A 138,819-nucleotide genomic window follows, 5' to 3' on the forward strand; every position below is an offset into this window, starting at 1 on the left:
TTTTTGGGCCATTTCCCTTCCTCACAGCACACGAGAAGGGCCATTGCCCGAAACGTCACCTGCAGGGGAGCGACACTCAGAGGTCTGCACAGATAGATTCAACAATCCTTTTCTGAGACTGCCATCTTCTGCAATCCTCGCAGCTGAAGCCTACATCACGTGGTATTCCCATCCAGCCTCCCATGCGACGACTCATCACCGTCACCATCGTTATCATCGTTATCATCCCTGCTTCGCTTCCTCACTCTCGTAACATCAAAGACTGTAGGGGCAAGTGCTGTTAGCGAGCACCTATGAAAGCTGGCACGGCACACGAGAGGGGGTGGGTGGCCAGCACTACGCCTGGTCGCCTTTGTCTCCCAAGTGGCGATGTTTGCACATCGCACCGGGTACTCATTTGAGGCTGAGTCGACCTAGGGGAGGCCCGGGACTGGTTCAGATAATCGTCACTGGTGTTGGCCGTGAGCGGGAATCGAACCCGGGTCTCCAGGTTCGTCGCGCAGTGCGCTAACCGCTACACCACCGCTCCCCACGGGCACATTCACACAGACAATTGATGCATAAGTTGCATATATATGTGTAGCTTTCCCGTAGAGTACATATACTGCATATATATACTGTATCATATACACGTAGACTGCCAGGAACTCTTGCATGTCCATGACTCGTGTGCCCGGTAGGAGTTGTGCGCTAGCTGGCAGCGCGCCAGTGGAGAGTTCACGTTCTACTCACCGCGGCTGAGTGCATGCGAGGCCACAGAGGGCCAGCGATGGGGGAGGGGGTGGGGGTGCGGGGAGTGGAGGAAGCCGCGGGGGGTAGGGGCGAGCTGGAGGGTGCTTCATGGTAATGCGCTGGGAGGTTTTTTTTATTCAAATTCGGACACACGATGTAAAATATTCCTTTTCAAAACGTCACCTCCCGCTAACAGCCCTGGGTCAGTGGTGGAAATTCCACATTATTACGGCGGGGGTGAGTCTCACCATATGCCAAGCACTTTTGCTGCCTTTCCCCGCAAAGTGGTACTCGTTTTATCGACCCCGGCGGAATGATGATAGGCTGAGCCAACCCGTGCCAACCGGGATTGACTAAGCTTGATAATGATCATTTAAAATGAATCATAACTGAACTACAACTGAAGTATGTATGAGGACGACGATTCAAGCAATGCCCCTTTTTCAGATTACGGTTCATTGTCGGCAGTGGACTTTCAAATTCCAACCCCAAACCCTGAACATCCCATAACATTTTCTGTGATCTCCTACCGCTGCCAACGCAGCGTCACCAAATCATCGGTTCAATAAGGGGGAATGCGTGTACACTTGTTGCTATTGATACGCATCATCTACATTTTGTAAAGTGGTTGCATTTCATCCGCAGATCCCAATGCGCTGTCACCGTGTATGGAAAGCAGAAAATAAAGAAAATCTGCAGGGAACACGGCCAGGACTAGCCTGGGGGTACAGGCGACTTCACAGAGGAGAGTTTTCAAGACAGACTTAATTATAGCCAACGACTCTGATTGCCTTATGAGCAAAGGCAAAGCGTTACAAAGTTTGGGAGCTGCACTCGCAAAATCCCGATCAGCCCAGGCACAGAGCCTTGACCTCGGAGTGCTGAGATCCGAAGATGTCAGTGACCTCGTTGGTGTATGAAGATGGATCGGTTCCTGTTAACGCTGCGGGGCTGACCCACTGAAAGTCGATCATCTGTACGGAGCCCGTGGGGTTTCTTCCGCTGCTGGCGCGATGCTCAGCTCGCGATGGGGCCGCGGCTTCGCTGGAAGCGCAGCTGGAAAGGGCGCAGAGAGAGAGAGAGAGGAACGTGCAGGGACGCACGCTCGGAGCCGCATCGCGAGCCAGACGGAGAGAGGCAGACGGAGAGAGGCAGGGACAACACGTGGATAAGAGACGCGCCCGCATGTCGACACGGATTCATGTTTGCTGTTTAGAAAAGTTCGTGCTATTGAAAAGTACCATTGGCCGAAACGTCGTTTATTGTATATAGATTTTCTTTTAAGGCCACACACACGCGCACACAAACACACACACGGACACTGTTGTTATTGACGAATGTGTTTCGTGTTTCGTGTTGGTGTTTGTAGGCTGGGCGAGTCCACCGCCGTCAAAGCCGCCGCAGCAGCAGCAGCAGTCGCCAAAGGCGCGCGGTTTGTGAAGAGCCGAGTTGGCGGTCGAGGCTCGCAGCGGAGTGGAAGTCGAAGGAGGGAACGCGCCAGAGGGCAGCGACCACCGTCCTGCAGTAGATTGACGAAGGCTGACGACGACGCGACATTCATGTTTGTGTGTGGCCGCTGTTTGTGTTTGCGCACGTGACCACGGCGGCGTGGCGTATCCATAATCGCACTCCGACATGCGCCGTCCCCGCGCGACTCCAAACTCACGTGAGATCAACAAAGCAAGTCGGTTCTGCCATCATCATCATCATTACCACCACCACCATCATCATCATTACCACCACCATCATCATCATTACCACCACCACCATCATCATCATTGCCACCACCATCATCATCATCATTGCTACCACCATCATCAGCATTGCCAGAAACACAATTCCATCATCATCATCATTATCATCATGGTGTTTTATGTGCAGGATCCAAAACCCAGCGCTTCGCGCGCGTTATATCTGACTATTAAATAGCGAGCTATTATTTAATAGTGCTGTTTGTTCCTGGCCACTTGGCGTTTTGGACCAGAGCTCAGAAAGGCCGCAATGATGTCCAGCATCGCGTCTTGAGATGGCGTCACTCGCATACGCCAAGTACTGCACCACGGGCAGCTGTTTTGTTCATCCACAGTTGGATGGGGATGGTTGACCATACTTCACCACGCAGTCAGTCACTCACTGATGTTGGCCGTGAATCTAACTCGGGCCTGGAAGGTGTTTCATAGCGCAGTGCGCTAACCACAGCGCCACCGCTCCATGTAATTATATTATTATTATTGTTGTTATAGTCGTGGTAATTAGGATGTCAATTGTCACCAGCCGACCCTGCCCGTGAGTGCTGTAACAACAACATCGACCGGGACGCGCACACCCACACTTTCCCAGCCATGCGCATGCATCAGCAGCAACACCATCAGCAGCAGCAGCAGTTGCAGCCTTTAGCAATTCACGTGACACACACGAGATGCTGTGAATATTCACGAGTCGAGGTAACAATGTGAATGAAGGATTGAGGCTTTATTCTGGAGCGTGTCACTGTATTGGTAATTGCTTGTTGCACGTGTGTGAGTCGGTGAGCGCGTGTGTGTGCACGTGTGGGTGTGTATGTGTCCACGTGTGTGTGTGTGTCAACGTGTGGGTGTGTGTGTGTCCACGTGTGTTTGCGTGAGTGCTGTGCGCCTCCCAGACACGTCTTCGTCTTGTACCGCGTGTCGTGCCACATGACGTGTCGCTCCATGTGCTAGGCGCTTCCATTCAGTTCCAGAGAGAGAGCGTGTGTGTGAGAGTGAATCAGTGTGTGTGTGTGCGTTGGCGTACACAAATGTCCATGAGTGTGTATCTGAGTGTTTACGTGTGTGTATGTGTGCGTGTGCGTGTATGTGTGCGTGTGTGTATGTGTGCGTGCGTGTGTGTATGCGTGTGTGTGTGTGTGTATGTGTGCGTGTGTGTGCGTGTGTGTGTGTGCGTGTGTGTGTGCGTGTGTGTGTGCGTGTGTGTGTGTGTGCGTGTGTGTGTGCGTGTGTGTGTGCGTGTGTGGGCGGGCCGATGACACAGTGGTTAGCGCGCTGCGCTACGAACCCGGCTACCCGAGTTCGATTCCCGCTCACAGCCAACACCGGTGACGAATATCTGAACCGGTCCTGGTATTCCCCTAGGTGAACTCAGCCTCTAATGAGTAGCTGGTGCATTCTGCAAACATCGCCACTAGGGCGCAGGCAAAGGCGGCCGGGCCTGGTCCTGGCGACCCACTCCCTCGTGTGCCAGGCCGGCCTTCCTAGGTGGTCACCTGCAGTCTGGCAAGGCTATATATAGGGGGGGGGGGGATCTTCATCAATTGTGCTTAATAAAATTGCTTTCGGCAGTGATGTGTGAATCATGTTTTGAGTGTTGCGCCGTTATGATGTGAGTGTTGCGTTGTTATGTCGTGATGTGGCTGAATGAACACCGCTATGATGTGAGTGTTGCGCTGCTATGTCGTGATGTGGCTGAATGAACACCGCTATGATGTGAGTGTTGCGCCGTTATGTCGTGATGTGGCTGAATGAACACCGCTATGATGTGAGTGTTGCGCTGCTATGTCGTGATGTGGCTGAATGAACACCGCTATGATGTGAGTGTTGCGCTGTTATGTCGTGATGTGGCTGAATGAACACCGCTATAGTGTGAGTGTTGCGCTGTTATGTCGTGATGTGGCTGAATGAACACCGCTATGGTGTGAGTGTTGCGCTGCTATGTCGTGATGTGGCTGAATGAACACCGCTATGGTGTGAGTGTTGCGCTGCTATGTCGTGATGTGGCTGAATGAACACCGCTATGGTGTGAGTGTTGCGCTGTTATGTCGTGATGTGGCTGAATGAACACCGCTATGATGTGAGTGTTGCGCTGCTATGTCGTGATGTGGCTGAATGAACACCGCTATGATGTGAGTGTTGCGCTGTTATGTCGTGATGTGGCTGAATGAACACCGCTATGGTGTGAGTGTTGCGCTGTTATGTCGTGATGTGGCTGAATGAACACCGCTATGATGTGAGTGTTGCGCTGCTATGTCGTGATGTGGCTGAATGAACACCGCTATGATGTGAGTGTTGCGCTGTTATGTCGTGATGTGGCTGAATGAACACCGCTATGATGTGAGTGTTGCGCTGCTATGTCGTGATGTGGCTGAATGAACACCGCTATGATGTGAGTGTTGCGCTGTTATGTCGTGATGTGGCTGAATGAACACCGCTATGATGTGAGTGTTGCGCTGTTATGTCGTGATGTGGCTGAATGAACACCGCTATGATGTGAGTGTTGCGCCGTTATGTCGTGATGTGGCTGAATGAACACCGCTGCTCCCGTTGGGCGCGCACAACGTGCAAAGCAAGCGGCGTGTTGGTCGGGGCAAGGGTGTTGTGTGTAGGGGTAGTCGCAGCAGCGATGGGATGATGGGGTGGGATGATGGGTGGGAAGGCGATTGCATTTATTGCAGAGTAATTCCTCGTGCGAGAGGCTGTCAAGATATCGCAATCAACTCGCGCCTCGCCACAAGACACGCGGCACGACACCCGTGCAATTACCGCGCACTCGGCTCGCTCAGCGCGTGTCCCCCTCGACTCTTCTTCCTCCTCCTCCTCCGCTCCTCCTCCTCCTGCTGCTGGGAGGCTCTCACACCTTGTGCACGTGTGTGTGTGTGTGTGTTACTGTCTGTGTGTGTTACTGTATGTGTGTGTCACTGTGTGTGTTACTGTGTCTGTGTGTCTGTGTGTTACTGTATGTGTGTTACTGTCTGTGTGTGTGTTACTGTGTGTGTGTGTTACTGTCTGTGTGTGTTACTGTCTGTGTGTGTGTGTTACTGTATGTGTGTTTGTGTTACCGTCTGTGTGTGTCTGTGTGTGTCTGTGTGTGTGTGCTACTGTGTGTGTTAATATGTGTCTGTGTGTTACTGTGTGTCTTTGTTTGTTACTGTGTGTGTCTGTGTGTTACTGAGTGTGTTACTGTGTGTTACTGTGTGTGTTAATGTGTCTGTGTGTTACTGTGTGTCTTTGTTTGTTACTGTGTGTGTCTGTGTGTTACTGTGTGTGTCTGTGTGTTACTGGGTGTATTACTGTGTGTGTTACTGTGTGTATCTTTGTTTGTTACTGTGTGTGTCTGTGTGTTACTGTGTGTTACTGTGTGTGGGTCTCTGTGTGTGTTACTGTGTGTGTTACTGTGTGTGTTACTCTGTGTGTTACTGTGTCTGTGTGTAGGGAGCGGTACTGCAACGTTGAGTGAGCTGCGCTACGAACCCGGCAACCCGAAGTCGATTCCCGCTCACGGCCAACAGTGATGCTTATACGAACCGGTCCGAAGCCTCCCCTAGGTCAACTCAGCCCCGAATGGGTGCCGAGTGCGGTGCGTGAACACCAACACTGGCCACTCACCCCTCTTCGTAGGTAGGTATCTCGCTCACAGCACTTGCCACAACAATCTGTTGGGGCTAGCCGGGAGATTTATATATATATTATTCCTCGTGTACAATTGTATATGTGTAAATGTACATTTGAACGCTCGTGTATGTGTCTAAATACTGCATCCGTGTGCACGCGTGTATACGCGTGTGTGTGTGTACATTGTGTACGTGTGTAAGTATGTGTAGGTGTACGTGGAGAGTGTTTGCGCAGTGGTTAGAGCAAAGCACACAGCGCCATGAAGCCGGCGACCCGAGTTCGATTCCCGCTCACGGCAAAGTGGTGACTACCTGAACCGACTCCTATGCGCATATGCGCACGTGCGTATGTATGAGGCGCTCGCTCCCAGCTCTTGGCCCGAGGCAGCAGGCGTCTCTCCGTGTGCATGACTAAGGCGGCACACGGTCGGTTCCCGCACGCCCTCGGGCGTGGCTGCTGTATGGAGATCTTCGTCTTATCTTTGCATGCGCGTGTGTATGCGCGTGTGTGTATGCGCGTGTGTGTATGCGCGTGTGTGTGTATGCGCGTGTGTGTATGCGCGTGTGTGTGTATGTGCGTGTGTGTGCATGCGCGTGTGTGTATGCGCGTGTGTGTATGTGCGTGTGTACGTACGCGCGTGCGTGTATGTGTGTGTATGTGACCTCAGCGTGGGAGTCGTCGTGCAGTGGTTGTGTATATGCACGTTGAACTTCTTTCGCACCGTACCTCGCCACCGGTGTGCGCAGCGCTACGAAACCCGGCAAGCCGCCCACGGCCAACGACTGTCTAAACCGGTTCTGGGCCTCCCCTAGGTCGACTCAGCCTCACATGAGTACTTGCCGTGGTGTGTCAACGTTGCCACTGGGGAGACAAAGGCGGCCGGGCGTGTGGCTGGCCACCCACCCTCTCGTGTGCCGTGCCGGCTTTCACAAGTGCTACTCGCTAACAGCACTTGCCCCAACAGTCTGTTAAGGATAGACGGGAAATCGGCACCTCCGGTTATTGCGGTTGGCTTCGTACGCTGCGAAATAAGTTCAACACGCATCATCGTCAATTCTAGATTTGAAGCTTTCGTGACTGCAAGGATTCATATTCTTAGGTTTTTTTTCTCCCAATGATCCGATCGAAATCCCTAATTTCGATCGGATCATTTGGGTTTATTAGTAATAAATCGGCATTTTGCGACCCCCACTGCCACTGTGTAGCAGATTATTACGTGCCAGGGACTCTATGGGATGATAGGGCAACAGTCTGAGTTCATAATTGGCAATAGGTAACGGCAAAGCGGTTATAAGTGACTCAGAATTGTGCGCAGTTGCGTGTATACAGCACACGACTTCCCTGAAGGCATCAACACCTTCAGCGAGCGCGATGCCAATCACACGACGCGGTTCGAATTCGACCCTCGATCGGTGGCTGCGCCATCGCCACACACGCGTCGAATAAAAAGCAATGGACAAGTCCTTACTTACTAACAACTCCTCTATTAGTTTTCATTGTTGGAGGGGTTGCCCCCCCCCCCCCCCCTCTACGAGAAGTTATCCGGCGTCCCTGGATTCCCCTGCCACACGCGGCATTTTCATGGGGGGCCTCGAGAAACGGATTCGTAGTCTTGGCCAAACAACTCAAAGTAGCAGAACTCTCCTGAAAAAAACACAGTGAAGCTTAGATAAATGAAAAAACATCGTCATTATTAGAAATTAATTTATACTGCATCATTCAATAGTGCTGCGTGTTACTGGCCGCTTAGCATTAGATTGGTTGTAAAGCAACTGTGATTTTTAGATATCAAACTTTGAGAATTTGATTTGTAACCAACATCTGAAACACAACTTAATAAAAACCACGTTCTATTCCATCGGGACCAAGTGTTTACTATTCGCATTGTGTGTTGTACTCCAGTAATTCTCAGTCCACTGCTGGATGAAGGCCTTTGCCGGCTCCGTGTCGATGGTGGCGATGCCATACTTCACCACGCTGGACAGAGCAGGTTAGTGAAGGAGAGGGCCGAACCGGTAAAATATTGCTCGCTGATGATGTCAGCTGTGGTCGGGAACCAAACTCAGGGGGGGCGATAGTTGGGTTCATTGTGCATCGCGCTAACCGCTGCGCCACCGCTCCCTCTGCCCTGACAAAACATTCCTCTGCGCCACCTCCGCTCGCGAGCTTCGCCACACAGAACCACGTCGACTTCCTGGGTCCCATCGAACCACACCAGACTTGCTTAACAAGTGCGGCTCGTATAACACAACGCACCTAGGTAATTAATTGGGTCGTTGCCCGAAACGTCACCTGGTCCATGTGTTGTTGCTCTACGCACCGCTGCCAACGCAGCAGCAGAAGCAGCGGCTGTGGTTCACGCACACACACACACACGCACGCGTGTGTGTGTGTGTGAACTACACCATGATGCACGTCCACACGTGTGTGTGAACTACCCCATGATGCACGTGCACATGTTCACGCACGTGTACGCCTGTACACGCTAAATGGCGCGTGGCTGATGTCAATTCTAGCGATGTTCTAGATGGGCTAGACAACTCAAATTTGGTAAAAACAAATATAGCCGAGTCTGTGCCTGTGACGAGGGAAAACCCGCAACGTACAGCATTTCAATACGGGTCGATAAATTTGAACGCGCGGATGATGATTGGTTTCACGCACGGGGCGGCTCTATGTCTGGCGTCAAACACTCACAACATCGCCACCACCACCACCATCATCAGTGAAGCAAGGCGATTCGCCTCCCGCGGAGTGTGACGCTAAAGCCGATAGGAAGAAAAGCAAGCGAAGTGGGCTCCGTGCCACAGTCCATAGGCGAGATAGACTGTCCTAGAGGCAGCCGATTCAAACCACAGTCCACACAAGAGACAGTCCACACAAGAGACAGTCCACACAAGAGACAGTCCACACAAGAGACAGTCCATGCGAGCGACAGTCTATAATGCAACACAAGCACGCAAGCGATCAGTCAGGTGTGCGGTGTGCGTGATAAGCCAGCAGTTGATACACAAATACAAAGGCGCCTCGTATAGCCTTCAACAGACTGTTGGGGCAAGTGCTCTCAGCTAGATGGAGCGCGCACGCGGCTCGGTGTATTTGTTGCATCGCAAGATCGTGAGAGGTGGCGGTGACTTGGGGAGGCGTTCATCATCCAGCAGTGGATCGATCGCCGTGGTTTATGATCGCCATCATCCAACGGGCGTCGCTTAGTCGCGCGAGCGAGATGAGAGCGAAGCGTGAAGTGAGAGATGGAGGGAGGGAGGGAGAGAGCGAGCCATCTCGCGTTATTCCCCAGAGCCAATCTTATCCCTGGCCGTTTAGCAGCCTCATTGGGAGGCTAATTGGCGCGAGCTTAACGATTCCCCCCGCGAGACGTCTGCGCCGCCGCTGCTGCTGCTGCTGCTGCTCAGCGGCCACGCGAACGCGGCGCCGGATTCTATTAGCGACGATGAATGTTTAGCCGTACGCGACAGCCGCTCTGTGTGTGTGCGCGCGCTCGCCACGCGCGTTCGTTAAATCATTCGCCCCCGGCGGACTTGAGGCGATATCCGTGCTGTGCTCCTCGGTTCTGTTCGCGCGGGTGTGAGTCGTGTGGTGTGTATTGTGTGGTGTGTGTCGTGTGGTGTGTGTCGTGTGGTGTGTGTCGTGTGTAATGGGGAGCGGTGGCGCAGTGGTTAGCGAACGGAGCTACCAACTCGGCGACCCCGACCGAGATCGATTCCCGCTCAAGAGCAATAATACTTGTTCAGTAGTTGAACCATGTCATGGGAATCCCCTAGGTTGACTCAGCCTTAAACGAGTACCCGGTGCGATGTGTAAAACATCAGCACTGGGGGAGACAAAGGCGACCTGGCGTGGTTCTGGCCACACTCGTGTCCCGCTCCGATCTTCATATCGGTGCGTGCTACAACAGTGGCCCCAGCAGTCTGTTCAGGCGATCCGGGGGATATTTGTATTTGTTTGTTGCATTTAAAACATTATTGATCACGCACGCATCCGGGTAGCGCTATCCACACAACGGGAGAAGCTCTATTAGCGCAGTTTTTTTGTGTTCCGATACCGATTTTTTCTTTTAGGAAATCGTTTGATTTGATCAACTGGGCTCGAGTTTGTCTCGAACGACTCCTCTAACAGCAACGCAGCTTCACAGTGAAGTTGCGTTCGTATCGGGCCAACTTCACGCGCGCTGTCGCGAGCCTCCGCGCCCGTTCCAGACGGACAGCGCCATCACGCTGCGCTCCCCTCGAGCGCCAGGACACGATTTGTACCAATTCGCGTCGTTGCCTCCGGCTGCAAAAACCCTCGCGGTGCCATCGCCGACGCGCACAGAACGACGCCAAAGGCGTCGCCCCGTCATCGTGCGCTCCCGTGACCGCTCGCGGACGAAGGAGCCGCTCCACTCGACCGGGCGATCTCTCGTGATCATCTTTGGTCGACTCTTCCAACGTGGAAGAGGTGGGGGTCACCCACACTTCACCAGCCTGCACTGTATTTCATTTGAAGAAGTGTTGACCTCTCTCTCTGGGGTTATAATTTCGTTCTCAAACACCGGTTCGTACCGCCTATTCGTAAGCATCATTTTGTTAGCCGTATAATCAAATACTTTACAAGTCAGCGAATTAAATGAAGAGTTGCGGATTTAAACCGGCCGCACGCCAGCGGTGCACAACGACGGTCAACAGAAACAACTCAAAACGTTCCTCAGTAACACTGCCCCACTCTAGAGGAAAGCAACACACAAGAGGCGACGTTTCGGGCAATAACCCTTTTATCACATCGCAGGAATATTAGTACGAGTGTAGAAGATCGCTCTGTGTTGTTGAAGGTTGCGATGCAAGCGAATGACATAGCGGCCTGGCCCACATCTACGCAAACAGGTGTGCAACTCGGTTGTAAGCAGTTGAATCGATCGTCCGTCTCTGCTCACGCTGGGAGTAGAGACTCAACCCTCAAGCATCGAGCAGCTCGGCGACCCGTGGCGACTTGCCGCAACACGCGCTGTGGCCAACGTTGAATTCGCGTTTTCATTTAACTTGTGCGCAACTAGTGGCTCAGATTGTGGGACAAAGCAGTCGCGGGCGATGATAATTAATTATTATTGATCGCTCAGGTGATGGGACTCGATTCGAGGCCGTGTCTACTCAACAAAGCGACCCAACAATCGTTTGCCAATATTATCTAAATTCTGATGGATTAATCCTGGCCATGAGATATCTCCACGCTCTCCAGAAGTGCGTCTCAAGAAGTGCGTCTCAAGCCGCATCGCCACGAGGAGGCCAACCGCAGAGCCTCTCGGGTAATCTGAGATCGAACGCGAGACATTCCGCCTGCTTGACGTCGCAATTTTCCCTGTGTCGCGTAATCATCCAATTTGAATTAAAGCAATAATCACTACACTGTCTAATCTTGATTTGAAGCGTTCGTGACTGCAGGAATCCATACTCTTTGGTTCTTTCGGTAAAGTATTATGCCAAGTAATGGTCTCGCTGCAATTTTTGTCACAAGATCCCTCCACCACCCGACTTGGCCGAACAAATGACATTGTCACGCGCTGATCGTTCACGAGTGGCATGTTTGCTCTTCCCACGCCGACACCGCAAGGCGCGCGCGGGTGTGCACTACACGGGGGTGCGTAGGGATACAGCGATCGTCAGCGGTGAGACGCCCTCGCGTAATTACTGGACATGTGTGAAAAATATCTCCATAGCTCATCGGATGTGTCCAGGATAAATAAAGATTCTGAGTTTGAATTCGTGAACCGCGAGTCACTCGGTTTGCCGAGTCGCCTTCAACGTGACCGCGCTTGCAAATCGCGCAGCACCATCATCATCGTCGCCTCTCACCGCTTTGTCCACATCGGAGCGAGCAGTTGCGCAAACGAGGAAATCAGGCGGCGGATTGAGGTCGTAACGACCAAACTAAATCGCCCGCGGCGCGCGATGCGACCCGCCGCTTCAACTCGCCGAGCGGATCGCGTGAGAGAGTGGAGTCTGCGCCGCCTCCACTGCGCGCGACGCGTCGTGTTCAGTGACGCCTCAAACATAAGCGACTGATCGTTCCGATGTACACCGCGCTAAACGCGACAGCGGACACTTGTTGCGACGCGATTCGGCGCGACAGCGCACGACCGTCGCTGCAAGACGAAACCACGCGTTACACACAGGGTCCATAGCCCCCCACCCACACATAGCCCCCTACACAGGGTCCATAGCCCCCCACCCACACATAGCCCCCCGTACAAGGCCCGTGGCCCCCCACCCACACATAGCCCCCCACACAGGGCCCGTGGCCCCCCACCACAGGACAGGGCTTCCGAGTCGATCCATGTCAGCGACAGCAGAAGCCGAGCTGGGGAGCGGGGTCGGGTTTCGAGTCGTCTGGGTGTCACCAGCGAGGCGTGGTCCGTTAAACAAATGCCGCTGGGTTTTGCTGATGTCGTGTACAGTGCACATCTCACACAGAGACGCACGGTTTTACAACACCCCAGGGTAGGAGGATCATTATTTCGATTAACTCTTAAAATCTATTTCCAATTTTGTATAAACTCGCCTAGGCATATATATAAAGACAAAGACCCCCTCCCCCCGTATTGCGTTTAAGAGACTGTTGGGGCAAGAGCGGTGTGGGAGTAGCCCCTACGAAGGCCGGCAGGGCACACAAGGGGTGGGTAGCCATCGTTACGCAGGGCCGCCTTTGTCTCCCCGCTCCCAGGACCGTTTCAGATATTTGATCACTGATATTGGTCGTGAGCACGAATCGAACTCGGTTTTGCCGGGTTCGATTCGTACTCACGACCAATATCAGTGATAAAATATCTGAAACGCAGCGTGCAAACCACGACACAACCACGCCCGACAAACACACGCGCACACACACGCGCACACACACACATGCGCACACACGCGTACACACACGCGCGCACACACACGCGCACACACACGCACACACACGCGCACACACACGCACACACATACACGTGCACACACACGTACACACACACACGCACACACACGCGCACACATACACGTGCACACACACGCGCGCACACACACACGCGTACACACACACGCGCACACACACACGCGTACACACACACGCGCACACACACACGCGCACACACACACGCGCGCGAGTGTCTCACCTCGTTACTTTCATCGCTGAGTCCATTCCCCTCTCCTGCTCCTCCTCCTCTTCCCCGTGGCGCCGTGGGCCCGTGGCCACGCGAACTCAGCTGCGGTTCGCGCGACACAAACTCGGAGAGGAAGTTACTCAGCAAGGACGCATTCACACGGAAGAAGGCCCCTCGACCGAAACGTCGACATGGTTTTCCCTCTCCTCGCGGTGATAGTCAACCAAATGCGCGCGCGACACGTCTCACGTGATGGAGATGACGCCTCGCTCGACGTACGTTGAACTTCTTCTGCACCGTACAGAGCCGACCGTGATGATCGCAGGCGTGGGGAAGGACTTCGAAGTCGGCACGCCAAGACGTCCTTGGCACAGCCACAAAAATGGCTCTGCCAGGCACTACGTCACGTGTCGGCACTTCGCGAGCTGCTCATTTGTTTCTACATATCGCGTTATTTTAAGACGCGCGTGTGTGCATGTGTGTGTATATCCATATACACACACATGCACACATTGAGTACCTGGTGCGGTGTGTAAACATTGCCACTAGAGAGACAAAGGCGGTCGGGCGTGGTGCTGGATACCCACCCCCTCCTGTACCGTTCCGGCCTTCATAGGTGCTCGCTAACAGCACTTGCCCCTACAGTCTGTTAAGGCTATACGGGGGATCTTTGTCTTTCCATATATATATGACAATTTCATCGTGTAGTGTGGTGAGAATTTCGTGTATCGAGTCGCCAGTAGATATCGACACAGCACGTATCTTACGGTTAGTATGTATCTACACAGCACGTATCGTGTAGTCAGTAGGTATCTACACAACACGTGTTGAGTAGTCAGTATGTATCTACACAGCACGTATCGTGCAGTTAGTATGTATCTACACAGCACGTATCGTGTAGTCAGTATGTATCTACACAGCACGTATCTTACGGTCAGTATGTATCTACACAGCACGTATCGTGTAGTCAGTAGGTATCTACACAACACGTGTTGAGTAGTCAGTATGTATCTACACAGCACGTATCGTGCAGTTAGTATGTATCTACACAGCACGTATCGTGTAGTCAGTATGTATCTACACAGCACGTATCGTGTAGTTAGTATGTATCTACACAGCACGTATCGTGCAGTTAGTATGTATCTACACAGCACGTATCGTGCAGTTAGTATGTATCTACACAGCACGTATCGTGTAGTCAGTATGTATCTACACAGCACGTATCGTGTAGTCAGTATGTATCTACACAGCACGTATCGTGTAGTCAGTATGTATCTACACAGCACGTATCGTGTGGTCAGTATGTATCTACACAGCACGTGTGGTCAGTATGTATCTACACAACACGTGTTGAGTAGTCAGTATGTATCTACACAGCACGTATCGTGCAGTTAGTAGGTATCTACACAGCACGTATCGTGTAGTTAGTATGTATCTACACAGCACGTGTGGTCAGTATGTATCTACACAGCACGTATCGTGTAGGAATATCTACACAGCGCGTGTCGTGTAGCCAGTATATAACGTGTAGTCAGTATGTATCTACACAGCACGTGTAGTCAGTATGTATCTACACAGCACGTGTAGTCAGTATGTATCATGTGGTCAGTATGTATCTACACAGCACGTGTAGTCAGTATGTATCGTGTAGTCAGTATGTATCTACACAGCACGTGTGGTCAGTATGTATCTACACAGCGCCAATGAGAATGTGAATTCGTTTCTCGCCGTTTCCCATTTCTGGGGAATTCGAGGCGAGAGCACAAGCCGAGTCCGCGTCCCTCGGGCGACGGCGCCGGCCGCGATGCCCACGGGAGGACTCATCCCGCCCGAGGGAAGGCGACCCGCGCATGGCACGTGCCGTGAAACGTCGCCCGTGATATGGGTGTGCGTGTGATGTTGGGGGGAAGTTTCTACAAAAACGTGTTCAATCGCAAAACACTCTAAAGCAATGTAATTTCTATCGGGTCCCCGTGGGGTAAAACAAGATCCCAGTCTCCCACTCTCAGTATCCACGCTCTCTCTCTCCTGAACCTCATATAAATGTATTCAAGTGCTATGAAGAATTAGGGCTATTGCCCGAAACGTCGCCTATTTATACGTGTGGCGATCTCCGTGCCGCACACGCGCGCGTGAGACTAGGGGCGCGTTGGCGCGCTTCGATACCCGCGCGCTGCCGATGTAGCGCGCGGCCTCCACGGCAGCGGCACACGCAGACAAACCCCACGTGGGCAGGGGAATCGTGGAGACAAAACTCAAAGCAAACGCGGTGAATTACAAACTTTTACAAACGGTTTTATTTCTAGATCTCTTCTCTCTCTCTAAAGCGGTGTATATATAACAACGATGCAAAGAGGTCAGTGTGATGTGGTCATTAGTTACAGCAGAAATAGACGATGTTATGTACAAAATTGAGACAGCTTCCAAAAAAATACTACACAAACGAATGTGTATAAGAACACTATTATGAACACTGTAAACCATCTCTCGTGTCCGTTTTTAATCCGTTTTCCACACAAAACAGCCTTTACAAAATATTACACAGCAAAAAAACACACACACGAAATAAAGATCATACAAAATAATAATAAGAATGGTAATAGTAATAATAATATGTCACCAAGATGTCTGGAGCGTCTCGAATCGGAGACATCTGGTCGTCTATTTAAATCGCGTGGCTGGACTAAAACTTCCACGGCCGGCCACTGCCTTCAAAATGATAACAACAAGGATAATAATTATAATAATAATAATTAGAAATTGTGATTCATGGTAAGAATTATCCACGCATCGTGTCGAACGTGTGACGCGAACCAAAGTCGAGCGACCAATATCATCACCGCCATCACCACCTCCATCATCATCATCATCACAGCTTTTTCATCTCAGTAGAAGTCGCAATTAGGGTTCTCAAAAGAGGAAATATAATAATATTATATAGAATCACTGTTAAACCAAACATTTGTAACCGTAATAATTAAGCGTAACTAGCGGATGTCTGAGCTACCCACGGAGCCGACACGGGATGATGCGGCATTAATTAGGATATATATCTGCGATGTAAACTTTGAACGAAAACGCCACCTTGCGTGTTTTATTTTCAACCCGCGGCCGCCGCCACCTCGCACAGAGCGAGCGGTTGCGAGTTGCTGCCGCGACTGCTGTTGTTGGTTGCTCCAAGCCGCGCATCCACGGACAACACGGGGCGACAAGGCGACCGCGTTGATTACAGAGCCTTCTGTGTGCGAGTGGATCTGTGCGTGCGGATCTGTCCGTGCGTAGTATCTGTACGTACCCTCTGTCTACACACGTCTGTCCGTTTGCCCCTGTGTGTGCGCGCGCGTGTCGCTCGGGGTGCGAGTTTGTCTGTGGCAATTCCATCACTGGATCCGTCCATCTGCGTGTGCCGTGATTACAAGTCTATTTGTGTGTGTGTCTGTCTGTATCCGCATGTCTGTGTGTTAGTAACCGTGTCCAGCTCGCTGCGCATGTCTCTGTGTGTCCGTCTATCAGTGTTAGTCTGATGGGGAGCGGTGGCGAATATTTCGGTCAATGACCTCCCCCCCCCTTGGTCAACTCAGCCTTCAAATGAGGTGCGATGTGTAAACATCGCTATCGTCGAGATGAATGCGGCCGTGGGTGGAGTGAGCCATCCACTCGCCTCGTGTGCCGTTCTGCCTTCACTCGCCCCAACAGTCTACTCAAGGCCATACGGGCTGATGTGTGTGTGTGCGTGTGTGTGCGCGCACGCGTGTGTGTGCGTGTGTGTGTGCGCGCGTGCATGTGTGTGGACGTGTGCGCGTGCGTGTGTGCGCGTGTGTATGCGCGCGTGCATGTGTGTGCACGTGTGCGCGTGCGTGCGCGTGTGTGCGCGTGTGTCTGCGTATCCATCCGTCTGTCCGTCCGTCCATAAGTCCGTCTCGTTGTCGACGCGTCCAGTGTTCCGTTACACACCGGTGCGACGCGCTACACAGGCCGGATGATGCGTGTTGTGGAGTCGTCCCGAGTTCTGCGGCGACCCCCGACGTGCCCGGAGAGACCCCGGGCTCGAGCCGTCGCGTTCTGCAGAAGCCCTCTTCTCATATCGGCGGCTCAAATGTAATCCTCCTCCTCCTCCCTCCCTCGCGCTCCGCCGCGTGATCGCGAGCCAAGGCCACGGTGAAAGAGAGTAGTGTCTCTAGAGATTCATCAAGGCATTCGAGTGGGGGTCCGATACGCGTGAGGCGGCTCCCATCAGCACCACGGTCTACAAACACCATCATCACCATCACCGTTATTATCATCATCATCAGTCATCATTTGCAGTCTAACACGAGTTTGTCGTAATTGAACTGTTTTGTTTAAACAAGCCGATGTGCGCTGCATTTGCCCGATGCTTGTTAAATATCCAACGTTAAGTAAATAAAAAATACATTTAGATGTTCAAAGCCGCAAAAAGTATGATTTTGGACTGTGGATTTCACATAATATAGCAAACTCGTCCGATTAGACAGCTGCAATGTTTCCAGCGCACATCCTGAAAGCATGATTAGACAGATTTCTAGCGATGAGTACTCGACTGGGAACTCACGCCACATGCACACAACATCGCCAGAGGAATTATCAGTGGCCCCTCCTGCGCCACTCGAGGCACGCAATAAACACAATCAGCAATTACAATCGTCGCTCGATATACGAAAGGTACGATTTAAGTTGTACTTATCAGGCGCGTGCAGCGCGCTAACGAGTTTAATTCGTAATTTAAAAAACAACTAACTTTAAATTAGTTTAAACTTCGAAAAAAGTGTGGGGTGGAGGCTGCCGCTGGTTGGGCTCGTGAGAAACGGGGATTTGGAACTAGAACGAACCCCAACTAAAAAAACAAACACACAAACTACACGGCAAGTTCATTGGCGAATGCCCACGCTACGAATGAACAATTTAAACAAATTAATCTGTTTGCCCCACTCTGATCGGTAGCGAGTGGCTGCAGGCCGTGGGCGACTTATCGTGCCTCGGGCCATCACAACATAAAACACCGCAATGCGTGAGCGACTCGTTCGTGCGCGGGTGAGCGGGCTGGGTAGGGACTCACATGTGCGTGAGGGGTATGGTTCCGTTGGGGCCGGCGTTCTGGTAGTGCTGACTCAGGTGGTGGTGCAGCCTGCTCTGGGCCACCTCGGACACGCCAGCCTCGCTGCTGCCCATGGGCAGGTACATACTGATCATCTCGCGCAGGTCGCCAGGGCACGCCGCGCGTCCACTCCCGCCTCCTCCTCCACCGCCTCCTCCTCCACCGCCGCCTCCGCCGGGCGCGGATACGGCCGGCGGGGACGGCGTGGCCGCCTCGCTCTTCCCGACGCTCGTGAGCGAAGAGAGTGGAGGTAGCGCCTGGGGCTGGTGCGAGTGCTGCTGCTGCTGCTGCGCTTGATATCCGATCCCAGGAGACGACATCTCCCGCACCTGTTGCGCGTAGCCGGAGCCCGGAGACAGCGTGCGCCCGGGCTGCTGCACGTAAATTCCGCCGACGGGAGACAAAGTGCGCTGCTGCTGCTGCTGTTGCTGCTGCTGTTGCTGCTGGTGCTGCTGCTGATGATGGTGACCGAAGCTCGAAGCGGCGTGAGAAGGAGGCGGGGAGAGCGCTCTGCTGGGCTGCGGCGCGTACGAGACGCTGTAGCCGGCCGCCGCGGCCCCGTTGAGGTAGCCCTGTCCGCCGGGCAGGTACTGCAGGCCGCTCATGTCGTAGCGGTGCAGGCCCTGCAGCTGCGCGGCTCCGTGCGCGGCGCTCAGCGCGGCGTGCTGCGAGTAAGCGTGGGCCAGCGGCTCCTGCTGGAGGCCCGCGGCCGCGGCCGCGTAGGCGCTGCCGTTGGCCCAGCAGCCGTTGAGCTGCGGGTAGGGGTCCAGCCGCTGGCCGAGGCCGGCGGCCGCGGCCGCAGCGGCCGCGCTGCCCGGGGGCCCCCCGGAGGCCAGGAGGCCGCCCTGCAGAGAGAACTTATCCTTCTTGAGCAGCGTCTTGGTCTTGCGGCGCGGCCGGTACTTGTAGTCCGGGTGCTCCTTCATGTGCAGCGCGCGCAGCCGCTTGGCCTCGTCGATGAAGGGCCTCTTCTCGGCCTCGGTGAGGAGCTTCCACTCGGCGCCGAGGCGCTTGGAGATCTCCGAGTTGTGCATCTTGGGGTTCTCCTGGGCCATCTTCCTCCGCTGCCCGCGCGACCACACCATGAAGGCGTTCATGGGCCTCTTGACGCGGTCGTCGGGAACCTTCCCGTCGCCGCCCGCGCCGAGGACCCCGCCGGCGCCGCCAGGACCCCCCGACAGCGCCTTGGGCTGTGGCCCCCCCCCCGACGGGCTTGAGCTCGGCCTCCAGCATGCTGTACATCTCGGCGCGCTGCTCCCCCCTCTCCTCGCCCTCACCGGCGGTAGCAACAGCTGATGATGATGGTGTTGGAGATGGTGGTTGCTGCTGCTCACGATGGATGTGATGGAATTGCTGTTGGTCGAGATATCTCACAACAGCAACTGGGGTGGACAATGCAGTCTCGCGTCCGGGGACCGCGAGTTGTTTGTGCAGTTCGTTCAACTCGCAGCGCACCAACTGGGCAGGTAGCGTGCGTGGTGTGGGTCGCGTGGAGGGTGCAACACGAGGAGCTCTCGTCACGTCCACCACCCACCCGTGCCTCCCTTTCTCTACTCGGGCCCTGCGCTCCCCCCGCTGGGTTTTATAGTCCACCACACCGCGCCGCCCGCCAATCAGCGCGCGCGCCCCCCTAAGAACACGCCCCCCTCGCCCTGCCGGCCACGCCCACAGTGGCGGGAGAGGCGCGCGGGGCGGGGGGGAAAGGTTGCGGGGGGCGGGGCGGGCAGGTGCGCGCTCCTCCGCGGGGGGGGGGGGGTGTTGGCAAGTGTGGAGGGGCGTTACCTGCCCGCGTGTATGTCGAGGTGTGTGTGTAGGTGTGTGTAGGTGTGTGTGTAGGTGTGTGCGTAGGTGTGTGTGTAGGTGCGTGTGTAGGTGTGTGTGTGCAGGAGTGTGTGGGGAGCGGTATTGTAGCGGTTAGCGCGCTGCGCTAGGGCCAACACCAGTGACGATTACCTGAACCGGTCGTGGGCCTCCCCTAGGTCGACTCAGCCTCAAATGAGTACCTGGTGCGGTGTGTAGGAAACATCGCCACTGGAGAGACAAAGGCGGCCGGGCGTGGTGCTGGCCACCCACCCCCTCGTGTGTTATCTCGGCCGTCATAGGTGCTCGCTAATAGCACTTGCCCCAACAGTTTGTTAAGGCTATACGGAGGATCTTTGTCTTTGTGTATGTGTTTGTGTGTAGGTGTTTGTTTGTAGGTGTGTGTGCAAGTGTCGGGAGGGGTGGTATAGCGGTTAGCGCGCTGCGCTTCGATTTCTGTTCACAACGACCAACATCGGTAACCATTATCTAACCCGAAACCCAGGCGTCCCCTAGGTCGACTCAGCCTCAAATGAGTACCTGCTGCGCTGCGCAAACATCAGCAGCGGATAGCCAAAGGTGACCAGGCATGCTGCTGCCCTTCATAGGTGCTGCCCTTCATAGGTGCTGCCCTTCATAGGTGCTGCCCGCTCACAGGACTTGCCCCCAACAGTCTCGTTCAGGCTCCACGGAGTGTCTCTACTTTGTGTATATATATAGACATATATATACACTATATACACACACGCCGTGTATATATCTACTGGCTAGTCGATACTTGCAGCGTGTATACCTACTGGCGACTCGGACACACACACACAGAGAGAACTGCTGCTTGTGTTGAGCGTTTCCTTCCAGCGCACCTTCGACGAGCGCGGTTGGCGCCGCACAGGTTCACATACATATATGTAAATATGCGCATGCATATGTGCGCATTATGTATGCGTGCGTGTGCGCCTTCGCACGACGTCAACGCGTTCGATACCGCGTGGTGATGGCTGAGTCGACGATGTCGGGGAGGCTCAGGACCGCTTTGGATTTTTGTTTTGTTCACCACGGCGACCATCAGTGGCGAGTGATACCAAAACTGGTGCAGTGTGTAAAAGTGGTGGCGCCCAGCACGTTCACACCTGGACAGGTGATGTCGTGTGTGCAGAGGCAGTGGGCTACATGACCGATCCACTGCTGGATGAAGGCCTTCTCCACGCGGCGATGGTCAGTGGGGTTTTATTAACCATACTTCACCACATGCTGAAAGACCCTAAACAAATATCCTCCGTGTCGCCTACGCAGGTTTTTGGGGGCAAGTGCTGTTAGCGAGCATCTTCGTTTCTTCAATGCGGATGCTGACACACGTTTACACGCCGCGTGGCGATGGCTGAGTCGACCTAGGGGAGGCTCAGGACTGGTTCGGATTTTTTTTCACTGATATTAGTCATGAGCGGGAATCGAACTTGGAGTTACAGGTTCGTAGTGCAGCGCGTTGGCCGCTACACGACAGCTCTCTCACACCAACAAACGACGAAGAACCCCGTGTCGCCTTTCCAGACTGTTGGGGCGAGCACCTTTGAAGGCCAACACGGCGGCACACGAGGGGGTGGGGTGGCCAGCACCACGCCCGGCGGCCTTTTGTCTCCCGAGTGGCGATGTTTACACACCGCACCGGGTACTCATTTGAGGCTGAGTCGACCTAGGGGAGGCACAGGACCGGTTCAAATAATCGTCACTGGTTTTGGCCGTGAGCGGGAATCGAACTCGAGTCGCCGGGTTCGTAGCGCAGCGCGCTAACCGCTACACTACCGCTCCCCACCACTCTCTCTCACAAAGATAAAGATCCCCCGTATAGCCTTAACAGACTGTAGGGGCAAGTGCTGTTAGCGAGCATCAATAAAGGCCGGAACGGTATACGAGGGGGTGGATGGCCACAGCACCACTCCCGACCGCCTTTGTCTCCCCAGTGGCGATGTTTACACACCGCACCAGGTACTCATTTCAGGCTGAGTCGACCTAGGGGAGGCCTAGGACCGGTTCAGATAATGGTGTTGGCCGTGAGCGGGAATCGAACCGGGGTCGCCAGGTTCATAGCGCAGCGCGCTAACCGCTACACTACCGCTCCTCACACACACAAAGCCACACGCACACACAGCCACACACACACAGAGCCACACACACACAGAGCCACACACACACAGAGCCACACACACACAGAGCCACACACACACAGAGCCACACACACGGTGCACGTGGTGATGAGCGAGTCGGTTGTTCAGTCGCCACGACCACCTCCCAAGTCCACCGAGGCAGACACGTGGCGAGAAGCAGAGACGCTAAACTCCACGGGGCACAAGGGCCGGGTCGCAGCATCCAGTCGTCGTTCGCTGTCATGCAGTGGAGGCCCCTTCCACCAGCGGTGGTGAAAGCAATACACTTGCAGGGCTGTACCTCTACCTATTAGTAAAGTAGCAGCGGCAGGCCCAGCTACCACCACCACGCGTCTCCAAACTCCAACAACCACTCAGCTGGCAGAACTCGATATGTTGTGTGTGGTGGAGCGGTGGCGCAGTTGTTGGGTCTATGGGAAGCAGCCAGCCCTGTAATTAGAGGCTACTTTGACCCACACCTCCACTCTGACCAGTCGTCTTGGAACAAGGGGTGGGAGAGACTCCACTTCATCCCACCGCACGCGACTAACCTGCCCGTGGACTAACTTGAGGTGTATCCTTGCTGCTTGTTCCACACTGCTTGGTGAACAGAAAACTGCTCAAACTATTTTATTTTAAATTTTCCCAGGTAAACCCCACTGAGCTATATTGCTGTTTTTTAGAAGCGACCTGGTCATAAATTGTGGCTCGACGAAGTGGCTTGAAATGTATAACAGCCAAACACTCGAAACGCGTCTTTCTATAAATGTGGAAGGGAAACACCGGAGGACCCGGAGAAAAATCCACGCTACCACAGGGACAAAGAGAGACACGCAAACTCCAAATATACAGCAAGCGTCAGGCTCGGGATTGAACTCACGACATTTTGTATAGTTAATATCTCCTAGCCACCGTGGCCCACGTCCCTTGGGTGGTGGTGGTGATTGGGTGGTGGTGAAGAAGGGTGGATTTAAGAAACGTACACGATTGTTTCAGCTGCCGCACCGGGAGATGGGATGGCCTTGGCGGCCTCTGGCGCTCGCCGTCGGCGCTGTTGTGCGGAGTCGCGGGTGTTCAGTCGCGTCCCGTCGTCGCCACGAGGCCACATCTGCATATTTACGGTGCCTCTGCCGAGGGGGGGGGGGGGCGCGCCAATTGATGCGAGAAAACGGTCGTCTCTCTCTCTCGGCGTGGCCGTATCGTTTAAGTTTCGCGTGTAGATTGTTATCAGTGTTTAATTCTATCCGGAACAGTCCGGCTGAAGGCAATTACTTTGACGTCCAGCCACATGCCTCTCGCCCTATTTTGCTGTAAACATCTTCGTGAGATTTATTGGAATAGAGGGAAAGTAAAACGAATAAAAGATTATTATGGATATGCCTAACTTGTACTCCAAGTGGTAGTGCCGATCATCCATACTCCGAGCCAGCCTAGCAGCGTTGCTGGAAATACCGAGTGAGCCATGAAGCCCTAATAATGATGATGATGATTGTTGTTGTGATGTTGTTTCTGTGCGTGTGTGTCAGTCGCAACTGCGGTGATGTTGAGAGCCATGCTGCCGCACAGATTCCGCGCCGTGTTTTTTTGCAATTGCACCACGTCTTCTTTCCGACGTTTCGCTCCACGTGCGAAGGAGCTTGTTCAGGAACTCGATTGGTGGAGCTTCTTGAGAGCTCGCGGTTGTACAGCCGACCGACCGTGGTTAAATCAAGTCCGAGACATCGCGTGGACCGGTCACCGCGGTGAGCGAGGCTTTGGCGGGACCCGCCCTGCCTGCCAAGGGACGATCGCCGCGTCTTCGAGACTGGCGGCAGAGTGGCAGCCAAACACCGCAGAGTGCACCCACTGATTCATCTGCGTCGCAGGCCGGGCTCTGTCCATCCCGTAGCCATCTCTCGTCGTCTCGCGCTGGAGCACGATCCATCTCGCTCCTGCACGCGAGCCGATTTCGCTGCTCCATCTCCGTGCTCTGGCGCGTTCACTCGCTTTGGCGAGCCTCGGCCGTGCGTGTCGGACGTTCACAGCACATCGCACAATCACCTCGGGCATACACACACACCAACACTCAACAACACTCAACATTCCCGAGCATGTGTTTGTTTGTTTGCTTGCATGTTCACCGCAAGTGCGTGCGGTTAATGCAGAACGATGCCTTGCAAAGGGGTTCTGTTTGTTGCTTTAACATCCCAACACCTGTTGTATTGCCAGAAAGGGTAAAACATATTCTTATAAAAACACTCAAACTTATTGTGCTATGAGCAAGGATCATTGCCCGTAACGTCGCCGATGACTGTATATATATATTCCCTTCCAAGGCATTGTCACTGTGATTACCCAGGGTTCTCAAGCGCAGTGAGTTGATGACCTTAGCTCGGTCGCCAATGACTTCTAACAAGAAAAAATCTATCCCCATCGCGTTAGGTTTGGGTTTGTCCGCGATTTGGCTAAATTCCAGCTCTGAGATGTAAATTATGTATCGCGTTATCATGCGACGAGCACTCGCCCCTGTGGCAGGGCGGGACAGTGCCGTCGCAGTGCGGGGGTGTGCTGCCCTCTCGTGTAGACAAGACGTAACTCGCATTCACTTCAGCAGTAGTTGTGTAAGATCCACTTCCGCGGACCGTTCTGTGCCACGCGGGAGCGGAGCGGGTGGGGAGCGAACGGTGACGATAACACGATGGGGGTTGGGGAGAGCAAGCAAATAATACAATATATTTTTATTGTTACGTAATATATTATAGTTGTTGTGTGTTAACGTCTGGCAAGTGTCGCACCAGGAACTGATTTGAGACTAAGGGCCGGGTCAGGCAATCGTCAGTGGTGTTGGCCGTGAGCGGGCTTCAAACTCGGGTCTGCGAGTTGGAAGGGCATGGCGCTGGCCGGCAAGGCGGTGTTCGTTGCGGGCACGTGTTCTCATCTCGGCGGCAGCACGCGGGTGTCGATAGTAAACAGGCCGGGTGTGCTTTGGTGACGATTAAAATGTTCGACCCATTGTTACAATAACAACAAGAAGCAGAAAATAAACACCCTCCTTTAACGCCACAACCATCCACATCACCCGAACATCCCAAATCACGTAAAAAAATAAAATCAACCAAAAATGTACCACAAATCACGTTAAAAGACGAAAAATAACACCGCAAAACCCCCAAAACAACCAAAACAGCCAAAACAGCCCACATAATCCCAAAACTCCAAAAAACTCACCCAAAACCACACAAAATTACGGGAAAAAAATCACACCCCACATCACCCCAAAAAACACCGCACAACACCCCCTCAAAAACATGCAAATCAGAGGAGGCTTCCTCGGCTGGGCAAGCCTCCCTGTAGCGAGCAGGTGTCGGGGGGTGGGGGCGATGTCCCCCCCCTCCCGACCCCCACCCCATCCTCCCAAATCACTCCAACTCTTATCCTCCATCTACCACCACCCCCCATGCCCCCCTTCTTCCCCCCAAGCTCCTTCTCGGGCCCCGCACAGAGCGCCCCCCCCTCCCCCAGCCCCTTGATTGACAGCCAGACCACGTGCGTGTCCGAGCCGCCCCTATTGAGCCGCTCCCGTTGCCCACGGATACGCGAACCGCCCAGAACTCAATCGAGTGAAAGCTACGAGCCAAGGGGGTTTCTCTCTCTCTCGCCCTTTCTTTTCAGCTCCTTTTCTTTTTCAGTTTCTTCCCACCCTTGCTTCGGACTCTCCCTACCCCCCTTACCCCCCGCTTTCCCCTCTCTCCCCTTCCTCCCACCCCCTCTCTCGCTCCCGTAATGATTTCTCCGCCGCCGCAAATCTTGATGTGCAAAGCGTGGAGGAGGAGAGGAGAGAGGAGCGAGCTGACGGGGCAATGCAAGGGTTAATGATGGGGTGTGCATGGGGGGGGGGGGGTGCTGGATGTGGGGGTGTGGGTGGTAGATGTTAGTGGGGTGTGGGTGGGAGGACATATACATACGTGTGTGTGTGTGTGTATGTACGTGTGTGTGTGCACACGGACGTATACATGCAAATAAACATTAGGCACAGACAAGTGCGCAAAGCAGCGTGGAGATATGGTCGCATGAATCGGGATGAATATTGCGCTCAGGTCGCGGAACGCGCGGAGTGAAGGGGACATTCGTGCGCACGTGGGCAGCAGCAGCAGCGGCGGCAGCGGCGGCAGCAGCAGCAGGGACGTGACTCTCGAAGGGATGAGGGCGCGATGGGCCATGCTGGGTAACGGAATGGCAGCCAAAGGATGGAGGACGACCACTGCGGAGATGGAGCGATGAGAGACAGGCCACGAGTCCTGAGCGAGGGTGGACGGTGGCGCCCGGGACCGTGAGAGATGACACACAAACACAGACACACACACACATACACACACACAGACACACAGACACACACACACAGACACGCACACACAGACACGCACACACACACACAGACACACACACACAGACACGTACACACACACACACACAGACACACACACACAGACACGCACACACACATACACACACACAGACACACAGACACACACACACACACAGACACACACACACAGACACGCACACACACACAGACACACACACACACACAGACATGCACACACACACACACAGACACGCACACACACACACACAGACACACACACACACACAGACACGCACACACACACAGACACGCACACAGACACACACGCACACACACAGACACGCACACACACACACAGACACACACACACACAGACACACACACATACACACACACACTGACACACACACAAAGATCAAAGACAAAGATCCCCCGTATAGCCTTAACAGACTGTAGGGGCAAGTGCTGTTAGCGAGCACCTATGAAGGCCGGAACGGTACACGAGGGGGTGGGTGGCCAGCACCACGCCCGACCGCCTTTGTCTCCCCAGTGGCGATGTTTACACACCGCACCAGGTACTCATTTAAGGCTGAGTGACACACACACAGACACACACACACAGACGCGCATTCACACGCAATATAGTGAGAGACGACACGCACATACAAAAGCAAGATCCCCCTATAGCCTTAACAGATTGTTGGGGCAAGTGCTTGTAGCACTTGGGAGGTCGGTGGCCAGAACCACGCCGGCCGCCTTTGTCTCCCTAGTGGCGATGTTCATACACCACAACAGCGACTCGTTTGAGGCTGAGTCAACCTAGGGGAAGCCCAGAACCGGTTAAGATAATCGTTATTGGTGTTGGTCGTCAGTGGTTAGCGCATGACAACCAAAATAAGTGACGAATATCAGTGACGCAGCGGCGCTAATCCACTGCGTCACCGTTCCCCACTCTCGCACACACACGTGGACATACACACACACATACTCTGGAGCACACACACACACACACACTCTGGAGCACACACACACTCTGGAGCACACACACACACACTCTGGAGCACACACACACACACACACTCTGGAGCACACACACACTTGCACACACACACACTAGCACACACACACGCGCACACACACTCGCACACACACACACACGCGCTCAGTCACTTCTCGCTCCGCTCAGCACCGCGTTCAGCATGAGAACAGCGCAGCAGGGAGCGAGCGGTGGGGGAGAGGCGGGGAGAGAGGGGCAGGGGGAGAAGGGCAGGGGGAGAGGGGCAGGGGGAGAGGGGCAGGGGGAGAGGGGCAGGGGGAGAGTGGCAGGGGGAGAGGGGCAGGGGGAGAGGGGCAGGGGGAGAGGGGCAGGGGGAGAGGGGCAGGGGGAGAGGGGCAGGGGGAGAGGGGCAGGGGGAGAGGGGCAGGGGGAGAGGGGCAGGGGGAGAGGGGCAGGGGGAGAGGGGCAGGGGGAGAGCGGTGAGGAGCGCTAATGGGAGAGCAAAACTCGAGAGGGAGACGCGGTTTCCACACGGGCGCAGCCTCTCCAGGTATCCGTGTGTCTATGAACGCGCACGCACACACAGATGTAGGTACTAACACGTACAAGTTAGTACACGCAGCTACTGCACATCGTGTGTACATAGACACACATCTACATATGCCGGTATGTATATATTAAACATGACCAGTGTACGTACATACGCCATTTAATGAGAACGTTGAACTTCTTGCGCACCGTACGTAGCCAACCGTGACCATCGGAGGTGCACGTGACGTGGTGTGTACACCACCCCGCTGGGGAGACAAAGGCGGCCGCGCGCGGTGCCAGCAACACGACCCTCGCGGGTCTCCACGAGGGCACTTGGCTCACAGCAGGAGTCAAACAAACGACAACAACGATAATAATAAAAGTAGCAGCAGCAGCAGTCGGTTTGGCGTTACCGGTAGTGGAATTACAAAACCGGTTACCGATTTGTGCGTACAACCACGAGCGGAGCGCGTTTCACGTTGCTGGCCGCTGTTCACCCAGCAGCAGTATAAATAATGGGTTCATCCCCAGTTAGCGTGGAGTAGTAGGCCAAATACCATCCACTCGAGCACCCTCGAGTGAGGTCCCACTCCATCAGCGGTGCCGTGAGCGGGCACTTGCAGGGCTCCGCCTTTCGCCTCTGAACTGAGAAACTCGCGCAGATTTACCACGCGGTGCCTTAGGCCGCCGTGCGGTTTGTGCGCTCGCGCGCGCAAAGCCATCAGTGCGTCCATCGCCAACACTCCACTGACGATTGACGGTAACCGGTTCATACCGTTCGTCGTTTCACTCACCGAGTGCGAAGTGACGCGGTCCGACACGCACAGCCCACACGCACCACCACGCGCAGCGCGTCACGGTGATTAGCAGGGTTGTCGTTCTCACGATCGGTTAACCGGTTTGGAACGTCGTGAACCGGTAACCGTTTCAGTAACCAATATTTATATGAACACGACTGCGTTCAATGAGAGTGAACCACGGGCGAATCATCCTCGAGCCGTGGTTGATCCACTGCTGGAGGAATCGCTTCTAAAGCCGTGTTGCGAGATGTAACAATCCACCGCAGGCTGATTCCATCGCTCCATCTCCGCCGGTGGACGCCCTCTCGAGCGTGGCTTTGCTTGCTCCCTCCTTCCGCTGCCACTCCGTCATTAGTCTCGACCACGGGGCCGTCGTCGTCATCACTCATCGCCGTGACCACCAAGCACGCTCACTCTCCTGCGCGGCCAACACAGAGCGCGACAACAACGACTACAACAACACCGCTAGCCAGAAGTCTCAGCAACAGGCGTTGCGCGCGTTACTCAGCACACGCGTTACTCAGCACACGCGTTACTCAACACACGCGTTACTCAACACACGCGTTACTCAGCACATGCATTACTCAGCACACGCGTTACTCAACACACGCGTTACTCAACACACGCGTTACTCAGCACACGCGTTACTCAGCACACGCGTTACTCAACACACGCGTTACTCAACACACGCGTTACTCAACACACGCGTTACTCAGCACACGCGTTACTCAACACACGCGTTACTCAACACACGCGTTACTCAACACACGCGTTACTCAACACACGCGTTACTCAGCACACGCGTTACTCAACACACGCGTTACTCAACACACGCGTTACTCAACACACGCGTTACTCAGCACACGCGTTACTCAACACACGCGTTACTCAACACACGCGTTACTCAACACACGCGTTACTCAACACACGCGTTACTCAACACACGCGTTACTCAGTACACGCGTTACTCAACACACGCGTTACTCAACACACGCGTTACTCAACACACGCGTTACTCAGCACACGCGTTACTCAACACACGCGTTACTCAACACACGCGTTACTCAACACACGCGTTACTCAACACACGCGTTACTCAACACACGCGTTACTCAGCACACGCGTTACTCAACACACGCGTTACTCAACACACGCGTTACTCAACACACGCGTTACTCAGCACACGCGTTACTCAACACACGCGTTACTCAACACACGCGTTACTCAGCACACGCGTTACTCAACACACGCGTTACTCAACACACGCGTTACTCAACACACGCGTTACTCAACACACGCGTTACTCAACACACGCGTTACTCAACACACGCGTTACTCAACACACGCGTTACTCAGCACACGCGTTACTCAACACACGCGTTACTCAACACACGCGTTACTCAACACACGCGTTACTCAGCACACGCGTTACTCAACACACGCGTTACTCAACACACGCGTTACTCAACACACGCGTTACTCAACACACGCGTTACTCAGCACACGCGTTACTCAACACACGCGTTACTCAACACACGCGTTACTCAACACACGCGTTACTCAACACACGCGTTACTCAGCATACGCGTTACTCAAGCGACTCAATTTTGATCACAGGCAGCAGCGACACCGCCGCACTCCCCCGAGTTGCGGCAACACGGCAGCATTCTCCTGGAAAGGAGTCGTGAGACTCGGCGAGGCTTTCCTCTGGGTACACAAGCGGAGCTCTAATACTTAAAATAACAACAATAACAACAACAAAGCAGACCATCAGCGGACTTTTGTCGAGAGTGATTGAGCTGCACGGCCGCTAAATGTGTTCCAGACATGCGCCCACGTGGTCACTCACCATCATCATCGTCGTCGTCGTGTGGCACCGAGATGAGACGGAGCGCGTGTGGGAGCGTCGCTGCGCTGGGTCAGGGCACCCATCACACGAGGGTGGCATATGCTCTCTATGCTCTCTATGCTCTCTATGCTCCCTTTACAATCAACGCGCCTCCTAATTATAGGGCCGCGCGGCTGTCATTAGCGAGGTGCCTGCAGGGACTTGTGAGTGACGGGAGCCAGTGACTCACAACACACGCGCCGACACATCACATACACACACACACACACGCGTGCTTACACATTACACACATACACGTGCTTACACATCACATACACACACGTACTTACACATTTCTCAGTTTCAGTTTTTATTTATTTGGTATAGCCCTGTGAGCCATTCGGCTCTTGAATCGGGTGCAACCGCTACAAACAAAAAACAAAAACATGAACAAGAAAACATCTTAAAGTGACTATGCACAAACAGAAAAATCCAGAAAAACAGCAAAAACTTCCAGAAAAAGCACCGTACACTAACGCTGTGCAAAAATCCCAGTGGGATGCAAGTCAAACAACAAACAACCACAAGACAGCTTAGATTAAAGCCATCAGTCTAACTCCGTACTACAACAAACAAGCATGGGCAAATACATTTTTTTAATCACCAAAATAAAGCCATAAAAGCAATGTAACAGCGATCATAGGAACTGTGACCTAAATTTCACAATAAACGACATAAACAACATGTACCACCAAACCCTGCAGCCATAGCTGGCTGCATGAGTCACTCTCCACAACAGCTGGAGCATCGGTAGGAGTATCACACATTTGCAATGTACCTTTAAAGATCAGCGCACTAAATCAAAACACAGATCATACTTTGCAGCGATCATCCGGAGCGAAACATTTGATTTTAGGCCACTGAATAGCAGTGGCAGCTAGGGGTTGACAACTCCTCTAGAGAATTTATGAGTGAAGATCTCACAGGTAGTTATTCAAGTTGCAGTTTATTGGCAATAGCATTCCAGACCCTGGGGGCATCAATAGCAAAGGCCCTTCCTCCAGTATATGCACGGCAATAGGGAAGGTCAAGCTGGTAAATGAGAGAAGACCTTAGGTCAAATTTGTTCTTCGAAACAGAGAGGAGATCCAGCAGGTAGTCTGCGGATTTTTTGTAAGTACTTCGTGAATAAATAAGATCTGGTGCACAAGCCGTCGAACATTAAGAGATGTTAAGTTTGACCCAATGTAGAGATCACAGTGGTGAGTCCTATATGGGCAGTTCAATGCAAATCTTAAGGCCGAGTGATACATTGAGTCAAGCTTCTTCAGTACAGTACTTGGGGCTGATTTATAAACAATGTCACAGTAATCAAGTAGAGGCAGTATGGTAGCTTTAATCAATTCCAAACGGAAAATAGGGGGGAAGCAGTGCTTGTGTCGATATAGAAAACCAATTTTTATCTTTGTCTTTTTACCAATATAATCAATGTGATCTTCAAAATTTAGTTTTGAATCCATGATGACCCCAAGATACTTATAGATCTTGACTTGCTTAATTTGATAATTGTTTAAGGAAAGTAATTGGGGAAAAATAACTTCCTGCTTTAGTCCTGGCGAGAAGCATAGCACCTTGGTTTTGGAGGTATTCAGGACAAGTTGAAGAGCAACTGGCTGATGTTGTAGTTTGTTGAAATCACCCTGGAGCGTAGCAATCACGTCATCCAGAGAACGGCCAGCAGTAATCAGTATCGTGTCATTTGCAAAAAGATATACCCTGGAATGATCCAGGTCAGTGCTCAAGTCATTGACATGAAAAGAGAACAAGAGGGGGCCGAGGATGGAACCCTGTGGAACCCTGTGGAACATTACACACACACACGTGCTTACACATTACACACACACACGACTTCTCTCTCTCGCTCACATACATCATGTACTGCACAGACGGCGAACTCGTCCAGAATGAATTCCTCCTCCTCTGTCTGTCCTGAGCTGTGGCTCGTGCAGCTAAGTCGCCGGGGTAAACTTTCCGTGAATTGTCGATGGTATAGATATGCTGTACACAGGACGTGTGTTCAGTATCATCATCATCAATCAGCCACGACCAATCCACTGCTGGATGAAGGCCTCAAGCTGCCGCCACTGAGATCTTCCATCCCTCGGGATGAGCGTGGAGGTGCAGAGTGTCCTCATCATTCGAGAGCCAAGCCAGGCACCACCTCCTGGCTCGGACATTCCTCCTCCCCGAAGACGCTGCTGGCGGAACCATGAACCGCATCACAACATCAACAGGAAGCCGATGCGCGCACCTCCTTCATGAATGGAAAATGAAACAAACGAGCCACAGTGGCGCGACTTTGGCCATGCAACGCACACTATGGACCATGTTAGTAAATCCATAGAGAGACACACGCAGATACATAGAGACCCTTATGGATACAGAGACCCGTAGATACACATAGAGACACGTAGAGATACATAGAGACCCATATATACACATAGAGATACATCAAAGACAAGCGACAGGAGTGCGATTGTGGTCTTGTAACCAAAATTACGGACCTACAGTAAACCAACTGTGGTCTGTGCTCCTTGAACGATGGTGGAGGAACAGCGACACGACACGAACTCTCTCCTGATTTGAAGCTTTCGTGACTGCAGGAATCCATACTCTTTGGTTCTTTCGGTAAAGTCACGTGGGTAGAAAATAAATTTAATCACGACGCTTCGGGCGCAACAGAAGCGTCCGTCATCAGGTGGGAAAGCACGGTCTGCTGCTGAGGCAGACTGTTGTAAAAGGTTTGAAATGGGAGTATCCCAAGGGTCATAAAGAAGTGGCCGGGGCAAGTGATGTTGGATTGCACCCGTTGGGTTGCACTCCCTCGTCCAGGAGGCCGCTTCTCTCCTATCTTACAGTTACATGCTCATTTCTCACATAATCATTATGCTAATATCTCACATTAGCATAATGCTAATCTCTCACATTAACATAGCCACTTCAGTGCCCTCGTCCAGGAGGCCGCTCTCCTCCTATCTTACAGTTACACGCTCATTTATCACGTTAACCACACCAGCCCCGGCCACTTCTTTATGACCCTTGGGCTCCACCCATTTCAAACATTTTAAAACAGTCTGCCTCAGCAGCAGGCCATGCTTTCCCACCTGATGACGGACGCTTGTGTTGCGCCCGAAACGTCGAGATTTATTTTATACCTACGTGACTTTACCGAAAGAACCAAAGAGTACGAACTCTCTCTGCTGACACCCTCTCGTCGTGGCAGCAGCAGCAGCTACAGCAGCAGCAGCTACAGCAGCAGCAGCTACAGCAGTAGCAGTTACAGCAGCAGCAGCTACAGCTACAGCAGCAGCTGCAGCAGGAGCAGCTACAGCAGCAGCAGCAGCTACAGCAGCAGCAGCAGCAGCAGCAGCAGCAGCAGCAGCAGCGGGGAATCGACACCGCGAGGGGATGAAGCCCTCGTCGTGTGACCGGGTAAGGAGGAGGAGGACCCCGAGGCGGGATGTAGGGCACGGCAAGTGAAGGGACTTGTGGGCCACGGCCGCGTGTAAATTATGCACGGGGACCGTGGCATTGTGGTGGCTTTTCTGAGCCGCTCACAAAGCGCCAATAGCCGGAACAATGGCGAGGCGAGTTCACTACATCGACAGTTTTGTCCGTCGCTTGTTGAGACACGAGAGCGCGGTGACACTGCGCGCTCCCAGAGCGGGGGGGGGGGCACGCACGGCGCGACGTCGCATATCTGACCAACGCCAAGTGAACCGTGGCGATAGGCGGATATGCGAACGCCGTGCGGAAAATCGGTTGATCGATTCGACGTCAATGTCGTCATCATCACCAGACATGATCGATCCACTGCTAGACGGATGAGGGCCTCGCCCCACGCCTGCCCGTTGAGTTGCGCGTCGTGCGGGGAGCGGTGGCGCAGTGGTTAGCGCGCCGCGGTGCGAAACCCGGCTCCCTGAGTTCGATTCCCACTTACGGCCAACATCGACGATGAATATCTGAACCAGTCCCGGACTCAGCCTTAGGTAAACTCAGCCTTAAACGAGTAGCTGGTGTGATGTGTTAACACCAGCAATGGGGCCGGCCTTCACCAAGTGTGGCTACCAAAGCGTCTGGTCGATGTCGAAGAGTAGAACAAATACCACTCAAGAGTTCGTTCTAGAGGAGCCCCCTTCCGTCAGCAGTGGCGTGAGCGAGTAATTGCAGGGCCGCGCCTTCATAAATCTACTTAATAAGCTAGGAAACGAGTTACACCATAAAACGATACTGCATTGGATGTACAGGGACTTCCATCCAGCGGTGGATGGACCATAGCTGGCTGGTGATGAGCATGATGACGTCTTCCACCAGTCTCAACACACTCACTCATCTTCAGCCCTCTGTGCGACGTGGAGCCCTCGCTGTGTTCACGATATTCAAGCAGCTGTTGAGTTGAAAGCGGGACATTAAGACGAAATGAGTGGGGCGTCTATACATGGATCACCTTGCACTCCAAAAGACAAAGGTCCCCCGTTTAGCCTTAACGGGCTGACGGGGCAAGTGCTGTGAGCGAGTAGCAGCATCTGCGAAGGTCGGCACGGCACACGTGGGAGTGGGGTGCTCAGAGCCACCGCGCCCTGCCCGATTTGACTCCCCGATGTCGGTGGCCACGCACCGTCACCAGCTACGGGACTCATTTGAGGCTGAGTCTACCTAGGGGAGGAGGCCCAGGACCGGTTCAGATATTCGTCACTGATGTTGGCCGCGATCAGCACGTATCGTACACAATACCCGAGTGACATTGCTCAAACCGGTTTTTTTACATGAGCGGTTTATCAGTTAAAAGTTTAAAATGTTACGGTTATTGCTGTAAAGAGTGTCTCCATGTGTGCAGCAAACCGGTTACCGTTTTACCGGGGTTCTTTACCCATTTGGTTTGCCGGTTATGGGGGGAATCCTATATTTTAACAATCTTATTATAAACAAACTAAGATTCCATTGAAAACGGCTAGAGAGTTCTGAATTTCGTAAAACGGCAACCGATTTAAAACAAACCTGAATACACACGCACACCACAAAGACAAAGCTCCCCCGTATAGACGCAACACACTTCTGAGGCAAGTGCTGTTAGCGAGCACCTATAAAGGCCGGAATGCGTCCCGAGGGGGTGGGTGGCCAGCACCACCTTTGTCTCCCCAGTGGCGATGTTTACACACTGCACCAAGTAATCATTTGAGGCTGAGTCGACCTTGGGAAGGCCCAGGACCGGTTCAGATAATCGTCACAGGTGTTGGCCGTGAGCGGGAATCGAACTCGGGTGTCCGAATTTGGGCTAAGTGCTACACTCGCGCTCCCCACGCTTAGAATTACACATACACACACATATACACACACGCATATGCACATATATACACACACACAACAACAACCGCCATTCGCCACTACGTGGCGGTGACGTCACCACGACGCTTGTGCCAGGCCATGTGCACCTTGAGGCCACGTGAAGTGTCGAACGCCCGCTGGCAGGTCACGGGGCAGACCCAGATGCCACGGGTCGACTGACTAAGATGACCGAGATGACTGGCTGATGCACCACCTGTGCCCCCTACTGTGCCAACGTGTTGTGCTTTAGCCACCCGGCGCTCCGCTTGTTGTTGTGAGCGTCGCTCCTCCGCCCTCCGTTGTTGTTGGAGGGCGACTGCCTCCAACTGCCCAGTAGCGTCCTTCACGAGCCTCCTCCACAGAGGCCGATCTTGACACCGCTGGTACCAGTCATCGGCAAGTCCACTCAGCTCCACGTCCTCCTGTACCACATCACTCCATCTCTTCTCTAGCCCGTGCCGCGCCCGTTTAGCCCCCTCGATCCGGCCGAACAAAAGCTGCTTAGGCAGGCGGTGACTGGGCATGCGGGCTACATGACCCAGCCAACGCAGCTTTGCCTGCCGGAGGAGCTCGCCGATGGGACTTTGCCCAGATCTTTCAAGGATTTGTGAGCTCCTCACACAATCCAGCCTGGTTAAACCCAGGATGGATCGTAGGCAGGCCAGCCTAAATGTTTCTAACCGGCGAAGATGCTCCATATATATACACATATAAACACACACATATATACACACACATACACATATATACACACACATATATACACACGTATTAAACACATAGGTACATTCAGACTACACACACAAACAAGTTGATACAGCACACGCAGATAAGTACTTAATATATAAGTACACATATCTAAATATTTATACGTACAATGCACACATCGATACGGAAATGTAAACACATATCTATGTATGTTTGTTGAACTTCTTTCGCACCGTACGTAGCCAGAGAAACAAACATAAACACACACAAAGCCAAGACCCCCGTCGAGGCTTTAGAGGCTGTTGGGGCAAGGGCTATTAGCGAGCACCTATTAAGGAAGTGGTGCGGCCAGAACCATGCCCGGCCACCTTTGTCTCCCCAGTGCTGATATTCACCAGATACTCGTTTTAAGGTTGAGTCGACCTCGGAGAGAGCCAGGACAGTAGCGGATAATCGTCACTGGCGTCAAGGAAGTCAGGTAACAGTGTTGAACCATGAGCGGGGATCGAACTCGGGTGGCCTGGGGCTCGGAGATCACTTCGCTAACCACTGCGCTATCTTCTTGGTTCTTTCCGTAAAGTCACGTAGAATGGAAATAATAAAATAATAATAATAAAACATAATAAAATAATTCTCACGACGTTTCGGCCACAACGCAAGCAGCCGTCCTCAGGTGAAGAACAGGTCTGTCTTCCTAGCGGCACCAGGTACTCATTTGAGGCTGAGTCGACCTAGGGGAGGCCCAGGACCGGTTCAGATAATCGTCACTGGTGTTGGCCGTGAGCGGGAATCGAACCCGGGTCGCCAGGTTCGTAGCGCAGCGCGCTAACCGCGACACTACCGCTACACAAAGATAAAGACCCCCCGTATAGCCTTAACAGACTGTAGGGGCAAGTGCTGTTAGCGAGCACCTATGAAGGCCTACCGCTGCACACACACGTGTACACACACACACACAGGTGTATATACACGTGTACACACACGTCTACACACATACACGTGTACACACACACACATGTACACACACACGTGTACACACACTCACACGTGTACACACACTCACACATGTACACACACACACGTGTACACACACACACGTGTACACACACTCACACGTGTACACACACACACGTGCACACACACACGTGTATACACACACGCGTACACGTGTACACACACTCTAGTACCGACACAACGGCCTGAAGGTGTGCGGAGAGTTAGCGTGGCGACACCTGCAGTACAGCCGTGCTGGGTCACATCCGTGTTTGCGTTGATTTAAACAAAACGGTTAATAACGGTTTGCTGCACACGCGGCAAAGTCTATAGCAACAATAAAGACGACGCGGTCACGTTGTTCACCGAGGGAGCTGCCGCCGTTGTGAGCTCACGTCGCGCCGCGGACTTGCGACACGGAGCGCTCCGGTTCGATCCCATCGCCCGGCGCGGGAGTCGAAGCGCGTTCACATCGTTAACGGAGAGAAAGCGAGAGGGCGAATGTGCCACGCGGTGCGTGCCCATCCGTGGGTTCTTTAGTAAAATTATATTGGAATCGGTTACCGGTTTTTCACTTTCGAAACTGGTACAAACGGTTACCGGTTTATCAGGCATCGTTTAACAACCCTAGCGTGTATCTATGTGTCTGTGTTTTATAAGTGTGTACGTTTATATATGTGTCTGTGTGTGTCCATGTTTTCTGTCAAAAAGCCTGACAATTTGTTGTTGTTGTTATTGTTGTTTATGTACACACACACACACGCGCGCGCGTGCACCCACATATTGCCTGAACAGACTGTTGGGGCAAGTGCTGCTAGCGAGTAGCGGCACCTTTGAAGGCTGACGCGGCACGCGAGGGGGTGGGTGGTCAGCACCACGCCCAGCCGCCTTTGTCTCCCCAGTGCTAGCGATGTTTACACACCGCACTAGGTACTCATTTGAGACTGAGTCGACCTAGGGGAGGCTCAGGACCGGTTTAGATAATGGCCGTAGCGCAGCGCGCGCACCGCTACACTACCGTACACACACACACCTACACACACACCTACACAGACACACACTCCTACACACACACACACACACTCCTACACACACACACACCTACACACACACACCTACACAGACACACACTCCTACACACACACACACACCTACACACACCTACACAGACACACACCTACACACACACCTACACAGACACCCACTCACGCACACACACACACTCACTCACGCACACACATGCACACACACAATCACTCACGCACACACCCACGCACATACTCACGCACACACACTCACGCACACACCCACGCACATACTCACGAACACACACTCACGCACACACCCACGCACTGAAATATTTAGCTCGGAGAGAGGGTGGTCGCTTCCACAAAGCCTCCTCCCCACCACCACCACCATCATCATTGGCGAGAGCGGCACTACCGGCCTCAATTATTCACGCGAAACGCGATGCCAGCCTGCGACCAGCCGTGCGTGCGTCTGTGCGCACACACCTGTGTGCATATGTGTCAATGTGCGTGTCTGTGTGTGCGTGTGTGTGCCTGTGTGCATGTGTGTGCGTGTGTGTGCATGTGTGTGCCTGTGTGTTCGTGTGTGCCTGTGTGCATGTGTGCCTGTGTGCATGTGTGTGCGTGTGTGGACGTGTGTGCATGTGTGTGCATGTGTGTCTGTGTGCATGTTATGTGCGTGTGTGTGCATGTGTGTGCATGTGTGTGTGTGTGCACGTGTCGATTAAACAGCCTCAAACGGGTGCATCGTGCTTCAAATGAGACGAGGGCGGACGGGCGTGGTGCTGGCCACCCACCTCCTCGTGTGCCCGGTCGGACCTTCATAGGTGCTCGCGAACAGCACTTGCCCCTACAATGTGTTCAGACTATCTGGAGGATCTTTGCCTTTATATCTATGTATCCCTGTGGTGCCTCGATGTGTGTCTGTATCTCTGTGTGTGAATGCATCTGTGGGCACACCTGTGCGCGTGTATGTGTCAGTGGATGAACAACAACATCACCACCAACCACAGCGCCACCAACATCAACAACAGCGCCACCAACATCAACAACAACAGAAGCAACATCAACAACAACAGAAGCAACAACAGCAGCAACAACAACAGCAGCAGCAGCAGGACCTCGCGCGCTGACTCTCACGCAGCGAGAGCGACGTGTTGAATGTGAGTGGCCCACCTGTGGATGGACCGCCCTCGCCCCGATAATGTGGAATTTACCCATGCTGGTTGCTGAGTTCGATTCTCGCTCTCGACCCGAGTTGAATTTCCCTGCCACGGCTAACATCAGTGGCGAGAGGTTTGTTACTCATTGAAGGGTGAGTGCGATATGTAAAGCATCAGCATCAGCACCGGGGATACAAAGGCGGTCGCGCGGGGTGCCGGTGGCCACATCACCCTCTCACGCGCCGTGCCGGCCTTCATAGGTGCAGCACTTGACCCAATAGCCCTGCGTAGGCTATACGGGGGACCTTTGTCTTTGCTGACCTGAAGCAACACGATCTGTTATGGCGCGTGCTATGCTGACACCACGTGGTCGAGGTGCGCTATTGCAAGCGTCCCGCTCAGCCTGCTGTCAGCGAGCACCTATTAAGGACAGCATGGCGAGGTGGTGATGTGGTCACGAGCACCACTCCAAGGCCGCCTGATGAAGCTCGCTATGACGTGGAGCGAAACGTCGGGGATTGTATCGGCAAAAAAACAACGGCACGGCCAGAAAGCGCGCCCCCACACACGCACGCACACAGAGACAAAGATCGCCCGAATAGTCTTAACATACTGCTGGGGCAAGTGCTGTTAGCGAGCACCTATGAAGACCAGCACGGCACACGAGAGAGTGAGTAGCCAGCACCACGCCTGGCCTCCTTTGTCTCCCTGTGGCGATGTTTACACACCGCACCAGGTACTCATTTTGAGGCTGAGTAGACCTAGGGGATGCACAGGACCGGTGTTGGCCGTGAACAGGAATCGAACTCCGGGTTCGTATCATTGCGCCACTGTTCCAATTTCATGATTCTAATTTAGAGTCACGATCATCAGCAGCAGTGGACATGATTATTTCAGCGCTGGATGGAGGCACCCCTCAGGCAACACCGCCTCCCATGGTCCCACACACACACCTCGCAAGATCCTCGTGGCAAGCCTCATCTCACGGGACCTATGATTACCTCCAATTAGGGATAATGACTCGGCCGCTCCACGGCGCGTGGTAAAATAATCGCCGCGCGCTCCGCACTCGCAGGGCGACCACGCGCGGCCGGCGGCGGTCACATCAGATCAGGCGCGTGAATATTCAGGGATGCCTTTGTTGGAGGCGCCTTTCAAATTCATTTACTCCCAAAATTCTCATGCTAATCCCCTCCTACCGCCCGCCGCTTGAGCGTGTTCCATATTAGCATGCTGCGATTCTGTTCACATGTTAAAAAAAGATAATTATATCGTTTTAATTAATCTCTTTGAGCTAATAATGTGATTTAATAGTTAGGAGGTTTTTTTTTGGTTTTGAAGGGCGGTGAAGATGTTGGTTTGAGTGGGTTGGGAAAGATGACGTCAAGTAATGCAGCACGCACGCGTGGCTGAGAGAAGAGGAGAGAGAAGAGGAGAGAGAAGAGATTTCAATCAGTGCGACACCGCGACCCGATGTGTGCCACGTGGTTGAGAAGCACGGTGGTGGATGACAAAGACACAAACGTGGAACAAAAATGGACAAAGATGTCACGAACCTACTCCGCGTGTCCCTCTTTGTCTCCCCACGCTTCTTTCGCGCACTTTTCAGTTTCTTTTATTCGGAGACCGTTCGAGCGGCCAACACCGACGTCCCAAACCCCGCGATGGCCCTCGACTCCGCGTGTGGACATGGAACGGGAGATCTGTGCGCGCGAGCATCGCTCGCTCCACCCGCTGTATCTGCCCACGAGTGGCTCCCTCGGCACGGCACTCACTCGTAGCTGATGGGTATCATCTCTAAGCCGGGAATCAGCCGCGACTTGAGCTGTAATGCGCATCCTCTATCATCCCATTTGCCATTCGACATTGCGCTTTATTTCACCGCAATGATGATAACAGCAGCAGCAGCCTTGTTTACGACCCTCGATGGAGGAGGCTTCGCACTGAGAGAACGGGCGAGATCCGTCTCCACAGACCAGTACTGTCGACATCCGTCCACAATCCACCGGTGGATGTTAGTCGCACGGCGATGTTAGTCTGTGGCAGGGTTCGGCAACCCAAATAACAAGAAGAATGTTTTTAATTCGGTAAAAAAGCCCCTCAACGTTTGAAGAGCCGCAATGCGCGGTGAAGACGAGGCGGGGCGACGTCTCACGTTAACGACGTCTCACGAAGCAGCAGCAGCTCCTTAAAGAGACGCACGTGGCAATGTTAGTGTATGGGCAATGTTAGTGTGTGGGCAATGTTGGTGTATGGGCAATGTTAGTGTATGGGCAGTGTTAGTGTATGGGCAATGTTAGTGTATGGGCAATGTTAGTGCATGGGCAGTGTTGGTGTGTGGGCAATGTTAGTGTGTGGGCAGTGTTAGTGTGTGGGCAATGTTAGTGTATGGGCAATGTTAGTGTATGGGCAATGTTAGTGTATGGGCAGTGTTAGTGTATGGGCAGTGTTGGTGTGTGGGCAATGCTAGTGTGTGGGCAGTGTTAGTGTATGGGCAATGTTAGTGTATGGGCAGTGTTAGTGTATGGGCAGTGTTGGTGTGTGGGCAATGTTAGTGTGTGGGCAGTGTTGGTGTGTGGGCAATGTTAGTGTGTGGGCAGTGTTAGTGTATGGGCAATGTGAGTGTATGGGCAATGTGAGTGTATGGGCAATGTTAGTATATGGGCAATATCAGTCTATTTGCCGATCGAGCTATATAGAGACACGGAGACCGTGGCCGTGAATCACAAACTGTGCACGGCAGCAGAGTGAACGCACTGTGGACTGCGCTCCTTCTGCGGAGGAGGAGGTGGAGGAACAGCGACACGACACGAACTCTGTCTGCGGAAGTCTTCTCGTCGTGGCAGCAGTAGCAGCAGCAGACCTCCACATTGCATCGAGCTCCGGCACTTATTGCCATCATGCACAGTAATATAATTAAGTGTCCAAGCGGTTACATTTTCACTTTCTCTAATTATTATTAGTGTTATAATTCGTGTTGTGTACACTGCTGTGATCCACAAAAGAGTACATCTATCGGAACAAGTAAATAAATATATATTTTTTAATAAACTAATACACCCCGTAATTTTAAATAGGCCCGTCTGAGGATGTGGAATACACAGTTCCCGCCCGGAGAGTCCGCAACAAACGAAGTTGGGGAGGTCCGTGCGCGGGCCGCGTGTGTGATCGCAGATGTAATTGCGCGCGCGCACGCGACCTATGAGCGGCGCATTGGGCCGCTCGCTATGAAACTCGTCCAGCGCGCTGCGTCTGGCGCCATGGATGGGTAATCACGAGCGCACCCCTTCAACACCACACAAAGACAAAGAGCCCCCGTATAGCCTTTAACTGGCCGTTTGGGGCAAGCGCTGTGGTAGTGAGTTGCACCTATCAAGGTTTGGGCGGCACGGCGCAGGAGGGGGCTGTGGGTGGCCAGCACCACGCCCGGCCGCCTTCGTCTCCCCGGTGCTGATGTTTGCTACGCACCGCCCCACCAGGTACTCATTTGAGGCTGAGTCGACCTAGGGGAGGAGGCCCAGGACGGGTTCGAGATAATCGTCACCAATGTGTTGGTGTCCATGAGCAGGAGTCGAACTGGGGTCGATGGATCGCAGCGCAGCACTCCTCTAAACGCTACACCACCGCTCACCACCGCTCACCAAACAGAGATATACAGACAAAGATCCCCCCTATAGCCTTAACAGACTGTTGGGGCAAGTGCTGTGAGCGAGAACCTATGAAGGCCGGTACGGCACACGAGGGGGTGGGTGGCCAGCACCACGTCCGACCGCCTTTGTCTCCCTCGTGGCGCATTCACATACGTGCATAACACACGAGCGCGCGCGCGCGCGCATGATTCCTCGCGACGCGGATTCGAATGTAAATGGAAGAGAAATTGCCGGCGGTGGGACTCTCTCTCTCTCTCCCGCGAGGAGCGAGGGCTGAGCGGGCGTGGGGTTTTTTCCTCCCCCTGCCCGTAATTTAATTACAGGGCTGCGAGAGAACGGCAGAAGTGCGGACGCCTCGACAACGCAAGATGATGTCGTCAGCCGAAATCGCGCTGTCAATCAAGCACTCACACACAGACAAAGACCCCCAGGTAGCCTTCAACAGGACCGTTGCTGTTTGCGAGCAGCAACATACGAAGGCTGGGCACCGAGGGGGGGGGGGGGGTTGGTATGGCCAACGCAACGCCCCCAAGCCCGGCCGCCTTTGTCTACCCAGTTCTGGTGTATGCACACACCACCACATCATGTATTCACATTTTTAAGGCTGAGTCGATCTGGGGGAGGCCCAGGACCCGTTTAGATATTCGCCGCCACTGTTGTTGTTGTTATAATTATTGTAATTAACGGTGAGCGGCAATCGAATTCGGCTCACCGGGTTTGATGCATAGCACGCTAACCGCTGCGCCACCGCTCCCCCCACACACACACGCACACACACACGCACACACGCACAGACGTGTGCGTGTGTGCGGCTGCGGTCGACGGGGTTTGTGTGTAGGGGGGGGGGGGTATGAGCGGTGGGATTCGAGTCGCCGAGCGGGCGAAATTAACAGATACACCGTATTTATTGTCCCTTCCCCACGCCTGCCCGGCACACATCTCGAATCTCTCTCTCTAAATTAGCTTCTTCCCAAACAAAAGCGACGCTACGGGGAGAGAGAGAGAGCGAGAGAGGAAAAAAACCCACGGAGATGGTTTGACCCTGGAAAATGAGACGAAGTCGGGCCCTCTGCACCTCTCCACGGAGATGCTTGCTTTCAATTAAGCGAACCAATTTCGCGTCGACACAATGGCCAGCCCTGGCTTCAAGCAGATGGGGGAGGGGGGGGGGAGAAGCGGGGACCGAGGAGGAGGCGAGAGGTTACACTATATCCCTCTGCCCTTGGTAATTAGAAAAGCATTCCATACTTTTCACGCAATTAGCCCAACAGTTTGCAATTTCGCAGATATGTTTGGGTGGTCTGCCGAGTGTTATGTTGAGTACGATTTTTACAAGCGAAGAAGCAGACAAGCAGATACGCAGAGAGAGACAGGATACTTTTTGACGCCGACAGAAATGCGAGTTCTGAATTTGGCCGCGTTATTCAAGTCCACCCTGCGGGCTCCGTTATCAGCGCGCTGCGAGATGAAGTCTCCCCAACGCCACCCGCCTTCCCCTCCACGCATGGGGGGGGGGGGGGGCTTGTCCATACTTTACCACGCTGGTCAATGCGGGTTTGAGGAAGGCAGTCGCGGCTCAGGTGACACCGGCCACGAATGGAACTCAGGGTCCATATCGCTCTGGCAGGCGGCGTGTCGCTACTGAGACGGCGAGTGTCTGAGCGGGGTGACGGTGGACTCGAATCGCGTGTGGGAGAGGAGTGGAGCGGAGGGTGGCGCTGAGGTTCGCGCTACGCTGCGCTACGCTGCGCTACGAACTCGGCGACGCAAGTTCGATTCCCGCTCACGGCCAGCATCAGTCCAGTAACAATAATCTGAACCGGGTCTGGGCCTCCCCTAGTGGCAGCCAAGGAACGGAACGCGTCTGAGAGGACGCGTACCGAGGAGGAGATGGAGCGATGTAATCACGCGCTATATGGATTGTTCGTGCTGGAGGGACTGAGAGGTTACAATATGGGACGTATTTGTGGTGAACATGCAAACAAAAAACATGCTCTGATAATATTTGATGCATTGTCTTTGAAACTGATTGGTCCCCACCAGAGACAGCTTTCTTTAGAGCTTCGTCTCACTAACAGCGTTAGACCAGAGGACGCCACAAGGCGAACAGCATCAAGACAAAGCCACGATCAGAACATTGAGAGCTCGGGGTGAGCAGCTACGATATGGGACATTTCCCATATTGAAAAATAAACAGAAAAATAAACATTATTCTGTTTTAACATCTTAACACCTGTTTTATTGCCAGAAAGTGTAACACCTATTGTTACGGATTGAGAGGTGTTGTTTGGCTCGGAGAGACAAATAAAATAACATTTTAAAGTTGTTCATGGAAACAAAGCTCACGAGTGCGCAGAGCAGTGTGGGGACACGAGAGACGCGCTGGCTGCAGGCTCGGCTCGGTCAGCCGCGGTGATGGAGCCGTGGCCGAGGGTGGGCGACACGTGGCGGCCATGGGACGCCTTCGTCTCGCAGTCGATTGACCATCGCTGCTGCTGCTGTTGATGCCGGTGATGGTGATCGTCAGCAGTACCGTGCACGCTAACGCGAGATGGCTACGTGCGGTGCGAAAGAAGTTCAAAGTGCGTGAATTGCTCATCGGTGGAGGCGCGCGCGTGCTCGCACAGCCAGTAAACGCTCACAGCCCGTTCGGAAAAATTACTCGGCGCGATTCCATCGCCACACTGAGTTAAAACGTCCCGCGGCCGCCGTTTGAAGGCGTGGGTTGTAAACAGAATTTTGAGAGTAAAATTCCACGGGGCGAACGATGGGGGGCTGGAGGGGACAAGGGGGGGGGGGGGGCGCGGGAGATTGGGACTGTGATGTGGTCTCAAGGCTGCAGCTGATGGAACCACTCCGCCGCTATTCCGCTGTGCGCTCTGCAAGGAGCGAGGAGGAGGAGTGTTGAGTCGGAGAACCTTCATTTAGCACAACGCGCACGGATCGCGCAAAGAACGGGTCGAGGTTAGGGGGTGGAAGGTCGCGAGAGAGAACGGGAATTGATTTGGTGCCGCGGTAGCAACCGACTCCCGGTTCGCGTCTTGCCGCATGATGTTCTCTCTGCACCACTCCCACGACCTCCATCATCTCCCACCTCTCACTCTCTGTAGTGAATGCATCTCCCACCTCTCACTCTCTGTAGTGAATGCATCTCCCACCTCTCACTCTCTGTAGTGAATGCATCTCCCACCTCTCACTCTCTGTAGTGAATGCATCTCCCACCTCTCACTCTGTAGTGAATGCATCTCCCACCTCTCACTCTCTGTAGTGAATGCATCTCCCACCTCTCACTCTGTAGTGAATGCATCTCCCACCTCTCACTCTCTGTAGTGAATGCATCTCCCACCTCTCACTCTGTAGTGAATGCATCTCCCTCCTCTCACTCTCTGTAGTGAATGCATCTCCCACCTCTCATTGTGTAGTGAATGCATCTCCCACTTCTCACTCTAATTCTAGATTTGAAGCTTTCGTGACTGCAAGGAATCATATTCTTAGGTTTTTTCGGTAAAGTCACGTAGGTAAAACATCAGAATTAATGAAAAAAAAATAAAAAATAAATCACGACGTTTCGGAGGCAACACAAGTCTCCGTCATCAGGTGAGACCGTCACAGCCGAATTAGCTGCATCAAGTGAGGCAATGATTCAAGATGTAATCCCTTATAAGCAAGTTGAAGGGGGGAGGAGAGGGGGGGGGGGAACTCATCAGAATGTTAGTACAACTCATCGGGAGGGGGAGGGGGGGGGCCAAAAAAAATGAACGACGGCTTGGACGCGGTTGCTGCTGCACACGCCAACACAATGGACAGAGAGGGGGAGGGGAGGTCTGATACACATGATAGACAAAAGAACGAAAATGCCCATGTTTATACCAATGCTGGCTGAACAATGAAGAGGGTACTGTTAAAAAACAACTGGGGATGTTAACACTCGGTAAAGTAAAGTAAAATAGTGCCTGTCAGATAAGATGGTCCAAAAAAGACTGTCCATTGTGTTGGCGTGTGCAGCAGCAACCGCGTCCAAGCCGTCGTTCAATTTTTTTGGCCCCGCCCCCCCCTCCCCCTCCCGATGAGTTGTACTAACATTCTGATGAGCCCCCCCCCCCTCTCCTCCCCCTTTCAACTTGCTTATAAGGGATTACATCTTGAATCATTGCCTCACTTGATGCAGCTAATTCGGCTGTGACGGTCCCACCTGATGACGGAGACTTGTGTTGCCTCCGAAACGTCGTGATTTTTTGTTTTATTTTATTTTATTTTCATTAATTCTGATGTTTTACCTACGTGACTTTACCGAAAAAACCTAAGAATACCTCTCACTCTGTAGTGAATGCATCTCCCACCTCTCACTCTGTAGTGAATGCATATCCCACCTCTCACTGTGTAGTGAATGCATCTCCCACCTCTCAATCTGTGTAGTGAATGCATCTTCCATCTCTGTCTGTAATGATTGATTGAATAAAAAACAAATATCTTGACCAATGTCTCTCCCACAATCAACTCCCTCCATTCTTTTTTAACATTCCGAAACATTCAAACACCTCAACGCCTGCCGTGCGATTCGACGCGTGGGTGGCTCGGGACGGATCCCATTCACTGCGTTCATTACTGAAAACCACGTGCAGGTTTTTACCGCACGGAGCCGCGTGTAAAGATGCGGATAACAGGGTTCACACGTCGATGGTTTTGTTTTGTGTGAGCCGAGGCTGCGTCGTGAGCCTGGGTTGGGTCGCGCCAGAATCACGCCGACGCAGCCTAACCCAGGGGTCAAATTACGAATCGTGATGTCGGCTGCGAAAACGAAGATGTTACGGAGAGAAGGGATAGAGCCACTGCAACAGCGCTCCATCGTTCTTCGTTTCCGTGTCGAGGTGCCGATCGGAGGACGACCGCTTTCTGGATGTCAATCGCTGTGAGACTCATCCACGCAAACACCGGACAACAACGACATTAACAACAACAACAACAACAACAACAATAATTCACTGGTCAACAAAATAAAAAAACATTTTTTTCTGGCCTGGTCTTTTGCAGCTGTTTTAGACTAATTTCAGGGTGCTGATTACAAATCTGATCTCAGATTTGCTCTATCACATCTCATTTTATGCTATCGGCATACCCCATTTTAATTGATTTAACCCGAAATTAACTCTGTCACTTATGATTGCAAGTTGTTGCGAGTCAGTGACTGCTTTAGTGTTAAAATATGGTGCTGTATTTTTAGGACAGTGTGTTTATAATATCATTTTATGTACATATCCACATTTATTTAATATTTTTCTTCTGCAGTTTTTATTGAAAATGTAATATTTGATATCTCAAAAACCTGATGTGATAGACAAAAACTGATGCCAGATTTGGAATCAGCACCCCAAAATTACATTAAAATCGATGGACTACCTTATGCCAGAAAAAGTGTGTTGACCAGTGTAATAGTCAAATATGGATCTGAGCACTGACCGAGAACATACAACGTCAACAATTACAAATGGAACAAAAGCTCGTTCCACCGCGGAGATGGAGCGATGGGGTCGACCTCGTGTGTAGGGGCGTGCTGGGTGGATCGCTGCATTGTATGGCTGATGGGTAGGGCACGGGAGGCCTTCATCTAGCAGTGGATTTACCGTGACTGCTGGCGATGATCATGAGATCACAACTTACAGTGGCGACGGTCAGGTCGGCGGAGGTGGCCAGCTACCGCCCCTCGTCTGCGGGGATTCTGCGGACGCATTCTTAGTGAGCCGCCCGTTGTCGTTCCACTGCTGACTGCGCCAGATGATGATGATGATGATTTTTATTTGTTTCTTCAGGCAATTGGAGCGAAGCCCGTCGACTGCTAAATCATGCACCAAGTCACCCAGCGTGTGTCCACACGCACTCACGCACGAATGTCTTCCCCCAAAATCATTTCCACCCAAAACAAGCCACGCACATTGCCCCACCACCGCACAGCCACACTGCTGAGGATTTGTTTAAAATCCAATTCTGTCTCATCAGGATATATTTATTTATTTATTTTCTGGGAAAAAGTCGAATGAGATTTAAGCTGCTGAGCGATGGCTAGAGGTATGTGAACACCGTGACGAGAAACTGCCTTATAAAGCAGCAACCCTTGGTTTAGATGAGCCTGACTCTGCTAATGACACCCAGAAAGGTGGAAATTACGGTTCCTAATCACGGGCCCAGACACCTAAAAACGCAAAGCGGCCAGCAACACACAGCAGACTAATGAAGTTGTAATAGATCAGAGTTGCTTCTTGACTTGAGCGAGGATTTATCATTGATGTAAGAACTTGGGTAGAGAGATGCAACGATGGTGATTGTGGTGATCATGGCAGGAAGCAATTCCAGAGAGAAGTTAGGTGACCTGGAGTGTGGTGAGTGAATAGGTGAGTGAGTGAATGGTTGAGTGGGCAAATTATTTGGTGAGTGAGCAAGTAACTGAGTGGGTGGGTGAGCGAGAAAGTGGGTGAGTGCGAAAGTGAAGTGAGCGAGTCTGAGTTGGTGAGTGAGTGAGCGAGTGCGTGAGTGGGTGAGTGAGTGTTTGAGTGAGCGAGTGTTTGAGTGAGCGAGTGTGCGAGTGAATGGGTGAGTTGATTGAGTGGGTGCGTGAGTGAGTGAGTGGCTGGGTGAGTGGGTGAGTGAGTTCGTGAGCGAGTGTGTGAGTGGGTGAGTTAAGTGAGTGGGTGAGTTAAGTGAGTGGGTGAGTGTGTGAGTGGGTGAATGAGTTAGTGAGCGAGTGTGTGAGTGAGTGGGTGAGTGTGTGAGTGAGTTAGTGAGCGAGTGTGTGAGTGTGTGGGTGTGTGAGTGAGTGTGTGAGCGAGTGGATGAGTGGGTGGGTGAGCGGGTGAGTCAGTGGGTGAGGGGGTCAGTCAGTGGGTGAGTGGGTGAGTCAGTTGGTGAGTGGGTGAGTCAGTGGGTGAGTGTGCTATTTTGACCTCTTGTGATGAGTGGGCAACTGAAATCTGGATCCGAACCGCGGCTCTCAGCTGTGCCGGTTCATCATCTCTGCCCACTACGCCACTGGACAACCTCCAATAAAGCACGTTTCAAAGCAAGTAATATATATACATATATACAATATTAGCGCGTGTTGTTGCTATTTGCGGAAACACATCTCGACTCGATGGGCCACCTCCGTCGTGCGCGCGAGGCAGACGTCGCGAGAAGCCGCGGCAGCTGTGCCGCTCACTGCCGCTGGGGTGCAACAGGACACCACCGTCGTCATCTCGATCCCCTCTGCCCCACACACTGGAGTTGAAATGAACCGTGTTGACATCTCCTGTTGAAGTCGATAAAATACACTCTTCATAACGCGTCGTAGTTCCCGCCACCAAAAAACAGGCCAGTGACTAAGGCTGAAAGACTGCGCCTGTCTGTTGTTTGGGACGTTCTTCCATGTAAGTTCTTAATAGGCGCGCGTACCAAAATGTAATTACATGACATGTAGGCTGTGTGTGGCGGGATATATAAACTTTTAGGTTGAGGTGTAGATGTGTGCAGTAGTTTCAGGCTGCCGCGCCCGCCGCAATAAGTTATAATGTGACGTTGTAAGCCTCATTTTGGCGCCCCTTTACCTTGGCGCCCGGGGACACATGTACCCCCTGCCCCCCCCCGCTAGCTACGCCTCTGCCCACACAAACCCATTTAGCGACGTACAGACGCGAGTGTGGAGGTGGAGGGGGGGGGCGCAGTGGTTGGCGTGCTACGAACACGGCGAGCCGAGTTCGATGCCCGCTATAACAGTGGCGAATATTTGAACCGGTCGTGGGCCTCCCCTAGATCGACTCAGCCTCAAATGAGTACCTGGTGCGGTGTAAAAATATCGCTCCTGGGGAGACAAAATCGGTCGGTCGTGGGTGCTGGCCACCCACCCCTCGTGTGCCGCGTCAGCCTTAAACGGTGCCCGCCAGGGGCACTCACCCCAGCAGCGTGTCCAGACTACACGGGGAGGCAGGCGCCTTGCGCCGAACACGTGGGCGAGGTGGGCGAGGGGCGCGAGAGGCGGCAGCGCGCGGGGTGGAAGCATTGGCCGGTCGAGCCGCGTGCGTCGTGGGCTCCGAGTGATTGGGGCACGGTGGAGGGGAGGGGAGGGAGCGCAGCCGGGAGCCGAGAGGCGAGGGCATTGCCGCGGCAGCAGCGTGAGAGTGGCCACGCGTCGCGGTTGACAGCTGCAGCTGCTGCTGCGTATTTTGAGTAAGAAGAGGGAGGAGGGGGAGGCGGCGCTTGCGTGGTTGCGGCTGGGAGTTTGCCGGGTTCGGAGGCCGTTTAGATATTTGACAGCTTTGTTTAAATTGACTTTTAGGATGAAGAGAGCGCAGTGGTGGCCTCTTTCAGATGTCCAGGGGAGACAAATTGGAGATAACAGAGAGAGAAGTTGCAATGATGCGTTCTGTGGGGGGCGTCCAGGGGCAAAGTGATGGGGCGAGTGATGGGGCAAGTGGTGTGATGGGGCGAGTGGATTGATGGGACGAGTGATGGGGCGAGTGGAGTGATGGGGCGAGTGATGGGCGAGTGATGGGGCGAGTGATGGGACGAGTGATGGGCGAGTGGAGTGATGGGGCGAGTGATGGGGCGAGTGGAGTGATGGGCGAGTGATGGGGCGAGTGATGGGGCGAGTGATTTGTGAGTGGAGTGATGGGGCGAGTGATGGGACGAGTGATGGGGCGAGTGATGGGACGAGTGATGGGGCGAGTGATGGGATGAGTGATGGGGCGAGTGATGGGGCGAGTGGAGTGATGGGACGAGTGATGGGACGAGTGATGGGGCGAGTGGAGTGACGGGACGAGGCGTCGTCGAGTGGTGTCGGAGGCGGGGTGGTGGACGATGTCGCAATAGTCAAAGATTCTTGGTGGCTGTGACGATATCGAGACGGAGCCAAGGTGGGAAACTGTGTCTACTTCTGTAGAGGAATCCAATTTAAAAAAAATAGTATTGGTCATACGATCGATGTGGGCCCTTGAAGGACAGTTTTGAGTTCAAGATGAACAGAACACTTTTGGTTGTGACGAGTGCGATGTGAGTCCAGAGACTCGCCACTTGTGGAAGAAGAGGCCTCTGCACTCGAGGGTTGTGTGATAGGCACTCCGCAGGGGCCATTTGGCCACACGGACCACACGTATTGGAAGAGGTTCGACTACCCACACTTTACCCCACCACAAAGTTTGAATGGAACAAATAATCAACGCGTCTCATGGAGACACCGTTCGTCTGCATTTGTGGCTCTGAGACGCAGTTGGAAATTCCACATTCCCATCGCAGGAAACAGCAAGGCAGAGAGTTGAACTCGCGACCTCGTTCTTTTGAATCCAGAACCTGTAGAAGATCCACAGCGACACCGGCCGCGTCTCTTGGTGTCACCTTCAGCGTGTAGTATGCCGAGTAGGTGGGTGAGTAGGTGGGTGAGTAGGTGGGTGAGTAGGTGGGCGAGTAGGTGGGTGAGTAGGTGGGTGAGTAGGTGAGTGTGTAGGTGAGTAGGTGGGTGAGTAGGTGGGTGAGTAGGTGGGCGAGTAGGTGGGTGGGCAGGTGGGTGAGTAGGAGAGTAGGTGGGTGAGTAGGTGGGTGAGTAGTCTGGGGAGTAGGTGGGTGAGTAGGTGGGTGAGTAGTCTGGGGAGTAGGTGGGTGAGTAGGTGGGTGAGTAGGAGAGTAGGTGGGTGAGTAGGTGGGTGAGTAGGAGGGCGAGTAGGTGGGCGAGTAGGTGGGCGAGTAGGAGAGCAGGTGAATGAGTGGAGAGGAGAGTAGGTGAGTTGTTAGGTGAGTAGGTGAGTGTGTAGGTGAGTGTGTATGTGAGTAGGTGAGTGGGTAGGTGGGTGAGTAGGTGGGCGAGTAGGTGGGTGAGTAGGTGGGTGAGTAGGTGAGTGTGTAGGTGAGTAGGTGGGCGAGTAGGTGGGTGAGTAGGTGGGTGAGTAGGTGGGTGAGTAGGTGAGTGTGTAGGTGAGTAGGTGAGTGGGTAGGTGGGTGAGTAGGTGGGCGAGTAGGTGGGTGAGTAGGAGAGCAGGTGAATGAGTGGAGAGGAGAATAGGTGAGTTGTTAGGTGAGTAGGTGAGTGTGTAGGTGAGTGTGTATGTGAGTAGGTGAGTGGGTAGGTGGGTGAGTAGGTGGGCGAGTAGGTGGGTGAGTAGGTGGGTGAGTAGGTGAGTGTGTAGGTGAGTAGGTGGGCGAGTAGGTAGGTGAGTAGGTGGGCGAGTAGGTGGGTGAGTAGGTGGGTGAGTAGGTGAGTGTGTAGGTGAGTGTGTAGGTGAGTAGGTGGGCGAGTAGGTAGGTGAGTAGGTGGGCGAGTAGGTGGGCGAGTAGGTGGGTGAGTAGGTGGGTGAGTAGGTGAGTGTGTAGGTGAGTAGGTGGGCGAGTAGGTAGGTGAGTAGGTGGGTGAGTAGGTGGGTGAGTAGGTGGGTGAGTAGGAGAGCAGGTGAATGAGTGGAAAGGAGAGTAGGTGAGTTGTTAGGTGAGTAGGTGAGTGAGTAGGTGAGTGTGTAGGTGAGTAGGTGGGTGAGTAGGTGGGCGAGTAGGTGGGCGAGTAGGTGGGTGAGTAGGTGGGTGAGTAGGTGAGTGTGTAGGTGAGTAGGTGGGCGAGTAGGTGGGTGAGTAGGTGGGTGAGTAGGTGAGTGTGTAGGTGAGTAGGTGAGTGGGTAGGTGGGTGAGTAGGTGGGTGAGTAGGTGGGTGAGTAGGAGAGCAGGTTAATGAGTGGAGAGGAGAGTAGGTGAGTTGTTAGGTGAGTAGGTGAGTGAGTAGGTGAGTGTGTAGGTGAGTAGGTGAGTGGGTAGGTGGGTGAGTAGGTGGGCGAGTAGGTGGGTGAGTAGGTGGGTGAGTAGGTGAGTGTGTAGGTGAGTAGGTGGGCGAGTAGGTGGGTGAGTAGGAGAGCAGGTAAATGAGTGGAGAGGAGAGTAGGTGGGTTGTTAGGTGAGTAGGGGAGTGAGTGGGTAGGTGAGTGACTTTGCGCAAGTGGCTGGGTGAATGCGTGGGTGAGTTTTGTTGAGAGGGTGAGTGAGGGGGGGGGGGGGTGAGTCCAGGAACCCCCCACGGCTCGCGCGGTGTTGGGATGCCTTCATTCCGCAGTGGACCGACAAAGAGGCAGCGAGTTTTATTTATTTATAATTCACACTCCCTCTTGCTGCTGCTGCTGCTGCACTTGCGTCACCCACGTGTGTGGAATTCACGGAGTTGAAATGAACGATAAAGTTGCACACTCGATATATATAAAAAGATATATACAGTTTGTATTCACAATTATGTTTTCGTTACAAAATCATTTTGTCAAGGATGTTGGGAATTCAGAGACACAAATCCGCGCTTTCATTACTCGGGATAGGAAAAACAAGTGCATAGTTCGCTGCTGCATTGACTGCGAAATTCGGCGTGCGTGAGTGAAAGTTATTCTTTTTCTTTCCCGATGAAGGTCGCACAGAGGGAGGGGGGGGGGCAGTGGGGCTATACTTCACCACTGGGGGCTGCCCCACGCCGACTCGCAGCAAAAGCCCGCGAGCGCCTCCGCGCATTTGCAAACAAAGGCGCCGAGGAGGCAGGAGGAGCAGCAGCCTTGGGCAGAGCGAGGTTGAGAAATCGCTCGCGACGCTGCGAGGCGGAATTCCGAGCAGCAGCAGCGGCAGCAGCAGCAGCGTGCTCGTGGCCCCCACAAAGGCAGCGCCACTTCAACATCGAGAGTTCCTTTTGTCCGTGGCCCAATATTCTTCTCGTGTTGTGTTATTCTGGGTGGGGGGTGGTGGTGGTGGGGGGGGGGGGGCGAAGAAAGCTTGGGGGGCTGCAGAGTGGTGGGTGTGGGCGTGTGGGGGGGGGGGGCTCGTCCCTAGCGGCCCACCGAGCCCCCCCCCCGCCCCCACGGGAGCGCGTATTGACGCCCGTGCCGAGGCCGTCGGCAAACAGAAATTGCCGAACAATACCGCGAGGGCCGCCTTGAAGTGCCGCCCTCGCTCCCTTAAATAATAGCCGAGTCCATTAAGGAGTGAGTTAGACAAAAATAAGCTGCCTGTCAATACTTTACACCCCTCCCCGTGACCCGTGGCACATCATACAATTACAGCGCGGGCTGGGCGGCGATATTGGGGGGGGGGGGGGGCAGGAGAATTGCAGGGTAGAAAATCAATGTAATGCGGGCGAAGTTTGAAAAGCTTCTCGTCAAAGCAATGCACGCCTCGGTCCATTCGGCGGGATAATGGCCGTAATAGCGGTTGACAGGGGCAAGCGAGCGAGAGCGGAGCGCACTGCCGCCTTACGGCCTCGGCTCAGCCTGCGCAGACGCGGGTTGCACTGCGGCTGCTGTCGAAAGAGGAGAGCCCCAGAGAGAGAGAGAGAGACGGGGGGTGAGTGGTGGTGGGGGGGAGACGCTGCTCCACGCTGCTGCTCCACGCTGCTGCTGCTGCTGAGGTCCCCACGTGACGCGGGGTGGAACCGTCGTCGCTCCGTCACTCCGCGAGGCGCTCTTCTGCGGTGCCACCGATGGCTGAGGAAGAGCGGGCGTCGTGAGGGGTCCGTGAGGCTGCTGCTGCCGCTGCTGCTACTGCCGCTGCTGCTGCTGCCGCTGCTGCTGCCGCCGCTGCTGCAGCTGCCGCTGCTGCTGCCGCTGCTGCTGCTGCCGTGTGGGAGGAGACGCGTCTGGGTGTTCGTGGAGGGGCCGCTCCGAGTCGCGAGGGCCGTGGGGTTCCAGCCGTGGTCAGGGAGCGCACTGAGCCGAGGTCGATTTGTCTTGGCGGGGTGGGAGGGGGGAAAGTGATGCACGACATTTTATTTGTTGTTGTTATCGATCTCCAAATGTTGCTAACGGCGATATCCCTCAAAGGAACGCAACGCGTCCAAGGAGCCGCTCCCCAAGGAGACGGAGCGACGGAATCATCTCGCGTGTGTCGGGTGGATTGTTACGTCGCTTCATGGTGAGAGGTGGCGGCCGCTTGGGGACGACTTCATCCAGCAGTGGGTTCATCGTGATTGATGATATTTGCGAGTGAAGACTCCGTCAATTTTTACGCCATCTAACCCCAAAAAAACCTCTATTATGGATGCTATTGGTCGCGAAAGCCTACGTGTTAAACAATCCGTCAATTTTGTTTCACGAATTCGTATTTTTTCCTATTCCCCAAATTAGATGCAGGTATATTCATGATATTTGTTTTTTTCAGTCCAGGTTACAAGCAGCCGTGTTGAACCCGGGTTGTTCTCCACGCCAATGCAGGGAGTTAAAGGTCTCAGCCCTGCCACACATGACTGCATCCCCTTCCACCATCACACGGAATTTGGTTCTTCTCTGAATGTGCCTTTAGTCACAGCTCTAATAATTAAACACAAATAATCAATCGGTTTGATGATCGCGCGAGTGAACACTGCCGCCTGCCGCGTGGAGGAGAGGCCCCTTCAAGGGATGTCAGATGTACTTCTGAGATATCCGTGTCCGCGAGCCGTTCTGCGGCTCTGCCAAAGTTCCGAACGGACATTTCGTCATGGAATGACACGAACCCAATAATAGCATAAGTGTCGAAAAAAATGGAGGGGGGGGGGCTAAGACAAAAAAACATATATAATGATTAAAACAACAATAATGGACACGGTAATTGTATTCGCATTACGGTTGCAGCTCAATTTGCACCGCGGCTGTGGATCGATGTCCATTCAGCGGCGCATCCTGCGGCCTCCAGCGCGGGTCACGTGCCCCCCCCCCACTTGCCTCTTTGCTCAGGCGGACGAGCGAGCGAGCAGCCGTTCCCTCTTCACTTCGTCTCCGGCGCTCGCCCGAATCGGCCCAGTCGTGAACATTCCACATTCCCACGGCAGGGGGAGAATTTCTGCTGGGGACAGCCAACCAGTGCCGGATTTCGATTTAAAGCTTTCGTGACTGCAGGAATTCATCTTCTTGGTTCTTTCGGTAAAGTCACGTAGAACTCACGTAGAAGGGAGATAATAAAATTCAGATGCTGTCTTTCCGACAGACCTGTTCTTCACCTGAGGACGGCTGCTTGCGTTGTGGCCGAAACGTCGTGAGAATTGTATTATTTTATTATGTTTTATTTTTATTATTTTATTATCTCCCTTCTACGTGACTTTACCGAAAGAACCAAGAAGACAGTGCCGGATTATTCGAGTAGCAAAAGTAGCTGCATATGCTACGGGCCCCGCACTTTCAAAGGCCCTGATGCTTTTAAGCTATCAATTCCGGTTCGGTGATTCTGCACTTGCTCTATTACTATAGTACTATACTGCCTTCAACTTAAATGGACGACTGGGTGTTTAAGGTTCGTGATTTGTCGTATTATCTGGCTGTATAGCAAATGCAAAAATACAATTACTTTACTAGGCAAGTAAAACATTTGTGTTTTAATATTTACGTGTTTTTAAATGTATGGCCCCTCACATGCAGCAGGTCCAGCACGAGTTTAATCCGGCACTGCACAAAAGTCGTCGTCACTTGATTTGCGTGTAAGGCCACACCGTCCTCGCCCACCCCACTCCCAGTCATCCGTTCCCTTCACTGATTCCCAATTAAATCCCAAAAGAACTTGAAGCTCACACTCAGCATCTTCATGATCTTACATGGACTTACCCCTGCCTCCCTCTACCATCTCACCTCACTCTCCTGCCCTCCACGCACTCTCCTACCACTCACCTCTCACCTCACTCTACTTCCATCCACGCACTCTCCTGCCTCTCCCAACAGGGAGGAAGGAGCCATCTGAGGATCCAATCTAAACCACCATCATCTTGCCATACATAGCAGGGGTAACCAAAACTATTTCCAAAATCATGAACAAACACAAGATCCAGGTCCGATTTAACACAGCACATAAAATTCGTGATCTGATCTCATCTGTGAAGGACAAGATTCCTGACATGCAATACCCCGGCGTCTACAAACCAAGCTGTATCTGCGGCAGCAGTTACATTGGGGAAACTAAGCGACATGTCTCGGACCGTGTTCGTAAACACCAGACAGATCTGAAACACGGTAGGACCAATACTTCTGCCGTGGCTGATCATTGCTTTAATGCGGCTGGCTCACACGAAATAGATTTCTCTAAGACGAAGGTACTTTGCAAACCCACTGGCTATCAACGAAGATTCGTGCATGAAGCAATCCATATATACAGATCAGTGGCGTGCGGTGAGGTCAATGGCTGTGGAGGCATTGGCTCGTGTCAGAGACACTAGAGGGGGGCGTGTCCTCACTGAGGGGGGCGTGTTAGACACGCCCCCCTCAGTGAGGCAGATGTGATAGCTGCCTCCCCTGGTGCTTTTTCATTGCAGTTTCATGACGAGACCAGCGAGCCTAAATATCTTTATACACGTACGTGAAATAAGTTACCTGGAGTATGGAAGGCGAGGACATGAAATGAAGGGGTCTACAAACATTACATTGGTGACATACTGAGATAGTAGCAGGCACGCGCTTATTGCCCGCGCTCCATACGGTTACTGAGGGGTTGTGCAATCAGCGGGGAGGCTGAGCTCGTCGCTGCCTCACCTCTCGTCTCTTCCTGTATTTGCAGCGGAGCTCCGCAAATTTGGAGATTTTGACTATAAAAATGATTGGAATCGTACAGAAATTACATTTATAACACAGATCACTGGAACAATCATAATATTTCTTTTATTTGATTATTCTTTTTTTTTACTTTTCGTAACAGCTATTTTCATTGGAATATAACAGGTGAGGCTCTGCCTCCCCTGCCTCCCCTGACCGCACATCCCTGATACAGACAGAGACGCCATTTCAACCGAGAAGATGGGCACAAACTCAGCAATCACTAGAAGGACGTGATCAACCATTTCAAGTCATAACTGGCTGTAATGCTTCCCTTTTAGACCTGGCAGCCCTTTAATTGGTGGTGGAAGACCACCACCAGTACAATCATTACCCACTACTACCATCACCACTGGCAGTAGCCCTTTAATTGGTGGAAACCCACCAGCAGCGCCGTGGTTGCCCGCGACTACCATCACTGACATTAACATTCGCTGCCCCGCCCATGCTGCTGACACTTGGGCTATGCCCATTTTAAACCTTTATCAACAGTTTGCCTTTAGAGGCTGACCCCCTTTTCCTGATGACGACCGCTTGTGTTGCGATCGAAACGTCGTGGAATTTTTATTTTTTTATTTTTTATTCACTTTATTTTTATTATTATTTCTCTATCTACGTGACTTTACCAAAAGAACCAAAGAAGAAAAGCTTTGGCCTCTCTCATGCACGAAGCTCAGCAGACCTGGGCTCATGAAATAATTCGGGGTGCAGCGAATGGAACATAGATTCTCATAAATAATAATACAGTTCGTCATTCTCCTGACACAGAAAATAACCGCAATTAGTCTAATTACGGTATTCCTTCGCACAGATACGTGACAATTACCGTATTATCCGGATTATAAGTCGTACCCCAAGTATGTCTGGTGTCAGTAACGTTATACACATCTGGTCATTCACAAAAACAACTATCCCCCGTATAACCTCCAACAGACTGTCCAGGCAAGTGGTGTTTGCGAGCACCTATAAAGGCCGGCAAGGCACACGATGGGGTGGTGTGGCCAACATCCATATTTGGCCGCCTTTGTCTCCCCAGTGCTGATCCTTACACCTCGCATCAGGTACTGTACTCATTTATTAAGGTTGAGTTGAACTTAGGGGAGGCCCAAGACAGGTTAAAATATTCACCACTGTAATTACTGATCGTGAGCTGGAATGGAACTCGGTTGGGCAGGTTCGAAGCACAGTGCGCTGACCGCTGTACCACCGCTCCTCAGACATACAGACACACACGCGCACGCTCAACGCTCCCGGATTACAAGTCGCACCTCTAACTTTACTTCAAAGTTAAAATTAAGTCAACGTGGGTTCCTGCTCAAATGAGCAGATGCGGTGCCGTTTACAGCCCTGCAGAGCAAGTGGTGGAAATTCCACGTTCCTATGGCGGCGGCGCACCGCGTAGAACAACCACCCACTCTCGACTCCCCCCAGGTGAAGGTGGGTGCCAGGGAGCGGCAGGGCGCGGGGAGTCGCGCGCGCTTTGTCCGCGAGCGCTGCACGACGCACGGAGTCACGCGACCCCCACGACGTGACGACGGCCGCTTCGGGCCTCAATGAGCTGGCATTGCCGCTAAAAGCTTCATCAGTGGCGCGTCGCGGAACGATTAAAAGGGACCCTAAATTGATTACATTGTTTGGGAGCGATTAAGCCGAGGAGGTTCAAAATGCCACGGCCGTGAGCAGAGAAAAAACCCAGACACACAATGGTGCTTTCAGCTTATATATTTGATTCCCATTTGTTTCATGTGATTTGCATGAATTGAAAATATGCAGCGCACACTTAGCTGAATTAAAACGCCGCCGAATTCCTCCGTCCTTCCGAACATAATAATAATAATAATAACAAACAAAAAAACTACCTCCAATGCCCCGAATGAATTTAGCACCTTCAAGGTTTTCCCTCTGAGCGCCTCTTCCATTCGACTGCACCCGGCACGGTCGGCGAGGGAGCGGAAGCCGCCCCACGTGGAATTTTAATTTGGCAAATTCTTCTTTCTCTTCTTCTTTTCCCGCGCACACGAAGATACTTTAATTGCGCGCTCGTTATTAGTTTGGGGGAGGAGGAGGTGGGGCGGTGCTTTGTATTATTTTCGTTTTTCTTTCATCGCATTTCTGTGTAACTTGAGCAGATTGGGCGTGGGATTCGCCACAGAGCAAGGAGCTGCAGCAACAACTGCCGCGGCTGCGTCGCAGACGCTCGCAGACGTCGGCGCAGCTTCGCCGATTCGCAGCATTTTCATTCTCAGCGCCAATGCGGCTTCACTGCCGCTGCAGGGAGTGACGTCGCGCACTCCGCTACGAACGCGGCCACCTGAGTCCCATTACCAGCCTCGGCTCACACTTAACGCGAAATCTGAACCAGCCCTTCACCGATTCGCACTGACCACTCTTCTAAGGTACGGTCAAAACAGCACGACGGGCAGTGGACTGACAAATGATGATAACGTTATTTTGTTGTAGACGTGTCTGTCGCTGCTATTATGATTCGAAGGTACTGGTGGGAGTGCCTCGGGGATGAGATTGGCCCTGGGATTACTAACGGTTCAGTTCCTGAAGAAGCTCCCTCGGACGTCGAGCGAAACGTTGGGCAATGTGCCGGCAAAAAACAAGCGGTACAGCCCACAAGCACACACCCACACGCGCACACACACACACGCGCACACACCCACACGCGCGCACACACACACACAGCCACACACACACAGCCACACACACACAGCCACACACACACGCACACACGCGCACCCACCCACACGCGCACACACACACACAGCCACACACGCACACACAGCCACACACACACGCACGCACACAGCCACACACACGCACACACAGCCACACACACACATGCACACACACAGCCACACACACACACACGCGCACACACGCGCACACACACGCACACAGCCACACACACACGCGCACACACAGCCACACACACAGCCACACACACACATGCACACACACAGCCACACACACACACAGCCACACACACGCGCACTGCAGAACCGCGACGCTGCGCACGAGGGAGAGCTAATTCTTGTAAATTTGTTTTTTTTTGGGACCCATGCAACATGATTCATGTTGTCAAAACTTTCCAAAACATTTAACAAATCCGAATTGGATTTTGAAATAAACACTTATACGTGGCGACGCACACACGGGAGCGCACAGCACACCCCAGCTCCCACCGGTTCACTCCCCCAAAACAGCTTCTGGATCGCCTCTGAAATTTTCCAGTGAAATGAGCCGACTAAAAGGACCACGGCAGTCAGTTTGGGCACGACGCAGGAACGCGTTCGAGTTAAATGGCGAACCCCAAATCAATCCCAGCGTGATGGAGGCTGCTCTGACACCATTTTTAGCCAGGTCATCTCCCTCGAAGCATACGTAAAGCGTCGCAGCGCGCTGCCGCCGCGCTCACCGAGCGAAATCAATAACCCCGCGAGATTCTCACCTTTTACATCTTCACGGCGCCAAATGAAAAACCGCTCCCGTTCTCACGGCAGCCACCAGGCGGAACGCTGCTGAGCGTCGGCGAAAATAAGACGGTGGCCTTTTGCTGTTGTTGTTGCTGCTGTTGTTGTTGTTGTTGTGTAAGCGCGAAGGCTGCGGCGTTGACACGGGCTGCGGCGGATCGTCGCATTGCAGCCCGCGGGGCCCGGGTATCGACCGATGGATGTGCAGGGTCCGCATACCCCGAGTGTCCGCGTGGGGCCTCGAGTCACCGCGGAGAGACTGCGGTCCGGTCATTGCCGGAGTTTCGTCAAAATGACGCTGCCCACGCTCGCCCCACCCCTGCTCGAAGGGAAGATGATATTGAGTAGATGACGTTTCAGACAATGACCCTTTTCCGTGAAAAAGACTAAAATTCAAGCGACATGGGCAATGTGAAACTTGCAAAGTGACACGAGCGCTACGCCGGTTAATGGTGGCCTCTGTGGCCGTCTTGGCGGACGATCGTTCGGAACACTCGGTGGGCTCGGCCAGGAGGTGTCACGGCCAAGGGTCGCCCAATCCTCAGCAGACACGACGACGACCGACGGCTTGATGGCTACAACCTCGCGGCGCGAGAGAGAGAACTCGCACCTAGCCACCCCCCGTGGCGTGGTCGGCTGTTCTCTCGCGTCCCTGTGTCCACCGAAGCAGTGGCGCGTGTTAAGTTCCTGCAGGAGCACTTCCCCAGTCAACATGAAACGTTGGACCAACGCTCGCAACTGCACACGAACGTTGGCGCGTTGTATGTTTACTGGGTCGTAAGACGCGACCGGTGTCCAGTTTCCACATCATCGCTACCCCGGAGAAACCCGGGTTGTTGCGACCAGGTTGTTCTTCCAGATACATTATATAAATAATAATAATAAAATGCTGAGTTTATTTTGGAAGTAATCATTTTGTAATCATTGAAGGGTTGTCCGTTACTCAACAGCAGCAAACAGTGTGACGATTCCTGTGGCATTTCATTTTGTAACTGGCGTTATCATAAACCGTTTGTAAAACTGCAATTCTCATCAGGCCCCATTGTGTCACCGGGTGAAGTCTCCAACTCTATCGACGACCTCTCGTCTGGACTTCTGCGTGCCATGAAAACGGCCCATTGGCCGAAACGTCGTCTGTTATGTTTCTGTTAAGGCCACGCAGTGTCATTGACGAAAGCGTTGCGCACCTTTTGTTAATTTGAGCCAGGTCCGTGTGGTTCAGCGAACCGGAACAGATCCCCGTACCCGGCACACCACATCCATAATGCACCGCCCGTCTCGATGGCTGCGGCGGCTACTGCTCGTGGCAATGCCACCCCCACTCCCGTCCGCCGGCCACCTGGAACACGCCCCGTGGGAGACGAGCGCGGGAGTGCCACGGGATGTGACGATGGCCGTGCCCTGACCAACGCAGCTCACCTCGCTCGCTCGCTCGAGTTAAAGCGCCGAATTGGAGTCGGCGAATCCACCGACCGCCACGGGCGGGGCGGGCGGCCCGGTGACGGAGGCAGCATTTGGACTCCACTTCCACGAGTAATTGTCTCCTACTGGAGCATTTGCTTGACATTTCGAAACCGCTTATTTCGGAGCAGCAAATGACGGGCATTTCAATCACGACAGATGCAGCGAAGCAAATTACGCGGCGAGCGTGTCAGTGGACGCCGCGCTAGCAGGGGGGGGGGGGGCCGTGTCCCCTCTCCACACACTCCCCCCCTGCCACGCCACAGTCTCAGCCCTTGGTAATTTCATATTTCAATTCGTCGCTCCGCAGACTGACAAGTGACTGACAAAGCAGCGTGCGACGGCCAGAGGCGATGGGGGGGAGGCTGCAGCTGCGCGCTTCGAGGCCAGGGATCGCCACGTGGCTTCCGCGCTATCCCCACGTCCGTTGTTACATTCTATAGAATAGAAATTTCCGAAGATGCAAGCGTGGAATAAACAGAACGGGCATAAGCAGGACTCTCGGACCGGACGAGGCGAATTCATTTAAAGAGCCAGTTGTGATCTCAGTTTTACGTTATGGTTTATTTGTTGCGCGTTTCCACCATCTGAGAAGGCACCGCCCCAGATGAAACGTGAAAATAACTCGTTTCACTTATTACATGGCGATGCTGTTGCACAAGCACAACACATCCCAACGCGTTCCGTGTCAATGACGCTGTGGCCTTCAAGGAAAATATGTGACGTTTCGGGCAATGGCCCTTCTTGACTGCACATAATTAATTATATATTTGTCTTTGCGGAGTTAGTTATTTCACACGTCATGGCTCGTGAGCAGGCTGCAATACGAATCGAGCGACCCACGTTCAATTCCCACTCAAGTCGATACACGGTAGTTGTGACCCAGTCTGAAAATAATAAAACATTATCGTGCCAATCAATGATGGGGGGGGCGAGCCCTTGACGATGCCATCACCACTCACTCGCCCGCAGCACCCAATTGTATGTTACACTTCTTTCGCACCGTACGTAGCCAACCGTGTTAATCGGAGGTGACGTGTCCGACCTAAGCAGACGAATCCGGCGAAGGCGCTCTTTCATAGCGCATCTTCACAGAAGAGCCGTTGACAGACATTTTCGCCCATGTTATATTTTCCTTTGCAGGCAATGTTACCGAGCTGAGTTTAATTTTGTTTGGTGCTAGTGCACCACTGCCAACGAAGCAGTATCACCAAATAATTTACTCTTCTTAAGTCGGTTCTGACGTCTAATTCGCGTTTGTTCTCATCCATGCGCTCCTCTCACTGCCATTCCGAGCACGCATCTCTGCGCACTCTTCAGCCCGTGTTGCGTTCTCTCCGCAAGCGACCAAGTTTTCAATACAATGTAGCAGCAAGTTCACATTCCATTCTTGCGCACGATGGCACGACGCTCAGGCACTAAGTGCCAATGTCGAGGTCTGCAAGCACACACCCACACACAAAGAGCTCCTCCTCTGGTGGACGCAGACGACAGCGCTTCACTGTACAGTCATTAGTTTGGGTTGCAATGCCAAAATCGCACTGTGGCTTGTCGTTAATGTTATATGCATGGAGATTCTCGCGATAGCGCCACCTGCTACGTGCCGTCAGGTTACATTAATCACAATACCGCCACCTGGTAGGGAGGGACGCGGTTAATTCGTAGCAAGTAACACGCACGGACTGAAAACTTTCATCTGGAGGCACCCTCGTCCGTTTGCTTTTCTTTATCAAATTCTGCTGCACAAACGTGCTAAACTAAATTGCCGTTCTAAAAATTTCACCGAACAAAAGAAAAATTTGTTGGAAACTGGAATACACAAAAAAGGAAATCTAGCACGATGATTTAGGCAGGCTTTACGAAAGAGGCAAGGAAGGAGCGGGGCAGAGTTCTTTAGGCAAGTGTAATTTTACTGAAATTCACAGGAAAATATTCTAATTTGCAAGAACAGACACTTTACAAATTCACTTTTCCCAGATTTAATTGCATGTATATATTTTCAGACTACAAAAAAATATTTACTCATGTACAGAAAACAAGAGCGTTGAAGCCAGACGTGCATACAGCCGACGAGGGTGCGGGTAGATGGACATCGCAGACCGCGTGCCAACACCAAGCAGGAACGAGCGACGCAGACGTCGGAACGGGGAGACGATGCACCAACGTTGGAACACAACAACCGGTCACAACACGCATCCTTCCCTATCACCACGATCCCCAGATGTCTTTTATGCGTTTAAAGATCACAGCCAACTTGCCCTTGCAATACCAATTGTGATGTTACATTCAAATAAAGCAACGTGACAACAAGTGTTGTTCACTTCGTTTATAGCTTTATCAGTAAATGCAAGAAAAAAAGGAATCATTATCCGTCTGGTGCACGTAGATTTCGTACAATAAAAGTCCCTCCCCTGTGTGTGTGTCGAGACGTTCCGCGCGGGGGGACAGAGGGGCTCTGCCTCACGACGACTGCCACTGAGCAACCAACCACCCACGCGGGGACACGCCGTGCCGCGTGAGAGGTCTGATGGCTACTAAAATATTCTGTGCCGATTAATAACCCCGATCCATTAAAACAAGCCAGACTTCCCATCACGGCCACCGCTACTTGTGATCCTTGTGGCTCTCGCGGAATACCGTCGCGCGGTTGTAAAGCTTGCGCGTTGCCAATCAGTTCAATTGTTATAAAATCGAACTGTGTCTCATTATCGATTCCGTGACCACCGGACCGACCGACAACCCCGATGACAATGCGACAGACTTGGAGCAACGGACCCCACTACTTGTGATCCTTGTTGGTCTTGCGGTAAATCATCTCGCGGAAGCCGGCGAGAATGCGGTTCTCTCTCTTGGAGCGCTCTTCCTTGTTGAAGGAGGCGAGCGCTCGCTTCTCGTCCGCGCTGTAGATCTGGTTCTCCTTACGCAGACGCACGGCCTCCATGCGGCGATGCCTTTGGTGCAAAAACATCACAAAGACGGTTCACGCAACGTGAGTCTCTAAGCGCTGTTGCGAAAGTAATTAATGATTACAATTTGTATTTGCGCCCTTCTTTTAGTACAAAGGCTATCATGAAGGCACTATAATCATCAAATACTTTGTGGATTTTAATGTCACCTTTACGCAGTGGCCATGCCAATCCCCTCTGCATTGTTCCAATTTGAGTAAACGTACTGCCGCAGTAAGCACTGTCGGTACTGTTGGTGGAGGGAGGGCACAGCAAGCTTCTGGATTGGGCAGCATTTTCAGCATTTCTTCTCTCAAGCTTTTGCCACGCACTACCGCATACTGCGGGCAGTGTAACTCGATGGGGAGGAAGTGCAGGGAGGGGCAGGGCAGTTGGCCCACAACCAGTTGAGACAAATCACTCACCAACGTTGTTAGCCGTGGACAGTAACGAAACTCGACCTGGTCACCACTCCCCTGGCATGTACACGACCTGGTCATCACTCCCCTGGTGTGTACATGCCCTGGTGCCACTCCCCAGGCGTGTACACGCACTGGTCACCACTCCCCTGGCGTGTACACGCCCTGGTCACCACTCCCCTGGCGTGTACACGCCCTGGTCACCACTCCCCTGGCGTGTACACGACCTGGTGCCACTCCCCTGGCGTGTACACGCCCTGGTCACCACTCCCCTGGCGTGTACACGCCCTGGTCACCACTCCCCTGGCGTGTACACGACCTGGTGCCACTCCCCTGGCGTGTACACGACCTGGTGCCACTCGCCCCACCGGGCGGGTGACATGCGGCCGGGCGCGACGGAGCACCAACCTGCTGCCACTCATGACGTATCCCTGCGACTCGAAGGAGGCGATCTCGTCGCTCGTCAGCCCGATCTCTCCTCTGCGCGGAATCCTCTTGCCGGCCTTCACAAACTCCGCCATGGCCGCACCTTCTCCTGGGAGCAGCGCGTGGCCGTAGCTGTGACGGTGGAGGGGAAGGCAGGGAGCAGTACGACGTTAGACAAAGGTTTTACATTTATGTGCATTGGGTTTAATCTGTATAGAATATTGAATGTTTGATTACAAATAAGTTTACAGCATCAAACAGTGCCATCTATTGGCAAATATGGTTCTCGTCATCCACTTTAAATCACGTGGATACAAGACCAGAGACACCTGGAACAAAACTAAACTCGTGGAGAACTTTATTTTCATGCTTGGGACACAATGCAAGAATGTTTGCCGTCCGATGCCAACACACAATCAGAAACGCCTTCTATTGTAAGGTTCTGATAGCACCATTAAGTCAAGTGGGTAATGCAATTACAGTGACAAAAAACTTACTTCATGGGTCTGTCCCCTCCATCCATTGCAGACAAAGGAGGCAGTGGTCCAATGAAGAATTCTGCATTCTCAGAGCCTGTAACGCAAATCAAATCATGAGCGCATCTGGTCTCCGTGCCGCTTCCACAGCGCAAGGCTATCACGAAGGTACTGTTTCACAGGCCAACTCGGCCTGCTGTACTTTCACAGGTCATGATGTCACTGTGATTTTACACCAAAAATATGCGAGTTATGTTCAAGTTTGGCAACATTTTTTACCGTGTAGCTGGGACACATGGCCTACTCTTTTTAAAAGTAACATCACGGAATGTGTAACATCCACTGTGAAGCAGAAGATGCGTATGCAGGTTGTTACACCCGCAGGATTAACCAGAGCGGCCGACAGGACTTGAACCACGAACCTCTGCAACAGCATGTCACCGCCACCAACTCAGGTGATTGGGTTCATAGTGCAGCGCGCCAACTCCTGCGCCATGGCTCAACCCCACACCGCTCTACCCTCCACATATAAGCATTATTTAGTATTTCTATACACAACTTTCACCACAACGTAAAACTAAAATAATTGAATCAATTAACTGAACTGCAGTGGGAGTGAATTGCAACACGCCTACAGCAGGCGACAGATCTAAACGGATTACCCACATAAACTAAATTCAGACGAGTCAGACGAGTGTTAACAATGCATGGCGAGTGTTTTGAGTTGTTGTGCTAGTGCACAACAACTGCCACTTGATCACTTACGCTGCTTCTCCACCCACACTTCATTGTGCTCATCCTCCGAGGCAGATTCCGACTCAGACTCATCCGAGGAGTCGCTGGAAGACACAACCTTTGACCTCTTCTTCTTTGACTTTTTCCTGAAAAATGAGCATGGGACGCTTGACAACGATTTGCTTCAACATATCAATCACGCATCTTCCTCTACAATTGTATTCAAACTTGTGCTATCAGCATCGTCGTGAGACCAGGCGTCCATTCGGAATGCTTTCAGAGCAATGGACCGTGGAAGAAGAAATCACAAAACTCGCTTTGAGATCACTTTAAGTGTCTTTTTGTTTATCCACACGATCGTGGGAATACTCCCGAGTCATGCTCTGCAAATGACAGTCAAACGGAGATTTTACATTTTCACATTTGGAATTTAACCAAATTGAACAAAATTAAATAACGATCGCTAAACGTATTTCTTTACACAACTCCTTACCCATTCATCTCCCAAATACTCAAGCAGCAGAGTACTCAACGACCTCTCAGGGAGAGGGAAAGTCCTTGCAGCAAACACCATGTGTTGTAACCCGAGCTTCTTTTAACCAAATTGCCAAGGGTTTCATCCCAGGCTTTACATCACGCGCCTTACCGCCGTCCACCAGCGACTCGCGATAAATATTCAGTGAGAAATGAACACCCGAGTGCACACGTGTGAGTACATCCCAACGATGAGATACACGATACCCAGATTCCTGGAGGTGGTGTCCCCCCTGTATCAAGCCTGTGGATGTCAGCAGTTAAGGCAGTAGGGAACGCAATCTCCTGGAACTATGAATGATTCTTGCGGTATTTTAAGAAGCATATTTTCTTACTTGTGACTTTTCTTTTTCTTTTTCTCTTCGGTCTCTGGAAATAAAGGACAATAATTTAAGTTTGTTGATGCACAATAACAAGGATCTATAATGCATTTGATCACTGCTTTGCTAATGATATAAATCATAATAAACCAGTTACTTGACTTGCTCATTAAGTCGACTCTAAGCGGATGATTTTGTTAATTATAATTAACAAAATCATCAGCGCTGAACTAGTGGCGAGGGTTGGATTGTTTTTAACCAAATGGTGTTCAAAGACAGAGGACACCGTTTGCCTAACATTCAACCCACGATGGTCAGTGTGAGTGGAATTAATACTATCCGATGTAACAAGAACAACTATCCCCCGTAGGAGCTTAACAGACTGTTGGGGCAAGCACAGTGAGCAAGCACCTATTAAGACCAGAACGGTGCATAAGTTAACAGTGTGGCAATTACCATGCCCAGCCGCCTTTGTCTCCCAAGAGTTATTGTTTACACATCACTCCAAGTACTCCTTTGGGGCTGAGTCAGCCTAAGGGAGGCCCGGGACCAGTTCAAATACATAATTCACCACAGATGATAGTCGTGGTCTGGAATCGAACCCGGGTTACCGGGTTCTTAATGCAGTTCCGCTAACCACTATGCCACTGCTCCTCATGACACACACACACATATATAGCCACACGTACATTACGTACATACAACAGTGGTGGGAGACAGATGGGAATGGCCAGGATCCAAGCCGACAGTGCCCCCCCCCCCCCCGCTGTCGCTATCTTGTGTTTCAGCTGCGTGGCACTTTGCCGTTGTGAAACGCATCAGCCCCTCCAGCAGCCCCTACTGATTAGAAACAATCCAATACATTTTAGATTTATAACGCATCCAAATACAAAATACAACTGCACCTGATGGCCCTGGCACAGTTGGCATGTAATGAATCATTCAACTATCTGTTTTTAGTGTGTGTTGGACCCACAGCCAGGGTCAAAAGGGATTTCCTGCTCAAATGATCATTGAGACAGTGCTAAACTCCTATTTGCAGCACTTTGCAAGTGGTTGAAATTCCACATTCCTATGGTGGGGGCAAGGATGATCTCCATAGAACGCTGGAGAGGTGCTCGGCTGAGTAAACCACCAATCAGGATTTGAACTTGGAACATTTCACCTGCGAGTCGCGCGCTCTGTGTGCACACGTGTGTATGCTGAACTTCTTTCGCACCGTACGTAGCCAACCATGCTAACTGGAGGTGCGGGGGAAGGACAACAAACTAAAAAGCAATTGTAGAAAAATGAGTTTTCAATCGACCGCCGAGCCAACGGGCCAGGTGCAACCTACGTAGGCGCGCACAATGCGAGAGCTGTGCGCGTATGCGTTGGGCGTTGTCTGGTTTTAAACAGAGAGCCGGGCACCGTGTAATTAGCATGGACAAACCTTCGTGTGCAGATCCGTCGCTCTCACTCTCATCCTCGCTGCCCGCCTCCTCCTTCCTGTGCTTCTTGCTCTTCTTGGACTTCTTCTTCTTCTTCCTCTTGCGCTTCCTCTTCCTCTTCTTCTTCTCATCTACGTGGGGGACGCATCGCGTTGTTGCTCGTCGCGATCGCTAAGCGCGTCTCGGTGGAAGCACCGATCGGAACGAAGCGAAGCGATGGGCACAGGCGTAGCAACAAAAACCGTCTCTCTCCCTGGTCGGTAAAGTGTGTGGCGAGGTCACCTCCCACTCAGGGCAACTTCCCACAAAGCCAAGCAGCATTTGGAGGCAAGGCCACAACCTTGCACATATAGTGCCAAAACTACACGCACTTTACATGCTAACATACAATGTGGTTGATGGAAAAAGACAACAAAATATGGTATAAATATAAATGACAATGTCAATACGAACGAGATGTGACATTCATTATTTTTTTTACTCTAGAATGAAACTGCAAGCCTGAATCATGACAACTCATTGAGTAATTAGTTTCCTCCTTTAAGATGCACACCGGTGTGACCATCAACCGCATCACAACATCAACGGGCCGATTTGTGCATCTCTTTCACAAATGTTTAATTAAAGGCACAAGCCACAGGAGTGTGACTGTGGCCATTCAACGCTGTAGTCTGCGCTCCCTCAATGGAGGAATAGCAAAACTACACAAACTCTCTCCTGAAGTCATCTCATGGCTAGTAGACCTCATAGGCAATATTATTAATAATATTATTATTGCCCATTATTGCCATAGGCCATAGGCAATAATTGAATAAGATGCACACTAGGAGATAGTAATGGTGCAGTAACAGTTGTTGTTACCTTCTGAGCTGCTTTTCAATGGTTCCACTTCCACAGGGGAATTTTCATCAGAACTGAAAAAAAAAACCCACAAAATCCATATCGATCGTCATCAACTGCATACCAAGTCCACACTCGAGTGAAAAAAAACATAGCACTAACATTTCAACAGCTGAGGTCACACTGTAATGCCTATTTCCTAAGTGTCTCTCTGCTCAAATGGGCAATCCTAACCAGCCACGGATTTGCTTTGAGCAACCGTGAGCGCCGATGGCAGCTTGATACAGCACTCTGGACATCAGAACCACCCGGTCATCTCCTGGGGACATGATTGTTCTCAATATTCTACAAAGTAAGAAATCTTAAGCACACCTTGTTGATTAGCCAACATGTTGTGTTTTATTTAAGACTCACCTATGCATTGGGTTTCCATCAGGAATCAAACTAAATAAAAATACAAATTCCCATATTTTTATTCCACAGCACAGCGAGTGGAATAATTTCCATCCGTATTCCATCTGTGTGGAGATTGACAGTTATCCCCCTTGCAAGCGTGACCTTTCTCTGGACACTCAGATTTCCTACCACGTGTATAAAACACTAATTAATGGAGTTGGCCAAAGATGTCAATATCGGACCCCAGAGGTTGGACAAGTGTTGGCGCTAGTTCTGGCTGCCTTCCTGCTCGTCCGTGATTCCCGTGTCTCTGAATCATTCTCTGGTCGTGAATGAATACTGCGTGAGCTATATATTTCACATCATTAAATGTGTAAACAATGTTTTCACAGTAGCCTCCTTATCATATCCATCTCTAATTTAACGAAATTGATCACATCTTTAATTCTCCTTCGTTCCAATTCACGGTGTCCTCAATACACGTATGCATACATATATAAAGGAAATAAACATTTGAATCCTGGTAGCGAGTCAGGTAAGTGGCCATGGAGATGGCTCAGAACAGGAATGAGAAGAGAATGAGAATGGAGAAAGAGGACTGGGCAGGCAGACCCTATATGAGGAGGAATATGACTGACTGTGAGGTGGAGATGACCAAGGATAGGTGTGGAGGAAGATGTGCAGAAAAGTAGACATCACAAGTGCGGAAAATGTCAGGAGGAAGAAGAATGAACAGCACTTAGTGAATATGAAAACTGGTAATGGTAACATTGGGTGCACAGTCGTATGCCAATTTGTGTTGGCAGCAACTGTGACAATGGCTCACTATCAGAGACCACACACTCCCGTATTGGCACCTACTCGGGAGCGGGGTGCTTTGGAGATAAGGCCCAGAGCTCATCGCACCCCCTCTCGGCAATTCTCTTGCGCTGACGAAGCCTCCTGTGAAAATAAACACGATGACGCAAATTGAGCAAAATGCGCTTACTGATTTTCAAACAACAAAAAAGAAGAGGATCAAACCTAAACAATAACCGTACATTTGACAAAATGTACATCATATTGTGTCAGGAAAAAAAATATTGTGGCAGCAGTGTGAGAGGTGTATGGCGTGTGATGTCATCATGCCCTAGACAGAAAAGGCAAATATATTAAGTGTTGCCTTTCATCAAGTTCTCGGCAACCCTTTGCTCAACATGGTCTGCTTTGTACAAGGCGAGTAACCTAATAGCAAGAAAACTTTATAAAAAATAATAATTGATGTGGATAATCTCTACGAGAGTCACGAACTTATCCCAGAAGTCCTCGGCTTCTTTGCGCAGCCGCTCCTCGCGCTCCCACGCGCGGTTGTCGTGGTGACGGTGGACGGCAGTGCCGTCGCGCTCCCGAGAGCGGGAACGAGAGCGGGAGCGCGAGTGAGAGCGTGAGCGGAAGAGCCAGCGCTCACGGTTGCGGTGGCTCTCCGACTGGAAGTCATCGTCGTCGTCGTGAATCCTCGACGCCTGTGAAGCGAGTCGGGTGACAAGTCAGAGGTACAGCCCCGACCTCCAAAGGTCCCGCTAGCAGAGGCCCTTCTGTCAGCAGTGTCAAGAGCAAATAAATGCATAGAGCAAAAGCATTTATGCATTTAACCTTACGTTGAAAAGCATTACAAATGTACAGCCGTTTTTTTATGTAACCAAGCACTATGCATGCTCAATTCTGCTTCGCTATCAAGGTATGATGAAATCTGGCACATTCCGGGTGATTTGGTTGCATGCGAATAGTTACAATTATACTTCACAAACCTTACCTGTGATCTGGACTTGTGGTCATCACCGCCGTAGTCTCCCTTGGAATATTTATCTCCATTACGCATGTCGCCGCCATTCAAGTCGCCATCTTTGAATGCTCCCGCACCTGGTTTGAGTTCGTTTAAAAGTTCCTGAACCTCACGTTCTAATCTTTCATCCTCAGCAATCTGCTCTTTCGAGCGAGGCTCCCGTTTATCCGAGGAGGAAGGTTGCTCCTCGAATGTGGACTGCTCACCTCGCCGACGGTGGGTCTCCTCATCCTGATCCTCATGGTTCCGCCGATCTGACTCACGTTTATCACTCTGCCCTGAGAGCTCCACTACGGACTTCAGACTTTGAGACACAGATTCATCAGCCCGCTGCTCTGGCTTCTGATCTGAAGACGCCGCTTCATCATCACCCTGTTGTTCTGCCGTCTGATCTTGGGACACAGCTCCATCAGATCTGTGGTCTGACTTCTGATCTCGAGAGACAGCTTCATCAGATCGATGCTCTGGCTTCTGATCTGAAGACGCCGCTTCATCAAATCTGTGCTCTGACTTCCGATCTTGAGGCACCTCTTCGTCCACCCGTTTCTCCGATCCGTGGGTTGGTGATGGATTTTCCGCAGAGCCACCAACTGATTGCTCCTCCTCCTTCGCGTCCATCGGAAGGGGAATTCTCCTCGCAGTGCTGACACACATCAACGCACCCACGTTGGCACATGTACATAGTAGACTCGCACAAAAAAACTCAGCACATTTACCAATAACACTGCTGTAAAACAACAATATAAATAATATACATTTCGGGCAATGGTCCTTGTTATCAGAATAATTTCTGATCTCAATGAGATCATACCGTATATTTTATATTAAGGCAGTGTTGAAGAATGCGTTGTTTTTTTGTAATTACAGTAATACCTCGATATGCGAATATATGATATGTATCTCGGATTAGCGCTGTTGGCTGCATACAGTGCGAAAGAAGTTCAACGTACGTATGAAGTTTCAGTGACTTTGGATTTATTAACATTATTTTTAATGGTAATAGAAAAGCACTGAAAACACGAACTAGATAATACATTTATCGATCTGCAGTACAACATAAATAAGAATGCAATTAAGTATCTTAAATGTTTATTTTATTCGTAAGTTTTTAATGTTAATAGTGTACAGTATAGACTATATTATTTTCAATATACTGCAAATTGTTTTTTTTCTGATGTGAACGGTAAGTTATTACGTGTTAATCGTATGCCATAGCAAGTTACGAAGGCTCAGAACGCATTCTCAAAGTACTGATATAAGTTATCAATATACGAAGTTTCAATATACGAACGACGCTCCAGCGCCGTATCTACTTCATATATCGAGGTATTACCCCGTAAGCACCACTGCCAACGCAGCGTTTACACATCCGTTCTCTCATTACTGTTTAGTTGTTACTTTTGCGGTTTATATTCCGTGCGAAATAATTAACCTACGATATTGCGACAGTGCTTAGACTGTGTTATTTAAAGTACTTTACAGGATTATAAATACTGTACATTAGTCTAATGTCCCCGTGGCTTTATTCTGAAAAGCAGATTGAATGTGATAGTGATGGTTGGTTCAAACACAGGCATGTGTTCGGAGGTTAAACACGTGTATTGGAATTAGCGGGAGGTATGTACAGTATTGGCTTTGATTTGTCGTTGTATCCGTAATTGTATCGAGTATTTTAGTGAGGTATCCCACGCAGACTATTGGCACGGTTGGCTATGTACGGCGCGAAAGAAGTTCAACATACACATGCATCTACGAATGGATTACCCTGCGTTTCGTCATATTGTAATGCGGTGCTAATGAGGGCCTCCCCATGCCGTGTTAGTCATGGGGGTTGTTTGACCATACTTCACCACGCTGGTCATTGCGTGTTGGTCAGTGTGGTGGGGGCAAGGCCGGTTCAGATATCAATGGCCATTGATGTTAGCCGTGGCTCCAACTCGGATCGCTGGGTTCGTAGCGCAGCGCCCCAAGCACTGCGCCACCGCTCCCCCCCGCACATTTTAGTGTGCACACACGCACACTCCTGCACGACAGATATTGTTAATCTAAAACACGTACCATCATACACGTAATCACTATAACGCTTACTAATAATTGATTACTAAACGCATTTTGCTTCAACTTCCACACGAAGCCTAGAGAGTAGGCCCAGGATGTGCTCAGGGTGCGCGACACCGCTCGTGACAACGCACAGGAAACGCGCTTGTCGTGTGTGCGCGCATCACGACGTCGCAAACTAACCGAGGAGCTTGTTGCGAGCCGAGCGGAGGCTCCAGAACGTTCGCGGTGCGTGGAAGAGGGCGAGTCGAGGCGCAGGCTGCGAGCGCGGCCGACTCAACGCTGCCTCCACTCGCCCCGCGACTCGAGCTCAGCTCAGGGACCGCGGCGATTTCACCGTCACCCCGTCTCTGATTGGCCAGCGTCACCCCGTCTCTGATTGGCCAGGGGTCGGCAACCAAAATAACAATGACAGGCATTTCTTTCTCGAATTCGTTCAAGCCCTCGATATGTCACGAGTGGCAGTGCACTTCGTGGTGAACACGAGGCGATGGTCCTTGATAAATGACGTCACGGAGCGCTCCGTAAAGAGCCGCGTGCGGCTGCTGCGCCTCAGGTTCCCGACCCCTGCAGGCGTTGCATCTGCTGGTCAAATAGAGCCCCGTGACACCGCGTGTCCGCCAAAGTGCCCCTTTAAAGAGGACACGTGGTGGTGGTGACACGTGCTCATCCAGACGCATTCTCGACAAGGCTGACGACTTACGATAAAACAAACCAATAAAAGGTTGAAACTCGCGTTGAGTTGTCGCTGAAACAAGAATAAAAATAAGAAATAAAATTTTTAAATAACTATTTTTACTAAAGTGAAACATTTTCTAGTTGTGATTTTCACACTTGATGATGATTGCTTGTGTTGCAATCGAAACGTGATTTAATTTAGTTATTTCTTATTTTGAGTTCCACCTACGCGACTTTACCGAAAGAACCAAAGAGTATGGATCCTTGCAGTCACGAAAACTTCAAATCGAGAATGGGAATCAGCTTGGAGGAAGAGGAAATGTTCTAATCTGCTGAACGCAGCATGGGAATCTCAAGATAACATATCACGATTCGTAATTTATATTTGAGTCAGATCGTGCAAGTAAAATGTGTCGTACATCCTCCTCCACCCGATGAAGCCATTTGATGAAGTTATCAAGTGAACAAACGTACACGTGTATTTGCCTCAGTGTAGGAGAGATATCCAGATTTAGCAATTGGGTACAATCCAATAGAAGAATATAAACATCGTTTTATATAGAGCAGGGGTCGGCTACCAAAATAACAATTGGAGTAATTTTTTTAAACTTCGGTAAACAAAAACTCATTGTTTCAAGAGCCGCAATGCAACGTGCTGATTACGAGACTGTGGTGCTTAATAAATGACGTCACGAAGCAGTCCCTAAAGAGCCGCAGGTTACCGACCTCTGATATAGAGAAACGCAGAGCTTGGGCAATTGCTGGTGCGAGCTCACTGCCTGGCTGCGGGATTTCCAGCATGTCTGCGGTTCCTCAGCGATTGTGAGATGCGTGAACGACGACGCTTCATACAACTAAACGTTGTATGGCGAATGAGACTCAATTATTTGATATCCTACTAATTACAAACGGTTATCGCATACGTCACTGTTATTGGCCCCTTAATAAAATGGAACCACGAATGTTACGCCACCTCGGGTGGTACCGACAAGTGACACACGTGGCCTGGGCTGTTGGACTACTGCCACGAGTGGTGCATGCCCCACTGGTAGGAGATTGCGCTTAAAAACCATGCGACCAAATGCATATTCAAGCACAAAACACATTCGCAGAGGACACAAACGGTGCAAGAGCCAACATTTTTATATTAAATTGTTGCAAAATATTTATTACAAATGTTTTTCGTTTTGTGTTAACAACATACTTTAAAACTCCGGGCACATTATAAAAGGTGACATATAGAACATGTGTGACTATGGACAATGTGATATCATCCAAGCTAAAAATGCTTCAAAGGTTAAACTTTTAAATTGACCCTAAAGCATCTCTCATATGACATTGTAAGTTAAATGTTTATTTTACACTTTTGTCTGAAGTTAAATTCAACAGCGATCTAGGAATATTAGACAAATTACACTAAACACGTAAAATAATGTTTGATTACAAAGACTTCTTTACTCAAGGGAAAACACTGAAAATGAACATGCTATGATAGCGTATGCATATCTTACAATTCTACCGAGCACGTTTCACTGAATAGATGATGGGCATGTAAAGTCGTAGCTATTTTTCTTATCCAGTATAAGCAATTTAGTTAAGTTTACCATATTTATAATCCTTCTCTTGCCTGCAAAACAGATTATGGATGAAAGTTAAATGGAACCATTTGCAGAGATTGAAGTGTCCACAGATTTTGTTGATTTGCTACGAAGGGTTTCGCACCTCCGATTAGCACGGTTGGCTACGTACGTTGCGAAAGAAATTCAACACAGGTACATAATGTACCATCTAAGACTTTCAGCGTGGTCATTCGCCACTATGGTAGAGGGAAATTATGGAGGGGGAAGACCTAAATACAGGTGAAAGGCGTGAGTGGTGAGGAGGCATTGGAGATAAGGGCGAGGGTCTTAGGCAGCCATACGGCAGCGCACACGCGGCAGGGTAAGAGGGCCATTGTCAACAAGCCATGGACCTATTGGCCTCCACAGGCTGGAAAGAGATGATGTGGCTTTGAGTGGCAGGTGCTCCCCAGATGGTGATCGAGATATGAGATTGAGTTGATTCCGAGTGAAGTGTACGTTCCCGCGGGATCTTCCTGGGTCGCGTCGTGCACGCAACGTGGAACAGCGTGGCCGAGGGCCTCACGTACAGCCTGCAGATAGTGCTGCGTGAAATCCTCTTGTTGATAAATGCTCTTATCCATGGCCCAACCCTCCTTCCTTTACCACAGTTCCGTTTTAAACTTGTCGATGATTATCAAATATACAAGCAAATTCGAATAAAATGTTAAAAAAACGAATAAGTCGGGAGTCCACATTTACCAGAACGTCTACATCAATGTACAAGTTATGCAAATTTAGCTTAAGCTTCTTCTTCTTGGGTAGCACTTGGAAGCAAATCTCTCTTACAGTCCAGGCATCACATATGCAATGTTGTCCAGGGTATTGGCCTTTGAACACACACACACACACGAAGTCAAAAACATATATTAAATGTAAAGTTGTACTATTGTAGCATGTGCTATAGAGCTGGGCTGTCCAAAAATTCGCAAAATATCATTTCAATCATTCAGCGAATCGGATATCAACAAAATATTTGGGAAACAAAAGATTAATCTCCGTTCCCACGTGTGCTGCAGGACTGGAGGTGCACACCCAAAAGCTGGACGCTGGGACACTTGAAGAGCAGACCTTCAGGGTCAGGTGGTGATTTAACGATAACTAAAGGATTTCGCTTGAAACTACATCAAGCATCTTCAGGACAAGAGACCCAAGGAATGCACAATATAGTCCAGCAAGTCAGGACGTGCTGAGCCATCAATGCTGTCTCACTGGAGCGTGCAGCAGCCGCCACTCACCAACACAAGCCTGGAGCAGCCGTTGATCTCGTCCACCTGAGCGGTGAGGCAGGCGAGGGGGCCCAGTGCGCACAGCAGCGAGTCCAGCATCACAGACAGGCCGCCCGACACGGCCACCATGCCCTGCAACCGAGCCGAGCGAACAACGTTAGCGGGCCGAACCAATGCATTTGTGGCTCCTCTCGGGTCGGCTCGTGGAAGGTATAATTGTCAATTAGGGATATGTACCATCCAGCACCTGACAGAGGCAAACAAATCATGTCGGCACGTGGGAAAAATGTACCAATCGATTGTTTTTCAGCCAACCACTGACGGCTCTAGCCAAAGGGAATGCTGCAGCGCAAGCACCTCGGTTTCCTGTAGGCGGTGCCCAATGAGACTGAGAGACTCCCCCAGCAGCTGCAGGTGAGCGGCCACGTCCACGGCCTCCATGTCTAGTGCCCGCGGCTTGGGGGAGCCCGACAGCCCCTTCTTGTGCGAGCCCCCCGATGCTGCGGGAGCGCACGGACGGCAGGTGTCATCATCGCCGTCGTCATCATCCTCAACAGCATCATCGTTATCAGCGGCAGCATCATCAGCAGCAGCAGGATCATTATCACGAGCAGCACCAGGTGGAACATCATCATCATCGCATTCGTCATGAAACTGAAGTGGTCTTGCCCCGGCACAGTGTCTCACGCTTCTGTCCTCTGGCGAGCAGCAGCGGTCTGAGTAGCCATCGTGACGATGGTGATGTTCGTCCACTCGGTGAATACCGAGTGTAAATAACAACTACTGTATTTACAGAATGAACAATAAAAACGCAGGTTTTTTCCCCCGTAGCCAGTACTATGACCCACATTGTTTTGGGGTTAGGCCGCGTTGCAGTCGGAATGTCAGAATGAACCCTGCAGCTGGTCAACACCTTTAGGTCGGGGCAGGTCGGGCTCCAAGAGGTCGCCACCCTTCCTCCGCACCGTCGTGGCCTCGGCCTTGTTCTGCTTGTGCTGCAAGTACTGCTGCTTCTGTTTCCAGACCTAGTCAGACCAGAGCACACGCCGCGAACATCAGCAACAATAAACACAAACAAAATGGTGCCCCCGTAGCCAGAGCAGACTTGGGGCAAGTGCTGTTAGCGAGCGCCGATAAAGGCCGGCATGGCACACAAAGGGGGTGGCCAGCACCACTTCTGGCTGCCTTTATATCCCCAGTGATGTTTACACATTAAACCAGGAACTCATTTAAGGCAGAGTCGACCTAGGGGAGGCCCAGGACTGGTTTAGATATTCGTTCCCGGTGTCTCTAAGAGGTTTCATTGATAAACTGTATGTAAATAAAACAATTAATGAAGTATGCAATCTTGATTTGAAGCTTTCGTGACTGCAGGAATCCATACTCTTTGGTTCTTTCGGTAAAGTCACGTGGGTAGAAAATAAAATTTTATTTAAAATTAATTAAGAACCAAAGATAAGAACCAATGAGTAAGTAAGTATGCAGTATATCTAAATTTGGCTTTTTTCCCGACAACACAATGCAACACGATATGGATTTAGTGACCACATCTGAAAGAGGCAGCGAGCCAGGGGCAGAGGAGAAGAGGTAGACCTTCAGCCTGGGTTTGAGGAGCGGCAGGGAGCCGACAGCACGGGTGGCTGGGGGAAGGGAGTTCCAGACGGTGGGGGCAGCAGGGCAGAATGAGCGAGCTGGCTCAGCTGACTCGCTCCTTACCAGCTTCTCCTTCTCCGGTAGACGCTTCCACACATCGCCCAATTTTTTACTTATTTCTCCAAAATCTGCAACGAATGAAGTATACGCGCCATTTGCATAATGCTTCGACAATAACACAATCCTAGTCTCCCCTAGATTGTACACACGTAACTTTCATGAACATAAAACATTAGTAGAAATGGTTGTTACTATTAATCGTTGAGTTTTACATAGTGGCGTCGTTCATGCAGATTTTAACTCTCACAACTGCCGAGCTACAGACAAGCTGGATGGCGGCAGCCAGGTGGTGAGCCGGCACTGCCAGCAATTGTCCAAGCTCTGCAGTCCTCTATACATGAGGATGTATATGTTAATCTGTATTTATAGAGCGCCTTTGACATCACGAGGTTTAAGGCTCTTTGCACAAGTGAAGTTGAAACGTTGACGAAAACAAATGTAGAAAAATAATTTAATGCATTTAGAAAAGAAACGCAAATGAAATTATAAAACAATCCTAAGATGCCAGAATGAATTACGAATTGAACGCTTCTGAGGACAAGCGAGTGTTGGAAAGTATTACAGAGAAATGTTGAAGACTCACCCATGCCGGGGCTCTCCGCGATGATGACGTGTCGATACTCCTTACTCCAAAGGTGATACGCGGTGACAGCTTTCTTCTTCTGACCACATGGCACAAACATTTGCAGTGTGAGACTCGGGCTTTATTATTTCAGGTGGTGAGGCCCCATCGAGCCAAGCAGCTCTGTTATGAGGATGAGTACAGCCCAAGACAGTCGGCAGTAGCCTCAGTCACATGACATCGTAGGGTAAAGGGAATGTGCACACTATAAAAAGGAAAAAAAACATTGTCCACGAAACCTATGCCAAAACCCAACCATGCAATTACTTTCCCATTGCTGGCAGAAGAGCCTCTAATAGGTGGAGTTTTAAAGAGCAACCTCCAGAGGGGATTTTGGCCTACTCTTCCACGCTGGCCAAAAGTCTTGGCCCACACATGACCTGCCAATCGACAAACTGCGAAGAACCCATTTATACTGCTGCTGGGTGGACAGAAGTGGTGTCGTGGGATTGAAGAAAGCTTGGGAGTCAGTTTTTTGCACAGCTTTGGTGGCGCATACATATATATACACACACATTAACACACATACACAAGACGTATGACCAAATCACATGGAATGCACCATTCTCCTGTCAGATCCCAGAAGCTAAGCAGTATTGAGGCTGGAAAGTGCTTAAATGGGCGATCTCTGTGCACCACAGGTGATACAGGCTGCGGGGGCTATATAATAGGCATAAGGCGGCAGTGCACCAAATTAAATTATTGTAGTGTACTCCTACGCTCCCACGTTTATGCTTCCCGCGTTAACCAACCCACACAGACCAGCGTGCTTTAGTATGGCCAAATTACCCCCATGACACACACAATGTGGGGGGAGGCCCTCATCCAGCAGTGGATTGACAAACGGGCCAAATGTATACACGTACATATGCACAGCAAACATATCATCCAAGTGTGAATCGCAGAGCCCGAATCATAACTTCCCACATTCGTAATTAACACTGCCACCTTGTGACAGGAGAATATACAATGGGCTGACATCGCATGCAATGGCTCTTATAGGCTATTATAAAAAGGCGCTAATGATGAATGGGGTATACTTTATTTATTATTTCTGCTTGTAAAAGTACCGCCACCCTAACTTTTTCAATGCGAATCTTCGAGTCGTTCATTAATTTATTCTCGGCAGACAAAACCCACCGAGGACAAACCACCACGGCGGCGCCGTGAGCACACGTTTCCACTTCATATTTCAATCCGGCGGCAAATTAAAAAATACACGCGCACACCACAGGCTCCATTAGTGACCTCTGCGGCACAAAGGCTGGTGCATAAAAAGCTGAGCGATTTTTTCTCACCTTAAAAAAAAGCAATTTTCTGGGATATAATAAAATAATCATGCCGTGGTCGATTCGCGCACACACAGACAAAAACGCTAAAAATACCCGGCACCTTTTCAGGCTTTTCATCCTTCTCCTTGTCCGCCTCCCTTTTCTTCCTCTTGTCGGCCTTGCCGTCACTGTGGAGGATGGGAGGGGGCGGCTGCGGGATCGCATAGGGGCTGCCGATGCCCGGCACTCCGCTCATTTTGCCGCCAAACACCCCGACTCCTTCTGCTCCTCCCCCGTCGCCCAGCATCCCGCGGAGCGGCAGGGACGCCGCGGCCGCCGGCGACACCATTGCCACAACCGCCGCCGCCGCCCCCTGGCACTCGGGAAGCGCCCCCGCAGCGTGCTTCCTGTGCTTCTTGTGCTTCTTCTGCTTGCCCTTGTCCTTCTTCTTCTTGCTCTTCTTCACCTTCTTCTTCTTGCGCACCTCGGGGCGGTAGTAGGTGCTCAGGAAGTCGCCCGTGATGAGGCCCTCCTCCTCCGACGTGCCCGTCACTTCGCCCGCCTCCAGGCCCGACAGCTCGAAGTCCGACAGGCTCTCGGCAGGCCCGTCCACCCCGAGGCCGACCACCGCCACCGCCGCCGATGCCGCCACTCCCCCTCCGCCCACGCCGACGACGCTGGCGCCCAGCATGACAGGGTCGCCAACGCCGTCAGAGTCATCCGAGTCCGAGTCGCCGCTCTCGCTCATGTGGACCCTGGGGAGAAAAACTTTTATTTGTAAAACGTTTTTTCTCCCAAAATGTTATCTCGATTGTGCCTATGACCAATTGCCCAGAATTCACCTGATTCATCAACCAGGCTCAAAACAGCGTTGAGCCTGGCTACTTGGATGATGGGAGACTGCTTGGGAATACCAGGTGTTCTAGGCTCGTGCTGCAAGTTGGGCAGGAGATGGTAGGAGAGCAATGGATTCTTAATTCCATAAACCGAGTGATGAGGTGGTCAGGTGGCTCAGAGGGCAGAGCATTGAGCCGGCACCACTGAGATCCTGGAGCATGGGCTGCGAGTTTAATCGGCACGTGGCAGCAGAGTAACGGACTCTCTGGTCTACATTGCCGGGCGAGCCGACGTACGCGGTGACACGTGACGGTGATGTGCCCGCTCACCTGCTGTCGGAGTACACCGAAGTCTCTGAACTTTCGCTGACGCGCGCCAGTATGGCCGCGCTGCCCTTGCGCATCCTCACATAGTCTTCCTCCCCGATCTCACCAGGCTCGAACCGGCTGGGCGGACGCCGCATCGTCGCCTTCTTGGCCGGCACCATCATCCCGTACGAGACCATGGTGCCCTCCTCCTCCGTGGAGGACTTGTCCTTGGGCGAGAGGATGAGCTTGAGCTTCAGCCCATCTCCATCGCGAGACGAGATGCCTTCCGAAGACTACAAAGACAAAGATCCCCCCCCTATAGCCTCGACAGACTGTTAGCGAGCACCTATAAGTACTGTTAGAGAGCACCTATGAAGTCTGGTACGGCACACTGATGGGGAGGGTGGCCAGCATCACGACCGTCCGCCCTTGTCTCCCCAATGGTGATGATTATGCATCACATCAGGTACTCATTTGAGGCTGGGTCGATCTAGGGAAGGCCCACAACCGATTCAGATAATCGTCACTGGTGTTCGCCGTGAGCAGGAATCGAATTCTGGTCACCAAGTTCGTAACGCAGCGTGCCAACCACGACACTACCGCTCTTTACTCCGAAGACTGAAAACACGCACACACAGAACATGCAGGGTCACTCTAATCTAACGTAGTTCAGATTCTTTCAGAAGGCAATGAAAGTGCATACATGCAATAACTAACGTTCAGTGCGAGCCACTTCACATCATAGCCAACACAATCCAGGCACATCATGTCAAGTAGGCGTGCGAAAATTAGGGTTGTTAATGAGTATCGATTTATGATGGAGGAAAGGCCCCAAGATGCTCGGGGAAGAGGAAGACCAGATGTGAATGGAAGTCAAACTTCAAATTCTGGACAGAATGCAAACCGCCTCAGTTTAAAGACACAGCGACAGACAGATGTGTGTAGAGACACGACTGCGGTGGAGGAAACGTCCGAGAAGAAGAGGATTACCCGATGCCTCTTTTTCGAGGTCTTCCATGCCTCTGCAAAGGTCTCCTCTTCTTCCCGCAGGAAATCTTTGTAGGATCGTTTCTTTTCTCGTTGGCTTCGACCAGAAGTCCGCCCCAACTCCTCCACACCGCTCTCCCCAGCGCTCGAGTCTGGAAGATGGGAAACATGGTGCAATGTGTTATAATCGTAAACGCAATTAGAACACGCACATATCACACGGATTGGACGCGTTGTCTGATCCAGAACTCGGAGGAATGTCCTTTACAATGTAAGTCATAATCAGGCGTGGGTTAATCAGCCGTGGGTTAATCAGCCGTGTTGGATGAAGGCCTCCGCAAGCCACCGCCACCACCTCTCACGATCCCCCTATGATGACCTGCAAGCTGGTTATCACTCCATCTCCTCGATAGACTCTTTCTGACACATTCCATTCCTTGGCGGCCACTGTTATTCTTCTTGGCCATTGACCCTCGTCCCTCCGAGCCATTCGTGTCCTGCCCAAGAACGCTTTATTTTATTCACAGTTTGAATGGTGTCATTGGCGTGCATTTGTTCTCCGATCCATGTTTAATAAAAGTGTTTTCCAGGAATAACGCGAGTGGATATACCGTGCCCTACATGCTGTGCATAACAGCTTTTGTTTACTTGAGATGACCAGGTGGCTGAGGTCAGAATCGCTGAGCTTGGCAACAGCCGAGACCCTGGGTTCGAATCGAGGTTCCAACCACCTGGCGATGAAGCCGGGGCGCCGAGTGGATGGTCATTGAACTTGGTTCGAAACTTTGCCTCAATTCCACCCACGTCCACTTCACGGCGCCCTAGCCAACGAGACGTTTGGTGAAGCAGCCCCCACGTGCCGGGCGGCGTGGGGAGGAGGCGGCCTTCATCAAACAAGAGGCTTTAAAACAGGTTGGTGATTATTATTATCAATGACAGTGTTGATGGGTACGGCCTATTCATGCTCAGTCGCAATAGCTTTCCAGAATTATAACTAAGACATCAATGATCATGTTTACAGCCATCTTAATAGACATTAAAACTATACAAATTATACGTTGATGGACTCTCTCGTTATAAATTATCGCGTTGAGAGGCATCCCGCCTTATTATCGAACTGTAATTGATAAAGGTGCAGGCCTGCAATGTCTCCATCACGCCACTGCTGACGGGAGGGCCTCCACCACACAGTATTTGGCCTACTCTTCCACGGCGACAAAGACGTCTTGGGAAGAGGTGAGAGGGAGGTAAATGCCCACACTTGACCTCACCATCGCACGCGACCTATCGATTCTAACGAAGCCGTCCCACGTTGCTGGGTGGGATTCAACAAACTCGGACCGCTGTTTCAGCTTCCACGCCGGGACGTGGAGGAGAAGAGTTCGCTAGAAGCATCTCGGCACAAAGCTTCGAATCTAATCTTGATTTAGTTCAAATCTCGTTGATTAACAATCGATTATTTTAAGAGCACAATATTAGCAAACCGCTTTAGAAATTCTAGCGTGGATAGGCATAACGCCGTGTAAAGTCTAGTGTGGATAAGCGCGCGCTTTGTATACCATACCACTGATGGACATACCGTCCCGCTTTCTGCCGCCCTCGAACGCCATGCCTCTCCCGACCCCTCCGCTGGACCCCTGTCACTCCGCAGACTCCCGCCGCAACCCCCTTGGACCCCCTTGGACCCCCGTGGACCCCCCTGAACCCTCCTGGATCCCGCGTCCGCGCGGAGACGGGGGTAGGCGGCGAGGAGGAGAGCGCAGCCTCGGCCCGGCCTCAGGGTCCGCGACCATTTGACGCTTTGCTCGCCACGCGTTGTCCGCCGAGTGGAGGACGGCCCAGTGGGAGTGACGGAGAATTTCTGAACCGGTCCTGAGCCTCCCCTAGGTCTACTCAGCCTTAAAAAAAACTAATACTTGGTGTAAACATGCTTTTAATTTTGATTTGTTTTCTATCTACGTGACTTTACCGAAAGAACCAAGAATATTAATTCCTGCAGTCACGAAAGTCTAAATTGTTTGTGTTTCTCCCTTGTGATGGGACTTTGGAGGATGAACTTTGAGATTTATAAGGGCACGGGGTGACCAATAAAGTCTGAATTGGTCTGTGATTAGGTCGGGCACTGATAAGGGGTTTGGATAATCTAACATCGTTCATCTAAATTTCGTAGAAGGGTAATAATAAAATAGAACAATAAAATTATCACGACGTTTCGATTGCAACACAAGCAATCATCATCAGGTGTGAAAACCACAGCAAGAAAATTAGAAAAAATTAGAAAAAAATGTGTTGCTGTTGTTTTTATTTTATTTATTATTCTTTTCTTATTTCCCTTCTACGTGACTTTACCGAAAGAACCAAGAATATATATCGTTCATCTTAAATTTATATTTTAAGCGGGACGACCCCTGTCCATATCTGTCCCTCAACGCGAGGCGGCACTTGCAGGGTCGCGCCTTCACCAATAACCCAACAGGGCCGCGGGCACAGAAGCGCGCATTGACGTCGGGCGTTTGGCGTGCGGACGAAGAGCGGTGGGCAAACATCGTCCCTCGAGTTCTCGCTTTGGCTCTATCTCTCTCTCTCGTCCAGTGGAGACCCCTTCCGACGGCATCGGCGTGAGCGGCAATTTCAGGGGCTGCGCCTTTACCTCGTCGCCGTTGTTGTTGCAGGGCGGAAGTGCTGCGGCTTGTAGGCGTGGTGTGCGGTGTGGTTCACCGCGGTGCCTCAGCCCCCTCTCCCCACACGGCCTCGCACTGCGCCCCCACAACGGCAGCAGCAGCAGCAGCGAGTCGAGTAGCGAGAGGCGCCTCTGGCCGGCCTCGCCGCGCGGGTTGCAACACGCGGACACGGCGAGTCGAGGGGAAGCAGCCCCCCCCGGCAGCCCCCGGCACCCTCCCAGCTGCTTCATCCGTCGTCCAGTCGTGAGGCGCCATGGCGGGCACGGCGCTCAAGCGGCTCATGGCCGAGTACAAGCGTGAGTCGTCACGTGACGGACGCGAAACGCGGCGGCAACTGCCGCTAACAGTCTCACTGGTGTCTACTCTTATACACAACAACTACACTAATACACACTAACTACACAATACACACTAACATACACTAACTACACAACAATATACACAATATACAACAATACACACTAACTACACACTAATACACACTAATATACACTACACAACAATATACAACTATACAACAATACACAATACACACTAACTACACAACAATATACACTAATACACAACAACTACACTAATACACACTAATATACACTAATACACAACAATATACAACTATACAACAATACACACTAACTACACAACAATACACACTAATACACAACAATACACACTAACTACACACTAATATACACTAATATACACTAACTACACGCATACACACTAATACTATGCCTGAGTGGACACCAAGAAACAAACACACATTGACACAACTGCAAAATAAACTGGTACGCACTAATAACCATCAATACACACTGACATCAACACACACTAATTAACATCAACACACACTAATTAACATCAACACACACTAATTAACATCAACACACACTAATTAACATCAATACACACTAATAACAATGACACTAGTAGATATAAACGCTGCGCGAATAATCTACGTAAGACTAACTTCTACAACATGAACACGCAAACGATTACAATCACCACGTTGATAAGTGATAACCAGCAACGTTCACTTGCACAACAACAACAATGAGTTGAGTTCACGAGGTCCGTTCCACGCTCATAAACATAACATGAGCAACATAGTAACACGAACATAAACATCACTACACTTATAAACACAACAACATTACATTGTTAAACAACGTGTGTAAACAACTGCATGCAGCAGCGATAAGCATATGACTAATAAGTAAAACATTGTACAAACTAAATAACTGTAGTAATGTATGTTAACTAACAATATTATTATTAAACACGAGCTTGTTTGCCCGTCCAAGGACGGGTGTATATTGCAGTAAATCTGAAATATTAAATAGAAAAATTGTTCAGCTCATGATTATTAATGAGGGGGGGGGGGGGGTTGCCCCATGTTAGTGACGTCACCCGCTAATGGTTATTGGGGAGGGGTGCGGCATGTGGAGTGCGCGACCTTCTTGTGCGTTACTCTTTGGTTCTTTCGGTAAAGTCACGTGGGTATAAAATAAATTCAATCGCGACGTTTCGGGCGCAACACAAGCGTCCGTCATCAGCTGGGACAACCACAGCAAGAAACAATTGCTGAAGTGAGCAGTTGTTTATTGTGTTGCGCCCGAAACGTCGTGATTTAATTTATTTTCTACCTACGTGACTTTACCGAAAGAACCAGAGTATTGATCCCTGCAGTCACGAAAACTTAAAATCGAGATTTTTGCGCGTTAGCGCAAATTCCACGCGGGCATGAATAGTAATGAAGTAACGCACAGAAATCCGTGGATTTCACACCTGATGATGATTGCTTGTGTTGCAGTCGAAACGTCGTGAGAATTTTATTGTTTTATATTTTTATTATTTTATTGTTTCCCTTTTACGTGACTTTACCGAAAGAACCAAGAATATAAACACAAAATAAGCACGACATTAACTCACAACTTTAAACATAACATTTACACACAACGTTTAACATATTTTATACAGTACACGTAACATCAGTGGACATATCTTGGCGCTGTACGTGGCAGATGTAATGGTCAATATCAGCACGTGAAGTTTCCATGAGAGTCCATGATGATTCTTCGTTGCATGATTGTGTTCCTTTCCATGAGAGTCCCAGCCTACTGCTGCACGATGGTACTGCGTTGCATGATTGTCCATAATAGAGGTTTTTTGGGGTTGATATTGGTCGCGAAAGCCATCGTGTTTCATTTGCATGATTGTGTTCCTTTCCATGAGAGTCTCGGCCTACTGCTGCATGATGGAGCTGCGTTGTATGTTGTGTTGATTTCCACACAGAGCTCACGCTGAATCCACCGGAGGGCATTGTGGCGGGTGAGTGTCTTTCTTCTTGCTGTGTCACAAAAAGACGGATCCCCTGTCTAGATTTTAACAGACTGTTGGGGCCAAGTGCTGTTAGCCGAGCACCTATGAAATGCTGAAATTGCACATGAGGGGGTAGGTGACCAGCCTTTGCCTCTCAAGTGCTGATGTTTACACACTACACCAGGTTCTTAATTCAGGCTGAGTCGACCTCGGTGAAGTTCATGACCAGTTTATATATTTTACACTGTTATTGGTCGTGAGCGGTAATCGAACTTGGGTCACCTGGTTTGTAGTAGGGCTGAACGATTAATCAATTTCAAATCGCAATTTGAAACAATGCGATTAGCAAATCGCAAAGGCTGCGACTTTTTGCGATTTGAAAAATCCTAATACTTATTGGAATTGTTTGCATTTTTTATTAGAACTTTATTTATTTAACTTAACAAATGTTCTACATTTGATTGTTCAATTTAAATTAAAACATTTTAATTAATAAATGTTGGAAGCAATTCATATATTTTAAGTTATCATCCTTGCATTAGAATATATAGAGCAGTTCATATTTTGATGGTATCATGTGGTAATGCTCCATCACATGTTTTAAATCTATTACACAGTGAAAATTGAACTGAAGCTTGACTTTAAAAAATGTATCGCAAATCAAATCGCAATCGCAATATCTGTCAGAAAAATTGCAATTAGATATTTTACCCAAATCGTTCAGCCCAAGTTTGTAGCACAGTGTGCTGGCCACAATACACTGCTGCTGTGTCATACGCAGTGGTGGCGTGTGCGAGTTTCCAATCATTTACCCGACCACTTCCATTGAATCACGGTAGAAAATGATCCTATTATACCCCATTAAATATAAGTGGAGAATTTATACGGATTTATTTTATTTCAAAGCCTTTAGTCGTCTCCTAGCAATGTGATGTAAATTATAATTATGTTCTATAAAGGCTTGAGAGTGACTGACTGGTGAGAAATATAATGATTTTATTTGAAAGTCTGGAGACATCTCCCACCAATCTCAACACACTTATTCAATAGTTTGTAAGATATGCGAACCATCCCTTCACAACATTCAATCCGCTTTAAGAAGGTCATTAGATATCCGTGGTGTATGGAGGAATAGCAAAACTGCACAAACTCTATTCTGAAGCCTTCTCGTGGCGAGCAGATCTCAACATTGGCATTTAGCTCTTGATCAAATTTCCGTGGTACGCAATAATACAATAGTGGGGTGTCTGAATGAATCACCCTATATTTTTTTTCAGGGCCATGTAACAGCCCAATGAGTCTCGGCGTTGTCTCTCTTACAATACGGGAATGTACACATCGCCTTCGAACATAATGTCCCATTCAGTGCATTTCAATCAGCTCACGTGCAAGCTGCTTGATGGAGTACTAGACAGCAGTATCGTGAGACGTGGCGGCGGTGGCTTCGCTCGACCTTAATCAGCAGTGGATTGGCCACGGCTGCTGACGATGATGTTGATGAAATTGTCCATACGTTCCACAATGCTGTACGGTATATGATGTCGATACCTCTACAACATTGGCACACGTGATAAACAAGCCAGGTCTCGGGCGGCGTGCATATTATGGTAATTTAGCTTATTTAATGAAACCGCATCGCATGATTATTGACTTTTGGTGTTCCTTGACCTGTATTAAAGGTCATAGATTTTACAAAGCTTGTCATTAATACCGTCGGTGCCAGACCCTGGGGTCAGAGTGTGCTCTGACTGGACTTTGTACAAGGACCACTGCTCAAGTGTTTACATGGACAGCCTGCTCTTTTATTGCCATGTTTTGTGATCTTAATCCGGAAATCCATGCGGATTCACAGATGAGGGAGAATCTTATATGCCATGACCCTCACAGACTAAATTATTTCATCCCAAGAATATTCTAAATAAGAGGAGTTCTGAATTAACAGTTAAAAAATGTACTGTTTCTGTAGAATAATAAAAGTAGACGGCATGTCATAAACTTGGTGACATCTAATTTAGATAAGAAATGCAAATGGTTAACTGTCAAAGGGAGGTGTGATGTGTTTTTATGATTATATTGCTTTGGGATTTGAAATATAATTAATTTGGAAATAATGAATTTAACTCAAGTAGGATGTCGTGAGATCCATCGGTACACATCCAGATCTTACCTGGTAAGGACCCGATCTGAATGTTTAAAAGAAAATAGATTTTGCTTAGCAGTTTCCGAAAGAAGAAAATTACTCTGCAAGTTTTACGTAGGTGTACATTCGTTTAGTCACTCCACTGCTGGATGAGGGCCTCCTTACACAGTGTGGGAGTTCTTTGACCATACTTCACACTGGTCAGTGCAGGTTGGTGAAGGCGGGGAGCGTGGTGTTCTACGCGTACGTTAAGGCAATGGATTTTGCTGCTGCTCCCCACGTCACCCCACAGTCTAAAACACCCATCCAAGCACGAGCCAGGCTCAACTCTGCTTAGTATCCAGAGATCTGATGAGGCAGGGTGCATTCCGGGTGATTTGGTCAAAAATGACAAATCGTGTTGTGTTTGGTTCTCGTTTTTAGGACCGGTGGACGAAGAGAACTTCTTCGAATGGGAAGCTCTCATTATGTGAGTACGACAGGCAGTGTTGCACCTGGAGACCACGAGGACACATTGATGCAACCCAAAACACTCGTAATCCGTAGCTGGTAGATTCACACCAGGGCTCTGGGTTCCGGGCTGTCCAGTAATAAACCTGAAACTTCGATTAATGGGAGAAACACTTTCAAGTGACTCTTCAGCGTGCCGCCTCGGCATTCCAGTGATATTACTCCAGCTATATCTGCGGCTTATGGGTTAGAGCTCTGAGCTCGTACCATCGAAATCCTGGGTTCATATCTTGATTTCAACTATTTAAGTTGATGGTCCCAGCCTGGTCACCATTAACTCGGGTTTCTCATTTAATTTGGTAAAATTCCATCACCCGAGAATTGACTTAGTTTGACCGTCACGCAACAAACATTTTCCCAATGACCAAACCCAAAAGCAGCTTTATTAATCATAATATTGGACGTGAAAATCTACGCGTTAACATTTCCATCTTCGGCAGAAATGGAAAGAGCGACACGAGTGAACCGCTGTGGCGGCATGCAATAAGATCTCTTGTCCTCATGAACGCAGCTGGAATTGCACGTTGGACGTGTACAGCCTGCGCTCTTGTGCTTGCTTCGAGTCATCCCGCGAGTGGTGTTTGTGCCGAACGTTAAGAGCAACCGTTCATGTGCAGGGGCCCCGAGGGCACGTGCTTTGAGGGCGGAGTGTTCCCCGCCGTGCTCACCTTCCCTCCCGACTACCCGCTCAGCCCACCCAAGATGCGCTTCACCTGCGAGATGTTCCACCCCAACAGTGAGCCTCCTCTCTCTGTTCCATACGCACGCGACGCCTGTACCCACGTGGCACACAAACGCACGTGTCACCCATAACCCACGTGTCACCTGGTGTAAGAGATTAAACGAGGCCTCCCACCCCAATTTCCCCCCCCCCACCCCGACTTCATAAGCCCAGGGTCTTGGTTCCTCCGGTCCGTGGTCACCGGTGCAGTTTCACGGCCTACACACTCAATAGCTACGCCACTGACGCTAATGATGCACGTATAAAATAATGCAACCACTCTGGTTACTGTACTGTAATATATATTTTCCACTTGCACATCGAAACCAAGCCAACATGGCGCTATCACGGTACAGGTGGGTTTTCCATTGGCATTTACTATTGCGTGTGACATCAGCGGCACGGCTCGTTGAGTGAAAAGGCAACGTTGGCTTCCTAACCCGTGCTGGGCTGGCTCAGATGTGCCAGTGGAGGACAAGCAAAATGTTGTCGGGGTTAGCCACATCGTGTGTTCATCGTTGCTCTGCGGTCTCCGCGTGTCCCCAGTTTACCCAGACGGGCGAGTGTGCATCTCCATCCTGCACGCGCCGGGCGACGACCCCATGGGCTACGAGAGCAGCGCCGAGCGCTGGAGCCCCGTGCAGAGCGTGGAGAAGATCCTGCTGTCCGTCGTCAGCATGCTCGCCGGTACACGACACATGAACCTCCCTCCGCGCGGGGGCCCCTGCTCTCTGGGTCAGGCCACGAGCGTGTCGCATGTGCGCATGCTCACGGGGGGGGGGGGGGGGGGCCGCGCTGGGATCGCGTTCGAACGACGTGCGGCCGTTTCCTTCACGATAGGAAAATGAAACAAGTCGCCGAGTTGTGAATGTGGTGAAGTGCGATCTGTCCGTCACATGTAACCCACCGCTGCCCATTGCGCCGGACGTCCGATCGGAATACGTCGAGCAACTCCTGAGGCGTTCGAATTGATGATCAAGCTCAGCACATGGCTATAGCGTCCATCAGTAGATCTTCGATTGCCACAAGAGGGACGCATCGATTCATAAATACGACCGTATTGTCCAGATTATAAGATGCTCCGGAAAGTAATATCAGCCCCACACTTGTGCCCAGTGTCATTAAAAGTTATACAAATGTGGCCACACACAAACACACAGATACCGAATTACAAAACACACCCCCCCCGACTTTTGGTTTAAGATACAGGGGAAGGAGGAGTGTATCTTAGGAAGAAACATACGAATGCATAACAAAAAAGTACACGTTTCTGCATGTTTTGACGCTTGTGGTTTTCTGGCCTGCGCTTATTCCATCATAATGGGATTTTGTCATCATTCACATATTTGATTAATACAAAGTATACGGAAATGAAAAGTAATATTACATGTGCCCTCAAAACAATGCGAGCTGATGGCACACCTTATCCCACTTCTCATGCCAGATTCCTCCAGCAGGGGTCAGCCTACCCACAAGACAACCACTTGCGCGACTTTCTTTCTTGTATATCATGTGATATTAAAAGTTCACTGAACAATTGAAGATTCAAAATCCTCATTGAGACTGGAGAAATCCGATGAGCTATGAATATATTTTTCACATGTTCAGTAGGGGCGGGTCAGCATAAGATAATTGTTGGGAGGGACACAACTGGAAAACACATGTATGTATTCGTAGGGCAGGCGTGCACAGCTTACACATGAATGAAGGCCTGCAAGTTTAATGTGTTTACATGTGATGTGTTCACATCACCCTTGCAGCCACTGGCAGCTTGCTACATTAACCAGATTCTTGAAAAATATAAAACATTATTTAATCGCAATGTTGAGTCACAACAATTCATGTTGACGGGCTGCTGATAACTGCCATAGTTGGGTTAGTAGCAGCATGCTGCGCATATCATCGGGGCATCTTCACCCACTCACAACCGACCAGCGTGGTGACGACTCAAGGGACGGAGAGATCACGCCTGATGCCGATGCGAGCTTGAGTAAAGCTATGGGGGACTGATGACGATTTCTTGTTTGTTTTTTTACCGGGACGCGATCGCAGAACCCAACGACGAGAGCGGAGCGAACGTCGACGCATCGAAGATGTGGCGCGAGGACCGCGAGCAGTTCTACCGCATCGCTCACCAGACCGTGCGCAAATCCCTCAGCCTGTAGATCATCGGCACCTGGAGGCTGAGAGTTTTATTTTAAAAATAAATAATAATAATACTACATGCTATAGAACAGAGCGTCCTCGGAATACCAGGTTCACTCACGGGTGGTTCGTCCGTTTTTCTTATCAATTAGCCCGCTATTTTCTATTTTCAGTCCACGTACAGCTTGTGGCGGTACTGGTTAAGGTGCAGCGTTGCAATTGCTCCCTCGCGTCACTCCTGGCAGAAGGGCCTCTACTGAAGGAGTTCTAAAGCGGTTCTAGGGAGCCCCTTGAGAAAATGTGGCTTATTCATCCACAAACTACTGGTAATGTTTATGTTACTTGTTAAATTGTGAAAAAAAACCCACTGCGAACTCCACGGAAAATCACAAGTAAATTCTGGAATGCGCAATGCTGCGGTAGTCGCCGTGCAGTACGGTACTAGACCGCGACCGCCTGGCGTGTGCGATGTTTCCACGCTGCGTGGAGATATGCGGCTAACGAGCAGTCAGTTTTATGCTTTGCACAATATCCTGGTGTTGAGCTTCCAGAGTGCCAGCTTCCATTCTCCAATTTTATTTCCATTTTAGTGGTCATTCTGAGAAAAAAACATCATATATACCAGACTCTGCAAATCCACTCGCATTATTTCGAGGACACCTATCTCCACGAGTCAGAGGATGATTGCCTTTGCCACAACACTGACCCAGTGATTATACTCCACCAAAGTTTGGTAGCCACCAGAGATGGCACCAGATAATTCAAATACAGCATTGGTAATCTGTGGATCTGGCCAACAATGACCGCTCAAATATGATAGTTTTTGGTTCACACGTAATTTGACTTTGGTCAACTCTTGATTGCTTAGCAGATTTTGATTATTTAGTACAGGGAAAACGAATGATAACTTTGCACAGCTAGAGCATAGGCTGAATGATGTTAGATATATACGCTCCCATTGAGATAGTAAGAGAATGCTTAGGATGTCACTTCTGGCTCGCGTGCAAATGCCATTCGTCGTTGAGGTGTTTGTAGTATGTACAGAAAAATGCATCGCCGTGCATGGAAGCGATGACAATTATAACATTGAAAAATGAAAGACAAAAAAATGTATATAATTTATGATCGGTGAGAGTGCGGTTTGTCTCGCCGCTCGATCGAGCGTGAAGACAACGGCCACCTCCATTGGTGGTGCTGAGCCAGTGGTGGAAATATTCGTGAACGCATGGCCAATATTGCGATGGCTCTTTTACCCTCGGTGCGAATGTGCGAGCACAATTGAGCCAACGCCGCAGGGAAACCTGGGTTCAAATCCAGGCAGTCCCTCGGAAATAAAAGCAGATCCTGGATGAATCGCTCGATTTTCAATCATCACAACGATCAGAACCCTCTATTAGCAGCTGGCGAATGACCATCCAACACAAGTCTCTTGCAGGACAGACCCAGGAAATTCAATGTACCGTCTTGCACAAAAAAACATGAAGTAACTAAGGATAAGTTGATGATTTTACTCTTTATATTGAGCAGTACAAACCTGAGCAAGCGGAGTTCCGTGTAGGCCGTGCACGCCGTGATCGGTGGAGGAACAGTTCACGAGTGCGCTCTTAACACCGCAACCCGCAACACAGATGTCACGCTATTGAACATGCACTGTCGGTCCAAGCGGAGTTTTAATTCTTCACAGAATATTTTCGGGGACGCTGGTGGTAGACTGGGATAGGCACGTGACTGTAGTAACCACAGTCATCGCAAGAGGTGGTAGACTGGATGTGGTGTGCTCGGTGAGGAAGTTTTTATCAGGTTGCCGACCCAGGCATACCCGGCTGACCCTGGATTTAGCGATTCAACCCCTGTACATTTCAATGACTTGTCAGGATCACAAATCGTTTCTTTATTTGCCCTTGTGGTGCAATTATATTCCACAGGTGTTCTAAATAATGTAATATCCTGTCGGTCTACTGCTGTATGAAGGCCACCCCACGCTGTGCAACTCATGGGGGTTATTTGACCATACTTCACCATGCTGGTAAATGCGGGCTGGTTAAGGAAGGGCATGGGGGTAAGTTCAGGGCTGCTGCAGATATCACCTTAGCCTTCAGCTGTTCACAGTGCAGTGTGTTAACCACTGTGCTGCCACTCCACCTACATATATTGGTACATGAAAAAGTATCACTGCCTTGTTCAGAAATGGTCAATTCTTACACTCGATTGTGTACATTAATCAATATATTTTTATCTTATGATCAGTCAGTCCATGCGGTGAATGCATTTAGAGCTGGGCCCTGATTATGTAACTTAATCGGTCACAAAATTTACTCCACTAAATCGGATGGCACAAAAATAAGTTAAAAAGAAAGTCTCATCTCTTCCCACATGTGCCACTGGACGGGAGGTAATGAGTCGAGTTTGGCGACATCGTTGACTGCGTCACGCTGGGCGTGGCTTGTACTGCGGGGGTTTCCTACCTTCGGAAGGAAGCATGTGGAAGGTTACCATTTCCGAAGTTGCCCAAGTAATTGACCACTTCAAAAAGGAATAGATTGCAATTTTTAGTCCATTGATCAACTTCACTGTCCAATCGCCGCAGTTCCAAATGCATGAACAGCCCCACTTGGTCACACGCAGTCTTCGGCGCACGAGGCAGCAATGGATTTTTGGGGCTTCCAACCTGAAACATGTTTATCCAGTATTGCCTAAAGAGGACGTTTAGCATTTTAAAAATTTTGCTCGACTTTGCTCGGTAAAAAGATATATTTTGATTGCTCTGGAGACATGCACATTTCTTTACCAAAAATGGTCAATAAACTCGCTCACGAATATGTCCTCCCTCGTCGCCTGTATTGCATTGTACACGCGGCACTTTTGCCACGCTCCTGCTGGATGAGGGCCATACCATGGGGGTTATTTGATCATACTTCACTACGCTGGTCAGTGAAGACGAGGAGCACATACGTGCAAGCACAAGTGGGGTACAACAACGGATTTTGTTGCACTGCCATCTGCTGCCCACCACAGCCTCGCAAACCCAATGACGTTACTGCATGGCAGTCAACCCACTCACTATCCAGGCTCAAAGTTCATAGCTCCCGAGACTTGACGAGATAACCCCTGTTTACTAGGTTGGTATGTTTGGCCTACTCAAAGTTGCGAATACACGCAGTTTAACTCGCCACACGTGAAACTTGCCCCTTTGATCATTCTGCTACGATGGATTTGACCTTGTGATCTCTTGATGTCAAGTCCAAGGTGCGCTCGCCATTTCACCATGGCAGCTCCAAATGTTGTTGAATCACTTATATTGCACCCATCATTAATCACAGTAAACCTGTTTTTCATAAATCATTAATCACACGACATTGACCCACTGTGTATGTTTAGCGAGCTTAAGAATCGATGAACAACTCTGTTTCACGTGCTTAATCCATTTTAATTGACGAATAGATGCATTGTCACATGCGTCATTAACAACGGAACAAAATACTGTACAATACTTTAGAAATGTGCGACACATGGTTGAGCAGTACACGGCGGTTCTAAGAGCAGTACTGGTGACAACGCATGCTCTCTTGTGACTTACCAACACGGGGATTTCTACCCCCACGAAAAAGAGTGACCTATAAAACTGTCGTCACCATCTTGAAAATACCAGTTTATTTTTTAATCAACGTTAAAAGTTTTTGCACTAAATAGTTAGGTAAAAATACTTGTTGATTTGAGTGCTCTTGTTACATCTTCAGAAAAAAATTAATCAATCCACTTGTTATAAAGCACTTATACTTTAGACAAGGAATAATTTTCAAGCTATGCAACACATACTCATGTGTTATACTTCTGTAAACAGGTTATGGGGATAAAGATTACATTGAATAAAGGAATTCTCCGTAAAAAACACTTGGGATGTTTTATATTTTTAAATGTTCAAAGAACAGCAGGAACAAAGATCACATCTTTTCAAATGCCTAGTCTTGTGAACCGGGTGTCATGATAGCAGAAAGAGCATTTCAACCAAACCTCACACTTTCTGTAAACAATGAAAAACCCATCGAGATGGAACAGACCGTGCCGGCCGGAAACAAACGAGAGGGCCACTGTCTCTGCACGTGTTCAATCGTCATCTTCCATAGACTCTAGCCAGTGTGAGCTTTCATATGCTTGTTCATGACAGAGATCTTTGTGAATCGCTCGCCGCACTCACTACAAACGTACGACTTCTCTCCGTGCGTCTTCTGGTGGTTCTTCAAGGTGGAGTTCTGCGCGAACGCCCGTCCGCACTCGAGGCAAACGTAGGGCCTCTCGCCCGTGTGTATCCTGCGATGGTTCTTCAGCGTGGTGACCAACGAAAACGCCTTCCCGCAGTCTTCGCAGGTGTACGGCTTCTCGCCGGTGTGCGTCCGCCGGTGGTCCTTGAGCCGGCTGATCTTGGCGAACCGCTTGCCGCAGTCTTTGCAGACGAACATGTAGGCCATCTTGCTGAAGGGGTCCGCGTGTATCCTCTGGTGCGCTTTGAGGTTGCTGATCTGCGCGAAGCCCCTGCCGCAGTCGTCGCACACGTACGGTTTCTCTCCCGTGTGCGTCACCCTGTGGTGCTTCAGGGATGAGACGTCCGAGAATCGTTTCCCGCACTTCTCGCACGAATACGGCTTTTCGCCCGTATGTGTCCGCTGGTGGTTTTTCAGGTTGGAGATGCTCGCGAAGCCCTTGCCGCACACCTCGCAAATGTACGGCCGCTCTCCCGTGTGTGTCCTGTGGTGCTGCTTCAGCGTGGAGAGCTGGGAAAAACCCTTGCCGCACTCGCGGCACATGTACGACTTCTCCCCGGTGTGCGTAGTCCGGTGGACGGTGAGGCTGGAGATCTGCGCGAAGCCCCTTCCGCAGTGGCTGCAGATGTACGGCCTCTCCCCCGTATGTATCCGCTGATGATTCTTCAACGTGGACGTGAGCGAAAACGTCTTTCCGCAGTCCTCGCAGGCGTACGGCTTCTCCCCCGAGTGCGTCCGCTGGTGCCTTCTTAGGTTGGACACCTTGGCGAAGCCCTTCCCGCACGCGGGGCACACGTAGGGCCTCTCGCCCGTGTGGATCACCACGTGCTGCTTCAGGCTGCAGTTGTGCGAGAAGCTCTTGCCGCACTCCTCGCACACGAACGGCCGCTCTCCCAGGTGCGCCCTCTTGTGCTCGGTGAGCAAGCTCTTGAGCGGGAAGGCCGCTTCGCACTCTCCGCAGGCGTACGGCGTCTCATCCGAGTGCGTCCTCTGGTGCACGAGCAGGCGTGAGACGCTCGCGAACCCGCGTCCGCACTCCGTGCACACGCGCGGCATCTCGAAGGCGTGCCTCCTCCGGTGCCTCTTGAGAAGCGATTTGCTGGAAAATGTCTTCCCGCAAGCCTTGCACGGGCGAGACTTGGCCACGTCATCCGCCGTCCCGTCTTGCTCGGGGCTGTTCTTCGCCGGCCGCCGCGTGGCACGGTGCTCCTGGCTCGGCGATAGTTTCCGCTGGGTCTGCGTTTGCAAGTGCTTTGTCAGAGCGTCAAGTCGCTTGAAGCGCTTGCCGAATTCCACGCCCATCAGGGGCCACTCGTCGGAGGGTGTCTCATCGTCGTTCGAGACTTGAGAATCGTCTGCGCAGCCCTTGCTGCTCTCCGTCGGCAAATCGGGAGTTTTCCTGACGTGCGTTCTCTGATGTCTCTTCAACAACGTGGTTCTGGAGAAGCCCTTCCCGCAGTCCTTGCACGGGTGCTGCCTCTCCACGGATTCTGCGTGCAGTCAAACGGCAGGTCGCAAAATACATTTGATAAAATCGTTTTGGTATAGTTTTTATTTAAGCTTCCTTTTTCAAGTGTTTGTTTAGATTGTCCGAATGAAATATTCAAATTGTACTATCAGTGTCATGTCAAAGAAGTTTCTGTTTACAGCTCTCACTGCGAGCAGTGTATCATCACCCCGTGTCAGAAAACAGCCCTGGAGAAATCTTGACTTAAAGCTTTTGTGACTGCAGGAATTGGGTCTTTCGGTAAAGTCACATAGATAGGTTCAAAGAAAATAACAAAAAGCGATGTTTCGAACGCAACACAAGCGGTCATCATCAGGACCCATCTTCTCGGTTGAAATTGTGTCTGTATATATGGATGGCTTCATGAACGAATCTTTGTTGATAGCCAGTGGGTTTGCAAAGTACCTCCTTCTTAGAGAAATAAATTTCGTGTGAGCCCACCGTATTAAAACAATGATCAGCCACGGCCGAGGTATTGGTCCTACCGTGTTTCAGATCTGCCTTATGCTCACGAACACGGTCCGAGACATGTCGCTTAGTTTCCCAATGTAACTACCTGGAGGTTGACATCACAGAACGATTTCTGAAGTCACTTCCAAAGCGGTCTCTTTATCCACACTGGGGGATGCCAGGTCTCAACAGAAGTCGGTGGCCTCAAACCAATTAAATAATACAAAATACAATCCACTGCTGGATGAGATCTCACATACTGGGCGCATTCTGGGTGCATTCTGGGTGATCTGGTTATAGGCACAACGATGTGTAATTAATTATTTCAAATCTATTATCACACTTGGTGAAATAACGTGTTGAATGTAGAACAGAGGTAATATCTGATTTTATCAACATTTAATTTAATTTATTTTATACTCTTTGGTTCTTTCGGTAAAGTCACGTAGGTATAAAATAAAATAAATTAGACGTTTCGGGCGCAACACAAGCGTCCGTCATCATGTGGGAAAGCATGGTCTGCTGCTGAGGCAGACTGTTGTAAAAGGTTTGAAATGGGTGTAGCCCAACAGTCTGCCTCAGCAGCAGACCATGTTTTCCCACCTGATGACGGACGCTTGTGTTGCGCCCGAAACGTCGTGATTTATTTTCTACCCACGTGACTTTACCGAAAGAACCAAAGAGTATGGATTCCTGCAGTCACGAAAGCTTCAAATCAAGATTGAATTTATTTTAACTATACAAAAGCACAACATACGTTGCACCCAAACTGTTTACGATAACAAACTGTTTAGATAACAAAAGTGTACTGTCATATATATATATATTTTTTATACAAACTTTGCATTGCCGTGCAGCAACGTGGATAAAGGCGATACACAGAATCAGCTCGTGCTGATATTTCTGTCTGTTTTTGAGTCAGGCTACAGAGTAGTTTTATACCCCTTCACCACCCGGAATGATTGTCAGAACTTTAGTTCTGTTTCTCCACATGTTACACACAAGTGTTTTACTTGCTGGCTAGCTGATTGGCTGAGACCGGTCCAGAGCTTGCTTAGTTAAATAAAAGCTTGATTATATTGGTCTGGAAAATCAATCGGCTGCTGAACTGAAAACATTTCATGTATATGTGGAGAATCATATATATTTATTGTAGTATCCTTTACGTGCCGTGAAACTATAGGCAAAATAAACAACACAGCTCCCACCATCGCTAGTGTCTTCCAGTTCCACCTCTACCTCTGCCCAGCCTTGGTTGGGTGTTGTGTGCAAGCCCGGGACCTCGATGGGTCTAACGCTGGCATCATCAGGTCCGATGTCTTCGTTTTCCAGGGCTGAAGAGCACACACACAAACACAACAAAGGAAGCAATCATTCAACAATTTGTCAATAACATGAAATACAGAGGGGTGCTGTTGTGGTGTCAATGTTGGCACACTGGACTTGCGATAGAGGTCGCCAGTTCGCATCAATCTCCTGGAGCGACACCTGTGTGTACTCCCACCTCGAGAGGAGCTCCCCGGAGCTTTCTCTTGCACAAGGCCTTTCTGCCAGCAGTGGCACAAGTAATTGCAAGGACTGGACCGTTCCGCAGATATATATGTACATAGCAGAATTTCAGTTACTTGTAGAGTATAAGGTTTAGTCATTTATTCATGCACTAGTGCCTTGCTGTTCCTCAAGGCTTTTTCAGCAAGGTCCTGCTACATTGGTAAGCGTGGCCAAGCTGACGCAGGAGTGTTTGTACGCAAAAATGTTTATGACTGGTCCTCAACTAGCTGTGGTGGAACCCAATTACACTGGAGGGCTGACGGAGGTGGCGGGGAGGGGAATTTAAGAAAGTTGCACCAGTTTAAATTGCCGCACCGGGAGAAAGAGACAAATCCGGCAACCTCTGGATTGCAAACCCAGCGTGCTAACCAGCACACACACAACTGTGGCGGCTGTCGCAAGAATGTGATGGTGATATTTGCTTTATGGATTTAATGGTGATGAAACAAGCGTTGGGTATAAAAGTACAGGAAACTCACTTGGGACACCTACCAGCATAATTTTCAGACTTCACTTGCGGCCAAATCTCACCAACATCACTTCCGATGTCTTGCATGATGGTGATGATGTCCTCTGACACCACAGCACTTGCATCTGTTAAAAGAGTTGCAGTTTCAAATAAAGAAATATAATTTAAATTACTACCAGAAATGTTAATAGAGAGTTCAAAGACATTGTTTAGTTATGTAATTTGATGCGCACTCTAAGCCAATGACCAAATCGGCCGGAACGCACCCAATCTCTTCAGACCTCATGAGCAAAGCTCAGTACTGGCTTGGATAAAACATGCTGCTGCTGCTGCTGGGCAGCAGAGGGCAGTGCAGCAGAGGGCAGGGCAGCAAGCATCTCTTGCTGTACTGTATTGTGCTTCCACATCTATGCTCCCTGACTTGTATCAACCCACAGTGACCATCGGTGAAGTATGGTCAAATAACCGTCACAACCTGCACCGCGTGGGGCGACCCTCATCCAGCAGTCGACTGACACGAGCGGCTGTGCATGCAGAATGCATTCACATTCCATGGACGTGTGTGTGTGCTGCATGCCAATGCTCATCCATTACCTCCCTCCGCTCAATCATTTACACAGAAATTAATATAAATTAATTGCACGGTCAAGTCGGTCTCGCTGGTGGTCATTCCACATTCCTGTGGCCAGTCCAGTGCCTCCATAACGCTGCCACTGCCGACTGACCACGACATTGACACTCAGCCCATCAACGGCGTGTTCATGAAGCGCCAGTAACCCAGGCGGCGCTAAAACCGCTCGGGGACAAATAACCCCGTGGCAGCGGTGTCAATTCCACACTCCTATGGCCGGGGCAAGTACCGCCATTCCCTTTAATACAAATGCACCTCAGTGACACGCTCGTTGTCGAGCAGAGCGCACAGCTGACCCCACGCGAGTTGCTTTAACTGCAGTACGAGAGACCTCATCCTGTCGAGGCACCGACGTCGAACAGTAGTTCTGCGAGCTCCGCTTCCGCGGACCGTTCTCCACGCGCAATGCTCTTTCAACGCGACACAGAGCGCGCATTTGGGGACAAGCAATTGCAGGCGAAATATGACATTGCATGTAAGAGGAGGTGGGCTCCGTCCCTCTCGTGGCGAGGAGTAAGGCGCACGCGTGTGATGTTTATTACCAACAGACTGCAGCCACAGGCCGAAGGAGCAGCGAAGCGGGCAGCCGCATCAGCCCGAGCGCTCCGAGACGACGACAACGGCAGCACGAGCCACGCCAATCAGTGCACGCATCAATTAGCGCTGCTGTCACAAGGGAGAGATAAGAGAGAGATGGGAGAGAGAGAAGAGAGAGATGAGAGAGAGCGCGAACCTTCAGGGCTCCTCTATCGCTCTGCAGGCGACCATGGCGCTACCCGGCATGCAGCGCGCGCACTGCAGAGACCGAGGGGGCGGGGGGAGGGGGCAGGGGGAGGGGCGGGGGGAGGGGCGGGGGGAGGGGCGGGGGGAGGGGCGGGGGGAGGGGGGTTCAGTGATAATGATCCCTGCAGCAGCTCTGGCGTTATGAGTTTGTTATCACCATGGTGATAGTGATCACTATCACCATGGTGATATCACCATGGTGATAGTGATATCACCATGGTGATGGTGATATCGCCATGGTGATAACAAACTCATGTGAGGTTCATCTTCTTGGTTCTTTCGGTAAAGTCACGTAGAATGAAAATAATAAAATAATAAAAATCAAACAATAAAATACAAGAAGATGAATCCCTGCAGTCACGAAAGCTATAAATTGAAATTCATGTGAGGTTATTATTAGTATGAGAGTTATAGTTGGTTAGTGTTGTAAGTGTGTGAGTGTTTGTTACGACGGCAGTGATAGTCGTGCGTGAGTGTTCATATCGCTGTTGTTGTAGCACACTGCAGTACATCCTGACTTAAAGCTTGAGTGACTGCAGGAATTAATATTATTTGGGTCTTTCGGTAAAGTCACGTAGATAGGTTCAAAGAAAATAACAAAAAGTCACGACGTTTCGATCGCAACACAAGCGGTCGTCATCAGGGAAAAAAGGGGGGGGGGAGGCTACAGTCTACATTATAGACTGCCAGTACACTCACCCAGCTTAATAACCAGGCTACATTCTACATTATAGACTGTCAGTACACTCACCCAGCTTAATAACCAAGCTACAGTCTACATTATAGACTGCCAGTACACTCACCCAGCTTAATAACCAGGCTATATTCTACATTATAGACTGTCAGTACACTCACCCAGCTTAATAACCAAGCTACAGTCTACATTATAGACTGCCAGTACACTCACCCAGCTTAATAACCAGGCTACAGTCTACATTATAGACTGTCAGTACACTCACCCAGCTTAATAACCAAGCTACAGTCTACATTATAGACTGCCAGTACACTCACCCAGCTTAATAACCAAGCTACAGTCTACATTATAGACTGCCAGTACACTCACCCAGCTTAATAACCAAGCTACAGTCTACATTATAGACTGCCAGTACACTCACCCAGCTTAATAACCAAGCTACAGTCTACATTATAGACTGCCAGTACACTCACCCAGCTTAATAACCAGGCTACAGTCTACATTATAGACTGCCAGTACACTCCGATTAAAAACCATGTAAGTTCGTCAGTGGTTGTTATTGTAATAAAGTAGTTATATAACTTTATGGTGTGGTTGTTGATTGTGGGGTATTATCGTATATACCAGTTATAATGTTATAATGTTTGTATTTACGTGTGTATCATGAGTAGTGTTTATATCATGAGTAGTGATTTTTGTTCGTCACGGTTGCTGAGCACAGAATCAGAATCTGTATTTAGACTGCTGGAGGAATCTGATGAACTATGAAGCTCTTTTTCAGAATGTTACAACAACGAACACACTACACAAACACGATGGCAGTGCAAGGTCAACAAACCACTTCAGGCTGCCAAGCGGCCAGTAACAAACATCACTCTCAATGTCGATTTAAAGCTTTCGTGACTGCAGGGATTCATCTTCTTGGTTCTTTCGGTAAAGTCACGTAGAAGGGAAAAAATAAAATAAATAAAAAATAATAAAATAAAATTCTCACGACGTTTCGGCCACAACGCAAGCAGCCGTCCTCAGGTGAAGAACGGGGCTGTAATTCGGGCGCTGTCTTTCCGACAGCCCTGTTCTTCACCTGAGGACGGCTGCTTGCGTTGTGGCCGAAACGTCGTGAGAATTTCATTTTATTATGTTTTATTTTTTATTTGTATTATTTCCCTTCTACGTGACTTTACCGAAAGAACCAAGAAGACCACTCTCAATGATTCAGAGTTAATATACGGTAATCGAATTGAGCGATGTTGTTATAGAATTTTGGGGATTGAGACACCCACCGGACAATTATTTCCCAAAGTCGCGCAGAGCTACGCATGCGAGTCTGCCTGTGAAGCATCCGCACGTCCGATTAGCACGGTTGGCTACGTACGGTGCGAAAGAAGTTCAACACGCGTGCATACATAGACGCTTCTCCGTGCGGTGAGAATAGGACGAAGGGAGGCTTCCCAAAGGGACCGGCTTGCCAGCTCGTAGCCGACTGAGCCCACAAACAAGAGTTGAACCCGCGACCTCGCGATTGTCATTCAAGCGCTCTGTCCACAAAGCCACACGGCGCAACCCATAATACCCTCTGTGTGTGTCCATCTCCTCCGTTCTTACAGCACTTCCCCGAGCGGCCTATTCACACAAGCAACGCGCACACAACAACGCGCACACACACACAAAAAACTCCGAGCGGAGGGTCACGCAAGAGCCGACGGATTGCGCACGCCGCGCGTAAATCCTCGCGCGGCTTCCAGGCGGATGAGATCAGTGGCTCACCCGGCGACACGTTTCGGAGGGGCCAAAACTTTGCCATCACAAAGGTCACTCACGTTCGGGGAAGGAAATGTGTCGAAACGAAGTGAAATATTCAAAATAGCATCGTGAGTTATTTTGCTCAAATCAGCTTTAAAGCGGTTCACATCTTCCGTTGATAGTCAGTGGTGGGAATTCCATTTCTCTATGACAACCACTGTTGATTTCCCCACCAGTGGTCGTGATTTTATCGACCCCGGGAGGATGATGGGCTGAGTCAACCCCCACAACCAGAATGTGAACTCGCAACCTTCCGATGGCGAGCTGCTCGATCTACCGCTGAGCCACCTGGACATATACAGCACGTATTGTATTGTCTATCAGACGAGGAGCTGTTGTTGCTTCAGCATCCACAACCGGCAACACCACCACCAAGCAGCAGCAGACACGTGGAGCGAAACGTCGGACATCGTGCCAAACGACGCGCGGCACGACCCGAAAACACACGCTGGAGAGCCATCCAGCGCAACCCCAGAAACAATAACAACAATAACTTCCACAAACGGTAGAATAACGAGTCGCGCCGCGTTACAACTCCACATCTGTGTGCACAATCTCTAGAGCGGCGGCGGTGGTACACGGCCTACGACGGCCACCCAAACAATCCCGGGCGCGGCGGTGGCGGCGTGCCGGACGGTGACGTCGAATGCGCTCTCTGCTGCTGCTCCACGCCGCCGGGCGCCTCGCTGCTGACACGGATTATAATAGACGATAACTTGGACCCATTAGGGAATTCACGAGATGATGTTTGCTCGTGTCCTCCTCTCTCTCCTCCCTCCTCCTCCTGCCCCCTATCCCGCTGGCGCTGTCCGTGGCAGGCGGCGCCCGCGATCACCGTGGCTGATCAGCATGCGCGCTCTGTGGTGCCACGGAGTTTGCGGGGCCGGGATCCAAGGCGTCGCAAAGCGGGAGACATCCATCTGCAACGCCACAGAGACGAACACTGCCCCCTTTGTCAGCCGGCGTGGGGGGAGCAAGAGCCAAAGGAAGGGAGGGGGGTAGGAAGGGGAGTTAGAAAAAAAGAGAGAGACCGTCCTTAGATGTGGATCCCATTGAGCCAAGTCCAGCCCTTTTTTTTTTTGCCAATGTGACAACCCCGGCGGCGATTTTTTATCGGAATAATTCCCATTCAGTGGAACATCAATCCCCGCTGGCAGTGTGAGCGCGCCCGACGCGCATAATAAACCCCGCGCCGCGCCGCGCATGACGCCATGGAAGCCGGGGGCGCACAAAGCGAGTTCCCACGCTGGATATGGGCCCTGGCAGTCCGGCGCGAGGCCAATTACATCGTTATTGATATCGCGGCACGGCACGGCACGGCTGTTTACCCGCTCGGACGCCGCGTCTCCCGTCAAGATTTACGCGCGGAATTACGCCTGGCCGCGCTGTTTACCCACCAACACTCAAGTCGCTTTGGCCACTCCCGGTTCTATTTACGCGATAATGTTTGAGTTTCGGTGATTCCCCCCCCCACCCCGAGTCGTGACGTTCTCACCTGCACCTACCGGAGATCTGTGAAAAAGAGTTTTCATCGCTCATCGGATTCCTGCAGCATAAGTAAAGATTCTGATTCTGAGTGAATTCGAGTTGCGCTATCGGAGTAAAGTTACGGGGCAAAGGGTCTCAGGAGCAATGTGACTAGGAAATGGTCCGTGGAAGCAGATACCACATAACTAAGTCTGAGATCCCTTCAACGTGACCTCCTCTTTTGTGCCCTGATACGTGTCAGTCAAAATTTGTTTAATTCTCAGGCCTAGCATATTTGAAAACATTAAGAGTGACACAACTAACTTAATTTGATGATAATTTAAGCTTGTAACGTGCACCGTATTCGCTCGCTCTCTAATCGAGAGCCATTCAGCGGCGAGAGGGACTACAGACGAGCAGGAAGGCAGCAGCAGCCACGCGGTGAGCCGGCGCCAACAATTGCCAAAGCTCTGCGGTCCTCTACATATTAACGTTCCATCGGCCAATTAAGAAGTGTTCACATGCACAGGAAACCGGGGTACCCGGAGCAAATGTACGAGGGGGCGTCACGCTGTCCCATAAGACGGAACACGTGGAGTCCACATTTTCGCTGTACTGCCTTCTCCTGGCAAACCAGGGTACGACACCTCAATACCCACGGGATGGGAGTTTCGCAACGCTTCTGCGAACCACCAACCCTCGCCACCCCGGTGCTGGATTACAGGCCACGTGCAAAGCCACCGTCGCTCGCATGAGGAAATATGTATCAGTAGTCATTGGTGACCGGGGTAAGACCACGGACGCGCTACAGCTGAGACAGCCGGTCGATTCACGAGCGGCTGGAACGCGGATTTGGAAGCTGGCTCAGTCATCTGACATCTGAGCCACCCAGCCGCCTCAATAGAATCCGAAGGTAGAGCATCGAAATGTGACCAAAGGAGGGCAAAGCACGATAGACGCACGTGACCTGTGATGCAGCACCGTGGAGACAGCGGCGAGGGTTGGTGGTGAAACTCCCTTCCCTTGGGCTGCAAGGAGCTATAACCCTGGCTCGCCAGGAGAGTGCAGTGAAGCATGCGATAGAGTGTTTCCCCCTCGCACGCATGTGCTTCCTCCGGGTGCTCCGGCTTCCTCCCACATGTAAACACTCATTATTTGTCCGATACCACCTTCATATATCGAGGACCGCAGAGCTGGGCATTGGTTGGTAGCGCCGGCTGACAGCGTGGATGCTGCCTGTCCGCGTTGTCTGTGGCTCCGCATCGGTACCCCAACTCGCACCCCAACTCGCACCCCACACGCTCGTTTGAGCGGAAGACCATGTGGATCCGCAATGCGAACGTCGATGACGACGATGGAAACAAAGGCTGCACAGCGTGGAGAGGCGCACCCTCGGAATGGCAGCGAGAGGCGGGAAGAGGAACGCGTGCATTGCAAAGAACGCACTCCCAAGTTTGAGCCATCACGTTGCGAGTGAAGAAGATGACGTGCAATTGGGCCAGAGAGGGCACATCGCCGGGAAGGGTGGTGACCTGCGTGGTCGAGGAATACATCACTCGAATTCAGCTGGGGATTCAGCCTAATAATCATTCTGCAACGGCCGCAAAAACGAGTAACAATCTGTGGGGCGCCAACAGTGGTTGTCGCGCAGAAAGACTGCCTCCTGCCAGAGAAATGTAGAATTTGCAACGCTGCCAAAGAGAGATGACCACCGCCGCAAGCTCGTTCAAGAAAATTCCACATTGCTATGGCGGGATGGCGAGTTCGACCGTAGGGTAACCATCGCTGACTTCGAACGAAGCTGTATTTTATCCGCCACGGCACGAGGCATGATGGGCTGAGTCGATGGCCGGTCGGGATTTGAGCTCGCGGCCAGCCACGCTGCGAGGTGCGCGTGCTGCCACCGCTGTGCCACTTGACTGATGGTGGAGTACTTGATTTTATCCGCGAGTGTTGATGGGAAATTACGCGCTAATAGAAACGCACTCACATTCGCACGGCTTAGCTGTGCCATCCCGCGGCGGTGGCACAATGCGCCGGGCTTACGCCACACTGCGCGCAAGCATTCAAATGTCTCTTAATCCTCAGCCATTTCCTAACGGATCCAAGTTTTCATCTCGAATGGATGTCAGCAGTGGCGCACACGTAGGAGGCAAATGGGGGCAGTCCCCCACCACCTCGCAATCCCCACCTCCCCCCCCGAATGAAATTCTGAGAAGGACGGTGAACGTCACGGATCAGGGGTGGACAGACCGCGTCTTGCGAGTCGCACGCGGCTCCGCGCCGTTCAAGTGCGACAACAGTTCAGTAAACTGAAAGTTCATTGAACAAAGCAAACAATCTGCGGAAGCGGGAGCCGCCCGGGACGCTCGTCCCTGGCAGCGGGGCCAGGCATGAGCGCTCCCCGGGCGCTCATGCAGATTTCTAAATTCCAAACCACGCGGGCAACTGGCGCGGGCAAGCCGGCCGCGTGACCTCTTCAGGTGACTACTCTGAGTGACTTCCCCGCGTGACCTCTCCGCGTGACTGACCAACGTGACTAACCCACGTTAGCGGCCCATATGGCCACCCTACGGGCCCTCTCCGAGTGACCTCCCCGAGTGACCCTCGACAGCAGTGGTTCTTAATCTTCACTGCAGCCTTGCACCCCTTTGGCTTTGAATCGTTAAAAAACGTCAAATGTTGATAAATACATCGGGGTTTGATGAAACAAAGTAAATTGTACTTACGTGCCCGTCCTTGATTTGTGTTTCGATGATTTACCTTATCACAAAATCTGGCCACGTCTCGCACCCCCAGAAAGGGCTTCTCGCACCCCCAGGGGGTGCAGCGGTGCACCCCAGGTTTAGAAGAGCCACTGCTCTGGATCGTGCACCTGTAAGGCTGTGTGTGTCTTGTGTCTAAGATGGGTCAGCAGGCTTGGCCGTCCTTTCCATGGACCATGTCTGATATTTATCATCAATGTACAATTGTAAATAAATACTTATCGTAATATGTTTTGATGTATTTTCCCCATATATCTGCTTTAATGATCATTTTAGACAAAGCGAATGAGCGATCAATGAGCTCGTGTGACATAAATGTAAAAAAAACAAGATTGCTGGGTAGAGGGTAGTGGTTGAGTGAGCGAGTGAATAGTTGTGGCGTGCAGTGTCGTGGTTGAACTCAGCGGTGGTGGTGGTTGTGGTTGCTGAGACGAAACAGTCAGAGAGCCTGGCAGACTGCAACACGCGTGGAGGAATCAACGAGTGAAGTTCACGGGCTCGGCAAGCATGGCAGGAGTAGCAGCGATAGAAGAGCGATGAAGAGGCGACTGTCCGCGAGTAAGCGGAGAGTGACTCAGAATCTATATTTAGACGGCAGGAGGAATCCGATGAGCTATGAAGCTCTTTTTAACAGTTTTCCGGTCGGGGGCACGGGGTCAGCAGTGAGTGCCGGGTCATCAATCACCGCGACTGCTGCTGCGGTCGGAGCCGCGTGCTCCGCTCCAGCGAAGACAGCGGCAGCAGCAGCCGCGGGATTCCACCCGCGTCGTAACGCCCCCACCGCAGTCTCCATCCCCACCCCCACCACCACCACCGCCACCACCACCGCCACCACCACCACCCCCACCACCACCACCACCCCCACCACCACCACCCCCACCACCACCCCCACCACCACCCCCACCACCACCCTCACCACCATCCCCACCACCACCACCACCACTACAACCCCCACAACCACCACCACCCCGACCACCCCCACCACCACCCCCACCACCACCCCCACCACCACCCTCACCACCATCCCCACCACCACCACCCCCACCACCACCACCACCCCCACCACCATCCCCACCAGCACCACCACCCCCCACCACCCCCACCACCATCCCCACCAGCACCACCACCCCCCACCACCCCCACCACCACCACCATCCCCACCAGCACCACCACCCCCCACCACCACCACCACCATCCCCCCCAGCACCAGCACCCCCACCACCACCCCCACCACCACCACCAGCCCCACCACCACCACCCCACCCGCCGTCGCCTCGCTCTGAACGCGCGGTGGGTGCCAAGGAGCGCTGCCGCCACGCGCGACAGCGCTGGACCCGTCACGCGATCTCAACTCCGCTCCGCTCATTAATTTGCATAAGCGCCGCCGCGTTCCATAATTGGAATAATGAGCCGGCTATCGAGCGCCGTTCCTCAAAAACGGCGCATTTCCACCCGCTGGAATATGCAAACGAGCCTGGTGGGGTGGCGGAGCTCTACCCCACAATGTGAAACGCTTCCCATTGGTGGTTATTGCTCAGGTTACAGAGAGGGCCCACAAAGTCCACCCACTTTGTCACGTATCAGAGAAATTATCGGTAAAGACGCAGCGCTGGAACTGCTTGCTCACGCCCCTGCTGGCAGAAGGGCCTCGGGAGAGCCTTAGAGAGCCCCTCTCGGGAGGGCATATTGAACATCTTCCATGCAGGCCCATTCGTATTGTAGAATGTGGCAGCACCCACACTGAACCCCACCATACAAGGCCTACCGATAGACTGGCAGCGGTCTGCACCCACCAATACTGCCGGGCGGACAGAGTCGGTGGGCGTTGGGAAACAAACGACAATTGCCCCGATGTTTCATGGTGTGGGTGTCTCTTAGCCACATCAAGACATGTTGCACCACACATTATAATTATTATTATCATTGAGCTTCAATGTGGAGAATAGAAGCAGCAACATAAATACCGAAAGACATGACGCCTCCCGCCCTTGTTTGTCTCTCCACATGAACTAAAGCGTTTTCTTACAAATCCCATCGGCCACACGGACTCGCGAGAGGGCATCCCTTCGGCAGTCGCGGTGGTGAAACTCTCAAGCAAACTGCGAAGCGGGTTCGGCATTCAGTGCCTCATCTGAACAATGCTGGTGGGGGGGGGGGGGGTGCCCGGGCAACCTCGCCGCCCACGGGGGCCGCATCTCGCGCTGCTGATGGCGCTCGCCAATGAATGTGGAAAAATTTGGATTTTTGTGAAGGGCTGTGAGAACCAATGGTGATGCCGACCCCCCCCCCCTCATCCCACCACCCCCTCATTTCATCACCCCCCTCCTCATCCCACCACCCCCCCCCTCACACCCCCTCCCTATTTAAGCTGATTCATGAGATGAAATTGTCAATCTGGCAGCAAACATCCTTCATTTCCAGCAGCGCGGAGGCGCTGGCGGTCAACCTCTCGTCAGGGCCAATGCCTCCCGACGCCGTCTCAGAGTTGACGGCCACTTGAAGAATTGCTCGGCTTCCTGGACGTTTTGAAGGAGCAATTAAACACACCGCGATCGGTAAGTCGCTCTCTCTCTCCTTGTTTTTTATCGCACGGGTGCCAAAGCGTGTCGCGGGTGTGCTGCTGTGCAGCTCCACCGATTTGTTTTTCCGGGTTTACCGCCTCGTATTTGGCACGACGGCTCGGAGCTTCAATTCAGAAGCACGTGGAACGAATCGTCGGACATCGTGCCGAACAACACGCGGTACAACCCCAGAGCACCACGTCGGAGAGAGCGAGGGGTTTTCTGACGTTGCTCATACGGGGCTAGAGTTTCAGTGACCGTATCCTGCTCAACTCAAAACCTGGGCTCATGTTTGGGATCAATCAGCATGAACGCTCCGTGGATTTTTACGAATGAGATTTGCTCACGGAATGTCAAATTTGCCCAGAAAACCGTGTAAGCGGTATTGTGTTTGCGGGGTTGCTCCTTTTCTTCTGCTGCCCTCAATGTCTGGGACTCTCTCACACCCCCCACGCCACCGGCCATCTATGCCTTAGACACACCGAACACAACTCTCAACTCAGTACGAGATCAAGATGATACCATCTTCAAGATCCTCCATGGACTCCCTCCTGCCTACCTCTCATATCATCTCACTCCACTCACCTCCACGCACTCTCCTACCTTTGATCTCGCTCCACTCCCCTCCACGCACTCTCCTACCTTTAATCTCGCTCCACTCCCCTCCACGCACTCTCCTACCTTTGATCTCGCTCCACTCCCCTCCACGCACTCTCCTACCTTTAATCTCGCTCCACTCCCCTCCACGCACTCTCCTACCTTTAATCTCGCTCCACTCCCCTCCACTCACCTCCACTCACCCCACTCACCTCCACTCACCTCCACGCACTCTCCTACCTTTGATCTCGCTCCACTCACCTCCACGCACTCTTCTACCTTTAATCTCGCTCCACTCACCTCCACGCACTCTCCTACCTTTGATCTCGCTCCACTCCCCTCCACGCACTCTTCTACCTTTGATCTCGCTCCACTCACCTCCACGCACTCTCCTACCTTTAATCTCGCTCCACTCACCTCCACGCACTCTCCTAACTCTTCTCCCCTCTCATCTCACTCCACTCCCACCCCCATGCAAGGCTTTCTGTGGATGCCCCCGCTCAACCTTCGCTCAGCGGGAGGTCACTCATTCTTCTCTGCTGCCCCCATTGTCTGGAATTCCCTTCCCCCTGCCGTCCGTGCCGTTGACCCCCTGCCCGGTCACACTTGAAGTGCTCCAAGCTCCTTCCTCTTTCACTGACTGCCTCTCCCCTTAAATAGAACGGATCGTGTCCAAACGCACCCACACACCTCATCTTCCCCATCAGCTGCACGTGCTAAAGCTACGTGTGGATGTTGAACTTCTTTCGAACCGTACGTAGCTCGCCGCGCTCATCGGAGGTGCGTAACAGAGCCTTAAGATGCAGCCGCATTGCAAGTCTTGCTCTATAAATCCCAATTGTAGTTTGTAATTGAGAATAGCACGAAGATCGGGACACATGGGCACGCGTGACGCGAGGAATGACGCGACATTTGACCCGGGAGGTCTGAAGCTCAGGGAATGGTCGCCCAAAATTCGACCTTCTGCAGCTTGTCGCGATGCTGCTGTGGGCGAGCACAGCGTCAGAACGACACGCGCACCACGGATTCGGGGCACCCAGCCAACGTGACGGTCTCTCAGTGGCCAAGATGAAGACGTCACAGTTGCCAAAGCTGCTGATGCCACCATAGACAAAAGATTCCCCATATAGCCTTGGACAGACTGTGAGGGCAAGTGCTTTTAGCGAGCGCCTATAAAGGCCAGAACGGCACGTGAGAGGAGGTGGGTGGCAAACACTGCACCCGGCCGCCTTTGTCTTCCCAGTGGTGATGTACACACACCACGCCATATATGTTTCTGACACAAAAACACAGACACGCAGACACACATAAATACAGACACACAGATACACAGACACACAGATACACAGACACACAGCAACACAGACACACTGACACAGACACACAGATACACAGACACACAGACAGCCACCTCCACTTGTGCCGCGGTGGCGAGATGTTAACTACTTCGCCTGCTGTACAGGAGATTGTGGGTTCGATCCCGACCTTGACTCCTGTATATTTGGAGTTCTCACCGTAGTCGCGTAGATTTTTCTCCGAACCCTCTGGTTTCCCCCTCCACATTTAGAAACAACACGCGTTTAGAGCATTTGGCTGCTTTAAATGTCCACGTGATGAGCTACTTCCTTATCATCAGGCAAGGCCCACTGAGCTACATAGCTCTGTTTAAGACGTGACCTGTCTATCACACATGTCAGCTGAACGAAGTGGCTTGTCAAGTGGTAGTTTATAGCAGAAGCCAAATACTCTGACCGCGTGATTCTAAATGTCGAGGGAAAAAACCGGAGGACCCGGAGAAAAATCCACGTGACCACGGGGAGAGAGACACGCAAACTCTAAAAATACAGCAGCAGGCGTCATGGTCTCGATCGAACCCAAGCGCTCCTATATGCCCGGCGAGAGAGTCAACATCTCACAGCCACCGCGGCACCATCACGATGTTGCATATGGTGCCACGATGGTCACATCAGCGATACTCGTAGTGTCAGCCTTGTGACGATATCGACGTTCCACATTTTTTGTTTGCTGCTTCTGCTAATTCTGTCCTCGTGTGTGTGGATACATTCCGTGTTCTCCTCCCGTGTGTAGACACTGAGACGTAGTCAACTAACACAATGCCGTTATGGATTAAAAAAAAATATTTGGGGACGTAACTGCATCGCCAAATTTCTGTCATAACACAAAGGCCCCCCGTGTAGCCTTTAGTAGACGGTTGGTGGATGCGTGGGAAAGACCGCGCCCGGCCGCCTTTGTCTCCCCAATGCACTGTGGGGCACGGGGGGAGAGTCGCAATCACGGCGAGCATCAGAGACGTCGACGCACGACGAGTTCGTTCCCAGAACTGCAGAGACACCGCGAGCTGTAGGGACACGGCTGGGACGCGTTGCCGACGCTGCGTAGCGAGGCAAGTTACTGAAGGCGGCCCGGGATCGAGGCGATGCCATAACAGTTTGACGAGAAGCAGCGTGGGCTGGTGGTTTTGATTGAATGCCGCGCGTGTTGATCAGTGGCCAGGCGCGGTGCTGGACAACCACCCCTCGTGGCGGCCTGCTCAGGGGCTTGCTACTCGCTGGCGTCTCGCGCCTACAGCTCGTTAAGGCGACACGGTGGGGACACTGCGTCTTCGTGTATCCAGGAGGTGGACGGATCGTAGCACGGCGACACCGCGAGAGAGAGAGAGGCGACGGCTTGGGAGGGGGGGGGTGTTCATTCAGCAGTGGATAGACCACGACCGATGTCGTAATGTGTTCAGATCACCCTTTGAGTTTGCTGTTGCATGAACGTCGACCTTCTTTCGCACCGTACCTAGCCACCCGTGCTAAATGTAACGTGAACGGGAGCGGTTTGTTCTCGAGACGGAGCTGAACGACAACTCCCCTGGGGAGAGACGCGAAGCGTCGCCAGGCCGCGGCCCCCCAACCTCGGGGCCAGGCGAACCGCGAGCCGCAGCAGACGGTGCAGACTCCCAGCATCGTCGTCGTCGTCATCATCAGCAACGTCATCGTCGTCGTCGTCATCAATATCGTCATCGTCGTCATCATCGTCGTCGTCGTCATCATCATCATCGTCATTGTCATCATCATCATCGTCGTCATCATCGTAGTCATCATCATCGTCATCATCGTCGTCGTCGTCATCATCGTCATCATCGTCGTTATCATCATCATCTTCGTCGTCATTATCATCGTCGTCGTCGTCATCATCGTCATTGTCATCATCGTCGTCATCATCATCATCATCGTCGTCATCATCGTAGTCATCATCATCGTCATCATCGTCGTCGTCGTCATCATCATCGTCGTCATCATCATCGTCGTCGTCGTCATCATCATCATCTTCGTCGTCATCATCATCATCATCGTCATTGTCATCATCATCGTCGTCATCATCGTCGTCATCATCATCGTCATCATCATCGTCGTCGTCGTCGTCGTCATCATCATCATCATCTTCGTCATTGTCATCATCATCGTCGTCGTCATCATCATAATCGTCGTCGTCATCATCATCATCGTCATTGTCATCCTCATCGTCGTCATCATCATCATCGTCGTCATCATCGTAGTCATCATCATCGTCATCGTCGTCGTCGTCGTCATCATCATCATCATCTTCGTCGTCATCATCATCATCTTCGTCGTCATCATCTTCGTCATGATCGCAACGTCGTCTCGTCACATCCAGTGTCCATTACACACAACGGCCCTTCTTCATAGTAGAGAATATAAATCAAAGGGCCATTGCACGAAAAGTAAGCCATGTGGGCCATCGCTCGAAACGTCACCTATCGTACACGTTTGTTTATTGTAAAGCCGCACACACAGCGTGGTTGTGAGTTTAACGCGTAGACTTTCGCTACCATGATCATCCACAATACAGGTATTTTTATGAGGGTGGTTGTTGTTGACACGTGCTGAGTTGTTGTTGATTGTGCTGTTTGTGCACCACTGCCAATAGTAGCATCACCTGATGGTTCGTCTCAAACTCATGCGTGCGGGTAAACATTTCGGACCTGTGTTTTGACACGGGTTACAGATTACGGGGCCTGCACACCTCGTCCACAAACGCAGGCCCCGGTGCTGTGTTGCGTGTGTTGTGTGTCGCTGATGTACGTTGCTGATGTACGCCGCTGTTCCAGCAGTTCCACCATCCACACACGAGGAGCTGCAGACGGCAGGAGGACCACCCTGGAGGTGCTTGGACACCTCCATCCGTCGCCATGGCAGCTCGCAGGCTGATGCTGCTGGGTCTGCTGCTCTCCTACCCACCTCTCTACCACCAGGCGAGGAGGGACCTCACCACCACCAGCGATGACCACCACCACCACCGCCAGCAGCAGCAGCAGCCCCACGTCTTCTCGCGCAAGGAGGCTGGAGGTGCAGGCCACGGCCGGGCAGGCCTGCCGGCCAAGGGGGCCTTCCGCAGCCGGGGCAGACACCTGTGCCAGTGGAAGGCGACCGGCGGTGGCGGAGGGGGCGGCGGCGGCGGCGAGGTGACCGTGCGGGTCGTCTGCGCCGCACGGCAGCAGCGCCGCTCTTACTGGTGCGAGTACCGCGCCAAGCCGTCCCGCTGCGACGCCTACGGGTACAAGGCGGCGCGCTACTGGAAGCAGGTCATCAGGCGGCTCAAGCACAAGGCGAACGCGTGCGAGGGCCGCAAGATGCTCAAGGCCGGCGTGTGCCGGCACGCGCCCAAGAAGGCGCACCTCACGCTCGCCTACCGCAGCCGCAAGCCTCCCCAGCGCGGAAACCACCGACCGCCTCCTCCTCCTGCTCCTCAAGGTGCGGGGCGCGCTCTTCCAGGAGCTCCAGGGCGTCCTCCAGCTCCTCCTCTTCATCCTCCTCCTCCTCACTCGGCAGCTGTGAACAGCGCAGAGGCACACACGCCGCCGGGCAGGAAGACCGCGTCTGCTGCTGCCAACAGAAATCCACACGGAGGAGGAGTTGGTGGTGGTGGAGTTGGTGGTGGAGCTGGTGGTGGAGTTGGTGATGGTGGAGTTGGCCCGCACCGCGTGAAGGTCGCTCACAAGGCCGGACTGGGGCCCGTGCAGAACGCGGCCACGGGCGTGAAGCCGCAGGCGGCCAAGGCGGAGCGCGACTTGCTGGTGGACAAGGGGGGGGAGGAGGAGGAGGCCAAGGAGCAGTGGAGCGCAGAGCAGGTGGCCGAGGAGTACTGCGCTGAGGGATGGACGTCGCTCTGCTCGTTTCTGGTCGGGGCCTGGCAGGGCTGAGGAGGAGGAGGGGGGAGGTGGTGGTGGAGGTGGTGGTGGAGCTGGTGGAGGTGGTGGAGGTGGTGGTGGTGGTGGAGCTGGTGGAGGTGGTGTTCGTGGTGGAGGTGGTGGAGTTGGTGGAGGTGGTGGTGGAGCTGGTGGTGGTGGTGGAGGTGGTGGTGGTGGTGATGGTGGAGGGGGTGGTGAAAGTGGTGGAGGTGGTGGTGGGCGCCCCGGGGAGAACAGCGGAGGAGGTAGAGGGAGCCATGGAGGACGTGGTCTCAAAGTCCAGGATTCTCACGAGGGGAAGAGGAGGGGGAGGCGCGATGGCAACTTTCGAGCACATATCACACACATCACACACATCGCACGCATCGCCTTCGTCGTCGTGGTCAATCCACTGCTGGATGAAGGCCTCCCCAAGCCACCGCCACCTCTCGCGACAACTGCGATGTCGAGTCCGCCAAGCACCGCGTGCTGCACACCGACTGGCCACAGCGCTCCGTCTCCCAGGGTGGCTCCCAATGCAAGTTGGTGAACACGCAATGCCTCGTCCAGCCACCCCATTGAACCCCCCCCCCCCATCACCGAGCACCCAGTGAACATGTCGGCGTTGGCATGCGGCGGTAACCTTTGGATCAACGGTGACCCGACGTTGGTGCAACGTCAAGCTAACGTCCCATGTTTACTGGGGTAAAAGCAAAGCGCAGTAGGCAGTCTACAACCGCACGCATGCAGCCAGTCCGGTACAGGGGGCCTCGGCACTCTCACGCCGACTGATGGAGCTGCCCACGCCCCAGTCGGTCTCCGTGCACAGCGTCACTCACTTGTATAATCCCCCCTCCTCCTGCACGCACAGGAAGAACAAGAGATACAGCACCCGGACAACCACATCCAGTATACCTCTCACTTCGCCTGTGGAGCTACGGAGAGCCGGCGCCACCTTTGCACAGCCGATCAGGCAGCTGGACGCAGACTGAGCGGGATACGAAGCACCCCGGAGACACCTCCTGGATTACAGAGAGGACGCAGTGCAGCTGTCTCGTTGGGGTTGAACAACTCAAGCGAGCCGATACACGCGCGAACCTCAGTACCGGGACTATGTAAAACCACGCGCACAGATCTCCTGGACTCTCCAAGCGGCATACACGCGGCGCACGCACTCGACTGCTCCCGTCTTCCCAGGATCATAGGGCGCTCCGGAAAGCGAAGAATCACCCCGAACGTGTGTGCCCGGTGTCAATAAAGTTGGGCAAGTGCTGTTCGTGGGTAGCACCTATGAAGGCGGGCACGGCGCTTGAGGGGGTGGGTGGCCAGCACCACGCCCGGCCGCCTTTGTCTCCCCATTATGTTTGCACACAATCCGGAGAATACGGTCGATGTGTTTGTGTAATTGCTTGCAATGTCGTCTTTGTCAGATGCACTTATTAATTTCTCAGCAATGTGCCCGACTGAAGGCCAGTTCGCACTCACACTCTCACTTTGTAAGCTGCCTTGACACTTGCGAGTACAGTCATCGTATTGACCAGCCCGGTTTCTATCGTCACACTGGACGAGAGGCAAATTCCTCAGTTCACTGCGATCCACAGGGGGCGGGGTGGGGAGTTGAGAGCGCTCAGCGCGAGTCGCGGAGCCGCGTGGAGCCTCCGGCTGATCGGCTATGGTGGGGCTGCCGGTCTTGGGGAGCCGAATTGGAAAATGTGGAGATCTGATGATCAATAATTGGACAATGTGGAGATTATTTGATGATCAATAATTGGACAATGTGGAGATTATTTGATGATCAATAATTGAATAATGTGGAGATTATTTGATGATCAATAATTGGACAATGTGGAGATTATCTGATGGTCACTAATTTGACAATGTGGAGATTATTTGATGATCAATAATTTAACAATGTGGATATTATCTGATGATCAATAATCGGACAATGTGGAGATTAATTGATGATCAATAATTGGATAATGTGGAGATGATCTGATGATCAATAATTGGACAATGTGGAGATTATTTTACGATCAATAATTGAATAATGTGGAGATTATTTGATGAGCAATAATTGGATAATGTGGAGATTATTTTATGATCAATAATTGAATAATGTGGAGATTATTTGATGAGCAATAATTGGATAATGTGGAGATTATTTTATGATCAATAATTGAATAACGTGGAGATTATTTGATGAGCAATAATTGGATAATGTGGAGATTATTTGATAATCACTAATTGTACAATGTGGAGATTATCTGATGGTCACTAATTGGACACATATGTAGGATGGACACAGCAGCGCTGTCGTCGTTCGTGAAAGTTGAAGGAACTAGAAGGAGAGGAAGACCTCACAGAGAATGGCTTCACGCCCACGCAAGAGACTGGTGTTACAGAAAGACGCGGCACTGCTTGAGCAGATGGGCACAAGGCAGAGGCAAGTGGAAACAAATGACGACATGTGCAGTGGACACCGACGGGCTATCTGCCTATGGATCGTGATGATAATCGCTCTACGAACATTGTGTCACATTCTACCTTTCTAGACCTTTTAGAACGTATGATCATGTCTATGTATGTTAGATAATCATGGTGTGTGTGTGTGTGTACAATTATAATAATTATAGCACTTCCGTCGATCTGTTGGATGAATGCCTCCCCACGCAGTGTCAGTCGTTGGGGGAAGGGGGGTTGTTTGACCATACTTCCCCTCGCTGGTCAGTGCGGTTTGGCGAAGGCGGGAACTGTATAAGTGTACTACGATACATGTTGGTGCACCACCCTCTCCCGAGTATCCGCACTGTAGTCCTGTAAGCCCCATAACTGGAGGTGGCCCGTGCAAGCGCTGTGATACTATCAGGTCACGAGTCGCTTGATATGGAAGTCGCGGACTCACATGAAGTCGTAAGTTTAGGAAGTTGTGGGCAGTGTGAAGGTAAGTGATGTGTTGTGTAAAGTGGTGGGCCCTGTGAAGTTAAGTGCGTGAAGTACACATGACTTCACATTCTCTGGGTCTTTCGGTCAAGTCACGTAGATAGGTTCAAAGGAAATAAAATACCACGACGTTTCCATCGCAACACAAGCGGTCGTCATCAAGAGAAGGGGGTTAGCTTCTAAAGGAAAACCGTTTATAAAGGTTTGAAATGGGCGTAGCACAAATGTCAGCAGCCAATGTTAATGTAAGTGGTGGGCAGTAACCACGACGGTGGTGGGGTTTCCACCAATCAAAGAGCTGCCAGGTGAAAATTAGCATGTTAACGTAAGATCGGTGAGCGGCCTCCATGACGAGCGCGCTGAGGTGGCGATGTTAATGTGAGAGATGAGCATGTTAACGTGAGAGATTAGCGTGTTAATGTGAGAGATTAGCGTGTTAATATGAGAGATTAGCATGTTAATGTGAGAGATGAGCATGTTCATGGTAGATCGCAGAGCCGCAACCCCGAGGTCTGCGCGCGAAGTGGCTGTGTTCGTGTGAACCTGTTAATGAACAACTAACATCGGAAGGTGGTAGGAGGGGAACGTCACAGCCAGTTAAGTCTTAAACTGGTTGATAACGTCCTTGCAATGATTGGTCAGTTTGTACCCATCTTCTCGGTTGAAATTGTGTCTGTATATCTGGATGGCTTCATGAACGAATCTTTGTTGATAGCCAGTGGGTTTGCAAAGTACCTTCGTCTTAGAGAAATCAATTTCGTGAGCCCACAGCGTTAAAACAATGATCAGCCATGGTCGAGGTATTGGTCCTACCGTGTTTCAGATCTGCCTTGTGTTCACGAACACGGTCCGAGACATGTCGCTTAGGGCTGTAATATTAAGTGGTGGGTTATTTTAAATGAAGTCGCGGGCCGTGTGAAGTGATGAGGTCACGCGGTGGGTGTGGCCCGCTCGCTGTAGCTTCACTCTCCTTGCTGTGCCCAGCATTTGGGCTGAACTCGTTAGACCACAGAGAAAGCGCCGCCTCCATGGCCCCGTTGCAGATGCGAACCCATGCCGAGGGGCACGCAGGGGCAGGCTGGTGCCCACCGCTCGCCTGACTTGCAAAGTCCCGAGCGAGTTCGTCCTGGATGTGTGTTGCGGAGCGGCGTGCGTGGAGTCTAATTGCCGTGATGTAGTCAAGATGTTTTTTTTTCGTATTTCTTTTTCTCCCCACGAAATAAGCACAACTTTTGAAAACTAATAAAGGCAAATATTGTAGCAATGCACGTTGCCAACGCGTTTTACCCGTTGCCTGTCTCGAAGTCCAGTTGCATCCGTCTGGGCACTTGATAACTACGACACTGCTCATCATCACCACCACCACCACCGTAATCACCATCAATATCACCATCTTCTACACCGTATTCACCATCATATCATCATCATCACCGTAATCATCACCACCACCGTAATCACCATCATTATCACCACCATAATCACCATCATCATCATCACCACCGTAATAACCATCACCAATCATAATCATCAGCACTACCATCACCACAATCATTATCTCCATCATTCCCGTAATCACCATCACCACCATCATTATCGTAATCACCATCACTCTAGTCACTAGCACACCTGTCAAATTGGCACAAACAAGTGGCAAGGGAGAATTCAATGGAGGGTGGGATTCGCCTGTATCGGGAAAGGGGTGATGTGAAATTAGAAACACCTGCAGCAAACGAGGTGTCAATCACCATCAGTGTGGCCAGTTTTCTCTCAATATGATAAACAGGATAAAGGGGTCATCATGCGGCCTATTGTGAGCGCAGCGTTGTCCCAGAGATACGTTCCGGTGTGAAAGGCGTCAGGGTGGCTGGTCTAAAACTGAAAGACGACCAACCCTCTCGGATCGCCTCAGGTGCACGGTATCGATTGCTCTCTCGCTAGACTCCACCCACAATGTACACGGGCGTCACTTGGCTGACCACAACCATAATAGTGACAAAGGTGAGCCTGAGAAAGTAGGCAGGAACCAGAGCGCCACACCACCACCATCATCATTATTACCACCATCACCACCACCCCCATCAATGGCGGAGCGCGAGAGGCCCGGCCTCCGGTGCAAGCTATGAAATGGATTTTGTTCCCCTCCGCCAAATCTCCCACCACGCTCTGCCGTGGCCCGGCGTCCCGCCCGCCAGCCAGCGAGGCCACCGCGCCAGACGCATCTCGCACGGGGCTGCCTGGCACGGCTAAGCTCCTGGGATCGGGGCATTGTCCACGCGCAGTTCAATGCGTGCTGGTGAAAGCGGCGGCGATTAGCATGCGTGCTCCGTTCCGCTGGGCCAATGAACTCTGAAGCTGTTCAGCCATGATTCCGCGTAACATTCAATCTGCTCGCGGGCAAAGCACAAACTCTTTGTCAATGTTTTTTTTTAAATATACGTATATAAAAAAAACCCGTCACAGCAAGGTCTTTAGATGCGGGTACCATTGAGACGAATTTCTGCTTTGTCTGGGCCACTGTCACAAAACCCATCTATGAAACAGAATGATTCCCTTTGCAATTGACATCAATTCGTGCACTAGGCAGGCGGAGGGCCGTGGTGCCAGGCCAGCAGTGGCACGAGCTGCCGTTCCCCGCGGGGGCGCTCGGATGGTCGCCCTCAGACCGTGGGCAATCATCTCCAAATGTAGCCCGGTAATTCCTGTCCAGGATTATTGAAAATTCCGACAGCAGACCCCACGTGGTGAGAACAACGCCACCACCACCACCTGCGAGTTCCACTCCAGAGCTGCGCACCGTCCGGACTTGGCCATTTATTGCCGCTCCTCCATCATCGTCGTCGTCGTCAGCTTTCATCGCTGGGTCAGAATCCTGGAGCTCCCTGGCACGCGGCGGTGTGGGGTCAGCGCCGTCACCAGCAGTGCGAGGAGAGGGCCCAGCACCATCGGCGCTGTCTCGGCGCAGCTGGTCAGCGACGCCCACGGCCCGACGAGTCTCAAGTTCACATCGTCCCACTGGGAGTCTAAAGTCGACATCGAATTGACGCAGACCGCGTGGCGAGGTGCAAGCCGGGAGTTCCCCCGAGAGGCAGCGCGACGGACACACAGACGACAAAGCAGACCGCGAGGCAGAGACACCGGATCGGCTCTTCATTTTGTTGTTACTCCGCTGCTTTACCACGGAAAGCCTCAAGGAGTGTTACGTAGATTTTTGAAATGATTTCTATTTATCATCCCAAATGGAGTAATTTTTCTAATTTGGTAAACTTTGACGGTAACGCCGACACTCAGTGCCGCACTGTTGCAAATGATATCACGGGATCTTTAACGTCCACTGAAGATGACGGCGCGTACTATTACTTAAGATGAATACGCACCGCAGTGTTAACCGGGGCGGCCGCTGGATTCAAACCGCGATCCTCTGCAACAAGTGGCGAATGCTCCACACAACATGTTCCACACAACATGCTCCGCACATGTTCAACACAACATGTTCCACACATGTTCCCACGTGCTGCATGAGGGTCAATATTCGTTGCACTACCGTCGAATCAATCCATATGTTGGTAGTTTTCAGAGCTGCATGGAAGTCATCCAAATTAATGCAGAAGCAAATGTCACGCTTTGGTTTATCTTCTGCTTCTTCAGTCATTGGTAACCTGGATGAGAACATGAACTCACTCCACGCGACAAATTAATTCAATGACGGGCGCGCTTGAGCCCCAGATTCACTGCAGTCGAGGTCCTCCGCGCTCCGCGATCTCCGCGATGGACGAGGCCGATGGGGGTCACGACTTCGGTTCGACAACAATCACCTCTAGTGGCTGCGGGGCTGTCGCGTGAATGAGACCCTGTCCCTGTGTGCACCTCGAGCAGGAGAATCATCGACGCGAATCGATGAATCTGCGCCTCGTGGCACGCAGAGGCGCCGCAGTGCCAAGCCGCGTGGCTCGCAGGCTGTGCCACTTTGAATTGCGACAGGGTAACGATGCCCCCCCTCCATCTCCCCCCCACCTCTCTACCCCCCCTACCGCCCCCCCCCCCCCACTGCCATTCAACGCAAGCGCCGTTCACACGAAGCCGCACGAGACCACATTGGAAGCTCGCGTGACCTCTGGCTGGGCCGTGACCCCGATTCTGCGGAGCGCTCCGTGTGGTCTTAAACTTGCGGCTCACAAAGGCACGCGGCGGAGCGGCAGCGGGAGATAAAGGGCGACGTGGCCACCGGCGGTAATTGTGCGAAGGCACCGAGTAACGAACACTCGTCAACAAAAAGTGTTTGTTTTGGTGGAGTCGACGGTGGCTATGAGTGGACGAAAATCATCGAGCGTGGTTCCACGGTGGCTACGGCCGCTGCCTACCAGACCATCACCACCATCATCATCATCACCACCATCACCACCACCATCATCATCACCATCACCACCACCATCATCTCCATCATCAACACCACCATCATCACCATCACCACCACCACCACCACCACTAATCACCACCATCACCACCATCACCACGACCACCACCATCAATCACCACGACCACCGCGAGACGACGAATGCCCGCCAAAGCGCGAGTGACCGTGCCGAGACGGAGTTGCCAGAGTCCGAGTGAAGATGCCGACTGAGATGCTCTCGTCGCACGTTACAGACTGCGGTGAGCCGAGGAAGACCGAGCGTGCCAATGGGCGATGTGTATTTACATCAACACCACATTTAGCGAGTTCACCGATTGGCTGACCTGATAATACTGGGAGACGATTCGGGCAATGGAAAGTTGATTGAACTTTTGTTTTTTTGCAGTTGTCATTATCACGGCATTCACCCAATAAAGATGTAGCTAACGTTGGGGGACATTTTAAGGGAGCGTTATTGACATGGAATGCGTTGAGGTTTATTGGCATTAACTGTGCTTGTGCACCACTGCCAACGCAGCAACAGCAGCAGCATCAAATATAAATTGGCATTGGGAATTCCATAACCAGGAGGGAGCGACCGTCCGTGACAGCAGCAGTCGCCTTCATGCAGCAGCCACGCGGCGAGCGGACTTCCAGCGACCCACAACTCGGCGACACCTCCACAGGGCAGGCCGTCTTTGACGACGAGACCGGACTCCGGCCCAGACAGCAACTCTGCCGCCGCCGCCGTGTGCATTGCGAGCTCCGGTGGCGATGGGGGTGCCAAAGGCACGGCGCGACATGTTGGGGGGGGGGGGGTGTGGGGTTGGGGGCGCCCGCGCGCACAGAGCACGCGTGCTGTGTGGTCCCGTGAAACGCGCCCCCGTCCCCTCGCAATCTCACGGCTCGTGAGAAAGTGCCGGGGCCACCAGACAACCGCACATTTTGCACGGCCGCCCCCTTGTCAAGGGATTTAATCTAGCGGAACGGAATACGTCACGGCCACAATCGCGACTATGTATTGGCTAATTTGTCAAATGACGTGAAATGGGATGAGGTTTGTGCTCGCACAAAGGTGCGGACCCTGGCTTGTCCTCGGGGGGACAGCCATTACCACCGTGAGAAAGCGCGTGGCACGCCGAGGTCCAGAAGGGTTCGGCTTGGGGAGGAGCCGGGCTGCGCAGGGCGCGGCGCCGAGGGTTGAGCCCGGGGGTCGGTGGGGTCTTGTGGTTTTTCTCTCCATGAGGAGAGAGATCGGGGTGAGGGATGGGAGGTGGCCGCTCATTCCTGGAGCGAGTCGCCCAGGAGCCCAGCAACGCGGCGCCTGCCGGGGAGCCGCTGGGTGTCGAGCGAGCGAGCGAGCGCCGCGTGAGCCACCACAGGGCCCTCCAGCCAACCTCACCCGCGACCAAGGCTCTCCGCGTGGTCACACCTCGCAGGCCAAGCCGGCGCGGGCCTGGACAGCGTTTGGAGTCTATTCTGGCGTACGATGGCATTACGTTCAGGAGCTAAACGCCAATGTTGAGGTCCGCTGGCCACGAGAGGGCTTCTCTGTGGTCGGCAGTTTCGTGCTTGGATGGGCGACCACCATTCACAAACCGGTGGCTTTGTCAGCTGTGTGGGTGGTAGAGGGCAGTGCAGAAACACACCTTGTTGTACCGTCCTGCTATGATCCCCACATTCACAAACCCGTACTGACCAGCGTGGAGAAAGAGTCAATTGGCCCTCACGACCTACACGGCTGCAGGGAGGCCCTCATCCAATCCGGCTGTTCAGCTCAACGATTGGCTGAACATGACTTGAACTCGCAACCTTTCAATTGTTAGGTCAAGCACGGTAACCGCAAGGCGCGCACACCGCGCACTCGCTCGCCAGTAACCACGCAGTCACTACAAGTAACAATCGTCTCATTGAACTTCATTGAATGTTTACAAAATAGTACAAAAATACTTTACCACTTTTTAGTTTTTTTACAAAACGGAGGCACAAACCTTTGACGCTCACCGCTCAAGTGCAAACAGCTGCGTCGACTCTGAGCAGCGCAGAGCGCACGCGGCACGCACGGCATATACGCACGCACGGAATATACACATGCATGCATGACATATACACACGCACGGGAACCATCAGGCTGCGGCCCGAGTAGAAATCACGAACACCGCATTGCAGGTGCGGTCTCATCTCCCATCACAAATGCAGAGAAGTCGCCTCCGGTCGCGAGCGTGGCAAGTGCGATCCGTCCATCGCGTCACCACGCACTGCACCGCTGCCCATCACACGCTCACACGGGGGGCACCGTCGCCACAGATCAACCGGCTGCCGATGCCACCGGATGGATTACCAAGCTCAGCACACAGTTACGACATTTGGGCAAATGCCGTACGAGAGAGAAAGCCGTACGCATGGATAGCTGATGCGGTCCAACATCACGAGCGCTGGGGAAAGAGTCTGTTCGTCGGACGGCTTCTCATGACGGGACGATTGCCAGCGTGACGACGGTGTGCCAAGTTGATATCTTCTTGTTTGTCGCGAGCGATGAGTTCGGGCACAGACCTAAGTCTCCAATGGAAGAACAAGCGAGGACGTCACACCTTAAAAATGCTATACATGAACGAACGAACGAGCGGCGAAGAATTTGACCGTATGAGGGTGAGGATTTGTAAACGCGGTAAGGAATGAAAATGAAAACTCTGGTAACAGACGAAACGGACGACTTGGGATGTCCGATGAGAGACGCATGCGGATAACAATGGAATGGAGGCCAGTGGAGAGAGTACGGAGGACGAGAGGTGGATAGAAAACGAGACGGCGGAGACGAGGCGAGAACGTCCCGCACGATGGAGCGGGCCGGAGCGGGGAGGAGAGGCCGGAGCGGGGCGCCAGGGAGGGGCACCACGTGGGGCACCACGTGGGGGGCCACGCGGCGTCAGGCCACGCGGCGAGTCACGAACAGCTGCACGCTGCTGGGGAGAGACTTGAGGAGAGCCACCGCCTCGGCCTGAGTAAACCCCTGCAGGGGGATGCCATTGGCCTGCGCGTTCACACACACGGACAAATATCCCCCGTGTAGCCTTAACAGACTGCTGGGGCGAGCGCTTTGAGCAAGTAGCACTTATTCAGGGCAACAGTGCGAGAGGGGGTGGTGCGGCCAGCGCCTTGCCTGACCGCCTTTGTCTCCCCAGTGCTGATGTATTATACACTGCACCCGGTACTCCCTTAAGGGCAGTCGACCTAACGGAGGCGCAGCACCGGTTCAGATATTCATCACTGTTATTGGTCGAGAGCGGGTACCCAACTTGGGTTCGTCACGCAGTACACTAACCACTGCACTACCGCGTTCACACAACAACAACTGTCATTCACCACTAAGTGGCGGTGACGTCACCACGGTGCTTGTGCCAGGCTATGTGCACTGTAAGGTCACGTGAAGTGTTGAATGCCCGATGGCAGGAGGTTGCCCTGTGCGATTCTCCGGTTCGCCATCGGCTCGTGTCGCTGTGCCGTTGGGCCCGACGTCGGACATTTTGCTCAACGTGCCGGAAGCATCTTGAATCATGAAACCCCCCCCCCCCGCCGCTCTCTCGATCTCCTGGCCCACGGGTGGCAAGTTGACAAAGCCAATCATCAGTTGGTGGGTTGTCACGTGGCTCCGCACACCGATGCATGACTCCAAGGATAGCCTCAACGTGGAATCTGGATTCTTTAGAAGCTGGGAGCTGCCCTATTAAACACGCGTTTATTCACTTGTTTATCTCCCCCACGCTGCTGGGCGGGGACAGGCGAACGCCAGCGCACCTGGCCCGAGTAACTGTGAGCGGACGACTATACCTGAAGGATTTCATCTCCAGGCTTCAGCACCTCCTCCGCTGGCCCGCCAGGCTGCACTCTGTGCACCAAGATACCCTGGGTGGGACGAGAAGGGGCGCCGAGGGGCGGGAGAGGATGGGCGAGTTGAGCGGTGGCGAGGTGACGGGTGCCGATAAGGCTGGTGTAATACAGGAGGGCGTGGGTTCGGTCTCGACCCCGACGCCTGCTGCATATTTGTAGTTTGCGTGTGTCTCTCTCCCCGTTGTCATGTGGATTTTTCTCTGGGTTTCCCCCTCCCAACGTGCGTTTAGAGCATATGGCTGCTATACATTTCCACGTGATAAGCAACTATGTTGAGCTATCATTTGTGGCAAGTTCGCTTCTACAAAAGGGCTATATAGCTCAGTGGGCCTTACCTGGTAAATAGTTTAGTTTAAGCAACAGCAGCTAGGATGCAATGAGACGTGTGGCCGTGACCTTGCGCCGCTGCACAGGGAACAGCGGGCATGTCGTTTTGCGGAGAGCCAAGTTGAGTTTGTTAAAGCAGGCGAGAACTCTAGCGAACGTGACCTGGCGAGAGAGACAGTCGGCCGTAAGCGGAGGAAGAAGCCGAGTGTTGAGCCTGGATGTGAATGGGACCAGCGAGTCGATAGCCCAGACGGCTGGGGGAAGGCAGTTCCAGGCGATGTGGGCAGCAGATGATGGATTCTAATAATCCAGAGTTAACTACAACGAGCTCGAAATGGTCACACTGTTCAGAATTCAACACGGGCAATCCTCACATTGACTTTGAGGATTGCTCAAGTTTACAGTTTAGTTGCGACACACAGCTGCATGCGTGCAGGCGTCTGAACATGTCAAGGCTATAACCGATAAATGGTCAAGACAACATTGAAAGTGTGTGCATTTGATACTAAAAATATTTTATAAAATACAAAGCTACAAGAAAACCGAAGGGTGGCGTCGGTCCACCAGCGGCCACCGGTTCAATGTTTATCAGTTGCGGCCTTGCTGCTTTCAGGACAGGCTCCCGAGCATGTGGAGCGAAACGTCGGACATCACGGCGAGCAACGCGCTGAACAACCCGGATACGCCGGGGAGACGAGCGTGGGCCACGTGTGTGCGTCTGGCGGTGCGTGCGTCACCGTTTGTGAGCGAGGTTGGGTCCCCGCGTCCCCCACGATGCTGAATCCCAGGCCGGGCCGCTTCACCAGGACCACACACAGCTGAGGACAAACACGGACGTTATAACGACGACGACAATTATCATAATAACGCAGAGTTGTAACGTGGGGCCGCACAGTATTGGCTAACTCTGCAAGAAGAGAGAACGATTCGGAGGTGCGAGGAGAAATCACAGACAAGCAGGAAGGCAGCAGCAGCCACGCAGAGAGAGGGACACACACACACAGGGACACGCACAGAGAGAGAGGGACACGCACAGGCACGCACACAGAGACTCGCCACACCTCCTGCGCGTGGCCGGTCTCCCCCAGCTCCAGTGCTGCGTGTGACTGGGGCTGCGATAGTGGCGGCGGGGCCGGCGCGGGCGGCTGTGTGATGCGCTGCAGGATGAAGTCGATCAGCTGTTCGCGGGACGGCTGCCGCGGCACGGCCCTCGCTGCCTCCCGGCCCGGTGGCTGCGGCTGCTGTTGCTGCGGCTGCTGTTGCTGCGGCTGCTGTTGGGATTGGTGTGTTCGTTGCAATGAAGAGGGGAGGGATACCGAAAGTTGAGGTCACTTACTGCGACGGCAGCGATTCCCAAATGCTGAATAAAGTGCGTCCTGTACATCACCACGTAGGGGTCCTTTAGGGGTGAGACTGAGTTGAAGGTGCAGCCCTGCAATTGGTTGCTGACGCCACTGCTGGCAGAAGGGCCTCTACTAGAGGCGGTTCTAGGTGCGAGTACCCACATTTAACCCCACCACACGGAGACCTGCTGACTGACTGTGGGGGGGGAATGGGGTGGCCAACATAATAAATGTGCACCGTCGTTTCAACTGCCGTGCCCGGATGCCCAAAGCCCTCTCCTCATTGCCAGCAGACCTCTACATTGGCACCGAGCTCCTGAAGCACATCGCTGCTGCTGCTGTTGCTGCCGCCGCCGTGCGCTACAACAGAGGAGACCTCAGCTTTCCCATCGCCCGCGCGTCGCGTGACAACGGCAGGTGCCGCCGCGTCATGTGACAGACTCACTGCGTGCGGAGGGCACTGTCGAGCGTCCGGCCTATGCCAGTCGTGGCGAGGCCAGGGCGGCGAAATCTGCGCGGCAGTCGGCGGGGATCAGGGGAGGTGGAGGAACGACGACGAAGGAGGAGGGGGGGGAATGAGGGCACAAAGGTGACGGCAAAACAAACGATCAAGCAACGTGCGCATGCCGTGTTAGTAGTTGCGTGTGCCACCACCGTCACTGCCCCGACCACCACGAGCACGCGGGAGAAGAACCGCAGCACCGCATGCCTGTGTAGGAAACAATGCGCGTGCGACGTCCTGCGCCCACGGTGGGCGTCCGTGCGAGCGTTCGTAGCATTAACAAGCGAGGATCCAATCTTTGGTACGTTTGGTGTTGGCGCGATCGTTACTACGACGAAAGGCGAACATCATGAAGGGAGGCGCTGCTGTGTTTCACAGACGCAGGCTGGGGGAGGGGGGTGATGATTGCCGTGTGCGGTCGCAACTGAATAATTTGCGACGCTCTCTGTCTGTCCAGGAACGCCTCACGATGCTCTTTCAGGAGGGCCCTGAGATTCGGTCATTTCCCCGAACGTGCGTTTAGCACGTGGCAGGGAACGGAAGTAACCAGGGAAAACCCTCCACGCATGCGCGGAAAGAACGCCCAGAGCCCAGAGCTCAGTACAGACAGGTTCAACCCACAGACAGACCTCACGGTTACATATCTTGGCTTCCACGTCCAATATTACAGTGTGGGTTTAATGTCAGTTAGAGCTGCAGCCCTCCAGCACCCGACACAGCCAGACAAATCAAGTTGTCGTGTAGGCAAAGGCGCCCAATCGATTTTGCTTGTCAACAAAACTGGTCGGTTTGCTGGAGGTTCAACGAATCCATCTGCGAGGTGAACCCACCGCTGTGCTGACAAAATGCTGGCAACAGCCCGACGTCTACGAGGGCCAGGAAGCCCTCGATGGTCGCCCATCCACACACCGAACAGGCTCAAGGCTGCCGACCTTCTGAGATCCGACAAGGTCGGGGGCACATCACCCGGTAGCGTGGCAGCGAATCTCTTCTACAGAAACCAGAACCGGACTTGTACGGAACGCCCACCCCATAATGGTTCGTGCCATACCATACAACGTGCGTGGTAAGTTAAGAAGATATTTGTTGTTATAAAAAAAAACAGGACAGGGAGTTTCAAACTTCACATGGTTACGGGGGGGGGAAGTAGGCAGGGACGCTCGGCAGCTCCAAGATGATTAATGAGTAACGAGCGAAAGGTTTGAGTGCGCAGAGAAGCGAGAGAGGTGGTGGCATGCGTCAGTTCACGTTGGCGGGCCGGCTCTCGCTCTCCGCAGGGTTAGCGAGCCGCCCGCCACACCCAGGCGCAGGCGCAAGAGAGGGAAGAGGGGCCGGGGAGGGGGGCACAGAGTCGGGGGGCTGCGGAACGACAACGGCAAAAAACACAGTGAGGATATCATCACCATCGGCATCGTCATCGCGAGATGTGCCACATAAGCTCTACACACGCCGCTGCTGCGTGGCTCTCTCTCTGGCTCTCTCTCTGGCTCTCTCTGGCTCTCTGGCTCTCTCTCTCTCGCTCTCTCTCTGGCTCTCTCTCTCCGTCTCTCTCTCTCGCTCTCTCTCTGGCTCTCTCTCTGTCCGTCTCTCTGTCTGTCTCTCTCCGTCTCTCTCTCTGGCTCTCTCCAGGGTGTTCTCGGGTCGTGCTGCGCGCGGTTCTGCACGACGTCTGACGTTTCGCGCTGGCTGCTTCTTCAGGAGCTCGGAGGGAAACGTCGGATTTAACGCTTTGAGTGGTAGATTTGTGCCACAAAGCTGCCACGCGTATGTATACACAAATAAAATTTACTTGACAGTCCACCCATAGCACTACCACAGCTGACTCGCCACAAAGTGGTACTCATTTTAAGCATGACAGAGATGAAAATCGAACTTGAGACTTTCCTATTTTCAAATCGCACGCTCTAACCACTGTGCCACACCTACTCGCTGCTATCACCACCATCATCATCATCATCGCCAATAAACTCAGCGCTGCAAGAACGACCGAGGACCGGGTTTCAATCGCGCAATTGGTACTCGTGACCAACTGGATGACGATGGCGCCATGACCGTCGTACCTGCTCCGCCACAGGCTCAGGCCTCATCTCTTCGCGGCGGTGGAGGTGCGGGCTCGCGCACGGCGCGGTCGGCGGCCCGTAGGGCCGGTGGGACGGGCAAGCGGGGGGGGGCGGCGGCGGCCGGGGCGGCGCGCCAAGGGGCCGACGGCTGCGTGGGCGGCCGAGGGACGGCGTAGTTGGCCCGCGCGCCGTCCGGGCTGCGGCGGCCGTGGCAAGCGCCCGCGATCACCGTGTCGCAGTAGTTGGCACGCGACGCGGCGAGCTGCATGCGCTCGGCGGTGTGCAGCGGCTGGTGCGTCGTGGCCGCCGGTGGCACGCCGACGCCGGGACAGGGGTCGCCACGGGAGGCGCGCACTTGGCCCGCCGCGCCCGCGCGGTGCGGAACGCGCGGGGGGTGGTGGACGACGCGTTGGCGGTCGCGTCGATCGTAGCGATCGTGGTGGTGGTGCTCACGGCCATCGTGCCAGTGCGCTTCCTGCGAGCCGTACTGCGGTGCGATCTGCGTGTGCGCTGCCGCTGCTCCTGCCGTGTCCACGTGCAATGCGTGCCGCGTTGCAAGGCCGCAGTCTGTGCGAGCCGGACAAGCGGCATCGGCTTCGTGTAGGCGGCGGTCGGCGTGCCACGTGGGCGGACCCGGCTGTGCGAGCGGGGGCACGCGGTCCTGGTGGTGGTCCTGGTGGTGGTCCTGGTGACGTTCCTGGTGGTGGTCCTGGTGACGTTCCCGGTGCTCGCAGCACAGGCGGTGCGGCTGGCTGTGCGCTGCACCGCGCGGTGCCACCGAGCCGTCTTGCTGCGCGTTCCTCCTCTTGGGGGGCAGCGGCGGCGGCGTCGTCGTCGCGTCCCTCCGCATCGCGCTCTCCCGGCGACCCGGGGCGAACGCCGTCCCAGGGCGTCGTGCCGACGTCACGTCGGGCTCCGGGACGGACGCCGCGGCGCCGCGCTCCGCTGGAGAGGCCGCCCCATCGCCGGCCGCGGGAGTCGCAATCTCGGCGGCGCGCTCCGCGGGAGCCGGCGCGCGGCGCAACGGGGGGGACGGTGCGCCGCGATGGGACGGCGTCGAGGGGCCACGCGGCGAGGACGGCCACTCCTCGCGTGCCGTCGCCGATTCTCGCGTGGAACTCTCCTGGCTCGGGCCGGGCAAGGTTACCCCCGAGTCTGCGTGCGTCGGCGTTCTCCCGTCCCCTGCACCTTGCCCTACGATGTTCTCTTGGCGTTCGTCTTCTTGTTCTTTATCCGTGTCTCCTCGCCGTCCATCCGCGTTCCGCTTGATGACCCTCACCTGCCAGGGCTCCACGCGTACGGCGCGCGGGGGCTCCGAGTGGACCACCACCACCAACGCAGCCACGGCCGCCCCCCCCGCCTGCAGCACCACGGCCTTGGCGGCGCCGCGCATCACGCCGGCACGAGCGGCGCCCTCCGGCTCAGGTGGACGATCCGGGGAAGTCGCCTCTGCGACCTCGTCGTTGTCAACGTCGTTGTCGAAGTCGTTGTCAACGTCGTTGTCGAAGTCGTTGTCAACGTCGTTGTCGAAGTCGTTGTCAACGTCGTTGTCAACGTCGTTGTTAACGTCGTTGTGAACGTCGTTGTTAACGTCATTGTTAACGTCGTTGTCAACGTCGTTGTCAACGTCGTTGTCAACGTCGTTGTTAACGTCGTTGTCAACGTCGTTGTTAACGTCGTTGTCAACGTCGTTGTTAACGTCGTTGTCAACGTCGTTGTCGAAGTCGTTGTCAACGTTGTTGTCGCCACCACCACCGGACGGTTCTTGTGACGAACACTCCCGTAAAATCTCTTCACCAAGGATGTTCACCGAGTCATCTTCCGCTTTGACAACGCTCGGAGGACTGCCGTCCCGGACGCCACTCGGAGGACTGTCGGAATGGATAGTACTTGGAGGACTGTCGTCATGGTTACCACTCAGAGAACTGTTATCATGGACGGCACTCGCAGGACTGTCGTCACGGATACTACTCGGAGGCCTGTTGTCAAGGATATCACTCGGAGAACTGTCATCATGGACGGCACTCGGAGGACTGTTGTCACGGATAAAATTCGGAGGACTGTCGTCACGGAAACCACTCGGACTGTTGTCAGCAAAAACAGGTTGAGGGATGTGAGCCATGGGACGGCTGGGCGGACCGCTCTGGCTGACGACGAGCGGGGAACCGGTCGCGTTGAGGACGCACGGAGACTCATCGACCGTGGCCCCGCTGGTCCGGTCGCCCGTCTCCGGGACACGGGAGGAGCCGTCCGCCACGAGCCCGCCCGGGCCCAGCACCGCATC

General features: G+C 52.0%; 7 protein-coding genes, 3 long non-coding RNA genes and 1 other non-coding gene across 17 annotated transcripts in view; 4 read left to right on the forward strand and 7 right to left on the reverse strand.

Annotated features, from left to right (window-relative positions):
* LOC144950186 (uncharacterized) overlaps positions 1 to 2,507 on the forward strand; it is a 14,398-nt gene extending 11,891 nt beyond the window's left edge. Inside the window, exons 3-4 of the long non-coding RNA XR_013640352.1 lie at positions 1,378 to 1,952; positions 2,102 to 2,507. This is a non-coding gene — a long non-coding RNA (uncharacterized LOC144950186). The remainder of the gene's footprint in view (positions 1 to 1,377; positions 1,953 to 2,101) is intronic.
* A 13,003-nt stretch (positions 2,508 to 15,510) lies between these two features.
* Positions 15,511 to 19,913, reverse strand: LOC144950043 (transcription factor Sox-3-like). Its single transcript, XM_078880023.1, is given in 3 exon segments — positions 15,511 to 17,404; positions 18,302 to 19,542; positions 19,544 to 19,913. Coding segments are annotated over 3 exon segments (1,365 nt in total). The 5' UTR covers positions 19,583 to 19,913; the 3' UTR covers positions 15,511 to 17,319.
* Positions 19,914 to 26,097: 6,184 nt separating this feature from the next.
* On the forward strand, positions 26,098 to 40,530 carry LOC144950044 (uncharacterized). Of its 2 annotated transcripts, none has more exons than XR_013640335.1 (3): positions 26,098 to 26,140; positions 26,358 to 26,590; positions 39,878 to 40,530. It is a non-coding gene; the product is annotated as an uncharacterized LOC144950044 (long non-coding RNA). The 2 variants fall into 2 exon arrangements; XR_013640334.1 differs by having other exon boundaries at positions 26,115 to 26,128.
* Positions 40,531 to 66,050: 25,520 nt separating this feature from the next.
* Positions 66,051 to 77,002, reverse strand: LOC144950045 (uncharacterized). Its single transcript, XM_078880024.1, has 11 exons — positions 76,752 to 77,002; positions 74,481 to 75,153; positions 73,979 to 74,190; positions 73,550 to 73,630; positions 72,314 to 72,366; positions 71,455 to 71,583; positions 70,038 to 70,071; positions 69,199 to 69,314; positions 68,455 to 68,530; positions 67,940 to 68,089; positions 66,051 to 67,118 (listed from the first exon to the last, which is right to left on the reverse strand). Exons 1-11 carry the CDS (start codon positions 76,985 to 76,987, stop codon positions 66,947 to 66,949), a joined length of 1,932 nt encoding a protein of 643 aa, XP_078736150.1. The 5' UTR covers positions 76,988 to 77,002; the 3' UTR covers positions 66,051 to 66,946.
* On the reverse strand, positions 67,248 to 67,354 carry LOC144950210 (U6 spliceosomal RNA). The gene has a single exon (XR_013640359.1). It is a non-coding gene; the product is annotated as a U6 spliceosomal RNA (small nuclear RNA).
* A 1,396-nt stretch (positions 77,003 to 78,398) lies between the features above and the next one.
* HMGXB4 (HMG-box containing 4) lies at positions 78,399 to 87,513 on the reverse strand. Of its 4 annotated transcripts, none has more exons than XM_078880027.1 (10): positions 87,412 to 87,513; positions 85,836 to 85,984; positions 84,867 to 85,138; positions 83,822 to 84,455; positions 82,391 to 82,469; positions 81,811 to 81,875; positions 81,008 to 81,119; positions 80,452 to 80,594; positions 80,104 to 80,226; positions 78,399 to 79,695 (listed from the first exon to the last, which is right to left on the reverse strand). In XM_078880027.1, exons 1-10 carry the CDS (start codon positions 87,440 to 87,442, stop codon positions 79,651 to 79,653), a joined length of 1,653 nt encoding a protein of 550 aa, XP_078736153.1. In that variant the 5' UTR covers positions 87,443 to 87,513; the 3' UTR covers positions 78,399 to 79,650. The 4 variants fall into 4 exon arrangements, with proteins under 4 accessions (XP_078736153.1, XP_078736154.1, XP_078736152.1 ...); XM_078880028.1 differs by having other exon boundaries at positions 84,867 to 85,072; positions 87,397 to 87,511; XM_078880026.1 differs by having other exon boundaries at positions 82,391 to 82,466; positions 87,397 to 87,511.
* Positions 87,514 to 88,546: 1,033 nt separating this feature from the next.
* UBE2G2 (ubiquitin conjugating enzyme E2 G2) lies at positions 88,547 to 99,172 on the forward strand. The gene is made up of 6 exons (XM_078880030.1): positions 88,547 to 88,809; positions 90,809 to 90,844; positions 93,399 to 93,444; positions 94,103 to 94,221; positions 94,753 to 94,893; positions 96,259 to 99,172. The coding sequence occupies exons 1-6, from the start codon at positions 88,767 to 88,769 to the stop codon at positions 96,369 to 96,371; spliced, it is 498 nt and encodes a 165-aa protein (XP_078736156.1). The 5' UTR covers positions 88,547 to 88,766; the 3' UTR covers positions 96,372 to 99,172.
* Positions 99,173 to 100,036: 864 nt separating this feature from the next.
* Positions 100,037 to 101,963, reverse strand: LOC144950048 (uncharacterized). Its single transcript, XM_078880029.1, has one exon. It carries the CDS (start codon positions 101,910 to 101,912, stop codon positions 100,479 to 100,481), a length of 1,434 nt encoding a protein of 477 aa, XP_078736155.1. The 5' UTR covers positions 101,913 to 101,963; the 3' UTR covers positions 100,037 to 100,478.
* A 46-nt stretch (positions 101,964 to 102,009) lies between these two features.
* LOC144950050 (uncharacterized) lies at positions 102,010 to 108,290 on the reverse strand. Of its 2 annotated transcripts, none has more exons than XR_013640336.1 (5): positions 108,269 to 108,290; positions 105,761 to 105,884; positions 104,598 to 104,712; positions 103,776 to 103,901; positions 102,010 to 102,100 (listed from the first exon to the last, which is right to left on the reverse strand). It is a non-coding gene; the product is annotated as an uncharacterized LOC144950050 (long non-coding RNA). The 2 variants fall into 2 exon arrangements; XR_013640337.1 differs by having other exon boundaries at positions 102,019 to 102,100; positions 103,807 to 103,901.
* Positions 108,291 to 115,083: 6,793 nt separating this feature from the next.
* LOC144950188 (uncharacterized) lies at positions 115,084 to 121,118 on the forward strand. 2 transcript variants are annotated; one of them, XM_078880267.1, is made up of 2 exons: positions 115,084 to 115,285; positions 120,027 to 121,118. In XM_078880267.1, exon 2 carries the CDS (start codon positions 120,108 to 120,110, stop codon positions 121,116 to 121,118), a length of 1,011 nt encoding a protein of 336 aa, XP_078736393.1. In that variant the 5' UTR covers positions 115,084 to 115,285; positions 120,027 to 120,107. The 2 variants fall into 2 exon arrangements, with proteins under 2 accessions (XP_078736393.1, XP_078736392.1); XM_078880266.1 differs by having other exon boundaries at positions 120,030 to 121,118.
* A 12,714-nt stretch (positions 121,119 to 133,832) lies between these two features.
* The window catches only part of LOC144950116 (uncharacterized), a 26,844-nt gene continuing 21,857 nt past the window's right edge, over positions 133,833 to 138,819 (reverse strand). Inside the window, 2 exon segments of the mRNA XM_078880177.1 lie at positions 133,833 to 133,901; positions 134,419 to 138,819. The exon segment at positions 134,419 to 138,819 is cut by the window's right edge and continues 149 nt beyond it. Coding sequence (XP_078736303.1) covers positions 136,552 to 138,819 — 2,268 coding nt within the window. The 3' untranslated portion in view covers positions 133,833 to 133,901; positions 134,419 to 136,551.

The sequence above is a fragment of the Lampetra fluviatilis genome, chromosome 56 (genome assembly GCF_964198595.1).
Source record: "Lampetra fluviatilis chromosome 56, kcLamFluv1.1, whole genome shotgun sequence".
In the NCBI taxonomy this organism is placed as follows: Eukaryota; Metazoa; Chordata; class Hyperoartia; order Petromyzontiformes; family Petromyzontidae; genus Lampetra; species Lampetra fluviatilis.

Excerpts from the sequence above, each read along its gene's own strand:
- LOC144950045 (XM_078880024.1), bottom strand. The coding sequence starts at position 76,987 with ATGCCTGTCATTGTTATTTTGGTTGCCGACCCCTGGCCAATCAGAGAC. Across the intron at positions 69,315-70,037 it reads AAGAAAAAGAAAAGTCACAA|GAAAAAGTCAAAGAAGAAGA; the intron begins GTAAGAAAATAT and ends CTCATTTTTCAG. Across the intron at positions 67,119-67,939 it reads TACGTCATGAGTGGCAGCAG|GCATCGCCGCATGGAGGCCG; the intron begins GTTGGTGCTCCG and ends TTTGCACCAAAG.
- HMGXB4 (XM_078880025.1), bottom strand. The coding sequence starts at position 87,442 with ATGGCGTTCGAGGGCGGCAGAAAGCGGGACGGTATGTCCATCAGTG. Across the intron at positions 85,985-87,396 it reads GGACGGTATGTCCATCAGTG|ACTCGAGCGCTGGGGAGAGC; the intron begins GTATGGTATACA and ends CCCATCTTCCAG. Across the intron at positions 81,876-82,390 it reads CGCGGAGAGCCCCGGCATGG|ATTTTGGAGAAATAAGTAAA; the intron begins GTGAGTCTTCAA and ends CATTCGTTGCAG.
- UBE2G2 (XM_078880030.1), top strand. The coding sequence starts at position 88,767 with ATGGCGGGCACGGCGCTCAAGCGGCTCATGGCCGAGTACAAGC. Across the intron at positions 88,810-90,808 it reads GCTCATGGCCGAGTACAAGC|AGCTCACGCTGAATCCACCG; the intron begins GTGAGTCGTCAC and ends ATTTCCACACAG. Across the intron at positions 94,222-94,752 it reads CGAGATGTTCCACCCCAACA|TTTACCCAGACGGGCGAGTG; the intron begins GTGAGCCTCCTC and ends GCGTGTCCCCAG.
- LOC144950048 (XM_078880029.1), bottom strand. The coding sequence starts at position 101,912 with ATGGGCGTGGAATTCGGCAAGCGCTTCAAGCGACTTGACGCTCTGACA.
- LOC144950188 (XM_078880267.1), top strand. The coding sequence starts at position 120,108 with ATGGCAGCTCGCAGGCTGATGCTGCTGGGTCTGCTGCTCTCCTACCCA.